Source organism: Equus quagga, chromosome 1 (genome assembly GCF_021613505.1).
Source record: "Equus quagga isolate Etosha38 chromosome 1, UCLA_HA_Equagga_1.0, whole genome shotgun sequence".
Classification (NCBI taxonomy): domain Eukaryota; kingdom Metazoa; phylum Chordata; class Mammalia; order Perissodactyla; family Equidae; genus Equus; species Equus quagga.
In genome coordinates, this window is record NC_060267.1 from 150,423,412 (window position 1) to 150,567,590 (window position 144,179).

At 40.4% G+C, this 144,179-nt stretch overlaps 2 protein-coding genes and 1 pseudogene across 4 annotated transcripts; all 3 read right to left on the reverse strand.

Annotated features, from left to right (window-relative positions):
* Window positions 1-23,519: 23,519 nt before the first annotated feature.
* On the reverse strand, window positions 23,520-101,358 carry CNOT10 (CCR4-NOT transcription complex subunit 10). 3 transcript variants are annotated; one of them, XR_006891532.1, is made up of 20 exons: window positions 101,089-101,358; window positions 78,067-78,161; window positions 76,243-76,404; window positions 72,571-72,721; window positions 69,773-69,915; window positions 66,716-66,802; window positions 66,083-66,166; window positions 64,280-64,397; window positions 54,630-54,779; window positions 53,105-53,307; window positions 49,822-49,943; window positions 47,901-48,077; window positions 46,885-46,965; window positions 31,894-32,007; window positions 29,219-29,349; window positions 28,629-28,664; window positions 28,297-28,424; window positions 26,551-26,691; window positions 24,933-25,008; window positions 23,896-23,958 (listed from the first exon to the last, which is right to left on the reverse strand). XR_006891532.1 is itself a non-coding variant. In XM_046681834.1 (19 exons), the coding sequence occupies exons 1-19, from the start codon at window positions 101,108-101,110 to the stop codon at window positions 23,807-23,809; spliced, it is 2,229 nt and encodes a 742-aa protein (XP_046537790.1). In that variant the 5' UTR covers window positions 101,111-101,357; the 3' UTR covers window positions 23,520-23,806. The 3 variants fall into 3 exon arrangements, 2 of the variants coding, with proteins under 2 accessions (XP_046537790.1, XP_046537781.1); XM_046681834.1 differs by lacking the exon at window positions 26,551-26,691 and having other exon boundaries at window positions 23,520-23,958; window positions 46,885-46,962; window positions 101,089-101,357; XM_046681825.1 differs by lacking the exon at window positions 26,551-26,691 and having other exon boundaries at window positions 23,520-23,958; window positions 101,089-101,357.
* On the reverse strand, window positions 60,568-61,025 carry LOC124250090 (ubiquitin-conjugating enzyme E2 N-like; annotated as a pseudogene).
* A 6,347-nt stretch (window positions 101,359-107,705) lies between the features above and the next one.
* On the reverse strand, window positions 107,706-109,641 carry LOC124247462 (arginine/serine-rich protein PNISR-like). Its single transcript, XM_046676748.1, has 2 exons — window positions 109,200-109,641; window positions 107,706-108,053 (listed from the first exon to the last, which is right to left on the reverse strand). Exons 1-2 carry the CDS (start codon window positions 109,474-109,476, stop codon window positions 107,806-107,808), a joined length of 525 nt encoding a protein of 174 aa, XP_046532704.1. The 5' UTR covers window positions 109,477-109,641; the 3' UTR covers window positions 107,706-107,805.
* Between the last annotated feature and the right edge of the window lie 34,538 nt (window positions 109,642-144,179).

Sequence of the window (144,179 nt, forward strand, 5' to 3'; positions counted from 1 at the left end):
TCTAGTTTTCCCTCCACGAGTTACCATTAGGGAGGACATATAACCTTCCCGAATCCTGAAAATATAGCATTTTGTATTTTAATAAGTAACCCTTTTTTAAAGAAACCAAGCCTGAAATTATGTACGCAGTAAATTTGCATTCTTTCTCGAATTCATCTGTAACCATTTTCCCAGATGACACTAACCCTGACACTCTCTCAGACCTGGAGTTGCAGGTTAGACCACGTTTCCATCCGAGCGACTTTGCAACTCCTTTGTATGAAACTTTAATTAAATATTTGGTGCACCCACTTGTTTTGATGTCAAAATTGCACCTTTCACCGTCATCCTCAGGGTGCATTCACATAATTTTTAAATACATAAATCACCAGGGTATTTTTTTTAAACATTAAACAAACATTATAGCACAATTACTATTGTGAACCGTGGGAGTTGGGGGGGGGGGGGGGGCAGCCTAACAGACAACCGTTGAATCATTGCTTGCATCCTGCCAGTTGAGGGGGTGGAGCTCCACTCACTGGGCCATCTCTTGACTCTCCCCTGACTCTGGCCTTGGAATCATTAACAGAAGTGTGTCAGCTGCTTTCAACAACCCAGAGTTCAGAATAGCAACAAGTCAGGTGATACAATGTAAGCGCTAGTCATCTAGAAGTTTATAGACTACAGCAGGGAAACTTGAATCGCACATGTGAACGGTAAAAGTCAATATCCAGCTTTGGTAGTTAAAGGTACTTCAGAGCTCAGCTAGGCTTACATCCCAGTTCCACCACTCCACTGCATGACCTTGGGCAAGTGATTTGACCTCTCTGTGCCTCAGATTTCTCATGCATATAACAGGACTGATACAAGTACCTACCTAGCCCATCAGGGTTAAATGAGCTACTAAATCTACAGTGCTTAGTATAATACCAATCACATGTGAGTGCTCAAGCACACATTTAAATATTAGTCTTTTATTATTATTGTCAGTATTCAGCAGAGTGCTTTGCAAACTGCCTGCCTACTCACTTAAGTTTGTCATTGCCTAATCGCCACCCTTCACTGGACCTCTGCTCCTCACACAACCAGTTACATCCTCCTGCCCGTCTGTAATAGAGAGTTGCAATCTCGCCTCCTGTCACTCGCAAGACCCCACAGTGGCTGCCTGTGGCCCGCCATGTTTAAGCTAAGCTCTCAGCCTAGACTTTCTAAAAGGAAACATGTGTCTTTCATAATAAAGGGGCAAAAAACTATAAAAGTTGTTTTTCAAATAAATAGAGCAGAAAATCCAATGATACATAAATGAGTACATACTGTTAAGCCTGACCACTGTCTTCCAACCTTCACTCATTCTCCTGCCCCAGACTGCAAGGGCTCCCTCTTACCTGAAACAGTGAACTCCAACTGCTTAACCTGAAGGTCAAGGACCTCTCTGCTCTGTCCCAAATCTCCCTTTCCGTTACTCCTCCACACGAACGCTGCCCACCACCCGTTTACACCCACACCCAATGGCTTAGGGCTCATTATGCTTTCTGCCTGGCCCTGGCTGTTTCAGCTCAGCCTCTCCTTCACTCCCAGGGCTTTCATTGAGGGGCGGGGTCTAGTGCCCCTCCCCTAGAGTCTGGACTGGCTCCTGGCTACTTTGACCAATAGAATATGGCAGAAGTGATGCTATGCCAGTTCTCGGCTCAGCCTTTAGAAGAACTGGCAGCTTCCACCTTGGTCTCTGAAAGACTGAGCCACCATGTAAGACTACTTGGAGAGTCCCTGAGTCTACATGGAGAGGGAAAGGGGCCCATTTGAGCCCAGCCTCCCAGCCATCCCCACCAAGGTGCCTGGCAAGTGAGTGAAGCCATCTTGGAACCTCCAGGCCATCCCAGCCTGAATACTACTGAGTTGGTGCCATGGGGCATCACATATCTGAGGCAGCCTGAATTCCTAATCCACAAAATAGTGAAGTGGAATAAAATAGGTGTTGTTTTAAGCCACTACATCTTGGGATCCTTTGTTAGACAGCGATAAATTATCAGGGCACTTGCACGCCAGCCTACCCTATATTCTCTTCCAGATTAATGTCCCTAAGGTTCTTCTCTCTTTTTTTAAAACAGCTTTATTGAGGTATAACTGACATACAGTAAATCAACTACACACATTTAAAGTATACAGTTTGATAAGTTTTGATATGTGGATTCCCCCATTAAAACCATCACCAAAACCAAGAGAATCAATATATCCATCACCCCCGAAAGTTTTCTTGGGCCCCTTGAGGATCCCTCTATTCAACCCCTCCCCAGGCAACAACTGATCTACTTTCTGTCACTATAGATTAGTTTGCATCTTCTAGAGTTTTATATAAATGGAACCATATAATATGTATTCTTTTGTACATAAGAATGTAGTTTTTTTTAGGTGGGTGGATCTGGCTTCTTTCGTTCAGCACAACTACTTTGATATTAACCCATGTTGCTGTGCATACGAGTAATTCATTTCTTGTTATTGCTGAGTAGTATTTCCATTATGTGGGTATCTGTTATCCGTTCACCTGTTGATGGTCATTTGGGTTGTTTTCAAGTTTTGGCTATTGCAAATCAGGGTGCTATGAACACTCACATACAAGTCTTTGTACGGACAAGTATATCCCTTTTTTTTTTTTTTTTTGGTGAGGAAGATTGGCCCTGAGCTACCATCTATCACCAAGCTTTTGCTTGAGGAAGATTGGCCCTGAGCTAACGTCCGTGCCAATCTTCCTCTATTTTTTGTATGTGGGATGCTGCCTCAGCACGGCTTGATGAGTGGTGTGTAGGTCCTTGCCTAGGATCCAAACCCACCAACCCTGGGCCACCGAAGCAGTGTGTGAACTTAATCACTATGCCACCAGGCCGGCCCCAAGTATTTCTTTTCTCTTGGGAAAATGCCTGTGAGTAGAATGGCTGGATCATATGGTAGGTGTATGAGAACTTTACAAGGAACAGCAAAATGGTTTTAAATAGTGGTTGTACCATTTGACATTTCCACCAGAAGCACATGAGAGTTCAATCTCATCTGCATCCTCACCAACACTTTGTATGGTCAGTTTTGTTTTTTATTTAGTTTTAGCCATTCTAATAGGTGTATGGTAATATCTCGTTGTGGTCTTAATTTACTTGTCCCTAATGTCTAATAATGTTGAGCTTCTTTTCATGTGTTTATTTGCAAATCACAGATCTTCTTTGGTGAAGCGTCTGTCCAAAGCTTTTGCCTTTTTTTAATGAGTTGTTTGTTTTCTTGTTATTGAGTGTTTTCTTATTATTTGGGAGTCCTTTACATATTTTGGATATAAATACTTTACCAGATACACGCTTTGCAAAGATTTTTCTCCCAGTAGCTTGTGTTTTCCTTCTCTTTTGAATGAAATTTAAGTTTTGACAAAGTTCAGTTTTTCAATTTATTCTTTTATGGATTTTGCTTTTGGTGTTGTAGCTAAAAAAATATTTCTCTAGGTCTTATTTTCCTTTTCTATAAAATTGGGATAAAAGTAGATCCTAGCTTCCTGGATGATTATGAGGATTAAATGAGATAATGCTTTTAAAGCGTTTAGCTCAGAGCCTAGTACATGGTAAAGCTCAGACAGTGATAGTGATCTGTTATTATTCTTACTACTAATACTTTTTCCCTGCAAATGCTTGGATTGTCTATCATCTGAAATGTCCTAACCGTCCATCTGCATCCATCTCAAGCCACCTGTCCTCTAAAGGCTGACTCAAAGTCCATTGCTTTTCCACAACCCTGAGTCAGAAGTCATTTCTCCTCCTTGCCGCCTCCCGCCCCCATTGCACTTTAGCTGTTAACTCCGTCCTGAGATTGAGCGCTTTCACCTGTTGGGGTAGATCGTCGTAGCAGTAGTCCCCTAGTTGTTCCTGCCTCCCTGTATCATGTCGTTTGGTACTGTCCTCTCACAATGACTGGCATGGCCATGTGATCTGCGTTGGCCAATGGGACAGTAGCAAATGTGACCTAAGCAGAAACCTGAAAGTGTTTGAGCATTTGGAGCTTGCCCTCTTGCTGCGCTGGAACTCCTGCGACCACCTGGGCCAACCTGCTGGAGGATGAGAGACTTGTGATCCAGTTTCCCCCTTCACTCCACTGACAGCCGGCCAACTAATGAACATGTGAGCGAGACCATGTGGGAACAGCCAGCCTCCAGCCTACCTGCCAACTGACCAGAGGACTGATTTCCCAAAGGTAATACAGTGAGGAAGGAGCCAATAGGTGAATTCACTCGATGAATATCTATTGAGCACCTCTATGTGCCAGGCTTTGGGAATGCAGGAGTGAACCAAATAATACCTGCCTTGAAGGGGAAGAAAGACAGTGCGCATACAAATGAATGTGGAGTGTATAGGCTTCTGATCATCAGTGCTATCAAGCAAAGCTGGGTCCAGGGACAGAGTGATGGGGGTGGGGTGAGGTTTTAGATGGAGAGATCAGGGAAGGCCTCTCTGAGGAGGTGACATCTGAGCAGAGATCAGAATGAGGTGAGGGATCTAGCCATGTAGATACCTAGGAGAAGAGAGCAACAGGCAGAGGGAACCGCAAATGAAAGACCCCGGAGTGGGAATATGAGAGACTTGTTTGAGAAACAGCAATGTTGCCACTGCTGTAAAACACAACGAACGAGGAGGAAACTGGTGGAAAATAAGATTGGAAATGAAGTCCAATTATGTATGGCCTCATAAGTCAAAGTTAGAACTCCGGATTTCGTTCTGGGTGATGGGAAGCCAATAGAGGGTTAAGAGTAAAGGAGTCACATGACCTGATTAACGTTTTAGAAGGATAATTTGGGCTGTGTAGAGAATAGATGGTGGGGGGTGGCTAGAGGGGAAAGAGTGGAATCACAGAGGCAGATGGATGCTGGTTATGGCTTGGATCAGGGTGGTAGCAGTGGAGGTCGTGAGGGGTGGTCGAGTTCAAGAGACTGTATTTTATGGACTCTAAGACCCCATTGATTGTAAGATACATTCTGACCATCCTCAAACAGAGCCTCAAATTCTTTGACACTCCTTTTATGGAGAGGTTGGTGGTCTGTGTGTCTTCCCCTAGAATCTGGGCGGGCTTATGACTGCTTCAAGCAAGAGAGTACAGTGAAGCGATGCTATGTGACTTCAGACGATGTCATAAAACACATGCAAATTCTGCCTTGCTCGGTGGGACACTCGCCCTGGCAACCCTGAGCTGCCATAATAGAGAGGCCGTGTGGAAAGTCCACGTGAAGAAGTCCCAAGAATATATAAAGATGATTAGGTAGATAGATAGACAAATAGACAGACAGACAGATGATAGATAGATGTCTAGTGAGCCCCAACTATTCGTGTCATCCCAACCAAGGAACCAGACAGGTTGAGTGAAGTCGTCTCCAGATGATTCTAGCTTCAAACTCTTCGAATCATCCCAGCCATTCAAGTCTCCCAGCTGAGATTTCGGGCATTGTGAAGTTGACACAAGCCATGCCTTGTCTGAATTCCAGATGCACATAACCTGTGAGCATAGTAAAATGGTGGTTGTTTTTGTTGTTGTTTCTTTTCTTTCCCCCAGAGCCCAGCACCTAGTTGAATATTACAGTTTTAGGACATTCTAGTTCTTCTATGTGGGACGCTGCCACAGCATGGCTTGATGAGAGGTGTGTAAGTCTGCGCCCAGGATCTGAACCAGTGAACCCTGGGCCACTGAAGCAGAGCACTCAAACTTAACTACTTGGCCATGGGGCCAGTCCCTAAAATGGTGGTCATTTTATGCAACTAAATTTTGCTGTGGTTTGTTAGGCAGCAATGGATAACTGGAGCATATACCATTATTACCCACCACTAAAAAACCACTACCAGTTTAATATTCTGCACCATCAGTCCCAATTTCAGAAACATTACCATATGAAAAACTGTGCCTCTTCAAATTGATGAAATACACTATATTTGGGGGGTTTTCTGGTTTTTTAATTTTATTCAATTTATTTAAACTGAACAAATGAACAAAACAGTTCACTTATTTCTCCTACTCCCACCACCCCCTGCCCTTTAGAACCGCCAATTTGTTCTCTGTATCTATGAGCTTGTTTTCGTTGGTTTTTTTTTTTTTAAAGATTTTTTATTTTTTCCTTTTTCTCCCCAAAGCCCCCCGGTACATAGTTGTATATTCTTCGTTGTGGGTCCTTCTAGTTGTGGCATGTGGGACGCTGCCTCAGCGTGGTTTGATGAGTAGTACCATGTCCGCGCCCAGGATTGGAACCAACAAAACACTGGGCCGCCTGCAGCGGAGCACGCAAACTTAACCACTCGGCCACGGGGCCAGCCCCTGTTGGGTTTTTTTTGTGGATTCCACAGATATAAGAGTGATCCTATGGTATTTGTCTTTTTCTGTCTAACTTATTTCACTTAGCATAATGCTCTCAAGGTCCGTCCATGTTGTCGCAAATGGCAAGACTTCATTCTTTTTTATGGCTGAATAATATTCCATTGCATATATCTATATGCCACAATTTCTTTATCTGTTCATCCATCAGTGGACACCTAAGTTGTTTCCATGTCTTGGCTGTTGTGAATAATGCTGCAATGAACATGGTAGTGCAGATGTCTTTTCGAATTAGTGTTTTCGTATTGTTCCGATAAATATGTAGAAGTGGAATTGCTGGATCATATGGTAGTTTTATTTTTAAATTTTTGAGGACCCTCCATACTGTTTTCCACAGTGGCTGCACCAATTTACATTCCCACTAGATTGCACAAGGGTTCCCTTTTCTCCACTTCTTTGCCAACACTTCTTTCTTTTTTTTCTTTTTGGTAAGAGCCATTCTAATAGGTGTGAGGTAATGTCTCATTGTAGTTTTGATTTGCATTTCCCTGATGATTAGTGATGTTGAGCATCTTTCCACGTACCTATTGGCTATGTGTATGTCTTCTTTAGAAAAATGTCTATTCAGATTGTCTGCCTTTTTTTTTTTTTTAGGAAGATTAGCCCTGACTAACATCTGCTGCCAATCCTCCTCTTTTTGCTGAGGAAGACTGGCCCTGAGCCAACATCCATGCACATCTTCCTCCACTTTATATATGGGACACCTACCACAGCATGGTTCACCAAGTGGTGCCATGTCCACACCTAGGATCCAAAGCTGTGAACCCTGGCCTGCCGAAGCGGAACGTGCGCACCCAACCACTGTGCCCTGGGCTGGCCCCTGTCTACCCATTTTTTAATTGGATTGTTTCTCTGTTGCTATTGAGTTGTACGAGTTCTTCATGTTTTTTGGATATTAGCCCCTCATCAGATATATGATTTGCAAATATTTTCTTCCAATCAGTAGGTTGCCTTTTCATTTTATTGATGGTTTCCTTTGCTGTGCAGAAGCTTTTTAGTTTGATGTAGTCCTGCTTGTTTATTTCTGCTCATTGCCTTTGCTTTAGGTGTCAAATTCAAAAAATCATCTCAAAAACCGATGTCAAGGAGCTTACCACCTACGTTTTCTTCTAGGACTTTTATGGTTTCAGGTCTTATATTCAAGTCTTTAATCCATTTTCATTAATTTTTATGCACAGTGTAAGATAGTGGTCCAGTTTCAATCTTTTGCATGTGGCTGTCCAGTTTTCCCAACATCATTTATTGAAGAGACTGTCCTTTCTTCAGGGTATATCCTTGGATCCTTTGTTGGAAATTTTGTTGTTGTTAGTGCTGTGGAGTCAGTTCTGACTCCTAGTGACCCTGTGTCTGGCAGAGTGGTACCCTGCCTGGTTTTCTTGTCATGCTCTCACCTTCTGGCGCTGTATCAGAGAATGCTCCACTACTATTCATGGCCAACTTTTTGGAAGTGGGTGACCAGGTCCTTCTTCCTAGTCTGTCTTAATCTAGAAGCTCTGCTGACACCTGTCCACCATGGGTGACCTTGCTGGTATTTGAAATACTGGTGGCGTACCTTTCAGCATCACAGCAACATGCATCTGCCACTGTGGGACAATCAAAAGATGGGTGGTGTGGTTCTCTGACCTGAAAATGAACCCAGGCTGCAGTGGTGAGAGCACTGAATCTTAACCACTGGACCGCCAGGGTGGACTCTTGTAAATTAACTGATCATACATGTGTGGGTTTATTTCTGGGTTCTCTATTGTGTTTTACTGATCTATGTATCTGGTTTTTTTTGTTTGTTTGTTTCTTTTTAAAGACTGGCCCCTGAGCTAACATCTGTTGCCAATCTTCTTTTTATTCCTTCTTCTTCTTCTTCTCCCCAAAGCCCCGCCCTAGTACATATTTGTATATTCCAGTCGTAGGTCCTTCTGGCTGTGTTATGTGGGATGCCACCTCAGCATGGCCTGATGAGTGGTGCCATGTCCACACCCAGGATCTGAACCAGTGAGACCCTGGGCCGCCGACATGGAGTGTGTGAACTTAACCACTCAGCCACGGGGCTGGCCCCTATGTGTCTGTTTTTATGTCACTACCATACTGTTGGGTTTTTTTAAAGATTTTTTTAAATTTTTTCCTTTTTTCTCCCCAAAGCCCCCAGTATGTAGTTGTATATTCTTAGTTGTGGGTCCTTCTAGTTGTGGCATGTGGGATGCTGCCTCAGCATGGCCTGATGAGTGGTGCCATGTCTGCGCCCAGAATTCGAACCGGTGAAACCCTGGGCCGCTGATGCAGAGTACGCTAACTTAACCATTCGGCCACGGGGCCGGCCCCATACTGTTTTGATTACTATAGCTTTGTAATATAGTTTGAAATCAGGGAGCATGTTGCCTCCAGCTTTGTTCTTTCTCAAGATTACTTTGGCTACACGATATTTTGAAAGAAGAAAGGAAGGAAGGGAAGGGAAGAAAGAAAGGGAGGGAAGAAAGGGAGAGAAGAAAGGAAGGAAGGGAGGGAGGTAGGAAGGAAGGAAGGAAGGAAGAAAGAAAGAAAGAAAAGAAAGAAATAGAAAGGGGCCGGCTCCGTGGCCAAGTGGTTAAGTTTGCGCGCTCCACTTCGGAGGCCCAGGGTTCGGATCCTGGGCGCGGACATGGCACTGCTCATCAGGCTACGTTGAGGCGGCGTCCCACATCCCACAACTAGAAGGACCTGCAACTAAGATATACAACTATGTACAGGGTGGTTTGGGAAGATAAAGCAGAAAAAAAAAAAAAAAAGAAGCTTGGCAACAGTTGTTAGCTCAGGTGCCAATCTTAAAAAAAAAAAAAAAAGAAGAAATAGAAAGAAGAGCCAGTAAGATTTGCTGATGGGTTGAATGAGAGAAAGATAAAAGTCAAGAGGTAGGCATGGGAGTAACTCCCAAGTTTTTGGCCTAAGCAGTTGGGTAAATGGTGGTGCCATTTTCCGAGCTGAAGAATGCTAGGACATTGAATGAGTTTATGCTGATACTGGTACCAGGAGGACTGTGCAGTTTACATGTAGGACAGGAAACAGTTCCTGAAGTCCTGACTGGGCTGCTCCCCGGCCTGTGTGCCGTCAGATCTGTTCCTTGCCCTCCCCTGCTCTGTGCTGTATGACAGAGGAGCTGAATCTTGCAGCTGGTATCACTTCTCAGGTGCCTGAGGCAGTTGGCTTCTGGTTGGGTTTGGCCAATAGGAGCTGGCAGTTGATTACAGAGTGGGAAGAAAGGAAAAGCCAGGGTATTTCTCCCCCTCTCTCTGTGGCATGGGCAGCAACTCCGGTCTCCAGCCGTGGCTGCATCTCTTCCACGGCTCCAGCTCCAGGCCTGTTGTGGTTTCAGCTTCCAGCAGGTGACCTCTGGGTTCTGGTAACATCATCCCTTCCTTTGACCCTCCAGCCGAGGAGTGGCAGCAGCTTCCTGCTCTAGCTGACCTCTGGATTCCATCACCTGTCCAACCAAATCTCTCCGTTAAATCCCTCTGTCGTAAATATGTAAAGTCATTTCTGTTTTCTTGCGTTGCCTCTGTCCGTGGGACTGTGGGCTGAGGACTTACGTGAAAGCGTACAGGCTCAGGTGAGAGGCAAACACCTTGCACAACCCCACCCTGTGCAGACTCCCAGGCTCCAGGGTGTTTACCAGCTCCTCACCTTGGGATTTGCTCATTCCTGACCTCTGTGCTTTTGTACCAGACATTCCCTCCGTCTGTGTGTAGTACATGGTTTCATGCATCCGTGGCAATCTCCTCTTCAAATCCCAGCTCAGAAAACCCGGCCTCCTCTAAGCTTTTTAGCAATGACTCACCTGTTGAACCTTTGCTCAATGTGCACTTGCTGAAATATTGCCCAATACTTGCATACTGCCTTCTCCCTCTGTGCTTTGGCGGACTGGCCCCTCTACCATTGCTTACAACTCCCTTTTACTGCAAAACTTCTACTCAGCCTTCGAAACCCCTCCAAGTGTCCCATCTGGGGAGTAAGTCACTTTTGGTAGGTTCCCTCCCCAGACTGAGACAAAAACTCCCACCTTTGTGCTGTCATCTTGGTTCCCGTCAAACCACACTACAGTAATTTTATACATATCTGTCTCCCACAGAAAACTGCCAGCGCCTTGGAGGCAGGGGCTGAGTCACAAACTCTGGTCTGGGCACTAGTGGCCTCAGTGACCCTTCATTGCATGCTGGCTGCTGGACGCATGGATGACCAGGGGTTTTCAGTGATTGCAAGCAAATGCCTTAGGTCTTCCCAGTCTGGATACGAGCTTCTCCTAGAGGGAGTTCTCATTCTTGTGCAGCCTGTTGGCACCTATCTTAGGGCATTATCAGGCAGGAGGAAACCAACAAATGTTGGCATCAGACACGAACATTTTATTTCCCTACATACTACCTTTTTTTTTTTTTTAGCTTTTTTCTCTTCTTAAGTTCCTTCATTTAGTTTTTCTTATTTTTCTTTTTGTTTACTTTGCATTTTGAAAATTTTTTTTTGGAGGAAGATTAGCCCTGAGCTAACATCTGCTGCCAATTCTCCTCTTTTTGCTGAGGAAGACCGGCCCTGAGGTAACACCTGTGCCCATCTTCCTCTACTGTATATGTGAGACGCCTACCATAGCATGGCTTGCCAAGCGGTGCCATGTCTGCACCTGGGATCCAAACTGGTGAACCCCAGGCTGCCAAAGGAGAACATGCGAACTTAACCACTCTGCCACGGGGCCAGCCCCACGTTTTGAAATAATTTTAAGTGTAGGGAAAAATTACAATAATAATACAAAGAAGTCCCATATATCCTTTACCCAGAGTCCCTAAATGTTAACATTTTCCCCCATTTGATATTATCACTCACCTCCCCCAAATATATGCATATATTATATATATATAATATCTATATATTATGGGTACATAACACATATATTACCTGCACATCTAATATGTATATATTACGTGTACATAATGTACATAACATGTATGTATTATATGTATTGTGTGTGTGTATGTATATACATATAAAATTGTTTCACTGAACCGTTTGCGAGGGGATACGTTGCCCCTCTATTCCTAATCACTTCCTTGGGCATTTCCTAAGAATACAAACATTATCTTATATAACCAAAGTACAGTTATCTAAATCAGGAAATTTAGCGTTGATACAATGCCATTATCTAATCCACAGACTGTATTCACATTTCACCAGTTGTTGCAATAATGTCCTTTCTGGGCACATTTGTTTCTCCCTTCCCAGGACCCCGTGCAGGATCCCATGTTGCCTGCCGTGGTCCTGTCTCTCCCGTCCCCTTAATCTGGGACGGCTCCCCAGCCTGCCTTTGTCTGTCAGGACCCAGACACTTTGAGGCGTCCTGGCGAGTAGTTTTGTTTCCTCGCAGGTCTCAGAATGCCCCCTAAGATTTTACCTCTCACCACGTTGTTACCAAACTCTCTTCTCTTCTCGTCCAGACTCAGGGGAGGGACTCTTGGCAGGCCTTGTAAAACCTTAAATAAACTACATGAACAAATTCCACTTTGACCACTGTCTTGTTAAAATTCCTTAAAAAAGTTAACTCGTTGGGCCCAAAGCCCCTTAACAAAAGCCAGGCTGTACTTCTCCTAGGATTCACTGCTCCTCAAAGGGTTTTATGTGCTGTTTAATGATTTTTCACAAATAGTTTTTCTTGCCCTTAAAGTCGGATTAATTGAATTTTAATTCAGAAGGATCACCCTCTGAAAAAAAGAAACAGTGGCTATGCAGGTCGAGTTAGGGCCGCTGGACCTAATTAGGCCTTTTTCAAGCAGAGCGGGATTTCGAAGGGTGGAAAATCCACGTATGCAGCACCCTAGACACACCTCTATTTTGAATCGTAATGAAAAAATCCCCTTTTCCTTCTCCGCAAAGGAAAACCCAGATGGCCCAGGAAGGGAAACCAACGGCGGGAGCTTTCTCGGGCTCCATGGACTCACCCTCCCGAACTGCATTCTCCCACCTTTGACTCTGTGGGTGGGCCCGAGACCACTGGCCCAGGGCCCCTGTCGCCTGCCCCGCTCTTGGCTCCATGGTCTTCATTTGTCCTGACTCTTTCAGAACTTCACTCTCATTTAAAAAAAAAAAAAACAACTTTTTATTTTGATTAAAAGTTCTTCTGAATTGCTAAACACAGTTGAAATTCACTATCCCAGGACTACACCAAGAAAAGTCCAGACTTTCTCTCCTGAATCCTGGCCTCAATCTCAGCATCCTTAGCTGTTTCTGTGGTTCAGGCAGGTTTCCAGGGACCTTGAATCCTTTCGTTGTGTGACTTTTACTGAATGAATCTGTGGATGAGGGACTCAAGCTTGTCATTTCCTCCCAGAATCCTGCTATTTTCATGGGCAGCCTAGCCTGGATGTCAGCTAAAGTTGATAGATAGATGATAGATAGATGATAGATAGATAGATGGATAGATAGATGGATAGATGGATAGACAGATGGATGGATGAGAGAGAGAACACAATCCATACCCAGAGTTCTACAAAACATTCTGGGCTTAAGTGGAGAAGACAATTATCACAGAAACACCAGGCTAGCCAGCAGCCACTCCACTTTTGCGGCCTCTGAGGGGCTGACAGAGGCCAAATGAGGGGCTGCTAGTGACCTCAGATTCCTCATCCTGAAGCCACTTTTGGGTTTTTCACAGTGTTCTTATGAAAGGCTAGAAGGGAAGAAAAAGCCTATTTCCTTCTCTGGGAGAGAAGACTTAGAAAAGTCAGAGGCTCCAGACAAGGGACCGGCCAAAGGAGGCCCCTTCCCACCTACTCTTTACCCCTGAGCAGACTGCTTTTAACAGGCAGAAATCAGAAACTCAGGGAACCACTCCTAAAATGGCTGGAGGCTAGAACACTGAGCAGCATTCCCTAGGGAAGCACGTCTCTGTAACACTGGCTGCAAAGTGAGCGGTACTCCCATTTTACAGATGTAGAAGCTGAGGTCCAGAGAGGGCGAGCAACCTGCACGCAGTCACACAGCCAGGAAGTCACAGAGCTGGGATTTGAATCCAGGGGTGTCTAATTCCAATACCCAAGACTTTCCCATGAACCCATCTTTCTTCCTTTCCCAGACTGTAGGAGAGAGCTGGATTCAGGATTTCCACGTGGCATTGATAACAGCCTCTGTATTTACTTAATTTATTTAACCTTCAGCTATCTGGTATTTACTAGGTGCCAGGCACTGTTCTAGAGCTTATTTACATTTCAGATGTGGCACTTTAATGAAGAAAATCAACACAACTCCTCAAAACTGGGCTGAACTTATTGTAGACTTGGAAAATACTTTTTTTCTTTATGCAAATTTTCAGAGCTATTAACTTCTTAACTTTTTGTATAATATGGTCCACAAAGATCTTGATTATCTTAACTTTCCAGAAAACATCACATTGGTCTTCTGTTTTGACATATGTTGACTGGATGTTCCAGAGCTTTACAAATATGACTCATTTAAGCTTCGTAACAGGCCTATGAGGTTCATATTATTATGATCGCATTTTACAAATGAGGAAACTGCAGCACAGAGAGGTGAGGTAACTCGCTCAAGGTCACACAGGAAGTAGTAGAACTGGGATTTGGACCCGGGCAGTTGGGTTCCAGAGTCTGTGTGTTTCCTACCTTCCCTGAAGCCGGACAGATTGAGGAGGTGGAAAGGGCACGCAAGTAGATGCATCACAAACAAATTAGAAAGAAAGCAAAGTGGGATACCTCCCAAAATTTGTGGAAGGGAAATCATCTTTGCCCAGGTTGAGTGATGGGAACCTTACTGGGAGTCATGCCCGGGCAGTGTCTGGGCCCGTCGCCTGCCCCACCCTTCCTGAGGAGCCCTTTCCCATGGGGACAGCAGGAATCTTGTCTAAGCAGGCTTGCCCAACTACCCACTGTGGCATCGTGAGCCCCGGGTCCAAGCACTGGAAGGAGGCTCCTCTCTTCATCCCCCTCCCATCCTGCCCCCGCCAGACTCATAGAGCCCTGTGTGATCTCCAGGTCCCCAGAGGTCTCCCCCACCTGCAGATGGGTTAATCCCCACTCAGGACTGCTGTCTGCCCTGCGCTTCACCAGACGGGCCCAAGTGTGAGCAGCACGGCTTACCGCTGCCCACCGCTGCGGTACCTCTCCTGGTCCCAGCAGGTTTCCTCCAACGGGCATTTTTGGCTGTCGCCTGGGTCTGCACTTCCCATGTGTCCCAGAATCCTCCCCTTCCAGTGTTCAGTGCTAAAGAAAGCCACAGTAATTAAACGGCAATAGAAAGTTGAGTCTCTCAATCTGAAAAATGTGCCTTTTTAATTAATTTTTTTTTGCTGAGGAAGATTAGCCCTGAGCTAACATCTGTGCCAATCTTCCTCCACTTTATATGTGGATCACCACCACAGCGTGGCTGACAAGTGGTGTAGGTCCATACCTGGGATCTGAACCCAAGAACCCAGGCCACCAAAGTGGAGTGTGCTGAGCTTAACCACCATGTCATGGGGCTGGCCCCCATTTACTTTTTATTATTTATTTTTCCCTCCCTAAAGCCCCAGTACATAGTTGTGTCTACAGCTGTAAGTCCGTCTAGTTCTTCTGTGTGAGCTTGGCTACTGACAGACATGGGTGTGGTTCTGAGCACAGGAACTGAACCTGGGCCACCACAGTGGAGTGCACTGAACTTTAATCACTAGGTCATCAGGGCTGGCCCTGGGCCTTTTTTTTTTGAGGAAGATTAGCCCTGAGCTAACATCTGCTGCCAATTCTCTCTCTCTCTCTCTTTTTTTTTTTTTGCTGAGGAAGACTGGCCCTGAGCTAACATCCTTGCCCATATTCCTCTACTTTATATGTGGGACACCTGCCACAGCATGGCTTGCCAAGTGGTGCCATGCCCACACACCCAGGATCTGAACTGGTGAACCCCGGGGCCACCGAAGCCGTATGTGCAGACTTAACTGTTGCGCCACCAGGATGGGCCTTTTTTAGAAAGTGAAATTTGGATGTCTTGGTGCTTTCCTTACTGGGTTGTTTTGAGAGTGGTATGGGGACAGGGGTGGGGAAATCTAAACAGACAGGGAAGCCAGAGAAGAAAACTTTTTTTTTTTTTGAGGAAGATGAGCCCTGAGCTAACTACTGCCAATCCTCCTCTTTTTGCTGAGGAAGACCGGCCCTGAGCTGACATCCATGCCCATCTTCCCCTACTTTATATGTGGGATGCCTACCACAGCATGGCTTTTGCCAAGCGGTGCCATGTCCACACCCGGGATCCGAACCTGCGATCGAGGCCACCGAGAAGCAGAACGTGCGAACTTAACTGCTGCACCACTAGGCCAGCCCCTGAGAAGAAAACTTTTTAAGAAACCACAGTTGTAGCTTCTGAGGAGGTGTCTTTCAGCTTGGAGAAGGGGGTGTCATGAATGAAAACAATGGGCCTTCTCCCCGTAAAAACGCATGAACGGTATCAAGAAATAATCAGATAAATCCAAGCAGAGGAAACTTCTCTAAGACCACTGGCCTGGAGCCCTCAAAACGATCAATGTGTGAGTGCCCAGAAAGGCTGGGGATGCTCTGAAGGAGAGTGACGACAACCACACGCAACGCGGGATCCTGAAGCGGCTCCTGGACCAAGGGGAAAAACAGCAAGAAAGGGCATCTGGGGGCAACTGAGGAAATTTAAATATAGACTGCGAATTATTAAATAAAATTATTCTACCAATGTTAAATTTCCTGGGAGTTACAATTGTTGCGGTTATGTAGAGAAAAGCCTTGGTCTTAGAGAGACAGGCTGAAGCATTCAGAGGCGAAGAATCATCGAGTCGTGTCTGCATCTTACTCTCAAAGTTCGTTTGAAAAAAAAGTGCAGAGAGAGATTGATGAGAGAGAGGCGTATGTGTGCGTGAGAGGCAGAGGGCGCACACTAAAGTGAACGTTGGCAAAGTGTTAACTGGTGAATCTAGGGCATAAAGGTGTACGTTAAACCACTTTTTCATCTTTGCTATATGTTTAATATTTTTCAAAATAAAAGGTTGAGGAAGATAAGGTGAAAGTTCAGAAATGCAATTCATAGCACTTTCTAGAGAACTGGTAGGAAACAAATAGACTCATTCTCCCCTTCCCCCAAATAACACAGACACACACCATGTTGTACACGGACTTTCAGGGGAGCCACAAACGCTAAGGCCCTCCATGGAACCCCCAGAACCGCAGGGTCTGAGAACTGAGACTTCCCTGGCCAAGGACCCCTTGCCTTCCTTAAATCATAGGCTTCTCTCCCGCCAGCACCTAAGGCTGTCTGCAGTGTGACAGAGACACTTTCTTTCCTAGTTGTATTTATCAGGAACATGTCCCCTGTCATCAAGTCACCTGCAGCGGTCCCCTTCCCTGTCTGCACACCTGAAAGGACGCTTCCTCCATGACGCCTGTTCCAATTCCTGGGTCCTGGTCTCCACGCTCAGTTTGGCCTGGAGCTCTGGGCTTGGGACTCTGCTCTCAGCTTGACTTCCGCCCTGGATGCCTGGCAATGTGTCTGTCTGGCCCAAAGCAGGTGCCTTGATGGAGTTTAAAAATCTCATTGACGGGACATGCAACGAGTGTTTTACACTGTGTCAGCACAGGAGAAATATTAATGCGTCCCAGTCAACCCATTTCCCTGGCCCAATTACGACTTCACACCTTGTCCCTTACTTTTTAGGTGTTTCCAATTTAGTTGTGGAGATGAGACAGACACCCTGAATAGTTAGCTAAAATAATGTTTGTCTTCACTGCTTCTCAAAACTCAGAGGCAGGAACAAACATAAGCCTCAGAATAGGGTGAAAAAGGTACCCACCTTTTCCCTTCACCTACAAATAAGGTAAAAATAAAGTTAAACAAAATAAATACAATGAAATAAGTAAATGATGAGATAAAATGAAAAGTAAATAATAAAGTGAAAATGAAAACAAAATAAACGAAATTAAATACAATTAGTAAAATAAAATATGAAATGAAATAAAAACGAAGTGGAATAAAATAAATAAAAACCAAATAGAAGGAAATAAGTAAAGTAAAATAAATACAACTAAATAAACATAAGCAAATAATGAACAGAAAAGGAAAGACTCAAATAAGCACGGTCGTCCCTGAAGGAAGCCGAGCGCGCTTGGCGGGCAGGCTCCCCCTGTCTAGGGCGCAGCCCTGGGAATCGCTCGGTCCCGGCGCGCGGCGCCCCTGGGCGGGCTGGGGGGTGGCTGTCCGAGCCGGGACCGCGGAGCCTCGCCGGGCGGAAGGGGTCCTCGGGGCTTGACAGTCCCCGCGTTTGCGGGGCTCGCTCGCCGAGCAGACCAGGCCGCCGGTAGGTGGCGCTCTGGGCCCCGAGGCCCACGCGCGGCGCCCGCGGGGAAGTCCGCTCGGCGCTGCCCGGGCTGCCAGGACCGCCGCCTTCAGCCCGCGCGTCTGCGCTCCGTGCGCCTTTGCCGTGGCGCCTCGGGCCGCCTCTTAACCCTTTGCGCCGAGTGCCCTTTTCAGTAAAAATGTGCTTAAACCCCCCCAGCCCCTCCTCCACGGGCGGTCTCTCGGCTCCTCTGAGGATGAGCCACGTAATGGTTGGTTTGGAGCCCCTGCAAAGTGTCACATCAAACGCACGGTTCTCGCCACAAGAACGTAAATGTGAAACTGGACTGGAGGATGGTTCATCCACGCCCTGATCTTCCCCGAAAGAGTAAGTTCTTTCAAATAAAATAATCTAAAGTGTAAATTGGAGTAAAAAAAAAAATCACCTGCCTGGTGCCTCAGGGGAAAGGATACTCATTCAGAAAGTTCCAGGATAGCTACCTGTGGCTTTGGTAGGGATTAAATGATGGCAGAGGACAGTTGCAGGCGTCCTTTCCAACAGTCCCAGAAGTCGCCAGCAAAGCTGTGCTGGGGGGAGGGGAGAGTTGTGGGTGGGGATGGGGACAAGGGGCCGCTCACATGCAAATGCAGCTGTGACAATCCGGCCGGGCGCCTCCGCGCCTCCGGGAAGCCGAGGCTGGAACAAAGCATTAGCATTTTCTACATGTGAAAAGCCCGCATTCCTGGGCGGGGAGGCCGCGAGGGCGCCGCCCCCCCCCTTGCCATTCACACTTCGGACCACACAGAGCGCCTCTCGCGCCAAATGCTCGAAGGTTCGTTTCAGCTTTTCTTTTGACCCGGGCGATGCATACGAAATGCAGATATTTCCCTAAACGCCGGCTTTGACATTTAATGCGATCCTAAGTAGTCTGAAATGTGGACGGGATTAGGAGGCGGCTTGGGGCCCACAGGAACACTTGGCCAAATCCTCCTAAATCCTCCAGGACAATTGTTTGTCACCACACGGATCCCCTTTGCCCCAAATGAGGGGGCTAATGAACTTCCCTGCCTCCTCCGGTGGCACCCCGGACTCCTACCCCAGAGCCTGCATTTCTGCCCTGTTCTTCGCAGGAAGGCAAGCTGAACGTGTAAACTGCTTGCTTTGTGTATGTTCGGTTTCGTTACTTGAGGCTGGGCCAGCTGAGTTTGACCAGTACCCCACCCATCCTGGGCCACTATTTAACTCTCACTCAGAGGGTCAAGGATGCTGAGGCCCTGTGAACCTTGGGATTATGTTAATAGGTCATCCCCACCTTGAAAGAAGTATGTCCTCTGACATTGCCAGGCCAAGAAAGGAAACATCACCAAAAATTCTGTTCAGCAGACTTTATTGTTCATCTAGAACAATCCACATACTGTATAATGCACAGCCCTGCTTCAAAGTACGTACTTGTAATCCAGGAAGGGGAAGAAAGAAGAAAATAGTTGACAAAGAGCAGAACATACTCTGTGCCTGCAGATTTGCCAAGTTATCACTGGGCTCAACAAAAGAGCCCACCAGCCCAGCACATGCCCTCGGTAAGCATGCGTGGAATGAATGAAGCATCTCCTTGGAGGTTAGGGACACAGAGAGGCAGTGTAAGATGGCTAGGATGTGGAAAGCGTGAAACTGGAAGTGAGAAAGTTCCAGGGAGTGGAGGAAACTGAAGCAGCGCCCTGTGGGTGGGAAATGGTGACTCCTTTTGGGAGATGGCGGGAGACTCCAGTTTGGATAACACATGTGGTGTAATGGGGTGGGGCGGGGAGGGAGCAGGGATGGATAGAAGCTAAGTCGGGAAAGAAGAGCAGTTACCGTGAAGAGATCTTGATGGTCTTCCTGAAGGAACCCCTGGGCAGGAGCCAGAGCTGCACTGCAGGCAGTCACAGGCCACGGTGAGGATAGGGTGGGAGAAGGCACCTGGGGCAGGGAGGTTTGGGACGTCTTGTCATCACAGGGTAAGGGCTTGGGTGAGGTAGGTGAGAATGGGATGACAAGATAAGATGCCAGTATTTACTGAACTCCTGTGCACCAGACACTGACACATCCAAAGGGGAGGAGGTAGAGGGGCCGGCCCTGTGGCCGAGTGGTTAGGTTCGTGCGCTCTGCTGCAGTGGCCCGGGGTTTTGCCGGTTCAGATCCTGGGTGCAGACATGGCACCGCTCATCAAGCCGTGCTGAGGTGGTGTCCCACGTGCCACAACTAGAAGGACCCACAACTAAAAATACACAGCTATGTACCGGTGGGCTTTGGGGAGAAAAAGGAAAAAAAAAAAAATCCAAAGGGAAGGAGGTAGTAATTCCCCTCAAGGAGTCGCTGCTCCCCACCATCCACCCGCAGTGCGGCCTCCACGGTGTCAGGGTGCAGGGAACGGCCTCTGCTTTGACAGCCTTCAGAGAACACAGTGAAAACGATGGAGCTCCCTTGTGAACATGCAGAGTTCAAGGCACATCCAGCAATAGTAACAATGACCAGGTCCTTAAACCTCATCCCACCCTATGAGGTGGGTACTCTCAGCATCCTCATTTAATAGGTGAAGAAACTGAGGCACAAAGAAGCAAAACAACTTGTTCCAGACCAAGCTTGTCCCAGTGGGAGAACCAAGATTTGAAGTCAAAGAGTCTGGCTAGAGAGTCCATGATGTCATCACTTTTCTCCAGGTGGCTTCCAAGAAGGGGCATGGATGGGGGTGGGGGAGAGCGAGCTAACAGTGAGACAAAGCCAGTGGAGAGGGTGACTGGGCTGAGCGGGCCTTTCAGCAACAGGAGGGCTAAGTGAACTCACCTGCATTAAATGTCTACCGGGGCACTCTGCATTCATCATTTTACTTTAATCCTTACACTGGGCCCTGAGGAAAGGCACCCTCATTGTGCAAACCGGTCAGAAGACCTCAAGAGAGATCAAGTCATTTGCTCAAAGTCACTTGGGTTGAGTAAGGGGCAGTGCTCCTGGCTAACCAGTCAGATAATGGACGCTGAGCAGTGGAAATATCAGGGCATGTTGTTATCAAAGGGTGGCAGGCTGTCGTGAAAGAGGTGGTGGAGCGGGAGCTGTATCCACATGCAGGCGGCTGGAAGTGGATCAGGAAAGGCCACTTGAGGCTGCTGGGCCTAGACGCCCATCAGGATGGGGCTGGAGGAGAGCTCTGCAGGGGGCTATCCCATGGGATAAGGGCCAAGGGGCAAAATGGAAGGCTACTCCAGCTCTTCTGAGGGTTCATGCCTTGCAATTCTGGGGACAGCTGCAGCCACATTCTCACTGGGTCTATGAAGGGATCCATGAGGTATTTTGCTCCGTTTTGCAGATGTTGCAGCTGAACAGGTGGCGGAGCTTCAACTGGAGCTAATGGGGCTCTTCTCAGAATTCACAACCCCAGCAAATAAGATGCCATCCTTTGAGGCTGACGCCTATAACACCCATACCTGTTAAACTACAGAAAACCATATACCAAAGAAAAGGTATGTATCAGAAGAGACAAGAAGGGGGAAGAAATTGGGGATAGCTAGGAAAAACCTCAAGGAAGTAGCATTTAAAATCTTTTAGCATAGTTAGGGTTATTTCAGTTAGCTGAGGTGGTGTTAACAAACGGGCAGGAAAAAGAGGTGGGAAGAAGCCTTCCTGGCTGATGCATCCAGTACAAACAGTCACGGAGGTGAGGACCTTCCGGTTAATGTGCGGGGTCTGCCACGGGTGGGCTGTGGAAGGCAAAGCTGGGCTGCTGGAATGTGAGTTTGACAACAAGGCACTGGATATAGTTCTCAGGCTGGGAAAACACTTAACTGGCCTCCTATTAAGACATGCAGGGCCATCCCAGCAACGGCAGCAGACACTGTTAGTGATGTAACTTCTTTGCCAGCCTTCCCTGCCCCTCAGGATAGCTACATGACTTGATCTGAAAAAGGAGATGCAAGATGAGGTCTGCTGGGGTCTTCTGGGGAAGCTTTGTTCCTGATAGTCCCCTATCAAGATCAGCTGCCTTTGCCCTCTTCTTCTTGCCTTCAGTGCAGATGTAACACTGAAATATCCTGTGACCATGGGGACAAAAGCCCAATGCTGAGGATAATGGTATGGAAAACAGAGCCGAGTCCCTGATGGCATCAGTAAGCACTAGAACCAAGGGCAGCAGTTGCCTACATACTTCCTTCTCAAGTGAGAGAAAAACAATCTCTGTTTGAATCATGGGTCCATTTTTTGCTACTTGCAGCCAAATGTACTCTTATTTAACACAGCAACCTGGGGCCTGAGCTGCCTCACTCCTATTCCTGCTTTCCCATAAACCAACCAGCAAGCAAGGAAAGTCCTAATTTCCTGAGACTTCTCCAAAGATGGACTGTCCCAGACTACAATTACAGGCCTTCTCCTACTTCACACTACCAAGACCCTGTGGGGTCCCAGCAACTTATGAGGTCTGTGGACTCAGTCCCCAGAAAATGCCCAGCCTAAGAAACTCTGCCACCATCCTGCAGCATATGAGTGGGTCCCACAGTGCTCCTGCTTGTCTGGGGCTTGGGAAAGCAGAGGCTGCAGACTTGAACCAAGACCAGTACAGCTTATGGGTCCTTCCCTCTTCTCAGAGAGGCCCAAGGAAAGAAGCTAGGCCACCTCTGCTTTTTTTTTTTTTTTTTTTTGAGGAAGATCAGCCCTGAGCTAACATCTGCTGCCAATCCTCCTCTTTTTGCTGAGGAAGACTGGCCCTGAGCTAATATCCATGCCCATCTTCCTCTACTTTATATGTGGGACGCCTGCCACAGCATGGCTTGATGAGTGGTGCCATGTTCACACCCAGGATCTGAACCCTGGGCTGCCAAAGTGGAACGTGCAAACTTAACCGCTGCACCACTGAGCTGGCCCCTGACCTCTGTTTTCTGTATCCATCTGGAAAGAATCTACTCTGGGCATAAAACAACTGCAGTGTGACAAAAGAGCTAGAGAGTCCCTGTGCACATCCATCCCATGTTTAAGTGGAGCAAGATATTCCCCCTTCTCTGAGTCATTTATGGGCAATGCCTAGTTACATCACAAACACTCGGTTCTGGTAGATAGCCCTATCTAAACTCTGACTTCAGCAACAGAATAATTCAGATGAAGCTTCAGATAAATCACATGCTTATCCAAACTCTCACCTCTCTAGCTGTGAAACTGAGGAACCACATAGATTCATAGATGCGGGTGTGTTACACTTACCTGTCTGAACTTGGTCTCCAAATTAGGGAAGTGAAGAGATGGAGACAGCAAGGGGATACTCCTAACAGGCAAGCTTTGATGAATCTACCAAGCATGATCGTAACTAGGAGGTCACCCAATTTTTCTAAAGCAAGTCTGTACTATGTTTCTTTCTTTCCTAAAGTTAGCAATCAACTGTATGGACAAATTTTGGCCATGTCAATACCATAACACATCCCTGTCTCTTGGAAAAAAGCTTTTAAATTTTTGTTTGCATTTGCGAAGGGGTTAGCAGTGAACCTTGAACTCCCTGCTAACAGACTCCAGAACCAGGGTTTCTGCCTGAGGGTGTAGGAGGGTGAACAAGACCAGTGCTCTGAACCCTGTTTGTCTTCATTTGTGATTTTTAAGCAAACGACTCCTATCAGATCAGTCATCTCTCCTTAACCCAATTTTACTAGCCCTATGGGTTTTATTACACATTTTCTGGTCCTTTTAGTCATAACTAGGCATAAAACACATCAACGTCTCCTCCCCTTTGCCCCTGGGTCAGCTTCTGGACTGGCTACTCATCTATTGCTGAGGTTGCTCTCTCAATTTTTAAAACTTTAACACTAAATCTCAGATGTCAAAATACTCTAACAGTTGCAAGAAAGACAAACTATATTATACAAGACTGTTCTGATAAGACCATGTTTTAATTGCCTATGACACAGATACATCACACAATGGCTCAAAATTAATAGTCTAGCAAAGATCAAAGAAAAATTGATGAAAATGAGTTTGTGATTCCTTAATTTTAAGTAAGATTTTGGCAAAGAAATCAGGGGTTAGAATCATTTCAAAATTGTGTCTTCAAAACTAGCACCCTTTACCATCTGTCTTTTATTCATTTTGCTGTGATACAACTAAAAAGGCCCATAAATACTCCCCTGGGTCTCAGGTAACAGTTTTCAAAGCAAAATATCACTTTCTCTGTACAGTGAAAGGTGGCATTTGGATGGGCTGGATCGGGTGGACAGGCTGAAACACTGGCTTCTTTCTCATTTCAGAGAGTGTTTTCACTGCAGGGAGCAGCTGATTCCTTTTGATGATCTGTAAGGCCAGCTGGGTATTACCTATAAAAACACTTCTCATTAAAAAAAGCACATGACAATACCAGCATATACAAGGCAAGCCATCAGGATTCTGCAAGAGAGGTAGAAGAGGATCGAGAGGAGCAGTGGTCTGCAACTTTGCTACACACTGGAATCACAGAATGCTTCTGTCCCACGCCCAGAAATTCTGATCTAAGATGTCTAGGGTGTGACTCGGGTAACGGGATTTTTAAAAGCTCCCCAGCGATTCTAAAATATAGCTCAGGTTGAGAGCTTGCCTACAGGCAGACTGCACAGAAGAGGGGATCTAGGACCATGGATTAACCCCAATCATGCCCTTCAGGAGGCCAAGGCCTGCTGGGTGCGAGGCCCTTCTTCAGCTATAAAAAGAAGACAGCCTTGTAGGGATTCCCATGATCAACAGAGCTATGACTTAGAACTCTTCATGTTTCTGTCTCTTCTCATTTCTCCCCTTCACATCTCTCTTCTACTTCATGCTCGCTCTCACGTAGGGCCCGTAGCCTCTCTTCTAGTAAGTCACATCCTGGAGGCTGTATACGCCCCAGAGGCATGATCTGGATTTAGGTTTGGATAAATAACTCTCAGCAAGAACTGGCTTACTGTAAAACTCATTAATGACACTTGTTCAGAATACTACAGTGTACAACTCAGAGCAACTGGCATGCTGACTCATGTTCTCAATTAGAGTCATTTGGCTGCCCAAGAGAAAGGTTAATTAGTAAGGATTAATTATAATTAAGTGTCAGAAGTTAGGCTATTCTGAATTTTCACAGATAAAAGGATATATGCTTAACTTGCAAGAAGCAGGAATTTCTAAGATAACAAAAACTACCTGGTTACATTTTTGTTTAGAAGAACTTGATGGGTAATATCTTCAAAGAAAGCAAAGTTTCAATTTCTAAGAGAAAAAGCAGACACCAAAAATCTTTGGCTCTTTGAAGGAATACAGTCCTAACTAGAGAAGAATTACTTACCATTTTGCAGTTCAAGGTAGACTGCCAGTAAGATGGCTTCTGGGGGCACTTCTTTAGGATGGATCATTGAAGCCGCCTTTGCTCAAAACAAAAAAGACACCCATGAAAAACCAAGAGCTTAAGATACAAACTCCAAGTAATTCCAAAAAGAAAGAGCCTACCAATGATAAGTCAACAAACTTTTCAAGCTCATTCCCACACGACCTCCTAGGGACGACTATGGTTCTGCTCTGATGGCCTCAGTTGCCTTTGTCTTGATCTCTTCCAATTAAACTAGATGTAATTTTTAGTTAAATATTTATTTTCCCTTGCCTAATCCATAACGGGTTCTTAACAGGGGAAAGCTTTTCTTGCCTTTTGGTTTCACCTGCTTTGGGTGCTTCCTCTCCTCCTGGCTACATCTGGTGTTGAGATGGGTGACCAGACCTCCCGATTCCAGACTCCAGTCATCTATCCACGTTGGCTGGTGGCTCCTCACCACAGACACAGTTGCACTTACGTTAAAATGTGCATGCCCATTTGTTTTCCTAAGCAACAACTCCGTATTTTAAGCTGCAAGTTCCCAATGTTAGCAATAAAAATTCAAACTTAAAAGGTTGGTAATATAGAAAAAAATGTACCACTAAGCATGTTCAATGTCCCCATTCTTAAGGACTGAAACAGTACAATTTAGTCAAATAAAATAATTTATTTGTTTATGCAACCTGCTGTCCTCTCCTAGTATCTGAGAGCCACATCATCAGCCAGCAGTTTCTCTCTGGTCTAATCCCGAGAAAAGGAAGCCTGGACCGCTCTGGTCGAGGGTGCTGAGATTCAGGTTTATTTCTTCAGTCCAGGCCTCTCTGGGCTGCAGCCTCTCCCTCACCCTACTATCAACTCAGTTCCCCAGCCAGTTTCAGGTGCTCATGTTTCCAGGCTGCTTTCTTCTTCTCTCAATCTAATTAGAAAGTGTACTTCTACAAATACTTATTGACCAGAGGTGGGGGTGTGAGGGTAAGACAGAGACTCACCCTCATAATAAGCAGGCAAATAACTAACAATAATCCAAACAAATCTCCCTAAATGCCTGGGAGAGAGGAAACTGAATGTACTGTGAACATGAAGAGAGAAAGAAGGGTTTCTTTCAAATGCAGCGCTTTGGGGCAAGGGAAGCCCACCTTGGTTCTCGCAGGGAAGACATCTGATAGGCAGAAAATGGGGAGAAATGGCATTGCAGGCTGAGGTGTGTATGTGGGACGCGTCTGGGGGACAAGAAACTTGCATAAGGTAAGTTACTGGCGGCATCAGAAGAAATCTCAGACTGGTGGGGATTCTCACCCAGAGCACAGGCTCCTAAGTTCCTCGTGAATGAAGCAGGGAGGTTTTTATTCCTGTCACCACATCACTGTGGTGTAACTCCTCAGTTCAGAAAATCAGAGTCTGTACTTCCAGGCCTAGCTTTATACAGGCAAGATCATCTTTACAGCATTCTGTGGATATTAAAATCTCCACTTTCTCTCCAGGTGGCTAGTTAACAAAGGTCATTTATTGTTCTTTGCATTGACTACAGTCTGCAGCTTTTTCTAAAATACAAGAATTCACGGCAACAATTTTATGAGACTTAATGGTATTTGCTTACTGGCCGTTCAGAATGGTTAGTGGTGGGCAGGCAACCTCGGAAACATCTACTCGGAGCCCTTTCCAACTCTTCACATCATTGTTCTGCCCTCCCAGGCAGGGTGGGCCTCCCAATTAACAAAGGTCCAGCCATTGGATTAACCTAAAAACCAAGGGACCAAAACAAAACCCCCTTCAGACCCCGAACCAGGCCTGACCCCATCTGTCTCTCCCAGTGTGGCAGCCGCCACAGCCACCTGCTGTACAAGAACCTGAGCTAGACCGCACACACTGTAACTTCAGATCAAAGCGATGTTCGCTGTAGTCACTGGGGTCCACTGCACTTTCCAGAGGGCTGCTGAGTAGCCCAGCCTTGCCACTGAGAGCAGTGAAACATTTTAATTCTTACCCATTTAACTCCTGCACTCAACTCCTAGATAATATCAAACGTTTTCCTGGATAGTCCATCACTTAACTTTTCTGATTTTAGATCAGAAATGCTGACCAGATGCCACTAAGTTGACTAAATATCACTCATGTTTATTCTCCACATGGTAAGTTTCATCACAGCTAGACACAACAAGGTGGCCTTCATAGGAAGGAAATTTCCAGAAGCCGCCATATCTCCTGAGAATAGGTTTAATTTCAATTTCAGTTACTCTGACAAGCATATGGGGATGTGAGCTCTCTTATGTGCTGCTGGTGAATACACCACTTGGCACAAACTTTCTAAATTAGAAGTCCTAAAATTCTGCATTCCCTCTGATCTTGCGATTCCCTTTGTAGGAAGGCATCTCCTAAATGTAAGGTCCATGGGGGCAGGGTTGTATCACACACACTTATTTACTGTCTTATTCCCACAGCTTAGCACGGAAGTGCGTGCTCACATACCTACTGAATTTATATCCTTTTGAGGAATTACCCTTTTCTGATTCTGTGAAATCCCTCTGGGGCTGCCAATGGTGGTACTTGTTCCCCTACTACAGGTAAGGATCCATGCCCATGACCAGTCTAGGGATGGGCAGGTGACCTAGAGGCCCAATCAGAATCTTCCTTGAGACCTGCTGATGATGCACCATTTCAGTAAAAGTCATAAGTCTATTTCAATCATACATTGCCAGTACCTTTCTTTAGTATATGTAGAGTTTCTTTGGTACCAGTTTTCTGAATCCTGTCTCTCTGAAAGGTGTATTTGTAATTTAACTTTTTGAATAGACATAGATTCACACAATTCAAAATTAAAAAGTATACAAGTATCCAGTGAAAAGTCTCCCATTTTAGTGCTCCAGACACACAGTGCTGGTACTCCTGGTACTCCCTGGTACTCCTGCAACCAATGCTAGCAGTTTCTGGTATGTCCTTTCAGAGATCTTTTATGCATATAAAGAATTATATAGAAATTGCTTTATACCTTGCTTTTTGCACTTAATACATCTTGAATAGCTTACCATTTTAGTACATAGAGTTTACAGCAGCACTGTATTCAACTATATGGATGTACCATTATTTATTTAGGTGATCCCTTATTCAGATAGTTTCCAATCTTTTGAAATTTGAAAATCATCATGAAAACTCCCTATTAAGTGCCTAGGTTCCTCTGCAATGCTGACCAGTTGTTTACCTTGCAATATTTTTAAGCTTGGAAAATAATATTCCAATTTTTAATAAACTGACCAGAAGCCTCAAACAAAATTATAAAACCCATAAACTCCAAACCCTTTGCTGGCTGCTTTACAAGAGGGTTTGGCACCGCTCTCTCTAGCCTCACCTGGTGGAGACACTTTCGGGCTTTGTCATATTCGCTCCGCAGGCAGTAGGCGCTGCCAAGGTTGAACAGCATCACGGTCCTGGCAGAGTTGACGGAACTGGGGTAGCACTGAGGGGCTCGCTTCCCAGCTGGAGGAAAAGAGCACAGTCACTGGTGAAGAGGCTGGGCCAAGGGCAGGCAGGAAGCAAGTGACCCATCATCCCCGAGGAGCTGCTCAGAGTGAAGTACAGCACTCCTCCTCAGGCTGACAAATGAAGGACACAGAAGGCTCGAGAGTAAATCTTTGGGATGCCGGTCAGGCTACTCAAGTATTTACAAAACTTCTTACTTACAGGATTCCATTGCTTCATTTTCTCCTTTGTCTGATCCTAAAAAGACATGAAAATAAATCTGAAGGGGCAGGACAAGAGTATATTTTCTAAAAACCTAATTTCTCTATGAAATGGAAATCTAATATCAAAGCAATTATTACAGTATTTACTTTTCATGTAGTGGAGGTTCTATTAAAAAGACATCAAAATGCTACCACCCACCACCATCCCACACTTGAGAGATAACCATGAATAGAGTGAATGCCAGTCTCACTCCCTCAAAAACTTAGCCATGATTTAAAACTGACTTTTGAATGCAATAGTTTTATTCTCCCCTGCGTTGTGGAATCCCTCCAAAAACACAGTATGAGAACCAAAACAAATTGTTCCAACACTATCAGCCTTTCAAAAGTGGGAATTTAGACCACTGATAACTCCTTGGTCTACTTAGCAAACAATTAATACAAAGTCAGTACAGCCACAACTGTAGAGAGCCAACCCAAAACTTCCTTCCCTTCACAACTGTGCCCTTAAATTTCCATACATCCTGAGTTACAACAGGAAGGTAGTGGAAATGGTGACCAGTTCTGATCAAATGTGTCCTTATTAACCTTGGTCCTGCTCATTTGAAGAGATCCCTAAGGAGACATCAGTGACATTCTCTGGGTTCAAGTGAGTAATGGCATCAGATATTCTGTCCAGAGAGATGAGGGCTTCTGCAGCATATAAATGGCCCAAAAACCTAAAATGAAAAAACAGATTCCCAAGTGAAAAGCAGATGATCACAAAAATATCCAATGTATAATAAGATTCGGTGGACATATGTTTCATATATTTCAAGTCCTTGAATTGAAATCTAAGTCTACAAATGGATCAAGAGTCATTTAAATGTTATCTCTTGAATAATATCTTAAAATATATAATAATTTTATATTAGCTAAGTAGGAACAAATTACACATATCCATTAAGAAAGCAGTTCAAAATTGGCAAATTTATGCTATTCTATTTGTATAGAAAAATAACATTAACATAAGGTAATGAAGTTCTAAAATAAGAGGCAGGTCCAAAGATGGATGCCCAGTGAGCAGAGCATCACAATCAGAGTCCTCCAGGGGCCGGCCCCACGGCCGAGTGGGTAAAGTTCCATGCATTCCACTTCGGCGGCCCAGGGCTCACAGGTTCGGATCTCAGTGCAGACCTACTCCACTCATCAGCCATGCTGTGGAGACATCCCACATACTAAAGTGGGGGAAGACTGGCACAGGAGTTAGCTCAGGGTGAATCTTCCTCAAAAAAAGTCAGAGTCCTCCAGTCTGTGGGGCTCGAAGTGTCAAAGGCACCTGACTGCCAGACCAGAGAGAGACTACACTTGGGTTGGATCAATCTTACTTCTATTCCAGAAGTTTCTGCTTTTCACATTATCTATTTCATGCCCACTGACACTAGGGCAGATGCACATCCTCCTGGCGTACAACAGCCTGCTTCTTCTAATCTCTGACTTTGAGCCATTTTTTCCCATGGTCCTCTGATTAAGTTTTCAAAATTGAAACAGGCATAGACATCTTAAAACCCTTGCTCAAAATCTTAATGACTTTTTCTACATGAGAACAAAACAAAACAAACTAAACTTTTATAGATTTAAAGCGCTCTGCAATTTGGTCCCACTTTCCTATATCCAGTCAATCTTCTCACTCCCCCAAAGATTCCTCTGCTCCTACCTGGGCAGTGTCCTGGGCAGGGCACACTCACTGCTCACCCGTGGCCTTGCCTTCTTGGGCTCAAAGCTTGGCCTCATTTCTGCAAGCCAATATCTAACTCCTCCTTTTAAAGGGCCAGCTTAAGTCTCACCTCTAGCTAGCTTGACCCGACTGAGTCTGTCCACATGGATCTTGGGTCTTCAAATCTTAGGCTCTTTTCTACTTGACCATTTTCTGGGATTTATGCACATTAATCACTCAAGAGCTCTTTCTTTCTTTATTAAGCGATTTCTTTCTTCTAACTAGCAGGGGCTGCAATGACCTTTTATTTTGTTTCCACATCAAATCCCCTAACAGAAATGACAATAAATAAATAAATAAATAAACAGGGGGCCGGCCCCATGGTCAAGTGGTTAAGTTCATGTGCTCGGCTTCAGCTGCCCAGGGTTTCGCCGGTTAGGATCCTGGGCATGGACATGGCACCACTCATCAAGCCACGCTGAGGTGGCATCCCACATGTCAGAACCAGAAGGACTCACAACTAAAAATATATAACTATTTCCTGGGGAGCTTTGGAGAGAAAAAGGAAAAATAAAATCTTTAAAAAAAACCCAACCTCCTTATAAATAAATAGTCAGTAACTTCAAGTATATTTTGAAATAAGATATTTAAAAAATTTCATTAAAGTAGTACCAAGTCAATAATCATCACAAAACACAAACACAAATTCAAAGAACTACTTCAAACTGTTTTCTGTGAATGTACTTAAAAAAAAAATTTTTTTAACCAAATGAAATGCCTTCATGACCCCCAACGCCCAGAAATCCTTTACTAGACATATGGAAAGCAAGAAGCAGTGGGGTAAAGCTGCTGTGGTATTTGGCCTGCCAAACGCAGCAAGACCTGCTTATCCTCACTGGGAAGACAGACAGTGGCCTTGTTGTTAATTAAGAAACCAATACACAGGCCAGAATGGTTGAAAGAATTAAAAAAGAAATTACCAGACATGGCTTGGCCAATCCCTCAGAAATTAGCTAAGAAGTCACATAACCTAGGAATTTTGTTTCTTTGACGTTCAAAGGGAAGAAACTGATAAATGAGGTTAAAAACTGTCCAACAAATGCCAAGTAAAGAATCTTCTTGGGATTATTTGAGAACAGTGAACATAATGTCAACCAAAGGATTAAAAAAAGCAGCAAGGATTTGTGTTTCATTTTTGGTAAAAAGAAAAACCAACAAAACACTGCTCTCATAATGGCCACGCACACCACAATCGGAACACTTCAGTTCCGGCGGTGGCAGGAGCCGCAGCTCCTGACTGGTATTTCACGGAGTCGGGCAATGGTCAGGATGGAAGGCACCTTACAGGCAATCCGACTGCCTTGAACTGCAACTCAAGATCCTTGAAGTGCAAAAAAATGCCACTACCAAACACCAAGTTATCAAATTGAGAAATTTTTTAATCAGTTGCTTTTCCTAGATAATATATATTCCACTGGGGGAGTAGGAAGAAGCAACATGTACCACAAACTAACTGAAAACCTCCAAACAAAACAAACCAGGAACACAGAGGGCAAGTCACACTTACTTAAGAGATCCTGACAGCTTGGGCTGCTGAAGAAGTTTATCTGCATGATTCAAAGCCATAAGGTTATCACCCAAAGCCAGAGCCACGTAAGCACTACAGGCAAGTATGGAGCATCTGGAACACAAAAGGGAAGGGCTGAAATGCTGAGTTACAAAATCGACAATGGTTATATTTGTAAAATAAAAGAACGCCCTAATTATAACTGTGACAATCTGGACACCAGGAAAGAAGAGAGGAAGCCACAATACTAATGGTAAGAATCAGAATGATGTATAAAACTACCATCTGGAGCAGTTTAGCTATTTACCTAAATCATCTTTCGCTTCCATCCAATTGACCCCCATCTCCAACAAAATAACCAAATGGAGCTACAATATATATTTAGCCTGTAAAAAAAATAACGTGATTAATGGCCTAGTGAGAACTTACTCCCATAGAACGTTTATTTTAACATCCTAGAAATAAAGCTATAGGAGATCTTATTCTTTCTACACACATTTGTGATTTTGCTAAGAAACAATTAACTTACCAAAAAAAGTCCATTCAGCTTAGCTTACTGTAAAGTGTTCTTCTCTGAAGCTATTAAAAAGTCTATAGTTCTTGCTAAGCAACAGTATCAAGAGTAACTAAAAGAATTTCATCACATAGGTACTATCATCCTAAATAAATCTTCAAGGAAAAAACAGGCCAAATAAATACATGTGAAGATAAAAAATTTAAGCTACACTGATTTTGCTAAAGTTGGGCTGGAAACCTAAATTTCTGTTTAGTTTTCTACTTAATAGGCAGCTCATTTAAAACAGGTCTAGCTAAAGACTTGACACTAATAGATCACTTGAATGTTAAACAACTGCTCCACAAAGCAATCTTAAAATAAACCCTTGTCAAATAGAAATGAAGTCTGAATGGCCGACCAGAAATGACCCAACTTAGATACAAGGTTTTGAGTTATGTTTACAAATTACAATACATATGTATATCATTAAGTGCATTCAGGTTGTAATTTCAGTCTAAGGAAGAATGTAACCATCACATCACCACAGAGTTTTCTAACACTCTGAAATCCTGACTAGAAATGGCCCTTTTAGTAAAAGCACAGCTGGGCCAATTCAGAAGTAGTCTCCTGTTTATCTTCACTGGCTCACTCCTGGTTGCTGGAACCTCAGAAAATTATCCACTAAAGGAAAAGTAGCCCCTCAACTCCTAACAGCATAGAAAAGCAGACTGGTCCCAAAGAAGGTACAAGGAAATTGAGATTTATGGCCCTAGGCTATAGTGGGAGGGCTGAAGGATTACTCAGTGCGATTCCTTGTTTTATCAATGTAGAAACTGATCTTCAAAGTGATCAAATATAGTCTCTAGCTTAGAGTGTGTGATGAGAGTCAAGACTAACACTCAACACTGTGGACTCCCAATTCACTACCCTTCCCATGCTATCACACTGCCTCTCTATCAATTCACAAGATCGCCCTAAAAATAAAGCAGAAAGAAAAGATTATGTCATGATTTTCCTAATGCATACACATGTACTCTAACTGGTCTTTTTAAAAAGGAAGAAAACAGGGGCTGTCCCTGTGGCCGAGTGGTTAAGTTTGCACGATCCACTCTGGCAGCCCAGGGTTTCGCTGGGTCGGATCGTGGGCACCGACACGGCACCGCTCGTCAGGCCATACTGAGGCGGCATCCCACATGCCACAACTAGAATGATCCACAACTAAAAATATACAACTATGTACTGGGGGGCTTTGGGGGAGAAAAACGAAAAATAAAATCTTTAAAAAAAAAAAAAAGGAAGAAAATAGAATTTAATTCAAATATTACAAGTTTAAATTTTGGTATTGAGCACATAATTTAAAATCTGAACCCTGTTTGCAGAAGAGAGTACTTTAAGAGCAGGCAAGCAGGGTCATTTCCAAAGGGATTTTCCTGACAAGCCTATGGTCAATATCCCTGTGTCTCCAAGAGCTGTCTTCACCAGTACGGCCATAGTCCCTGTGGGCAGTCCTCTCCCTGATGGAAGACTCAAGGGCCCAGAGGAGGGAGGCCTTGGCTAGTTAGCTCCCATTTTCAGAAGCACTGCAGTGGTTAGCTCCAGGTGGTGAGATCAGGGTGACTTAATTTCCTCTGTGGTTTTTGTGTTTTTGTTTGTTTGTTTTGGTGAGGAAGCTTGTCACTGAGCTAACAGCTGTGCCAATCCGCCTCTATGTTATGTGAGATGCTGCCACAGCATGGCTTGACAAGCAGTGCTAGGTCCTTGCCCAGGAGCCCAACCTGTGAACCCAGGCTGCCAAGGTGGAGCACGTGAACTTCACCACTATGCCACAGAACTGGCCCCTTAATTTCGTCTTTGGCTTATTTGTCGTTTTTATTTTAAGACAGGACTGAACATTCATTCAGCAGCAAGGTGTGTACTGCTTATGAAGAAAAATCAGGACTTTTAAAGGCCTGGGTCAGGTTTCCAGAGGCCCAAGAAGACTACCAGCTGAGGGCCTATATGAATCACAGTCACAGAGTTTAATATCCGTTTTCATTTGTGATTTTGCCAAAGGCTGGGGCAAAACATAAGCTCCTTAAAAGCAGAAGCCCTCATCTACACTTTCCTACACAAAGACGAGAGCAGTTTCTCACCACCTGTAGTAGGTGCTTAATATGTATTTGCTGAAGATCACAGCTTTCAATGTTCTAAATTTACTTCTTGAGGCACCCAGACCCCAACTTGCTGATGAGCCACCTCCGTCCTGGCTTCCGCAGCCGGGGGAGCCATCCAGCATGCTCTAGGTCCTGGAGTCTAGGACAAGCCTCACCTCAGGCAGGCTTGCTGGGAAAAGCCTGCCCTGGCCTCTCCCGACAGTAGGGGGGCTATTACTGCTCCAGCCCACTGTCAAGCCCACTTTGGGTCCAGAAATCAGTCATGTAAGATTTGCAGCAGGATTCTGTTTCCCAGGAAGCCCAAATTATAATTATGTACAAGGTAAAAATGTGTTTTCCTCAACTTTTACCTCTTTTCTCTTAAGATATCATATCAAATCACAAGGTAAAAGATTCTAATAATAAAATAATCCTTCTCTCTAAAAAATACTTAAATGTATGAATGCAAAACTTTGGGGCTGGCAGTCTGATTAAGAGCCATCGGGACTTAAGCAAGTTTCATTGCATGAAACTCAAACTAACATTTATGTTCCTCTTCTCTTAGTGCCTTATAATCTACCCCAACTCACCTCTCATCACATTCTCACTCATCCTCCTCTTCCTCTCAGAAAAGAACACTGCATTCTGCATAACTCCCATAGACTGGTAACACTAGAAACAGGCGCAGCTCCATCTACTAAGGCCCTGGAGAAATCACTTTACTTTGGGTAGTTGCTACTTAAAATATTGACCCTCCCCACCCAGCCCACTACTTCCTCGAGTCACTGTCCAATCTGCTTTACCAGCCACTCAGTGGATCTGACAGTTCATCGGACTGGAAGAACTATACCTCAAGGGAAGAGGCACACTAGCTTCTCCCCCCTGTGGAGGATCTGACAGCCCCTCTCTCTCCTCCACTACCGGAGGAGCTGGCTCTAGGTCCACAGAACACCAACCCTTGGAAAAAAACAAAAAGATGAAGAAAGAAAAGAAAGAAAAACCCCACCAAACTTTCCGTAAAGCACCAAATTACAGCAAACAAGCTATACAAGACTGGGCATTAATATTTGTCAAGTCATATATTCTGTGAGTTAAATGAATCTAAATGAAACAGTGTAAACCTTATCAAAAGAGGCTAAAATAGAGGTAAATCCAGTCAGTCACCATTAATGTGAGAGGAAAATAAATGTAGAAAGCAATCTCACAGCAAATTTTATTTGAAAAACTAGCTCTGAAATCCACTAAGGAATTTCTTCCAACAAACTGAACATGGTACTGCATTTTTAAATTTAAAAAAAAAAATTCAAGCTGTTTCCATTTATCTACAACAATCTAGAAAATGTTAAATTTAACTTTCAACTTTTAAGAAAATTTAAAAGTTCAATTAGATAAGTTTTCACTTCATGTCCCCTGTAAACATTTTGCTTTTTAATAACAGTTCTGTGCAAAAAGAATCTTACTGACAAACACATCCCAAATCTAACACAAAAAGAAGCCCAGGACAAAGAGGCTGAAAAGGTTTTTCTCTTCAATCAAATCTAGCATCTCAAAGAACCCAGTCCTACTCCAGGTAGTAAATAAAATGCATAAAGTGACAGACGTAGCATTTTATACATGGACAAGATCTTGAGATGACCCAATCCAATTCACTTCTTTGACAGAAGACAAAACTAAGTCCCGGGGGGTTAAATGATTTGTCCAGTGTTGGCAGCAGCCCCATGGGGTTTCCACAGAGTGTCAGACCACTGAAGAAATATTCTAAACCTAGCCTGTGATCAATCTGATCGCCAGTTCATCTAAATGGGATCCTGGGATGTAGATGAGGACCATGCCAACGTGAACACAAACTGCTCACAACAGTTCCTTCTTCAGTAGAGTTTGGCAGGTTCCTTCTTGGGTAAAGTTTATTAGATGGACAGGTTTCAGTAGGACCACACTCAGTTACAATACCCAAACGGGGCTGGATCTCTAGCAAGAGCAAAGAAGATTCAAAAGATTATTAGCCATAACCCTGTTTAAAGCATGTCTCACGAGCTACAATAGAACCACTAGACTAAGATCAACAGAAATACGATTCCTTAAGTACACTAAAACTGTCTGTAATATTTATGTTATCAACCATTTGTTTAAGTCATCTTCTTTTACAAACATTGGGCCATGGGAGGTCCCTTTTAACTGAATGGGAAATAATTCACTGAGTGTCACGTCAGAGAGCAAATGAACTAATTAAGGTTCCAGAATTTATACTTGTGGAATAACTTAACTGGTGTTAATTAAATTTGGTCTAAACATTTCCTTTTATCCATTGAGCCTCATATTAAAAGAAAAATACAAATTGAAATTTCATTTTTATTTTGTATGCTTTGATTTTAATTTTTTCTTTATTTTTATTACACAAGAAAAGGGAAACAACTTAAATATGTATCAATAGGAAATTGTTTAATAAATTGTGGTATCCATTCAATGGTATACTATGCAGCTTAAAAAAAGAACGAGGGAGCTTTTTATGTACTGAAATGGAACTCCAAGGTAAAACATTAAATGAAAAATTAAAGCATATATGACTATGTAGTTTGCCACCATTTATATACATATATTTTTAAAAACAGGAAAAATTATACTTGCATATTTACTAGTTTATGCATAAAATACCTATGAATGAATACACAGGAAACTAGTAACGTTTATTTGCATCTGTATACCCTTTTCTGTGAGGAGTCCCCCCCCCACCCCGACTGGCACCTGAGCTAACATCTGTTGCCGATCTTCATTTTTTGTTTTCTCCTTCTCCCTCTCCCCAAAGCCCCCTAGTACCTAGTTGTATATTCTAGCTGTAGGTCCTTCTGGTTGTGCTATGTGGGACGCCGCCTTGGCATGGCCCAATGAGGAGTGTCATGTCCGAGCCCAGGATCTGAAACAACGAAACCCTGGGCCTACCGAAGTGCAGCGCTTGAACTTAACCATCGGGCCACAGGGCCGGCCCACTCCCCGCCTCCACCCCCCACCCGATGAGTTTTTTTTTATTGAGGTAACACGGTTTATAACATTATATAAATTTCAGGTGCACATCATATTTCAATTTCTGTGTAGATTACATCATGTTCACCACCCAAAGACTAGTTACCATCTATCACCATACACATGTGCCCAGATATCCCTTTCACCCTTCTCCCTCCTCCCTTCCCCTCTGGTAACCACCAATCTAATCTCTGTATCTACGTTTGTTTCTCGTTGTTGTTTTTATCTTCTATTTTTTAGTGCAATCATACAGTATTTGACTTTCTCCCTCTGACTTATTTCACTTATGATTTTAATTTCTCATATTGACATTTCCCATGTTAGCCCTAACATTATTTCCTACCCTTTTCCAGTTCTGTTATACTCTTTGCCAGGTTCTGTAGCAGCCTCCATTTTAGTTTATAAACTAAATTTCAGCTAATATCACAATCTTAGAATAACAAAGATGTGCTATAATATGCAACATGTAAGACTCAGTACATACCCATGATGGTAATTAAACCACTATGCAACAATGAAATGTTAATAAGTGACTGATTCTAGCAACTTATTTAATATTAAGATATGAGTATGCAAAAGAATTAAGTTGAGCCTTTACTTCATACCATATCCAAAAATTAATTCAAAATGGATCAAAGACCTCAATGTGTCTAAATAAAAATATTAAAACTATAAAATTCTGAGAAGAAAACAAGGAACACTCATAACCTCGAACTGGTAAAGGATTCTTAGATATGACATGAAAAGCACAATCAATAAAAGAAAAAAAGAGATAAATGAACTTCATCAAAATGAAAAACTTTTCTGATTCAAAGGACACCTTCAAAAAAGTGAAAAGACTGGGGCTGGCCCCGTGGCCGAGTGGTTAAGTTCGCGCGCTCCGCAGCAGGCGGCCCAGTGTTTCGTTGGTTCGAGTCCTGGGCGCGGACATGGCACTGCTCATCAGACCACGCTGAGGCAGCGTCCCACATGCCACAACTAGAAGAACCCACAACGAAGAATACACAACTATGTGCCGGGGGGCTTTGGGGAGAAAAAGGAAAAAATAAAATCTTTAAAAAAAAAAAAAAAAAAAAAAAGTGAAAAGACTATCCACAGAATGGAAGAAAACACTTGCAAATCATATACCTGATAAAGGTCTTGTATCCAGACTATAAAAACAACTCAATAATAAAAAGATAAATAACTCAAAAAATAGGCAAAGGATCTGAATAAACACTTCTCCAAGGAAGATATACAAATACCCGATAGCACATGAAAAGATGCTCTACATCGGTCTTCAAGGAAATGCAAATCAAAGCCACAATGAGATACCACTTCACACCCACCACTAAGGATAATCAAAAAGACAGAAAATCACAAGAGTTGGTGAGGATGTGAAGAAACTGGAACCCTCATACACTGCTGGTGGGAATGTAACATAGTGCAGACACTGTAGAAAACAGTCTGGCAGCTTCTCAAATGAGGAAACAGACTTACCATGTGACCCGGCAATTCTACTTCTAGGTATACACTCAAAAATGAAAACATATGCCTATGCAAAAACTTGTACACAAATGTTTATAGAACCATTATTCATAATAGCCTAAAGACGGAAATAATCCAAATGCCTATCAATGAACAAATGGAAACAAAATGTGCTACATCCATACAACGAAATATTATTTGGCAATAAAAAGGAATTAAATATGGTACACAACTTGGATGAACTTTGAAAACACTATCCTAAGTGAAAGAAGCCAGTCATAAAAGCCCACATATTATATAATTCCATCCATATTGAAGTTCTAGAATACGGCAATCTATAGAGACAGAAACTAAACTAACGAGGGCTGGGGAATAAACTAGAAACAAAGGAGTGATAGCTAAAGAAACAGGCTTTCTTTTTGAGGTGATGAAAATATTCTAAAATTGACAGTGGTGAGGGTTGCATATATCTGTGAATACACTAAAAACCACTGCATTGTACATTTTATGGGTGAATTGTAAGGTTTGTGAGTTTTATCTCAATAAAGCAGCTTTAAAAATATACAATATCAAGAGAGAATGTGGAGAAAAGGGAACCCTCACACACTGCTGGTGGGAATTCAAACTGGTGCAGCCACAAGCGAAAACAGTATGGAGATTCCTGAAAAAACTAAAAATAGAAATACCATATGACCCAGCTAACCCACTACTGGGTATGTACCCAAACAACTTGAAATCAACAATCTAAAGTAACATATGCACCCCTATGTTCATTGCAGCACTGTTCACAATAGCCAAGACATGGAAGCAATCCAAGTGCCCATTGACCAATGATTGGATGAAGAAGATGAGGGATATATATACAATGGAATACTACTCAGCCAGAAAAAAAGACAAAATCATCCCATTTGCAACAAATGGATGGATTTGGAGGGTATTATGCTAAGCAAAATAAGCCAGACTGAGAAAGATAAACACCCTATGATTTCACTCATATGTGGAATATAAACAAACATATGGACAAAGGAAACAGTTCAGTGGTTACCAGGGGAAGGGGGGTGGGAGATAGGCAGAGGCGGTGAAGGGGAACACTTACGTGGTGACAAACAAGAAATAACGTACAAGTGAAATTTCACAATGATGTAAACCATTATGAACTCAATAGAAAAAAATTTTAAAAAATATATAAGATATCAGTTGACAGTCAATAAACGTTTGACTTTTTTTTTAAATAAGAAATTTCTTGAAAGTATACCCTTATAGTATCACCAATCACTGTATAAGAAAACTATTATCGGGGCAGCCCGGTGGCAGAGCAGTTAAGTTTGCACATTCTGCTTCAGCGGCCTGGGGTTTGCCAGTTCAGATCCCAGGTGTGGACCTACGCACCGCTTGACAAGCCATGCTGTGGCAGGCGTACCACAAATAAAGTAGAGGAAGATGGGCACGGATGTTAGCTCAGGGCCAGTCTTCCTCAAAAAAAGAGGAGGATTGGTGGCAGATGTTAGCTCAGGGCTAATCTTCCTCAAAGAAATTAAAATAAAATAAAAATAAACTGAAACAAAGAAAAAGAAAAAGAAAACCATTATCTCCCAAATGCATGTGGCAACATTAATATTTAAATCAAAACATGGCCAAAATAGCAATTCTGCACAAACGTCTACATTCTAAGATTCATTTGGACACTAGCCTTTTAAAGACAGAAATTCTTCTGGAGAAATATTCAGCTAAAATTTGTGGCATGTGAGAAAAGTGGCATAGTTACAATATTATAAATTTGTAGAAACCATGTATCAACAAATACAAACACTTCAAACACAGTTCTAAAGCCTTAGAGCAGCGCTGCCCAAGAGAAATATAACTGGAGCCATAACTGTGATTTTAAATTTTCTAGCACACATATTAAAAAAAGTAGAAATAGGCGAAATGAATTAATTTTAATATACTTAAATTAATCCAATATACCTAAAATGTCATTTCAACGTATAATCAATATAAAAAATTATCAACATATTTACTTGTTTTGGTAGTAAGTTCTGAAATCTGGTGTGTATCATACACTTAGACAGTGCACCTTTTACTATCAACATTTCCTGTGCTCAGTAGCCACATCTGAGCAGTGGATCTGGTATTGCATACTGCAGCCTTAGGGTCTAAGAAATATATGTGAAATACAAGTAGAGGAGTACTTTTTTTAGTTAAGAAACCAAGTTTTCCATGTCATGCCACCTCATAAATGATATGTAAGGGAAACTGACCATTTATCAATCATAAGTGGTTACACTGCATTTCCCCCCAAAATATATTTAGAATATTAATTTTGCAAAATTTCAAAATATCTTAACATTTTAAGTGAGATATCATTTATACACACTAAAATACATCATTTTAAGTGTACAGTTTGATGAGTTTGAATATACATGTAACCACCAGCTCATCCAGAACATTTCTATCACCCCAGAAAGACTCCTTCTAGTCAATCCCCCCAATTGCTGTTCTATCAACATGAATTATTTTTGTAGTTTTGCCTGTCATAGAAATGAATCATACTGTACGCACCTTATACTGAGTAAAAGAAGAAACACAAAATGTTTTGAGATTCAAATCATGTTGACTTTTGCATCACTAATTTGTTCCTTTTTATAGCTCAGTAGTATTCCAGTATACAGAGTGGACTGCAATTTAGTTATCCATTCTCCCATTGATGGATATCTAGGCTATTTCTAGTTTTATCTATCATGATAAAGCTGTGTGGACAAATTTTTGCTTCCTTTGGGTAAATACCTAGAAATAGAATCACTGTTTATTTACAAAATGTAAAGTCAGAGCATTTACTGAATTCAGTGCTGCAGAATGTGTGTGTGTGTGTGTTCTCCTAATTGAATGAAAAAGATGGCTTTGCAGAGCTTTGAGTGGTTCAGGAACTGAAGCAATGTTCTAATAGTCTCCTTAAACACATACCTTTCCTGATCCATTACATCAGTACCTAAGTTCATCTGAGCCTCACAATTAAACTACTTAGTTGATTTCTCAGACATTTTACTGATTTGGGAACAAATTTTTCTTTTAATTGTGAGACTATTTTCCTGAAAGCTACCTTGATTTTAATATAGAATCTCTCAATTGCTTCAGATGTCATGTGCCTTCTGAAAACATACCTGTAACTTGGTCAGAATGATATTTTTTTGACTCATCTTCATTTATGTACAAACAAAAAAAACTGAAAAACTCAAGAGGGTGTGAACCCAGACCATAAGAAGTGGCCATTAGGACAGTCATGATAATTTAGTGCATATTAGTTATGCTGGAAATAGGAAATGAGGTTTTGCATTGGTGCCTTGGGTATTACAGAGCACAAGGGGTCAAATATAATAGTCCATAAAAGCTAAACTATACACTAGTCACACACATTTCCAATCACACAAACGAATTCAGGTCAAAAATAAATAAAGTCTCTAAGAATTCCATGATCTTAACAGAGAACCAATGTGCTCAGGATCCTTCCTTCTATAGAAGACAGCTGGCTTCTGCCACAGACCCGCCCTTTAACACACCCAACTGCATTGTGAGCTTTCAGAGCTTTGAAAATTATGACACAAATCTTTTATGACTCCTTCCCTGCACCATTTGTCTCCACATTACCATTACTCCTGTCTTGCATAGCAGTTCTTTTTATAAATCTACCCTAAGGCTCTTTCCATCTTGTTCCATTTCCTTTCTTCCATCTGCTCCATAAGAAAAAAAAGGTTAATATATACCAGCAAACCCATCTTTGCCTCACCTTATGATGATGGAATTCTCTATGGCGACCCTTTGCCCCCTTCCACAAAAATAGGGAAGTAATTTTACTTTCTCTGAAAATCACCAATCCTCCTACTAGGACATGCGCAAAGTAAACAATTGTGCCATGAAAGGTACAAAACTCTCTGAGAGGCAGTATGCCACCTGCACCTACCTTTCTCTTTAATGCCATTTCCAGAAGGTAAAGTTAAATCACAGAACTCTGCAGCTGTTCGGCCATTATGGGATCACATACTTCTTAAATCGTAGGAATAAAGTAACCCTAAGATCAGCACTCATTCAAGATCATTTGTAAAAATTAAATCAAGTTAAAACTTGTTTCAAATATCTTCTTCATTAAGGATTCCCCTTAAAAACTGTATACAAATTCATTGCAGCCTTATTTATAATAGCAAAAACTGAACACATTATAAACAGCTAAATATAAAGGAATATTAAATAAGTCACGTCATGTCCATATACTGCAATTCTACGCACCTATTAGAAAGAATGAAATAGAGCTTTGTATCCACATGGAACAACCTCTAAAGACGTATTGTCAAACAGGAAAGGTAAGGTATAGAGCAGAGTGGACACTATGCAATTGCTAGTGTCATAAACGCCATATAAACATATGCTGGGATAGGCAGGGCATCTAAGAAACTGGTGAGTGGCGGCCCCTCCGGGGAGAGGAAACAGAGGGCTGGGCGGGGACAAGATACACGTTACACTATATAACCTTTTGTACTACTTGAATTTCCCCCACATAAAATAACCTACTAAAAATAGATGAACCCTTAGATTTATAAGAAATATAGGTGGCTCCATAAAAAGATACATCTCTAGAAACTCTTAGGCATATTGGGGGGAAATGGTACATTTTTTGGCAAGTCAAAGCATCTTCCCAAATATTATCCTGGCTGAACGCTAACAACCCACCCTTCCCTGCCAGCTCTTTTTATACCTAGGCCAGTGTAGTTTTACTTCATTTGCTTTGTTTTTAAACATTTCCACTCAGGACCAAAATTTAGCATAGTGAGTTTATTTTAGTTATATGGTTGGAATTTGACTGCTTTTTAAAAATTCAATTTTATTTCACTCAACAGTAACATTCTTCAGTAAATTTTGCTTTTGCCATTGTTTCACTGGTAATTTGTCAGTACTTTCATTTTCTGGCTATCTTATTACTCATACAAGAAATAAGAATTCAAGAAATTTTAATATAACTGAGAAAAACATTTAATTACTTTCATCAAGTTTAAAAAAACCAAATCACTGCTTTCAAAACCTTAAATGACCAACTCCTCAATTCTATCTAAATTTGAGATTTAACATTTTCCTCCACATAATCAGAGGATTAATTCTTTCCTCTTGACAATAGGAGATATATATAAAACCCAGGTTAGAGAGGGTATTACTGCAAAGTGGGAATTTATGACAAACTTTGACAGAATGAAATACAACAAAGAGATAAAAAGCTGTAGCTTTGGGGCCAGCCCGGTGGCGGTGTTAAGCGCACACATTCCGCTTTGGCAGCCTGGGGTTTGCCGGTTCGGATCCCAGGTGCCCACATTGCACCACATGGCAAGCCATGCTGTGGTAGGCATCCTACATATAAAGCAGAGGATGATGGGCACAGATGTTAGCTCAGGGCCAGTCTTCCTCAGAAAAAAGAGGGGATTGGCAGATGTTAGCTCAGGGCTAATCTTCCTCGGAAAAAAAAAAAGAATTAAAAAACTGCAGCTTTGCTGAGCAGGGTGCCTGGAGCCCTGAGCTCACTGACAGCAGTGCCCTGCCACGAACACACTCATCTGACAATGCATGATCAGAAATGGGCACGAGTGCTGTCCAGTCTTTCTTCCACAGACATTGAGTATATAAGGAGGGGTATCACTAATATTAATGAAGAACTTCATTTTTAAAAATCTAGAAAAAAAACAGATATCCAATAAAAAAATAAGTATCATAAGTTAACCTACCATTTAGGGATACAACCACTATGAAGGTTTTGACATAGATCCCTTCAGATTTTTTTTATGCAAAAAGAAATATATACATGTTATTTTATAAAAATGTAACGTTAAACTGTTCAGACATAAAATCTTAGCATTTTATAGTTCTACTCCATGCTAAATTGTAGATGAAGCAAAAATTTAGATTAGTAGTTGTGATACTGGTGGTTGTGATAGTGTGACAGTGGAAGTGCTAGAAGAAAACATGGGCACATTATTTTTAAAATCTTGAAGGCAAGAAAATCTTTTTAAACACTGCATGAAATGGAAAAAAAGTAAAGAAGATTGATAAATATGATACTTAAAAGATGAAATTCTGCTTTACAACTAAACATCATAAACAATATCACAAGACAAATGGATAAAGGCCAGCTTCCTTAATATATAAGAATTCAGAAAAACGAAAAGGATGAAAAACCCAATATGAAAATAGTAAATTCTACAAATAGGAGGTTCACAGAAAAAGAAAGAAATACAGGCGATCCTTAAACCTTGGCATCAGATTGAGTACCTTGAGCGGACTGAAAGAAATGTAAAGTTTTAAAGTGAGGTCATTTTCCACTTACCAGGTTGATAAAATTATCACAAAAAGAAAAGAGACGCCCCCAAATCTCACCACCTAATAACTAACCTACTAAACAATATAATTTTCTCCTAAGTGTTTGCCATCTGCTTTTGAAGGCGATGCTTTTTCTTTTACCTCTGATTCCCCTGCACGTCGCACAAGACTACCACTAAGGTTTGTTGGAAAAAATGTGAATAAATGAAATTCTTTCCGAAAGTAATGCATCAATTTACAATACTACCAGCAATATATAAATGTTTTAGCTGTACTCTTGTCAATTTTTCATAACTTAATAGGCAAAAACATAAGAAATAATGGCTCTTTCTATTTTAATTTGCAGTCCTATTATTGAAATCATTCTTAAAAGTAATGCTATACCATTAAGCCCAGTTCCAAAAAGCATAGAAGAAATAATGGTCAAAAATACCCCAAATTCGTTGAAAGATAAATTTATAAATAAGAAAGTCAGCTAACCCCAAGCAAGATTAAAAACAAAGAAAATCACATTTACACTCATCATAGTCTAAGTGCTGAAAAACAAAGAGAGACAATCTATCTTGAGAGAAAAGTGGCACCTACAATACAATGACTGAACTTCTAATTAGAAACAATGGAGGCCAGAAGACAGTGCAGTGACATCCTGAGAGCTGACTGAAAGGAAAAAGACAATAACAACAAAACCCCACTACCAACCTAGAATTCTATATTCAGTGAAAATATCCTCCAAGAATGAAGATGAAACAAAGACAATTTCAGATTAAAAACAACAATAGACATAGGAAAACTAAGACCTGTGCTATAAGAAATGCTGAAAGGAGATCTTCAGACTGAAGAGAAATGATACCTTATGGAAACTAGAATCATCAGGAAATGGTAATTATATGGCCAAACATAAAGGACTACTCTGTTCCTTTTAATTTCTTTAACGTACATATATGACTGTTCAAAGCAAAAATAATGGGGCTTATAATGTACACAAAAATATAACTTACCCAAACTGACAGAGATGAACTAGAAAATCTGAATAGCACTCATCTATTGAAGAATTTGAATTCATTACCAAAAATTTGCCACAAAGAAAACCTAGGCCAGATGGTTTCATTGGTGAATTCTATCAAGCATTTGAGGAAGAAATAATACCTGTCTTATACAAGCTCTTTCAGAGGAGGATGGAGGAGGAGGAAGGAAAACAAGAGGAGGAAGAAGCACTTCCAACTCATATATTCAGAATAACACTGAACCCAAAACCTGGCAAAGACATTACAAGGAAAGAAAAGCATGGACCAACCTTCCTTGTGAACACAGAAGCAAATATTCCTAACAAAGTATTAACAAATTGAACCTAACAATTTTACAAAAAAGATGATACATTTTGACCAGCAGGGTCTATCACAAGATTGAAGGGTTGGTTTAACATCTGACATTCAATCAATGTAATTTGTAATACTAACAGAATAAGGGAGATTTAAAACAATCTGCTGATTTCAATAAATGCAATGCTAATTTGGTTTAGATACTCACTTTAAGTTTTCTAATTCCTGTTTTTTCAATGGAGAAGAAGGTGGAGCTGGAATGAATTTATCTCCATCATGGCTTTTACTGCTAAAATAAAGAGAAACTCTTAACTATGAAGAGCAACAAATAAACGATTAAATGTGAAATTTTGTTTCCTATCCCCACTCCCATGCAATTTTTTATGACAACAGTGTAAAAGAGTCAAAACAATGAAACACGCTTAGTGACTTGGTATCACTGTGTGTTAAGGCTATACCATATATTAGTTTTTTCCCCAGGACACAATTCTGCTTTAAAAAGTCTCCAACTGAAAATAACATCTCTACTACACAAAGGAAACCACTCCAATATTTCCACAAACATTTCTCATTCTTCTGATTGCCTTTTATCAACTACAGTAAAACATAACCCTTTGATGGAGAAAAAAATCCCACAATTTTGTTTCAAATTTTCTATAATAAACAAGTATTTCTATTATAATTAAGAAAAAATGCTAGGATGGGATACGAGTTTAAAGGTGCCATGTGTAAAAAGAATTTTCTATATAGAACGGTGCTTATTTTCATATTACTGCTTAAGCTCTTCCAATTTCCATAGATTGGCATAATATTTAATTTATAATAGAAAACTAGAAATATCCTGGAGGTGAGTTGTTTACAGAATGTTAAGTGAAAAGGCAGAGAATAATAAGAAAGGGAAAGTTTCAGGATTTAATTTTTTATTTTAAGAAAAGTAAAAAACTGCTGTCTCTGATAGCACCAGGATTTCTTGCAACTGTTCTTGTTAATGAAAAGCTGTTACTTTCCACTTTTCTCTTTTAGGGTTCTCTCCTCATTTAGCTTTCACCTTATTTCTCTCTTTCAGAAATATTTAAACATTCATCCTTTTCTTTCTAATTATTCAAAACAGAGAATTTTGGAAATTCAGGCTGAAAATTTGAGGAATTCATCTAAAGGACAAACAGGCTTACTGATGAAGTCCTGAAGGGATCTGGCCAAGCGGGTCCCGAGGGATGAAAATACCTGCAAGTTTCACTGCTTTCACTGCTCTCCGTGTTCCCACCTAATTGATTACTATTTTTAGATCCATTTTCCTGCTTTGGATCTTGCTGTTCTTCAGGTAACAGCAACAAGGCATTTCTGAGACAAATGGCTGCAAACTCCATACTGGCAACAGGAATGGCTGAGGACTGCCCATCACTTAAAAGAACAAAATCAAATTAGTTAAGTAAATAACATAAAAATAAAGACGTTTCTATTATCAGGAGTAAAACCAATATAATTATAAATGCAACTTTGCCCTTTGATAGGTAGAAATTTTAATATAAACAGTTATATGCTTATACTAAAGTTATGAGAATGCTAAAGAATCCAAACACTAAATATTACACACAAAAAGATGTAAAAGGAATAGATTGCAAGTACAGTCATGCATTGCTTAACGACGAGGATACATTCTGACAAATGCGTTGTTAGGTGATTTCATCGTTGTGCAAACATCAAAGAGCATACTTAAACAAACCTACATGACATAGCCAACCACACACTTACACTATATGCTACTAACTTTAAGGAACCTCTATCATATATGTGGTTCATTTGTGACCAAATCATCCTTATGCTGCACATGACTGTGTATACATTATACACGTGTCTCTAGGAATGGGACGAAGGATGAGCGACAACTTGAAGGATATCTGTGACATCAATGTTAATGTAACAGAGGAGTTACAGACAAGGAAAATTGTAATGCGGGCTAGGAGAGGTATAGTAAGAATTGGAAAGAAGAAAAGAAAGTAGATTTTCACATTTGAGCCTTGTTTTGATTATCTTTACTTTATAAAATGCCTTATTTATAAGTTCTGAAAAAGCAGCATTATCTATAATCTTATTGAGATTTTATATAACTTTCTATTGATTATCAAATCAAATACAAAACTGAGTCAGCTTTATTAGGGAAAAAATGTGCAAAGTAGTAATAATTTTGAAATTATAGGAAAATGATGCTTTAGCTCAAGTCTTTAAAAAAAATCTGCATTATAGTTGAAATAAATTAAGACCAAAATATTGTGTGCCAGATACTACTTAAAAACTTTGGGGGCTAGCCTGGTGGCGCAGTGGTTAACTTTGCACGTTCTGCTTCAGCGGCCCAGGGCTTGTCGGTTCGGATCCTGGGTGTGGACCTACGTGCTGCTTGTCAAGCCATGCTGTGGCAGGCATCCCACATATAAAGCAGAGGAAGATAGGCACGGCTGTTAGCTCAGGGCCAGTCTTCTTCAGCAAAAAGAGGAGGATTGGCAGCAGATGTTAGCTCAGGGCAATCTTCCTCAAAAAAACAAAAAAAACTTTGGAAAAACTTTTAAATGGTAGTGAACAATTATATTTTTTTGGAAAAGAAAAAAAAAAAACAACAAATTTTTTACAAAGCCTACTATTATAGAAATAATAGCAACTCCAAATTGGAATCTTTACACAAGATAAAGATGTCCATATTCAAAAGTTGTTCAACTGAAGGTTCTACATGTGACAGCTTTATATCGCTTTGGTTGCTTTATGTATTAGTACTTTTTTTCTCCTAATACTAAGAATTAGCTTTAGGGACTATGGGAAAATACCTAAATGAAAAGTATCAATGATAAACTATATACAAAGAAAACATCAAGATGCCCTCTTTTGGACATTCTGAATAATGGCACTGATTAGACCAGGGTTTCTTAGGCCATCAACAAGTTCGGCACCCATGGACGTAATAAACCAGAATCACTTGTCAGATAGTATTCATTATGGATTTATGTATGAGGGTCTATTTGCTGAAGTAGCAATAAAACCTGGTTACAAGTGGTTTCTCCTATGAAATGATAAGTCTTAAGAATATTTTTATACATAAGAAACATTATGTGAAATACTATTAAATATAAACACTTTTTCTTTGCAAAATACTTACTTATACACAGTATTCTGGATGGACTGTGATGCCAGGACTATTTTACGATGATAGCCTTGACCAACAATAGACTGTACAATTCCTTTTTTACTTGGAAGACCTTTGGTTTCTTGTTCAGAAGTCTATAAAATACACATAATTTCCTATTAATTTAATGGAATTGTAAGACAAGATATGAAAAATGATCTAATACCTTCCCAATTACTCTAAGAAAGTTCTAAGATCCATCAATGTGAAGTTTTTCGTGATAAAGAAAATATGTTCAGTATTGAATTAAAGAGTACATGGGGCTGAAAGTCTGTGACATATGCTATATTTTATTAATATGAGGTTTGAGGTAATTCTAAGGAAAAAAGGCAATTTAAGAATGACTCAAACATTTATTTAGGATGATTTATTTAGAACATTCTACACCCCAGGCACCATGCTGCATATTACGGGCACTCTGACATCAGAGTGAGGAAAATAAGAGAGCCACAAAAACACAGCGAAAAAGCAAAGAGAAGCAGCTCCACTTGCTAAAACACAGATCTTTTTCTTCTTAAAGTATTAATTAAATCGTCAACAACATATAAACTCTAACAAGCCATATACATTAAGATTTACATGGGCAGAATTCTTCCCTTCTAGGAAATTAAAACCCCAAAACCCTGTAAACATTAAACTGAAAATAGGAAAAGCTACTTACATGTGTATATTTAATATATATATAGTATTTTAGGATATTTCACTAGGCTACATTATCTCACTATAGGAGCTTGATGGCGCCAATTTCATTTATCTTTCCCCTTCACTCTGCCTCTGATTTACTTGCAGGTAGAGAGTCCCAACTAGTCATCTTTAAAGTTATCCATATTCTCAGATACGGGAACAACCTGGAGCCAATCCATATCAACTTGCAGAGGTAAATTCTGCCCTGCAAAAAGCCCTTCTCTAAACCCAATGTTTCTGTACTGTTACTTACTGCTCCCTAATGTAACTTTACTATAGTTGCACTTCTACCTATGACTTTTAATAAAACAAGGATTCACTTGCATATTCATTTTAAAAAGAAAGTATGCTTAAAACATACAAAACTGGTCTGACTAGAACAAATTTTGTGTCTAGGAGGCAGCCAAGCAATATTAATGAAAAGTAAGAAAAAGTGGATAGTCTGAACCATTACTGGAAGGACTTCCACTCTGATTTCTTTTCCTAGTAGTGGTGATACATTTATAACAATTCATCCATACCCTGTTCCCTGATCCTTAAGGCCATGCAAGCTGACCAGACAGCTAGATCTGGAGATGCAACAGACTACAACAATGATGGATGACACTAAAAATCCAAAATAGTAAATCATAATAAATCATTGGTGTATTCAATAATACACCAACAGCCAGAAAGTGTGCCAGATCAGTCAATGTAACAGAATCTCATGAAATTAAAATATCCATTATTTTATAACGCCTTTTCAGTAACAGCACTCAACAAATCTTAGTTTAGGAACTCAGAAAAATAAATGGCACATTTCCAGAAAAGTAAATGGTACATTTTATGTTTTTATTTTTAATAGATTCCTCTTAAATTGGTTAAATATTCTCTCCATCATTGAGTCTGTGTGTACACAGCGGATCTTTTCTCATATATTATACACTACCCAGGTAAGCATAAGCCCTGCTTCTGCCAAAAGAGGTCTGAAGCAACATCAGGTAAACAGGACAAAATAACGTCCTCAGCATCACCAATTTAACAATTAAGTTGGTTTTTACTAAAAAATAAATTTATTTCTGAAGGTACAAACTACTTTGTTTAGCACCCCTTCTGTCCTGACTAAATAAAAGAAATTTCACGGAATTTTATTTGAAGTTTATAATTTCTCTTATTGGGATTTTGCTGATTCTATTTGAGAGTGTGTTTGGGTTGTTTTCACTGCCTTTTAGGTCATCTCACATCCTTTTTAGAAGGACGAGAAGCATGGACAAATACAGACAATTATTTGGGCAAATTTCCTATTGGTAGCAAGATTATGAGTGTCCTGGTACCTATCAAGTTATGGCAACCAAGTCACCTTTACCATTTTTTAAAAATTACAAATTTAGAACTTTCCAGAAGAAAATGGGGAGAAAAACCTCCAAACAAAATCCATAGAACAAAGATGATCCTAAAAGTACTATTTCTAAAAACAACTTGGAAAAAAAATATGAAACCTTACTATATGTCTCCACTCCCAGGAAGATGGAATTCTCTGGTTTCCAATAACTGTACAAAAGAAAGTCTTTCAACATTTAAAATCGTGAATGGATTAAAGAGAATAGCAATTTCTAGAGATCCTTTTATTTAAAAAAAAGTGTAAATTCTGCCTAGAATTGTCAGTTAACGTTAGAATTATCCAATAAGAAAGTCGTCCTTTAAAAGGAAAAGTACAATGAAATAAACCATTACAGCCTTTCAAAGACAGCACTCATCTGCTCCCCAGTGGTGTACTCGAACTGCAGGCATAAAGCCTTGTTCTTGCAGTTGTTTCTCAGGAAGTGCTGTTTAGCAGCAGGTGAGTCTAAACGTCTTACATCACCTACGGCAGGCATGGCAGGCAAAATCTCAAGCCATACTCCCCAGTCTCCACAGACCCAAAGAGCACACAAGGGCAGGGTGGGTAGGAAATGGGGTGGGACAGACGTCTGGTAATTCCAATGATACAACCTGTCACTACCCTACATCCCAATGACTACTCCTGACTTGAGGTTCAAAAGGCTTCCACCAACTGCTATTTGGAGACAATCTAGGCATGGACACGGATGTAAACGGACCTATTTCTCAGCCACTGTAGACAAATGTGTCAGATAGAAACAGCCTGGTAATCCATGAACTCTAAACCACTTACTGAATCAAGAGTAAAGCCCCCAGGCACTGAAGGAAACGCAGTGTAATGCAGTTCTTTCCACACTCATGATGTTCTCATCAGTCCTTCTCCAATCCCCTGGTGCACACAGCATTCTCAAGCCAGCAGATGGCATGGCTGGTGCCCCAGCAGCTAGCAGACCGCTGTTCCAACAGATACGACCGTCTTACTGGCTTCAACTCTTAATGTGACTGCTGATACATGTTGCCGTACTTACCAAGAACCACAACGTTAACAAATGACTATGAATCTGATTTTCTTTGTTTAACTGTTAACGAACAGAAGACTATCTTTATAAATTCAAAAAGGATGAGGTCTTGCATGTTTTCAAGTATTTTTTGCTTTCCATGTAACAGTAGGGGGGAGGGTGTGGGTTCAAAAAGATACCCAAGTAGCACTCACCCCCTTATTGGCAGCAATGCAGCATTCAGCCAGCCGTAGCCAGAGGCGGGGATTTGCATGATAAACCTGAACAGCTTCAATCAGACACTCAAAGGCAGCAAGAGGCCGTCCAATGTGAAGAAGCTGAATTCCACAGTTATACAGCAACTCATACCTCTTGTTGGTTAGTAATGTACACATGGGTCTTCCTGAAAATTTTTTGCCTAATGGTAAAAATCAGTTGAGAATAAATCATTAGATTTAAAATAACAGTTACACTGAAGACATCTATTCCACTAAGTAATTAAACACTACCTTGTTTAATACCAGTGACACCAAATTGAAGTTGTAATAGCTCTCACTATGATGATCTCCAAACCCAACCCCACAAATATTCTCCAAAGTCATCTCAGTTGCCTGTGCTGATGAGGTCAGTGATGTTTCTTCTCATTTGCCAGCTCCTGAGGCAACAATGTTCCAGGAAGGCAAATAAAAGAGACAAGAGGACCTGGCCAGGTGGCTGAGTGGTTCAAGTTCTGCACACTCTGCTTTGTTGGCCCAGGTTCACAGTTTTGGATCCTGGGCACGGACCTACTCCACTCACCAGCCATGCTGTGGAGGGGTCCCACATACAAAAAATATGGGAAGATTGGCATAAATATTAGCTCAAGGCTAATCTTCCTCAAGTAAGTTTAAAAAAAAAAAAAAAAGAGAAGGATTGGCATTTGATGTTAGCTCAGCGCAAAATCTCCCACAGCAAAAAAACGAGAGAGGCAGGACCCCCTCTTACTCCTTTTCAACCTTACACTACTTGTCCACATTTTTAGAGCCTGTAAAAAGATCCCATTCTTTTTTAGTTTCGGTTTGGTTAACCAATTTATTGTCACGTGCTTTCTTGACCAGAAGTATTCAGTTAATCTTAGGGTGTTAGGGACTTTACTATGGAAATAAAAATTAATGTACTATACCTACAATGACTATGGTTCACTCACTCACTTATTCAAAGTTTCACAGTCTATAATAAAATAAGACTACCTGTGATCTTGGATACACTTTTCATCAATTAAATAGTTTTTTTATATTTTAAAAAGTTAAACAATTATTTGATTTTAAGCATTTCAGATTAAGGATTCATATAATATGAATACGAAAGGAATAAACTTCAGGAATTTACTTTAAGATTGTCAGATGCTGCTGACAGTACAGCATGTGAAACCTTGAAAAGAAGCTATAATAAAACTAGTTTGGCACAGTCAAGAAATCTTAGCAAACTATCTTGCTTTATAACATTACCATGTGGGATTACTGATTTTCAAATCCATGAAAAAGTGAAAGCAATTTAAATTTCTTTGATAATTACTCCTAACATCTTGCTATTCAAAGTAGCAATATCTACGAAAAATCCCCAGAGTCAAACTTGTTGGGCAGGATCAGTGTTAATTATATGTAGGTACGTGCGGCATGCATTTTGACCAGATGCCTGCTCTTTAAAATCATGCTTTCCTCAAGTTGTAAAATACAAACTGTCCCCCAGCAATGGGCTTACCTGGATCAGTGTTGCCTGCACTGAGCTGTGCACAGACATTGTCATTCTCCTGTAGAGCCTTTTTAAAGTAGAAAATTCCCAAATTGTGCTTGCTCATGGCAAAATGGATGCAACCAAGATTATTCCAGAACATGCATCGTAAGCATTCACCTGAGAAAAAACACAAATAAATTTGTCCACAGACACATTTTACGGTTGATGCACATCATATTATCATAACTGTTAACTGGTCAACTACATGACCTGCTCTTGACTCCATTTTAGAAGCTGATAATATCAATCTTGAAATCGGCATGAAGGCAATCCTAAGCAAAATCTTCTCATAGCATATTATCTTTTTAGTCTGAGGGATCATTTCAGTGTTTGGGTGTTAGTGGGCCTCTGAGAGGAAACTATGACAATAAAACCACCTAAAATAAAAATCTAGCAGAATTAAAAATGGGTACTCAGAACAAACAGAATACCTAAGAGAATTATAATGGAACAATTGCCTTTCTCCATCCTCTGTGACTCCACTGAACTGAGGGGCTAAATGGAATAAAGTTTGAGTATGTTTGCACGTGTGTTCCATGCATGTACCCAAATAGAATCTGAAACAAAATGAATTAAAACCTTATTCATCCTTTGCATTTTAAACCTGGTGTAAAAGATTTTCAATAGTTTAGCTTCATGCCCTAAACAAACTGATTTTCCTCCTTCCTCCCCATAAAACAGCAATGATGTGAACTTAAATGACAGCTGCAAATTTTACCTTTCATTTTACCACTACTATCAAGCAATTCGTTAAATCTTTCTAAATAGAGGTAAGAATGAATAACAGTAATTATCTTCCTAACTTTAAGCAAGATTTTTGATATAGTTAATGTTCTAAATAAATCATTATATTCTTCACTGCTTTTATGGGAGAAAAGGGAAACATAAAAACATTATCATCTCGTTTCCTTAAAAGAGCTCACGTCAAAAGGCAAAAGCCCATGGGACCTTATGCCCCAGACACAATTTCTAAGCTGGTATTAAAATACAAAAAGAGGAGTGATGTCAGCACCATGGCAGACTGAGTGGTCCCCTGTGTCCTTCCCCTCTAAGTTATAACTAAACAGACATTCTTTAACCAACAGAGGATTCCCTACACAGCATAACAGGATGCCTGAGAGATCCAGGCAGCCACACATCTGAAGGTGGTTGGACTGGATCCCCAGAAAGCAGTGGAACTAGGTGAACCCGCCCCGCCCTGGCAGCAGTGATGCAGGTCTCAGATCCTCACACAGTGGCCCAGTGCAACTCAAAGCAGGGGTGAGGGCAGCCCGGCCTGTGGGAACGATCCCCACCGAGTGGCAGCATAGGCACCCCTGCATAGGCACCCCTCCTGCCTAGTGCTGCAGCTCAGCTGCACTGCCCTCAAGTACTAGGACAGCACCAACCTGTGCAATAGAAAATGCACCCCCCCACCTAGCACAGCAGCACTGCACGAGTGACTCGCCCTCTGAGTGCAGAGGTCCCGCCCACATGAGTGCAACCTGCTGAGCAGCTATGGCCAGCCCGTGCAAACTCAGGGTGGCCCTACCAGCACAACTACAGCACATGGGGAAGGATCAGAAAACACAGCTCCTGTCCCCCCTGCACCCCCAGCAGTGGCAGGTGGAATCTGCAACCTGAAACCACAAATGTGCCAGCAAAGGATCAGTTCATCGATACCATGAAGAGCTACAGTAATACTTCAGAGCAGAAGGAAAATGACAAATCTCCAGAAACCAATCCTGAAGCCACAGAAGATTACAACCTAAATGAGAGAATTCAAAATAGCTGTCATAAAGAAACTAAATGAGTTATAAGAAAATAGACAGTTCAATGAGCTCTGGAATAAAATTAATGAGCAGAAAGAATACTTCACCAAAGAGACTGAAACTCTAAAAAAAACCACCAAACAGAACTTGTGGACATGAAGAACACAGTTAATGAGACAGAAAAAATCTAGTAAGCATAAAAAACAGACTGATATTATAGAGGACAGAATTAGTGAATTAGAGAATAGAAATACAGAAAAGCTTCAGGTAGAGGGGAAGAGAGAACTAAAATTTTTAAAACATGAAATTCTTCAAGAAATATCTGACTCAACTAGGAAAAGCAATATAAGGATTTCAGGTATTCCAGAGGGAGAAGAAAGGGAGAAAAGACCAGAGAGCTTGTTCAGAGAAATAACAGTCGAGAAGTTACTAAAGCTGGGGAAGAAACTAGACTTAAACTACAGGAGGCCCATCAAACTTCTAATTACATCAATACAGAAAGACCTTCTCCAAGGCATACAATATTAAAACTGGCAAAAGCCAATGACAAAGAAAAATATTAAGGTCAGCAGGCAGAAGAATATAACCTACAGAGGAACTCCATCAGGCTCTCAGTGGATTTCTCAGCAGAAACCGTGTACAGGCCAGGAGAGAATGGAATGATATACTCAGAATACTGAAAGACAAAAACTTGCAGCCAAGAGTACTCTATCCAGCAAAACTATCCTTCAGATACAATGGAGAAATAAAAGCTTTCCCAGGTAAACAAAAGCTGAGGGAGCTCATTGCCACTATCCCTCCCTTATAATAAATGATAAAGGAAGCCCTCCTACCTGAAACAAAAAGGCAAAGGTTTTCAAAGTTTTGAGCAAGGAGCTAAATAGACGGACAAAATCAGAAAATTGCAGCTTGGGGCCGGCCCCATGGCTAAGTGGTTAAGTTTGCATGCTCCGTTTCAATGGCCCAGGGTTTCACTGGCTCGAATCGTGGGTGTGGACATGGCACTGCTCATCAGGCCAAGCTGAGTCGGCATCCCACATGCCAAAAGTAGAAGGACCCACAACTAAAAATATACAACTACGTACCAGGGGGCTTTGGGGAGAAAAAGGAAAAAATAAAATCTTAAAAAAAAGGAGAAAATTGCAGCTCTCTATCAGAACAGGTTAGCAAACAATTGTAACAAAAAAGATAAAGGGAAGGAAAGCATCAAAAATAACTATAAACACTTAATTTACTCAAATTCACAACACAAAAAAGAATAATTTGTGAAAACAATAACTCAGAGGGGAAGAGCAGAGGGATGGAACTTGCTTAGGCTAATGGAGATAAGAGGCTATCAGAAAATGGACTATCTCATCTAGGAGATCTTTTATACAAACCTCTAAACATGGTAACCACTAAACAAAAAATAAGAGCAGAGTCGCAAAGTATAAACAAAGAGAAAACTGAGAAAACTATCACAGAAAACCACCAAATTGAAATGGCAGTCAGAAATACAAGGGAAAAGAAACAATGGAAATACAGAACAATCAGAAACGAGATAAAATGGCAGTGTTAAGCCCTCATATGTCGATAATCACTCTAAACGTAAGCAGACTGAATTCTCCAATCAAAAGACACAGAGTAGGGGCTGGCCTGGTAGTGCAGCAGTTAAGTTCGCCATTCAGATCCCGGGTGTGGACCTATGCACCACTTGTCAAGCCATGTTGTGGCAGGCATCCCACATATAAAGTAGAGGAAGATGGGCACGATGTTAGCTCAGGGCCAGTCTTCCTTGGCAAAAAAAAGAAAAAGAAAAAAAAGAGGAGGATTGGTGGCAGATGTTAGCTCAGGGCTAATCTTCCTAAAACAAAACAAAAAAAAGACACAGAGTGGCTGGAAGGATTAAAAAACAAGACCCAAGGGACGGCCTGGTGGTGAAGCAGTTAAGTTTGCACACTCTACTTCAGCAATCCAGGGTTGACAGGTTTGGATCCTTGGTGTGGACATACACACTGCTCATCAAGCCATGCTGTGGTGGCATCCCACAGACAAAATAGAGGAAGACTGGCACAGATGTAGCTCAGCAACAATCCTCCTCAAGCAAAAGAGGAAGATTGGCAACAGATGTTAGCTCAGGGCCAATCTTCCCCACCAAAAAACAAAAACAGTAAAAACAAGATGCAACAATATGCTGTCTCCAGGAAATGCATCTCAGCTCTAAAGACAAACACAGGCTCAGAGTGAAGGGACGGAAGACAGTATTCTGAGTTAATGGGAAGCAAAAGAAAGCAGGTTGCCATACTTAGACAAAGCAGACTTCAAGATAAAAAAGACAATGAGAGACAAAGAGGGGTAGTATATAATGATAAAAGGGACATTCCACCAAGAGGACTTCAGAACACTTCATAACACTTATGAGTATATACGCACCTTACAACTGTGGCCTTAAATGAAACACTGGACCAGATGGACTTAATAGATACAAATATAGAACATTCTGTCCAAAAACAGCAGAATACACATTCTTCTCAAGTGCACATGGAATATTCTCAAAGACAGACCATATGTTGGGAAACAAGGCAAGCCTCAATAAGTTTAAGAAGGCTGAAATCATATCAAGCATCTTTTCCAACCACAGTGCTATAAAACAACAAATCAACTACAAGAAAAAGGTCAAGAAAGGCATGAATATGCGGAGATTAAACAACATGCTATTGAACAACCATTGGATCAATGAAAAAAATCAAAGGAGAAATAAAAAAATACCTGGAGACAAATGAAAATGAAAACATAACATACCAACTCCTATGGGATGCAGCAAGAGCGGTCCTAAGAGGGAAATTCATAGCAATACAGGCCCACCTTAACAAACAAGAAAAAGCTTAAATAAGTAATCTTAAACTACACCTAACAAAACTAGAAGAAGAAGAACAAATAAAGCCTAAAGTGAGCAGAAGGAGGGAAATAATAAAAATTAGAGCAGAAATAAATGAAATAGAACCTAAAAAATAGAAAGGATCAATGAAACTAACAGCTGGTTCTGCGAAGATACACAAAATTGACAAACCCTTAGCCAGACTAAGAAAAAAAGAGAGAAGGTACAAATACATAAAATTAAAAATGAAAGAGGAGAAATTACAATGGATACCACAGAAACACAAAAGATTATAATACTATGAAAAAAACACCAACAAATCAGAAAACCTAGAAGAAATGGATAAATTCATTTTTTTTTTTAAAGATTGGCACATGAGCTAACATCTGCTGCCAAACTTCTTATTTTTCTTCTTCTCCCCAAAGCCCCCCAGCACACAGTTGTATATTCCAGTTGTGAGTGCCTCTGGCTGTGTTATGTGGGACACCACCTCAGCATGGCCCAATGAGTGATGCCATGTCTGTGCCCAGAACCCAAACTGGAGAAACCCTGGGCCACTGATGCGGAGTGCATGAACGCAATCACTCGGCCATGGGGCCAGTCCCAATAGATTCCTTTTTAGAATAACAAAAAATATTTTACTAAAATGTAAGATTTACAGAAGTTTCCAGATAAGCTATACAAAATGGTCACAAGCTTTTTCTTGAAGAGAGGATTCACTGTGACAGCAAAGTCACAATGTTATTAGTGAGGGCTGTGATGTTCGTTCAATGTTCCCATTTTGGTTCAAACAATCAAGCTTGTCCATCTACAGTGTCTAAATAAAGTCAGACTTGGCTATAGAGCATATACTAAAGAACTGGTTAGCTGCTTTTAACCAATGCAATCAGATCACCATAAAAAGAGGGAAGGAGACCATTAAATTAAAATAAAACTAACCCCCCAAAACATAATAAAGAAAACACCCACACCCCTGTAGCTAACCCTGACAAGTACCTTCATTCACAATGCTTTACACTTAAACCATGATGGGGAAAATTAATAAAAGCAGAGAGTGGCCACTGCTTTCACATGTTTTGCAACAATCCAGATGATACTTCTAGCCTCTGCTCATGTTTTACAACAGTGAATCAGGACAAGACATAGATTTGCTAATGTGCATTTACACCAGAGGACTGAAGATGTCTAGCCTTTTATTCTGTAATGTTTCTAAGACTGTGTCCATTAAATGCAAACAAACAAGGAAGAAGTCTTGGCAGAACAGGAGAAGTGACACACACCTGACGATCAGATAAATTTAAATATTATTCATGGCATATGGCCTAGTCCATGCTCTAGCTACTTCTATGGCTTGGGCTTCGTTGGTCTTCCAATGCTCTGGTACATCATTTGCTAATGGATCATCTGGATTAGGAGCACTTAACAAAGCCTGGATCAATAGCAGAACTGTGCAGATCTGCGGTGCTGGGGACCACTTATCTTTCAAATTATCTAAACACATCCTTCCCAACTTGTCTACATTAGGATGATAAATTTTGTCATAAAACATACTTTAGGAGCTGCCATTGGGCATTCTTCTGGAAGAAATAGTTCAAGTTTAAAAGTCCCTCCCTCAAAGGGGGAATCCTGGGTGCCAGCAATGACCACATGAAAATAACAGGTGTTGCTTTCATCCGGTTCTGCTTTAATGCCGGGAACTAGTTCTGCCAGCAAATGCTGGGTTTCCTTGATAATCCTGTGGGGTAGCCCAGCCATCTTGTCATATCCCAAGTTTGGCCTCTGGTCTTATCCCTGGTTCTGCTCACCTCACGTGTGAGTGGAAGTCCTGGATAAATTCTTAGACTCACATAACCTCTCAAAACTGAATAAAGAAGAAACAGAGAATCTGAATAGACCAATCACAAGTAGAGATAGAAACAGCAATAAAAAAGTTTCCAAAAACAAAAGTCTAGGAACAGATGGCTTCTCTGGAGAATTCTACCAAACATTCAAAGAATTAATACTTATCCTTCTCAAGCTATTCCAAAAAACTGAAGAAGATGAACACTCCCTGACTCATTCTAAGGGGCCAATATTACCCTGATACCAAAACCAGACAAGGACAACACAAGGAAGGAAAGTTACAGGCCAATATGCTGATGAACATAGATGAAAAATCCTCAGCAAAATATTGGCAAATCGAATATAGCAATACATTAAAAGGATCACACACCATGACCAAATGGGATTTATACCAGGGATGCAGGGATGGTTCAACATCCACAAATCAATCAATGTGATATAACCACATTAACAAGATGAGGAATAAAAGTCACATGATCATTTCAATAGAGACAGAGAAAGTATTTGACAACATCCAACATCTATTTATGATAAAAACTCTCAATAAAATGGGTATAGAAGGAAAGTACCTCAACATAATAAAGGCCATATATGATAAACCCACAGCCAACATCACACTTAATGGTGAAAAAAACTGAAAAGCCACCCGTCTGAGAACAGTAACAAGACAAGGGTACCAACTCTCACCACTCTTATTCAACATAGTATCAGAGGTTTTGGTCAGAGAAATTAGGCGAGAAAAAGAAATAAAAGGTATTCGAACTGGAAAGGAAGAAATAAAACTCTCACTATTTGTGGACAACATGATTCTATATATAGAAGACCCTAAAGAATCCACCAGAAAACTATTAGAAATAATCAACAACTAGAGGAAACTTGTAGGGTACAAAATCAACCTACAAAACTCAGTTGCATTTCTATACATTAATAACATACTAGTAGAAAGAAAAGTTAAGAATACAATCCTATTTACAATCGCAACAAAAAGAATAAAATATCTAGTAATAAATTTAACCAAGGAGATGAAAGACCTATACACTGAAAACTGTAAGACGTTATTGAAAGAAATCAAAGAAGACATAAAGAAATGGAAAGATATCCCATAATCATGGATTGGAAGAATAAACGTAGATAAAATGTCCACATTACCTAAAGCAATCTACAAATTCAATGCAATCTCAATCAGAAACCAAATGACTTTCTTCACAGAAACAGAACAAAGGATTCTAAAATTTATATGGAACAACAAAAGACCCCGAATAGCAAAAGCAATGCTGAGAAAAAATAAAGCTGGAGGCATCACAGTCCATGACTTCAAAATATACTACAAAGCTACAGTAATCAAAACAGCACAGAACTGGTACAAAAACAGGCACACAGATCAATGGAACAGAAGTGAATGCCTGGAAATAAAACAACACACCTACGGACAGCTAATCTTCAACAAAGGAGCTAAGAAGATATAATGGAGATAGGAAAGTCTCGTCAATAAACGGTGTTGGGAAAACTGGACAGCCACAAGCAAAAGAATCAAAGTAGACCATTATCTTTCTCCATACACAAAAATTAACTCAAGGGGCCAGCCCCGTGGCCGAGTGGTTAAGTTGGCGCTCTCTGCTTCAGTGGTCTGGGGTTTCACCAGTTCGGATCCTGGGCGCAGACATGCCACCACTCATCAAGCCATGCTGAGGTGGCATCCCACATGCCACAACTAGAAGGACCCACAACTAAAAATACACAACTATGTACCAGGGTGCTTTGGGGAGAAAAAGGAAAAAATAAAATCTTTAAAATGGATTAAAGAGTTCCAGGTAAGACATGAAACCATAAAACTCCCAGAAGAAAACAGGCTCTCTTTGACATCGGTCTTAGAAGGATCTTTTTAAATACCATGTCTACTCAGGAAAGGGGAACAAAAGAAAAAAATAAACAAATGAGACTTCATCAGACTAAAGAATTTCTGCAAGGCAAAGGAAACCAGGAAGAAAATGAAAAGACAACCCACCAACTGGGAAAAATATTTGCCAAATCATATATCCAATAAGGGGTTAATTTCTAAAATATATAAAGAACTAATGCAATTCAACAACAAAAACAACCTGATCAAAAAATGGGCAGAGGATATGAACAGACATTTTTCCAAAGAAGATATACAGATGGCCAATAGGCACGTGAAAAGATGTTCAACATCACTAATTATTAGGGAAATGCAAATCAAAACCACAATGAGGTATCACCTTATACCCGTCAGAATGGCTACAATTAACAAGACGAAAAATAACAAAACTTGGAAAAGACATGGAGAAAAGGGAACCCTCATACACTGCTGGTGGGAATGCAAACTGGTGCAGCCACTATGGAAAATAGTATGGAGAGTTCTCACAAAAATTAAAAATACAAATACCATATGATCCAGGTATCCCACTACGGATATTTATCCAAAGAATATGAAATCAACACTACAAAGAGATTTATGCAACCCTATGTTCACTGAAGCATTATTCACAATAGCCACGACGTTGAAGCAACCCAAGTATCCATCAAGTGATGAATGGATAAAGAAGATGTGGTACACACACACACACACTACTACTCAGCCATAAAAAAGCCAAAATCGCCCCATTTGCAACAACATGGATGCACCTTGGGGGTTTCGTGTTAAGTGAACAAGGCAGACAGAGAAAGACAAATACCGCATGATTTCACTCATACGTGGAAGATAAAACACATGGACAAAGAAAACAGGTTAGTGGTTACCAGGGCGGGAGAGGGTGGGGGGTGGGGTAAACGGGCATAAATGTATGGTGACAGATAAAAACCAGACTATTGGTGGTGAACATGACGCAGTCTATACAGAAACTGATATATAATAATGGGCACCCACAATTACAAAATTATAAACAAATATGACCTCAATAAAATAATTTTAAAAAAAAGAAAAAAGAAAGAGTGAGCAAGTGAGGTGAAAGAAAAGTAAAAGAAGTGAGCCTTCTTCTAAAATGGAAACTAGCAATAAAATTCCAGGAATCTTCTGCAGCACAAATAATAAAACTTTTTCATTAAAAAAATAGCAGAGATCACTCTGAAGATCAGTGTAGGGGAAAAAACAAGCATCAAGAGGTAAAAGAGCCAAGAAGAAAATAGAAAATTTCACAATTTTGTTTTACCTGTTTTCATGAATCCTGGATGCTCAGCAATGTTGGAACTATTTAGTAGCTTCACAGCTTTTCGATAATTGCCCCTTAAGTACTCAAAATTGCTTTTAAGAAACAGAGACGGTGCAGACTGTAAAGAAAATACAAGTTACTTACAATTTGTTTTCAGATGCCTAATGCAAGATCATAATCATACTGTTGCACTGACGTGTTAAAAGCGTAAATGAATCACTTAAGTCGTGGTCACAAAAAATAAGTCTCTAAATTTTTCACTGTTCTCACAATCTAAAAAAAATTAAACTTGTTAGAGAACACCTTATAAATGGACTTATTAAAGGTCTACCTAAAAAAATACACACAACATATATGTAGAAGAATATAGTCTGCAGAGAATCAACTGACTGTGATCATCGATTACACTACTAACTGGAAACCATATTAGCTGCATAAACCAGGCCCTTCATTTTAGTGGTTATTAGAGAGGCTGGTGACGTCTCTTACTTTTTAGGATACAAATGCACCCTCATTAGAAGCCAAAGAGGTAAAAATAATCAAATGCTTTTCCAAATAGGAAAAAAAAAAGTGTCACTCCATGAATGGAAAAATTTCCTAACAGAATGCCTTATTTTTGAGCGGTAATGTTACAAAAATCATGTTTTAGATTGCAGAATCTCTCTCGCTTCTCCTAAGAATCTTGATGGTGGAGGGTCATCTACGTAGTACCTACTTAGAATGCAAAACTATGCAGAGGTCTGGGGACTGAACATCCATCCAGGAGGACATCTGGAATCCTTGTCTCGTTATTCACTCACTTTAGCCTAGCTACAGGCTTTCCTTCTAAATCCTCATTCACGCTTTGCTCTGCCTCCTAGTCACTGAGGACACAAGGCTTTCCAGGCTTACTCCAGGCAATACTTCCTCCTGAAGTTTTCCCTGCCTTCGGTATGACTATAACACTGCATTACAATTTATTTTCCTGTTTGCCTCTCCCCTACTATGATGGCATCCTTTAAGGCAGGGATCATGTCTTTTTATCTCAAACAAAGTTTGATAATGGCTGGCTGGCTAGTTAGACCTTTCCCTCTTAGCCTCAAGTGTACCCCCTCAGGTTTGGGTTACAATTGTTCTCCTCAAAAATCACTTGAGTACTGACTCAGTGGCTAAACCGGATCCTGTGTGAGATTTCTAGGGCCAATTTTCCTGAATTATTCTTACTACGAACCATATCTCCTTATGATTTCATACTTTTAATTAACAGTTTTCCTAAAAGCATCAAGAATGTTCACAATTCTGTCTCTTCTCTCTATGGTCTTAAAAATTATTTATCAGTGGAGGGAGTGGAAGGAAAGACTCATTATATTTCAAATACTCTAGCACCAGTCAAACTGAAGGTATTGGCAGATTTGGGCTACAACTGGACTGTTAATCTTTGATAAATGTTTTGAGCATAATCTAAAAAATCTTAAAGTGTCTAATTAACAGCAAATGTTTAAGTGAATTATGATAAACTGCTCACAGAACACTAGATAGTTTTTTTAAATGTTGGTTTTGAATGCTACATACCAAGGGGAAATGTTTGCTATAATCTTAAGTGAGAAAAGAATTATATTAATATTAAATTGTACAGACAGTATGATCACTACTTCACAACTCAATATCAAGGTTTATATCTGGTAGTATATACATACTATAATAGAGTAAAATAAATTATTTAAAACTGACAAATACCTGTTGTCCAAATAAGAAAGTTTTAGGACATAAAAGCGACATATTGGGAAAAAAAAAAAAAGAGAGAAAAGTCAGGAAGAAACTTACATTTCCAGCTGTGTTCATGACTGACTTGATTTCCCTTTTGCATGCTTTCAGGGACTTCATTTGGATATAAGCTCTTACTTTATACTGTCAAAGGAAAAATGGCAGTCTGTGTGAGAACTACGGCGGATTTACACATACTAAAGTAGCTGTACTTTCTAGTTAAAGAAATTGAACCCAATCTGTTTATAACATAGTTGTACCAATTACCTGCAAAAGCAAGTTTAAAATTATCTTTATCTATTTTTACTATACTTAGAATATACTCTAAAAAACTAAAAACATGCTGGAATAAAATTTACACATAAGTGCCAAGTAAAAATCCTATCAATTCTTATCTGTACACGGCTAGCCAACAATGAACTTTAAAATTCTACAAACTGATTTTATCATCCAATACATTCCCAGGCCATTTCTCTCAGTCTTCTATAGAGTAATTAAAAGAAATGATATTACATTACCACCTGAAGCACAACATATTTTGAAGGATAAATGTGCTTCCAAACTATAATACTTTAAAGTCAAAAAAATACACGCCTTGAATTATTAACTGCTTTCAAAGATCTATCACATTCTTCATCATTCACAGCTGCAAGTAAACATATGTGATGTATAACCTCTCAAAATTTACGTTACCTGATGTATCTTTGATTTTGCAGCTTCTATTAGAGCTCCACTTTCAGCTTTATGATTAGATCCGTCTTTGTTGGTGTTATTACCAGTCTGCAGGGTGATGAAACAAAGTTAACCCAAATTAACTATTTTTGACCATAATTTAAATCAGTGATTTCCAAGTGAGCTAATCTGAATCACCTAGAGAGCATTTTCAAAATTCAGAATCCCAGGTCCCACTCCCAGAGATTCAGGTCTAACAGTCTGGAGTGGGTGACAGGAAGCCCTACTATGAGACCCTCACAGTTGAGCATAATGATAGGCCAGGTTTAAAAAGCATGGATCTGGGGCCGGCCTGGGGGCGCAGCGGTTGGGTTCGCACGTTCCGCTTCTCGGTGGCCCTGGGTTCGCCGGTTCAGATCCCGGTGTGGACATGGCACCGCCTGGCACGCCATGCTGTGGTAGGCGTCCCACATATAAAGTAGAGGAAGATGGGCATGGATGTTGGCTTGGGGCCGGGCTTCCTCAGCAAAAAGAGGAAGACTGGCAGTAGTTGGCTCAGGGCTGATCTTTCACCAAAAAAAGGAAAAAATAAATAAAAAGCATGGATATTACTTGGGCAAAACTCAGGTGATCCTTCTAAAACCCAGAACAGATCATGTCATTCTCTGCTTAATAAGTTTCTCTGGTATCAACACTGCCAACATCCTACCCTAAATTCCTAGTAAAGTATTCAAAATCCTTCACAGTATAACCCATATTTGAGTTGTCAATCTCATCTGCTGATCTCCATTACATATCTCAGGTACTACCCATTTCAGATTGCCAGAAATTCCTCCAACACGCCACTCTCACACCTTTGGGGCTATTTTCTCTGCCAAGATGGCTATCCTGCTCCATACTTCCTCTTCTGACTTGCTGAACTATTACATCTTTCAAGGACCAAGTCAAACATCCGAACATCTCTGAAACCTTCCCTAACCTGCTTCCTCCCAGTCCAGGAACAGATATTGCTCAATCTTTCTCCTCCCACAGACCTGAGTTCCTTGAAAACAACTGCAATGTTTTCATTTTTGTCACCTTAGTACCTAGCAGAGCACACAAAAGTTTGTTTAACTGAGTTATAGTTCATCAACTATTGCAAGTACGGAAAATAGAAATTTTACTAATATTTTACTAAAGAGTGTTTAGGAATAATGCTGATTATTTAACTGAACTCTCAAATATACACACACACACACACATTCACATACCTTGTTAAACTGAAAACAGTAACATTAGATGTTTATTTTTAAACCTCAAGAACTTAGACAGGTAGAAAGAAAGGTACTGACAATGTTTTCTGCAAATACTCCATGTTTTTACAAAAAGGCCAGGGAGAGGAAGAAAGAATTATCCCTAGACAATGAGAAGCACAAGCAAAATAAAGAACCAGAGAACTAAGATGTATCGCTAATGTGCACCAACTCTCTTATTAGAACATGGTGAAGCTTGTCACAAATGTGCGCTCTTTTTGAAGAACTTTAACAATGAAATTTTCCCTAGTGAAAACTATCTTGTTTATCCAGATTATGGAATTCTACTGTCTCAAGTCTAATCTTTACATTCTGTAAAACCATTATCTCACATACAAAAAGATGCTAACATACATCCTTAGTCACTAGAGAAATCTAAACTATTATGAGATATCACATCACACCCATTAGGATGGGTACAATTTAAAAAAAGATAACGGATTGGCAAGAATGAGAAGAAACTGGAACCCTTGTAAGTTGCTGGTAGGAAAGTAAAATAGTGCAGTTACTTTAGAAAACAGTCTGGTAGTTCCTCCTAAGGTGCAGTATAAAGTTACCATATGATGCAGCAACTCTACTCTTAAATATATACCCAGGAAAACCGAAAACATATGCCCTTATAAAAACTTGTACATAAATGTTTATAGAAGCATTATTTACAATAGCCAATAGTGGAAAGCACCCAAATATCCATCAATTGATGAATGGATAAAAAATGTGGCATATTCATATAATGGCATATTATTCGGCCATAAAAAAGAATGAGATATATGAAAAAGGAATGAAGTACATGCTACAACATGGTAAAAGCTGAAAATATTATGCTAAGTGAAAAGAGACCAATTACAAAAGACCACATATTGTATGATCTCATTTTCATGAAATGTCCGTGACAGGCAAATCCAGAGACAGAAAGTAGACTAGTAGTTGCCAGGAGCTGAGGTAAGGGGGAAATGGGAATGACAAATAGGTACAGGGTTTCTTTTTGGGGTGATAAAAATGTTCTGGGATTTAGATAGTGGTAATGGTTGTACAACTCAGTGAGTATAATAAAAACCACTGAATTGTACACACTTTAAAATGGTAAATTATGTGAATTACATTTCTTTTTCTATTTTTTTGGTCATTAAATCAAAATTTTAATCCAACTGTCTCTCCCTACCTAGCCTGTGGACTGCCTGAGGATAGGCATAATTCTTTTTATTTTTATTTATTTATTTTATTTGTTTTATTTTTATTTTTTTATATTTTTCCTTTTTCTCCCCAAAGCCCCCCAGTACACAGTTGTATATTTTAGTTGTGTGCCCTTCCAGTTGTGGCACATGGGATGCCACCTCAGCATGGCCTGATGAGTGGTGCCATGTCCGCACCCAGGATCCGAACTGGTGTAACCCTGGGCCGCCGAAGTGGAGCACACGAACTTAACCACTCGGCCATGGGGCCGGCCCCTGATTTTCATTTATTAAAAAAATTTTTTTTAATTGAGGTATAATTGACATATAACATTAGATGTTTCAGGGGTACAATATAATGATTCAGTATTGGTATATATTGCGAAAGGAATAAGTCTAGTTACCTTCCGTCACCACACCTAGTTACAAATTTTTTTCTTGTGAAGATTTTAAAGATAAATTCTTAGCAACTTTCAAATACGCAATACATTATTAACTATAGTCACCATGGTGTGCAGAGAATTATATTTCAATAAAGCTGTTAAAATAATACTTAATAACCACAAATATTAACCACATTTTAAATTTTAGTCTGATCACCTCAGAACACTCACCTCATTCTTTCCATTTTTGTTATTGTTACCCTGTGAAATCATTTTTTCTAGGACAGCAAGGAGATGCAAAGCTTTCTCAGCTTGGTAGGTTAATATATACAGGTCTACAAGCAAAAAACACACTGCTTGGGCAAATTTTTCTTCTGGGGAGAAAAAAAACAGGAAAAGAAAAGTCATACTCCAAAGTGAAGAAAACATCTCACACCATCTCCCCCCAGAAAGCTCTAACGAGCAAAGCCTAAGTCTTTACTTAAATGACTATTCATCACCTAGAGCCAGGAAGAGAAGCAACTTGCAAGGGCAACAATGCCATTCTACTAGTCATTCCAAGGCCTCTCATTTCAGGGATCCTAGTGACTCAACATTCTTTGGCAAAATATCTACCAGCCACCAGCACATGAAACGAGGAGCATTACTGTAGGTGGAAGGAAACCTCCATTGCAATACCTGCTTGGCTACGTACTCAATGTGTGGTCTCTGCACATCACTGAACTAATCTTTAGACTTCAGCTGGCTGACCTGTAAAATGCGGAGAATACTTTACCTGCCTGAAGGCAGGGGGTGGACCTGGTGATCCCTTAATGTTCCTTCTAACTGTAAAAAGGTCTTTGACTCTAGGAAATAGATTTCCTTTCTAGGCATAGAGATGGGCAACAGAAATGATTTGACTACAGAGACAAAAGAAGCTAAGTGTGGATTGGAGTATATCAGAAAATTAAAACAGCCAAGAGGAAAATACAAAGACAAGTACTTCAAAGGAAGAAGAATCCAACGAAGAGAGGAAGGGTACCCTCATATGATATAACACCGTTTTTCTTCCTTTTCAAAAGAGAAAAGTTAAAGTAAGGTCTAAAGGAAGGCTGCTATAATCAAGAGGAGAAAATTCCAAAAGCCCTTACACGCCTCTAACAAGTCCTCCTGGCTCCATTCTCGCTCTTACACAGCAGCCAGAGCGGAATCCATTTTAAACTAAAATCAATGCAGTCGACGTGCAAAGGTCACAGATCTCCCAGGGTTTCCCACCACACTTAACACAGTAAGTCCTTACCTGGGCTACAAGGCTTTATGTGCTCTGTCCCTTGCTACTTCTGATTTCATTTCCTACTGTTCTCTCCACCAAGCTCGTCACTGTGGCCTTCCTGCTGTTCCTCTCACTCATGAAACGCAAGCTCACCTCAGGTCCTCTGCCTGTACTATGACCTCAGGCTGGAATGCTCTCCCCCTAAAGAGTCGCATGGCACACCTCTTCTCTTCATTCAGGTCTCTTTTAAAATACTGTGTTATCCCAAGCCTTCCTTGATTACTTTATCTAAAAACAACATCCCCAGTCAATCTATCTTCTTTTTAGCTTTTCTTCACAGCATTTAACTACCTATATTATATATTATTTATATTTTTTATAATTTATATTATTTTATAATTTATATAAAATATAAAATATATTTATTATATTTTATAATTTATATTTATATTATTTATAATTTTAGCTTTTCTTCACGGCTTTTAACTACCTATATTATATATTATAAATATATAATTATTGTGTTGCTCTCTCTCTCCCACTAGTATATAAGCTTAATGAGGGTAAAGATTTTCCCTGGTTCATTCACTGCATTATCTTCAGATCCCAGAACAGTGTCTGGTCCATAGCATATGCTCAATAAATATATGTTGTATGAAGAAACAAGTAATAAAATTAAAAACAATAATAATAATTTTCAAAGAAGAAAAAAGGATTTGAATACTGACTATATTCCACTCATAGTACAAATTAACAGAATTTCATGAAGTGTTCTTGAAATCTAAAAACCAGCTTTACAGAAAAACCTATCTGTGCCATCCTAGAAATATAATTCCGATTTCTAGCTTTACAGAAGAAAGGAACTGGCCACTAGTTTCAGTCTTTCATCACTGACGTCTCTCCTGCCCACTCTGCCCTCAGGATTGAAAGAAGAGAAGTATCTTGAAAAGGCCTCCCTGGAGCCAGAGTAAACAGCTGTTGAACCAGTCGTCAGCAAAGGTGGACCCTGTAACTCTTCTCAGAGCACCACGGAGGAGGCACCGCACCCCGCCATGTGTCCTGTGGTGACCACGTCAGCAATGAGGTGTTTATAAAGCAGGAATTCACATTAGTGTTTTGAATTTAAAAGAAAGTAACCATAGAGAAAAAGATGTGAATCACAACTGACATCTGACTGCTCGTGGGCTGGAAACCAACAGCCCTCTCTAACAACCTGTCCTGGGTCCAGCTCTGCTGCTCTCTTTGTTCCCTCTTTCTTCCTTTGCCCTTACCTTTCTTACTACTCTTACTTGAGGCTAGTTAACTGTAAGCTAGTTAAGACACCAAAAAACCTAACATAGTTCTTACTAGCTACTTTATGATTACCCACAAAAATTTCAGTTACGCAATAGACAAAATAAAATACTATACCGCCCTCTAATATTCCAAAACACTCCTTCCTCAATACACTACTCATGGAAGAAAGGATCAGTACACTAGGTGGTATTTAAACAGCAAAGAGAAAACAGAAATCGCTAAGTCTCTCCAATTAAAAGTGGCATTTCTAACGGTTATCTTCAAAAACAGGGGGAGGGGGAGATGGTAAAAAACATCCTGGATTCATCTAAAAGTGATATAATTTTTACCTTCTCTAACCATTAAGAAAATATGACACAGCTTTTTTTCTTTCTTTAAATACTGACACATAATCTCTGATTCAGGTTATCTAGGTAAAAGTACCAGAGACCCTTGCAAGTATGAGAAGATAGGGAAATTTGTGACTTGACAGGTAACGTACCAAAAGGTTCTATGAACTGATAAAGTTTTTCACCAACTGATATCGCTTCTGTATACTGCCGCAGATGATAAAGAATGACCGCTTGATTGTAATACAACATGCTGTTTTCAACATCATCTAATCCGTCCATTTCTTCAACAGCTGAGTGGACCTATAAAACCATCAACAGGGATTATGCTCTAACAATGCTAAGAAAACAAAGAGCAAAATTGAAAGAATCTATATGAATAAACAGGAACACAGGCTGGCATTTCTTACTCTGAATTTTTCCACATTTTCAACAGGACCTCTAGATTTTAATTACCCTCACATACTAAAAATTATTTCATTCATCATAAAATTTTGTTAAGTAAAACATTTTGATGGAACTTCCTAGCACAAGGCAAGGCAATTCTCTTCCTTGCCACTGTGAGGTTATCTTCAATGTCTTAACTGTCAACATGGCCTCTAAGTTGGAGTCCCACTTTCTAGCCTCGAGGAATGAGCAAAACTCAAAATGACCTTTCCTATGAGAATGTTATGCAGTATGTATACATCAGTTTGATTCCATTTCGTAAAAACTAAAGTAAAATTTAAACATTTACAAACAATAGCTAACTACTTAACTATGTGCCAGGCCTGCTACATTAAATGAGAACATCTCACTTAATCCTCACCAGACCTCAAGGACATAGATATTATCATTTCCATTTTATAAATAAGGAAACAAGCACAAAAAGCTTAAATATCTTGCCCAAGGCCATGTGGCTAGGAAGTATATTTTCTGATTTTCCTATTATGTTCACAACAAAAAAATAACTGTTCCCATAATAAAAAAGAATACATTTTTAAAGTAATGAACAACAAAATACACTTTGTCACACACGGCAGTGAAAATAGGCTTTTAATGGCTTTGCTAGAACCCTAAAATCCACATCTGCGACCAAAAGAAAAACATCACAACGCTTTGCATTTTAAAGTTAATGACTATCTGTATATCCCTTCTGTAAGCTGCAGCAATAGGCTTTTCAGTTTTTTTTTTTTTAAAGATTGGCACGTAAGCTAACATCTGTTGCCAATCTTCTTTTTTTTCTTCTTCTCAAAGCCCCCCAGTACACAGTTGTATATTCCAGTTGTAGGTCTTTCTGGCTGTGCTATGTGGGATGCCGCCTCAGCATGGCTTGATGAGCAGTGCCATGTCTGTACACAGGATCTGAACCAGCGAAACCCTGGGCCCCAGAAGCGGAAGCGAGGCACGTGAATTTAACCACTTGGCCACAGGGCCAGCCTCAGGCTTTTTAATTTTAATCAAGCTTCACAACCATTCTGTAATTCCATGTAACACATGAAACTGGAATTCTACCTGTCCTTAAACTTTCTTTGCCATTACAAAGATTGCAATAAATTACTGAGCAGTGTTAAGTAATTAATTCTAAGAGTGACATTTCCCTAAATTAAGCAGGGGAACTTTGATATACACGGACTTAACAACATTGGTTTGGCTAATGGCAAGGAACCAGGAGGTTCATGACACATAGTGATTTGTAATCAGACTTCTGCAGACTTCAATCACCTGTATGGTGAGCTTGACAAGGAGGTTCAAACGTTAACAATCGGTGCTAGCTGAAAAACAGCATGTGCATCTCAATGAGTCTGGGGTTCTTGATAATCTTCACTTATCAAGTCACTATTTTCAAGAGATTAAAAACAGTCTCTTTAAGTAGAGAAAAGAATTTCCAAAGAAAGAACACTTTTTGGTAGTCATGTAATGGAGAGAGAATGAGCTAAGAAAAGATTAATTCTTAGGCTGAGAGGGGATTCTGGATAAATTAAGGAGTTTTGGATTCAGCAATGGTTGAATTTATGACATGATAGCCACATTTTTTATATTTCATCAAAATAATTCAGTAATTGCTCCAGCCAGAACAAAAATTACTCATCAAATGAGAAAAAAAGTTAATGAAAGCAGAATAGGATGAAAAGGTGTGTCACTATGCCCAGGACATGTGACTGAACAGAAGTATGATTTAGAGAAAGCCGGGAGACACAAGTGCAAACGCTTCTCGGAAACTCAAGAGAGATGGAAGTCACCGGGGGTGTGTGCGTGTGGGGGGGTTACTGAGTCAACCTTATTAAGAATAAAGGCTGGTGAAAGGATTTAAGGAAGTAGTTTTCTTGACTTAACAGGAAGTTTGCAAGAGCCTCTTATTCTAAAAACAAAAGTTTAAGAGCCTCTTATTCTAAAAACAAAAGTTTAAGAATAAACTTGTGCTCAAAAACCAAATAAATGTTCCCTGGAAGAAATGTCTATGGGGTCATAGAGCACGTGTACTAGATATCAACAAATTATCATCTTTCTTTTGATTCTGGAGCTCCAGATAAAGTCATGGCTAATAACACCGGAGTAATAATGAAATGGGATGACACTTAAATTTACAAAGACTGAGGTAGTTATGAGAACAAGCTCAAGAGTCAGAACGTCTGGTTCAAATCCTGCTCCCTCATTTCCTAGCTGTGTAAATTAAAATTATTAAGTTCCCTAAACCTCAGTTTAAAAATTGAGGTAAGTTCAAGGGTTGACTGTGAGGATTATATGAGATAAGGCATAAAAAGCACTTAATACAGAATTTAGAATCAAGTAAGCATTTAATAAATGTTGGCTATGCTCGTTTTTGTTGAAGAACTGTAATAGTGTTGAAAAATTATTTTACTCCCCTAAAGAATTATGAAGAGGTTACTTATTTCTAACTATACCATGGTTAGAGTGATAGTATATAGTATCTTTATTCCTATAAAGAATTATGAAGTGCTTAAAGGTGACTTACTTCTAACTATATCACACTTTGGGGTGATACTCTATGCTACCGTGGTATTCATGATGATAGGACAGGGGCTCAAAAGGTCTCAAGACCTTCTACAGCATAAAGCTGTAATTAAAAACACAGGCCCTAGAGTCAAACAGAACTGGGTTTATGCAGCTCTTATTACTTAAAAGCTTTGTGCCTTCAGAAAACTTACACAAGCCACCTGTACCTCAGCTTTCCCATCTGTAAAATGAGAAAAATTACAGTGCTACTTCATTGGGCTACAGGGAAGTGTAAGTGAGATGCTGTACATACAAGGTTCGTAGCAGGGCCTTGTTACACAGTGAGCACTAAATGTCTGCTAGCTGATAACATCATCATCATCATCATCCCTCTTGAATATCAAAGGTCTATTCTTGTGATGCAAGAAATGTTGCCACTATGACCAAACCAATGACCAAGGCTAGCCCCAAACCAAGTATAAATCAGAATATCTTCTATCTATTAACCATCTCCTGATTCAAAATACTAACACATTTTGACGTTAATAATAATCAGATCTTTGCAGTTATAAATAAGATATATCTCAGCAGCTAAGCTTCTTCATATATTTCTACTTTAATTCTCAAAACTCATCCAAATTTGGTATATTAGTCTATTCTGTTCAAGTTACATATCCAATAGAAAATCAAATCACACAACATACAGTTCATTTCTTAGAATAATAATTTTATACAAATAAAATTAATACCAACAAATGTTTCAGGTATATTAGAAATGGTGCTATCAATATCAGACAAGAAGTCACATTAATTTCCCTTAACTATTTTTATTTCACAGTTTAGGCAATACCACAATATTTTTAAAGCTAAATTCATTTGTGTATCACCTGATTCTTCAGCTGGGTAAGTGTTTGTCTCAAACTATCTGTTGTTGTTTGGTTACTTTTAAAAAACTCAGCCACTGCTGTATTCAAAATTATTTTATAGTCATCTTTGTTTATATCTTGTAGGGAGGCAAGGTGTTGCAGACAAGCATCGTAATTTCCAGCCTAAAACAAAAAGAAATACATACACAAACAAAATTACATGCCAGCTTTAAGAACTATACATTCATTTCCAAATATATTTCACTCTTTATTTGAAAAATTCTTAAAAAAGACAGATGTAATCCCCTTAAATATACTAATTAAAGTCAGTAGATGAATTAATATTCATGTCAATTAAGAAACTGATATGTCAATTACATCTCAATAAAACTGGAAAAAAATTGCGGATATTTATTTTCCAAGACACAAACTCTAACACTGATACATGTATATTATATCTCTAAGACACATAGATTGATATACATGTACTGGTAAATAATATACTTACATATGATATATACATACTATATATATATAGGTATATATTGTTAGCAGGGTATAATAGCTGAAGCTAGCCAAGAAAGGTAATATGATTAATTACTCCAAATTTTAATTTCTAGTACAGTAGTTCCCCTTATCCACAGGGTTAACTCCAAGACCCCCAGTGGATGCCTGAAACCGTGGATAGTATCAAACCCTATATATATATATATATACACACACTATGCTTTTTCCTGTACATACCTATATACCTATGATGAAATTTAATTTATAAATTAGGTATAGTAAGAGATTAATAACAATAACTTCTCTTTGGCATTTCCAAACTGCCAGCATCACTACTCTTGCACTTTGGGGCCATTATTAAGTACGATACGGATTACTTGAACACAAGCACTGCGGTATCCTGACAGTAAGATCTGATAACCAACAAGGCTACTATGTGACTAAGGGGTGGATAGCATACAGAGTGGATACGTTGGACAAAGGGATGATTTACACCCCGGGTGGGACTATGCAAGGTTTCATCATGCTACTCAGAATAGCACATAAGCTGGCCCCGTGGCCAAGTGGTTAAGTTCTCACACTCTGCTTCGGCAGCCCAGGGTTTCACTAGTTCATCAAGCCATGCTGAGGTGGCATCCTACATGCCACAACTAAAAATATACAACTACGTACTGGGGGGGCTTTGAGGAGGAAAAGGAAAAATAAAATCTTAAAAAAAAAAGGTGAATCAATCTTTAAAAAAAAAAAGAACAGCACACAATTTGAAACTTAGGAATCATTTATTTCTGGAATTTCCCATTTAATATTTTTGGACCACAGTTGACTGTGGATAACTGAAACTGCGGAAAGCGGAACCACGGATAAGGGGGGACTATTGTAGATATACTTTGAATATGCAAGAATCAAGTTCTTCTGCTTACATGTATGTAATCTGATAATCAAGGTTTTCTTTCATATTGTTTAATGCCAGAAAAGTTAAAGTTTTAACGAGAAACTTAGCGTTCCATTTTAATGCACATTCAAGAAAGAACTGAACAAAATATTGAAATGAAAATACTGACTCACATATTAAAAATATAAAATTAAAAGACAAAACAACACTGTGAGAGGTAAAACATGTTTATGAAAACAAAAACCTGGGAATGGCTCAAATCACTCCCATTCCTTTCACTACATTTAAACTCTGAAAAGATTTTTTTTTAATTTTAAAACTAAAACTACTTTCTAAACTCAACTCTTGAATTATTACAGAACAAAATTATAATTTAAAAACTCACTATTAAAAGATTCATACTTCACAGATCCTAAAAATGGAGATTAAGAGAAACCATTTCTTACCGTGAACGCTTGGAAAGCATTTGTGGACAACTCCTTCTCTTGATCAGTGATCCCAGAGGACTGACCTGTCCCCTCATGTTTCTCTGCTCCCTGATCTGCAAACACAGTTTTACAGTTTCTTAAAAATACATGTTGTGCAGTGAATGTGTCCCTAGTTTACTTGTCTTTTTCCTAATGAAGCTGCCAAAGTTAGAGTTCTCTCTACTACAAGGGCTAATTAGCGTTAACGTGAGTCAGAAGTGACTCCTCTGAGAATTTAGGAAATGCTTCCCTGGCCATGCTCACGCATAATGGAAACCCACCATCACTTAGGTAAGGATTACAGCTCTGTCCTTCAGGTAATTTGGCCTGAGAATGTTGTGCTCTCTTAAAAATATGAGCTCTGCCCCCAGCAATACACCAAGAGTCCCACATATTTAAGAAACGATACCAGGTCCTGGAGACACAAGGAGATTATAAATACATGTACGATGCCTTCAAGAAGTTTATAATCCAGTTGGAACACAGCAACACTCAACAATTAGAAAACTAAATTGATAAGTGCTCAATCTCCAGGCAAAGAATGCTTTCATAGGCTTAGAAATCCAAAAGCCAAGATTAACACATTTGAAAAGCTTCCTTCACAGGATTAAGTGTCCATATACATTCTAAGATTAATGATTCCTGCCCTACAATTTACTATTTTAAAAATTAGACTTTTCAGTTCTTTTACTGAAAACAGAATCCCAAAATACACGTAAAAAATCTCAGCTGAACCAAGTCTAAAACCACTCAAGTACACCACTTTTAATTGCTCTGACAAATGCTTCAATTCCTTTTCTTTCACTAAAGAGTTATCATCATCGATCTCAAAATTTGTGGGCACCACTACAGTGAAGTTATCCCATCTCTTCTTGTTCACAATGGATCTTTCTAGAGCAAGCCTAGTCCATACACTGTGGTAGATGATCTTGGAGGGGAGGGTCTTGTAGGAACATTTCCTCCATTTTCTTCTTGGGATTTGGCGCCTTCATGTCAGATGAGTGACAGGAACCTAAATCATGAAATCACATTCTGGAGAATACATGACGTCTTTTTTTGTTTGTGTGTCTTTTTAAGGATTGGCACCTGAGCTTACATCTGTTGCCAATCTTCTTTTTTTCTTCTTCTCCCCAAAGCACCCCTAGTACATAGTTGTATATTCTAGTTGTAGGTCCTTCTGGTTGTGCTATGTGGGAGGCCGCATGGCTTGATGAGTGGTGCTAGGTCTGAGCCCAGATTCCGAACCGGTGAAGCCCTGGGCCACCGAAGTGGACTAACCATTCGGCCACAGTGCCAGGCCCTACCTGAAGCTTACTGAGTTTTCACAAACTTCCACCCTTTGTCTGTAAATTACATAGTAGCAGCCTTAAACATAATTAGAACAATTTAAAAACACAGTTCCCATTCTACACAGAAAAAGAGACCTGAGCTTTTAATTTTTTTAAAGGAAAGAAGAGGCAACAAAGTAAGTTAACAGAAGTTAATAAATATTTCCAGGTAACCACATCCAGAGAGCCATTAAACTCAGCATCTAATGCATCAAGGCACCGTAAAAAATGTTAAGTCCTTTAAATCTGTGTTTAAACAGGTTTCAAAATCTTGCAGCCCCTTTCATGTTTATTCGATGCCATAACATAATTAAGACTTTGGGAATGGGAATGGCAGGAAGGGGAGGAAAGCGACAGTGCCTGGAGAAGGTATAGCTAGCTAATGCTATAGACTATTTTAACTTCATTTAACCTCAAATTAACCATGACATTTCTTGCTTTTCCCTGAGGTAGTGATCTCAAAATCAAGTTGTACTTAATTAAGATAGTTTTTATAAACTGTTTTCTTCTACGATTTACACATATTTTTCCCACTTAGAAAACTTTCTTTTGATTTTACAAAAACCACCAATCTACTTTTCTATGAAGTTTTTGGATCTTTTTATACTCCAACTCCCTCCCTCAACTTTCAATTTTGAAACTTTCAATTTTGAAATTTTTCAGACCTACAGAAAAGCTGAAAGAATATGCAATGAACACCCATTTTGTCTTCCCCTAGATTCACTGTTTTTGACATTAAGCTTTTTATTCTAAGATAATTGTAGATTCATATGCAGTTGTAAGAAATAACAGAGAGATTCCTTATATCCTGTACCCAGTTTCCCCAAATGGTAACATCTTGCAAAACTGTAGTACAATATCACAATAAGGACACTGACAAGGAAAGTCAAGAAACACATTTCCATCAACACAAGGATCCTTCCTCTTACACTTTTATAGCCACACCCACTTCCTTCCTGCCTCCCTACCCCCAGCAACCACTAATTTGTTCTCCATTTCAATAATTGTCATTTCAAGAATGCTATGTAAATGGAGATTCAGTTTTTTAACATTTTGCCACATTTGCTTTCTCTCTTGCTATTTATACATACTTTTCACTGAATCATATGAAAACAATATGGCACTTAACCCCTAAATACTTCAGCATGCCTCTCCTAAGATTAATGACACTCTCCTACCTAAAATAAAACAATCCCACTAAGAAAAGTAACAAACATTCAAGAATATCATTTCATGAATAGTCCATTAATTTCCACTCAAATTTCCGATTGTTCTAAGAAAAGTCATAGCTTTATTTTTCTTTCCCAATCCAGGAGCCAATCAAGGCTCACACATTTAGCTTGGTTGTTAAGTGCCATATTACTTTCAAATGATTCAGCGAAAAGTATAGCAAGAGAGAAAGCAGATGTGGCAAAAGGTTAACAAATTATGAATCTCCATTTATGTAACATTCTCAAAATGACAGAACTATTGAAATAGAGAACATATTAATGGTTGCTTTAGTTTCTTTCACTCCAGAACACCTCATTTTTTTGCTTATCAAGTCACTGATTTTTTTAAAGTCTAAGTTAGTTACCTAGCAGAATGTACCACATTTTGGATTTATTTGATTGTTTCCTCAATTGCATTAAGTTTAACATTAATGGCAAGAATATTACATAGATGTTGTGAATATTAATCATTTTTAACATTAATATTTTAATTTTGTTTAAAAAATCTGCCTTTTGTTTTAAAAACCTATCTTTTATATTTCAGTATCTCCCAAAGAATATTCTGTTTCTTGGTTGTATTCACCAACAAAGGCTCCAGGTTGGCGCCAGCCGGGTGGTGTAGCGGTTAAGCGTGCACATTCTGCTGCAGCCATCCGGGCTTCACTGGTTCGGATCCCGGGGCGGACACGGCAGTGCTTGGCAAACCATGCTGTGGTAGGCGTCCCATATATAAAGTAGAGGAAGATGGGCATGGATGTTAGCTCAGGGCTAGTCTTCCTCAGCAAAAAGAGGAGGATTGGCAGCAGATGTTAGCTCAGGGCTAATCTTCCTCCAAAAAGAAAAAGAAAAAAAAAGCTCCAGGCATCATTACTGGAAATACCAATAAAAAGAAATACGACCACTGCATAAACCTGATGCCATGGGCTACAAACACAGGTTTGTGAGGGTGATGTCACTGCTAATGATCAGAATACAGAAGAATTTCAAACTCATGATATTTGAATTTCTTATGTATACAGGGAATATTTTTCAGATAGAACTGTTGCTTCAGCCTGGAATTTAAATTAGACTTCCAAAGCTGGAACCCAGCTGCAAAATGGGGATAAGAAAATCCTTTTTAGAGTACCGGGAGGCTTCAATAAGAATATGTGTAAAGTAACTGGCATGCATCTGGCAGAGTAAGCCCCCATACATAGCATAGTAGTGCAGAGTCTATTATTTTCAACATAGAGATGGGAAGTGGGTAGCACCATGAGGTGGAGACAATATTTGGACTTGAAATAAGAAGACTAAGACTCTAGTGCCACTTCTGAAATTAAGTAGATGATATAGAAGTGGAACTGGGGCAAATGGCAGTTTCCCTATTTACTAAAATGAGGGTCTGTGTTAGATGGCTTTTAGGGTCCCTTCCAACTCAGAAATTCAGTGAGCCCGAACAAGCTTCTGTAAAGAAACTGATATATTTGTTCACAAAGCAGCACTCATATCCAATTAAGGTAGAAATGGAAGAAAAATCTCCACACGGGGACAAACGATGAACCATCTTGTCCCCTAAATTTACTACTCAATAATTCCTACAGGGGCTGGCCGGGTGGCGCAGCGGTAAGTGCGCACGTTCCGTTCCAGCAGCCCGGGGTTCGCCGGTTCAGATCCCGGGGCGGACATGGCACTGCTTGGCAAGCCATGCTGTGGCAGGCGTCCCACATATAAAGTGGAGGAAGATGGGCACGGATGTTAGCTCAGGGCCAGTCTTCCTCAGCAAAAAGAGGAGGATTGGCAGCAGATGTTGGCTCAGGGCCATTCTTCTCAAAAATAAATAAACAAAAATTTTTTTAAAAATTCATTTAAAAAAATAACAATAATAATGCCTACAACCACTACCATCACCGTCACCCAAGTTGCCCTGAAAACACTGTTCACTCTTTAACCTTGGCCATGCAGAGACACAACACTTGCCTGGGAGTTGTTTTTTACCTGTGATAGTCTGGCCTGTATATAATAAATTCAGGGCATTCATTCAATTCATAAATAGTTGAAAGACCACTATGGATCAAGCATTGTTCTAAGTGCTAGGGATGCAAATATGAACCACACAGACAAGTTCCAGCAATTGTGAAACTCAGAGAGCCCTTGGGGAGATAGTATACAAATACACAATTCCAGATCTGAATAAAGCTATGCTAATAACAGGGGGCTGTGATAGAGAGGGGTGGGGATAGGAAGTGAGGTTGGACCTAAATAAGGAGGAGGAGTTAGGGATGGGAAGTCCTGAGGGAATAGGGCCCCAATGATAACTGCTTGTAGCTTTGAAACAACCATCATTCCTTCCAGGCCCTTCTATGCCAGGTTCTAGCTTAAGTATCTGCTTCTCTACCCCATACTATCTGCAATTTCTATCTAATTGTAACAATAACAATAATAGCAGCTAACATTTATGGAGCGCTTATTATGTGTTAAGCAAATCCTAAGCACTTCAAATGAATTAACTCGTTTAATCTTCAAATCAGTTCTCAGGTAGGTACCTCTCATTCTGTAGCCAAACAGACTGAAGAGTGGTAAGAAGGTTGGCCAAGGTCACAAAGTTAGTAAGTTATAGAGCCAGCCTCAAACTCTAGCAGATTTTGCTCCCAATCACTTGAGAAGCACACTGCTCTGTCCCCAGCGAAGCTTCTCCTCAGCACAGGGTCTAGGAATGGAATAGGAGCGGGGAGCCTCAGGGGTCTGGAGCAATCCCCAGCTCCTTTCCTTCCCCCTTTTCAGGCTGCCGTCTCTGGCCTAAGGGAAAGGACCACCAAGTTCAGAGACTGCTCCCTTATAGAGGAATTACCATTTCCAGTTCCTCTGCTCAGCATCCTCTCCTCAAAGACCACTCAGATCTCCAGGGTGGACAGGGCTCTGGACATGCACTGTTGTCAGGCTCCCAAGCCTTTTGGCCTTTGCTTATATTAACTCAAAATCCCCTTGACAGGAAGGCAAGGGAGATTTGGGTCTCTTCTCTCTTCCCTAGGAGCGGCTAGACATCTGGTTTGTTATTGGTAATAACAGTGAACACCAGACATTTTGTTAAATGCCACCTTTACGCTAGGAGCTTTATGCAAATTATCACTAATCATTACAACTTGCAAGACAGATGTTAATGTCACTTCACAGGCTAGGAAACAATGGCTCAGAGAGGTTAAATACCTTGCCCAAGGTCACTCAAGAAGCAGTGAAGGTGAATTTTGAACTCAAAGCTGGTGTCCTTCCACCACGTCAAACTGCCTCCTTAGCCTCCCTAAGTTCCAGAAAGTTGTTGAGAAGCACACCTGTCATAGGGTTCCTCTGCTCGCTGTCTCCTTTCCACTCTTCCCTATTCCCCACACATCTGCCAACACGGACTTGGGCTGGGGCCAGAGCTGGCAGAATGTTCTCCCAGTCTTCTGCCCCAGAGTTTTGCCTTTCCTAATAGCTCCTTCCCATACCTCATCCATCACAAGCCCCCTTTCCTGGACACTGAGGAAGTGTGACTCCCCGCTCCCCAATGGCTTTCTAAGAGCTGCCTAGATAAACAAAGTTTCCTATCCTCAGTAGGCTCTGGCCTTTTCACCAAGGGCAGCCTCACTGCCACAGTCCTTCATGGCTTTCCTCAAACACCAGAAATATTTTGAAAGAAGAGTAAATATAAATACTTTAATAACACATGAAATGAAATTCAACCTCATTATTAAATAAATATAAATGAAAATAAAAATAAAATCAGTAATCAGGTTGTAAAGACTTCTGGTAATAACCAGCTTGGGTGGAGTGTGGAGAAGCCCTGTTGGGTGTGAGCGTAAATTGGTACAACCTCCTGGAAAGTAACTAGTATCTCTGTAATAGCCTTTGATGAAACAACCCCACTTCTAGGCATTCGCCCTAAAAACACACATGCTCAAGGACACACAGATGCTCGCTGCAGCACTATTTATAATAGAGAATGTCTACAAATAACTTAAATATCCTTAAGAGACTGAACTGAGTCAAAGTCCAGGAATACAATGATACACTAAGCAATTGTTAAAAAGCAGCTGCATCGACATGATGCTTTGACATGAAAAATACCTACAACATCTTGTTAAATAAAAGAAACAGATTGCAAACAGTTTTATACAACTGAACCCCACATTTTGAAAAAATACATACACAGATACATATTTGCAAATTCGTGCAAAATAAAGTCCGGAAGGACAGACATCAAATTCTCAGTGGTTACCTCTAGGAAGTGGGATGGAGGAGGAAGAGAGCCTACTTTCCTTCGTACTCTATTGTTTAAATTTTTATAAGGAGTATAGGTTACTTTTTTTAAAGTTTTACTTTTAAACGCCTGCCTAAAACTAATATAAGGTTTAGAAGTCAGATAAGTGGTTACCGTCAGGAGTCTACTGACTGCAGGTGTAGATGGGGGGCTTGTGAGTGTGAGAACCCACTACATTTTATGTACACTTATGATGTGGGCATTTTTTTGGTAACTGCCTAGAAACCTATATTCCAGGAGCATTTCAAAGAACCAGTCCTCAGCAGAGCTGACCCTGGGAAGCCCTGGCCTGGCACACGTCAGCAGTCAGTAACGACTCCCGAGCTCTCTCTCAGGAAGCCAACAAGGTATAATGAAAAGAGCACAAGTCTTGGAAACAGTCACATGTTCAGTCCGGTCTCCCCTTGGCCACCTAACTCTACGCTTGGAGATGCAAAATGAATATTAGCTCCCTGCTCCCTTTCTTTTTCACAGAACAACTGAGGATTCTCGCAGTTTTTTTTTTAAATACACTTATTTCTGTACTTTAAACACACAAATTAACAATGAAATTAAATTTAGTGTTACTTGATTATGGAACAGCTCCTCATAAACACAGTTCACTGTAAAACTCCCATTAGATGGCATACTTTTTCGAGAATCACCACTTACACTAAGAACAAAATATAACTTGTGCTTAAGTAAAGTTATCTAAGACTTAGATCTGCCCTACAAAAAAAGGTATTCTGGTATTTGGGTTTATGAGAAGTGTTACTTCTGGGGGAGCAAAATGACGGGATGAGCTGACCCGGGATTCTCTCCCCTCCAAAATACAACAAAAGATTGGAAGAACTGAATTTCAGAGAATAAACATAATGCCAGCTCGTTAGAGACCTACAATACCAAGAAGGCGGAGATCATAAATCCTACTTACAGCCTCGGAGGCGCTGGAACGGTAGGAGAGAACATCGCTCCCTCCCCTAGAGTCTGCGATCGCTGCGGCGCAGGTCGGGAAGGAGCGGGGGAGGGGCCGCATGACTGGGGGATCATCCAGGACTCCTGCCGCTGGTTCAGTGGAAACCCGCTGACGGGGGAAAGCTTCCGTCCGGGGACCCCATAAACCAAGGGCCTCGGGAGACCAGAGAACAGAACTGACCTGAACCCAGACTGGCGCCTGTGAGTAATAGCCCCCCCCCCCCCCCCCCCCCCCCCCCACAAAGCCAGTGGGCGCAGCCATCTTGCCCCAAGGCGGAGAGCTCATAACACGCGGCTCTCGACCCCCTTCTAGTGGCGACAGGCTGTAACTGCAACCGAATTCTACCACCATGCGAAAAAACTGCTCCTCTACCATCCAGCAACTTATAAAAGCCCCAGACCAGAAGGAAAACAATAAAAACATAGAATTAAGTCCTGAGGACTTGGAATTAGGTAAACTAAGTGACAATGAGTTCAGAGCAGCTATAATCAAAAAACTCAATGAGGTAGAGAGAAAGATAGAGAAACAAGCCGAGTTCTGGAGTTACTTCACAAAAGAGTTTGAAATCATAAAGAAGAATCAAACAGAATTACTTGAGATGAAAAACACAATGGACCAGATAAAACAGAATACGGATTCCCTGAATGCCCGTGTAGACACCATAGAAGAGCAAATTAACATAATTGAAGATAGACAGGCTGAATGGCTCCAGACAGAGGAAGAAAGAGAACTAAGAATTTAAAAAAATGAGGAAAATCTCCGAGAGATAATGGATTCAATGAGGAGTAAGAACATAAGGATCATAGGAATTCCCGAGAATATGGAAAAGGAAAATGGAGCAGAAAGTGTGCTTAACGAAATTATTGAAGAGAACTTCCCAAATCTAGGGATCGATGGAGAAATGTGTGTAGAGGAGGGTTTTAGATCTCCTAGACTTGTCAATGTAAAAAGAGCTACCCCAAGGCACATAGTAGTAAAATTGGCAAAAAGGAAAGGTAAGGAAAGAATACTCAGGGAAGTAAGAAAAAAAAAAGAGAATAACCTATAAAGGAGCCCCTATCAGACTGTCAGCGGATTTCTCTACAGAAACCCTACAAGCTAGGAGAGAATGGAGTGACATATTCAAAACTTTAAAGGATAAAAATATTCAGCCAAGAATACTCTATCCAGCAAGAATTTCCTTCAGATATGAGGGAGAAATTAAATCTTTTCCAGACAAACAAAAGTTAAGGGAATTTGTAACCAAAAGCCCTCCATTACAAGAAATCCTCAAGAAGGCTCTCATACCTGAAAAAAGAAAAAAGGGAGAAAGGGGACACAATCCACAGACTAGGGAGACCGATGGATAGAACCAGAACAGGATAGCAAATATTCAACTATAGCATTAGGGGAAAAATAAGGAAACTACCAAAACAAGGACGATCTTAGCACTCTAACTACAAATTAATAAGACGAGTTGGAATGAAAAATGAAAATAATTATTTAGGAGGGGAAGAGCAAAGGGTCTAAATCAGCATTGGCCAAGTAAGAGACCACCAGAGAATAGACTATATTATACACGAGATTCTAAATACAAACTTCAAGGTAGACACTAAAATAAAGGACAGAACAGAGTCACAAATCATAAATAAGGAAAAATCGAAGAAACCCCGCATAAGAAATTGCAGTATTAAATAGGTAGTTTAAAGCAAACAGGAAAGGAAACACAGGAAAACAAGATAATGAGTTTAAAGCAAACAGGAAAGGAAACACAGGAAAACAAGATAATGAACGACAGATTGACAGCATTAAGTCCACATGCATCAATAATCATTCTCAATGTGAACGGATTGAACTCTCCAATAAAAAGACACAGAGTGGCAAAATGGATTAAAGAACACGATTCAACAATTTGTTGCCTCCAGGAAACACACCTCAGCCCCAAGGACAAACACAGACTCAGGGTGAAGGGGTGGAGGACAATACTTCAAGCTAATAGCAAGGAAAAAAAGGCAGGTGTTGCAATTCTTATATCAGACCAAGTGGATTTCAAAATAAGACAGGTAAAGAGAGACACAGACGGACAATATATAATGATCAAAGGGACACTTCATCAAGAAGAAATAACGCTTATAAATATCTATGCACCCAACACTGGAGCACCAAGATTCATAAAGCAACTATTAACAGACCTAAAGGAAGATGTTAAAAACAACACAATAATAGTAGGGGACCTCAACACCCCACTCACATCAATGGACAGATCATCCAGACAGAAAATCAACAAGGAAATAGTGGAGCTAAATGAAAACCTAAACCAATTGGACTTAATAGACATATAGAGCTCACTTCACCCTGAAAGAGCTGAATACACATTCTTCTCAAGTGCACATGGAACATTCTCAAGGATAGACCATATGTTGGGAAACAAGGCAAGCCTCTACAAATTTTAAAAAATTGAAATAATAACAAGCATCTTCTCAGGTCATAGTGCTATAAGGCTAGAAATTAATTAAAGAAAAAAGCTGAGAAAGGCACAAAGATGTGGAGACTAAACAACACACTACTGAACAAGCAATGGATCATTGAAGAAATTAAAGAATAAATAAAAAAATACCTGGAAACAAATGAAAATGATAGCATGCCATACCAACTCATATGGGATACAGCAAAAGCTGTATTAAGAGGAAAATTCATCGCAATACAGGCACATCTTAACAAACAAGAAAAATCCCAAATAAGCAACCTTAAAGCACACCTAACTGAACTAGAGAAAAAAGAACAAATGAAGCCCAAAGTCAGCAGAAGGAGAGAAATAATAAAAATCAGAGCAGAAATAAATACTATTGAAACGAAAAAGGCAGTAGAAAGGATCAATGAGACAAAGAGCTGGTTTTTTGAGAAGATAAATAAAATTGACAAACCACTAGCCAGACTTACAAAGAAAAAAAGGGAGAAAGCTCAAATAAACAAAATCAGAAATGAGAGAGGAGAAATAACAACAGACTCTGCAGAAATACAACAGATTATAAGAGAATACTACAAAAAACTATGCCAACAGAATGGATAACCTAGAGGAAATGGATAAATTCTTGGACTCCTACAATCTCCCAAAGCTCACTCAACAAGAGGCAGACAATTTGAAAAGACCAATCACAAGGAAAGAGATTGAAACAGCAATCAAAAACATCCCAAAGAATAAAACCTCAGGACCAGATGGCTTTCCTGGGGAATTCTACCAAACTTTCAGAGAGGATTTAATACCTATCCTTTTCAAGCTATTCCAAAAAATTAGGGAAGATGGAACACTTCCTAACACATTCTATGAGGCCAACATCACGCTGATACCAAAACCTGACAAGGATACCACGAAAAAAGAGAACTACAGACCACTATCACTGATGAACATAGATGCAAAAATTCTAAACAAAATTTTGGCAACCAGAATTCAGCAATTCATCAAAAGAATCATACATCATGATCAGGTGGGATTCATACCAGGGACACAGGGATGGTTCAACATCCGCAAATCAATCAACGTGATACACCACATCAACAAACTGACGAATAAAAACCACATGACCATCTCAATAGATGCAGAGAAGGCATTTGACAAGATCCAACAGCCATTTATGATAAAAGCTCTGAACAAAATGGGCATAGAAGGAAACTACCTCAACATAATAAAGGCCATATATGACAAACCCATAGCCAACATCATACTCAATGGGCAAAAACTGAACCCCATCCCCCTGAAAACAGGAACGAGACAAGGATGCCCTCTATCACCACTCTTATTTAACATAGTACTGGAGGTCCTGGCCAGAGCAATCAGGCAAGAAAAAGGAATAAAAGGAATCCAAATAGGGAGGGAAGAAGTGAAACTGTCACTGTTTGCAGACGACATGATCTTATATATAGAAAACCCCAAAGAATCCAGTGGAAAACTGTTAGAAGTAATCAACAACTACAGCAAAGTTGTGGGGTATAAAATCAATTTGCATAAGTCAGTAGCATTTTTATACTCCAGCAATGAACCAACAGAAAAAGAAATCAAGAACACAACACCATTCACAATCGCAACAAAAAGAATAAAATACCTTGGGGTAAATTTAACTAAGGAAGTGAAGGACCTATATAATGAAAATTACAAGGCCTTTCTGAGAGAATTGGATGACGACATAAGGAGATGGAAAGACATTCCATGTACATGGATTGGAAGAACAAACATAGTTAAAATGTCCGTTCTACCTAAAGCAATCTACAGATTCAACGCCATCCCAATCAGAATCCCAATGACATTCTTTACTGAATTAGAACAAAGAATCCTAAAATTCATATGGGGCAACAAAAGACCCCGAATTGCTAAAGCAATCCTGAGAAAAAAGAACAAAACGGGAGGCATCACAATCCCTGACTTCAAAACATACTACAAAGCTACGGAAATCAAAACAGCATGGTACTGGTACAAAAACAGGTGCACAGATCAATGGAACAGAATTGAAAGCCCAGAAATAAAATCACACATCTATGGACAGCTTATCTTTGACAAAGGAGCTGAGGGCATACGATGGAGAAAAGAAAGTCTTTCCAACAAATGGTGCTGGGAAAACTGGAAAGCCACATGTAAAAGAATGAAAATTGACCATTCTTTTCCACCATTCACCAAAATAAACTCAAAATGGATCAAAGACCTAAAGGTGAGACCTGAAACCATAAGGCTTCTGGAAGAAAACGTAGGCAGTACACTCTTTGACATCAGTATTAAAAGGATCTTTTCAGACACCATGCCTTCTCAGAGAAGGGAAACAATAGAAAGAATAAACAAATGGGACTTCATCAGACTAAAGAGCTTCTTCAAGGCAAATGAAAACAGGATTGAAACAAAAAAAACAACCCACTAACTGGGAAAAAATATTTGCAAGTCATATATCTGACAAAGGCTTAATATCCATAATATATAAAGAACTCTCGCAACTCAACAACAAAACATCAAACAACCCAATCAAAAAATGGGCTGGAGACATGAACAGACATTTCTCCAAAGAAGATATACGGATGGCCAATAGGCACATGCAAAGATGCTCATCATCGCTGATCATCAGGGAAATGCAAATCAAAACTACACTAAGATATCACCTTATACCCGTTAGAATGACAAAAATATCTAAAACTAATAGTAACAAATGTTGGAGAGGTTGTGGAGAAAAAGGAACCCTCATACACTGCTGGTGGGAATGCAATCTGGTGCAGCCACTATGGAAAACAGTATGGAGATTCCTCAAAAAATTAAAAATAGAACTACCATACGATCCAGCCATCCCACTACTGGGTATTTATCCAAAGAGCTTGAAGTCAGCAATCCCAAAAGTCCTATGCACCCCAATATTTACTGCAGCATTATTTACAATAGCCAAGATATGGAAGCAACCTAAGTGCCCAGCAACAGACGAATGGATAAAGATGTGGTACATATATACAATCGAATACTACTCAGCTGTAAAACAGAACAAAATCATTCCATCTGCAATAACATGGATGGACCTTGAGAGAATTATGTTAAGTGAAATAAGTCAGCGAGAGAAAGATAATCTGTGTATGACTCCACTCATATGAGGAATTTAAAACTATGGACCAAGAACAGTTTAGTGGATACCAGGGGAAAGGTGGGGTGGGGGGTGGGCACAAAGGGTGAAGTGGTGCACCTACAACATGACTGACAAACATTGATGTACAATTGAAATTTCACAAGATTGTAACCTACCATAAACTCAATAAAAAAAAAAAAAGAAGTGCTACTTCTGATAATTAAAATCAGCAGATAAATTAGTACTTCATTTCCACTTCAGCATATAGATAAAAAAGAACTGAGTCCTAAAAGAGGGAAGGAAAAGTTTAATGGGTTTACTAGTTTACAAGAACATGGTTAAACAGCTTTTTCTTTAGAAAGCCAGTAACAATGAGTTATTGTTAACTGTTTACACAATACATCCGTTTTGCAAAACTTTCAGTTGCACAATAACAGTCAGTAAGGATCAATTACTTTAAAATGTGCAAAAATGGGGGGCTGACCTCATGTGCCTAGTGCCTAAGGTCAGTGCACTCTGCTTCAGCAGCCGAGGTTCAAGGTTTTGTTTTTGTTTTGTTTGTTTTTTTTTTAAAGATTTTATTTTTTCCTTTTTCTCCCCAAAACCCCCCAGTACATAGTTGTGTATTCTTCGTTGTGGGTTCTTCTAGTTGTGGCATGTGGGACGCTGCCTCAGCGTGGTCTGATGAGCAGTGCCATGTCCGCGCCCAGGATTCGAACTAACGAAACACTGGGCCGCCTGCAGCAGAGCGCGCGAACTTAACCACTCGGCCACGGGGCCAGCCCCTCAAGGTTTTGGATCCTGGGCACGGACCTACACCACTCGTCAGCCAAGCTGTGGCAGTGACCCACATATAAAACAGAGGAGGACTGACACCAATGTTAGCTCAGGGCTAATCTTTCTCAAGCAAAAACAGAGGAAGATTGGCAACAGATATTAGCCCAGGGCTAATCTTCTTTAGCAAGAAAATAAAATTGTAAAAATGAAATACCAGATTTCAGGACCCTAGAAAGCAAAGTATGGGTTTAGATTGAAGCAGAACCCTCAACCCCATGTATATTATTCATCATAAAATTCTAACAATGAACATAAATACTTTAAAAATTTCAGGAAACCTTGGGGGTGGCCCCATGGCCAAGCGGTTGCGTTTGCTCGCTCTGCTTGAGCGGCCCAGGGTTTCACCAGTTCAAATCCTGGGCACAGACATGGCACTGCTCGTCAAGCCATGCTGAGGCAGCCTCCCACATGCCACAGCTAGAAGGCTCACAACTAAAAATACACAACTATGTACCAGTGGGATTTGGGAGAAAAAGGAAAAATAAAATCTTAAAAAAAAAAATTTCAGGAAACCTAAAGTGTTTAAAAAATTTATGTTCTCTCATAAGGAAGTTCACTAAACTTAATCAAATGCTAAAAATTCTTAGTTTGCCATCAAGATATCTCCATAGCTGCTTCTAAAATATACCCTCTCTAGATTAGATGACATTCTTTAATGGGACTTCTGGGCCCAACTGTTAAAAAGAGTGATATAAATATAGGGCAGAGGGAAACACCCAACAATTCACAAAGGCATTGAAAAGCTTACACTTTTACTTTCCATTATTATCCTCTAGGAACGGTGAAAGTCTCCTACAATCTTCCAGGAAAGGAAAGAAGCCAAGATAAATATAAACACATAAACAAGCTAGACTCTAAGGCTGACAAGAGACTCTGAAATTCCCATTTCTACAGACATTTCAGAGCACTGAGCTCAATAAACAGCCTTTTACATGTTAACCAACCATTATTTTACCTAGATTCTTTTACATTAAGATAAAACTTAAAAAAAAAATAAAACTTCAGTGGGATTACTATTTTTATTTTCCTTGTTATCTTCGTACACTTTTCATATTTTCTGCAAAGAATGAGTATGATTTTTGTAATCAGCTTTTAAAATGTTTTAAAAACATTCATTTTTCCTAACTGCTGACTTCTTACCAGAAAGAGTCTGCACATAATCCCACAATGTGTCTTTATTTGTCCAAAAGTAGTCTCCATTGCCAATTGAAAGAGTATGAGACCGTTCATCCACAAGCTTGGCTTTCCTTCTACTCTGGCCTAATGAACATGGCTGACCTTCCAGGCGCACAGAGCTCTTTGGTGCACAAACCTTGACGCTCTTTAAGCTAAAAGGCTTCATTTCAAACCAAACAACTGCCTTTAGGTTTGAGCTAAGTAGAAAAGAAACACACTGCTTTTTCAAAACTGAAAAGAGTCAGTTAACTGAAAGCATAGACACATTCCAATATAGAATGTTAACAGTGCAAATCTGATTGGAGGAGGATCTTCCATACAAAGCTGCACTTTTCAAAATATAGCTCCAATGATGTTCAAGAAAAGAAATTTTTTCCAAAGAAAAAAGGAATGTTAAGGCCTAAGGAAATCTGCCACACTCACAAAATAGTATTGATGCCTCTGTAAAGGAAAGTTTAAAAAAAGAAGGATGCTGGGGCTGGCTCTGAGACATAGTTGGGTGTGCTCCACTTTAGTGGCCCAAGCCTGCAGGTTCAGATTGTAGGCATGGGCCTATGCCACTCAACAGCCATGCTGTGGCGGCAACCCACATAAAAAGTGGAGGAACACTGGCACAGATGTCAGCTTAGGGCTAACCTTCCTCAGCAAAAAAAAAGGAAAAGAAAGGAAAAAAGAAGGATGCCATTTCAAAGAAAAATTTCTACATAGCTCAGAGAAATAACACATGACCAGCAATGCTACAGACTTGAGCATCCTGTCCAGTACTGCAGAAATAAAGGAAGAGAATATCAAAAATCAAGAATATCAGCATGCTTTGGGGAAAACAGGCAAAGCAGAGCACTACCCGTGCCAAGAAGCACTTTTATTTTCATATCTGAGAGTAGTTTCTATGCATAGAAAAGAGATTTACTTTAGTTTTCAAATATTAATACCTGATTTATTAATGTTACAAATTTGAAAAGTCTAGATTTTCCTCAAACTTTTACATTCAACTTAGACATCTTATTCTATTTGGAGTTTTAATTTTAAAGGGCTGCAATGAATGTCTGATGGCATTTACAAAGTTGAACACTTTCAAGCATAAAATTTTAACTGCTTTAAGTAATATATTTAATTTTAAGTACAACTGTTTGACTTAAAAAGACAAAACTTTCTAAGAACTTCAGTAACTTATAAACCTAAAAAATTAAACTGCTGAAAACAGTGGCTCAAGTACTCTTTCATGTCTATGCAATAATATAAATACAGTAAGCTTTCAACTTAAACTCACAAGTATACATCAATTATTCACTCAATTATACATTTTAAATTGGAATCATAAGCCCAATAAATTACTCTAATTTTTTTTTTCTTTTTGAGGAAGATTAGCCCTGAGCTAACATCCACTGCCAATCCTCCTTCCCTTGCTGAGGAAGAATGATCCTGAGCCAACATCCGTGCCCATCTTCCTCTACTTCACATGTGGGACGCCCGTGACAGCACGGTCTGACAAGCGGTGCCATGACCGCACCCGGGATCAGAACCAGCAAACCCCGGGCCGCTGAATCAGAAAGTGCGCACTTAACCACTGTGACACCGGGCCGGCCCCACTCTAAATTCTTAAACATTAAAAACATTTAAAATATCAAATGTAGGTCACTATTAGATCAACTCTTTATTGTGAAAACTACTAAATGAAAAGGATGACTTAAGTTTTAACATGCCTTTCTGGGAAGAGTCATAGTTCATCTCCAGTTGATACAGGAGAGCTATTCTTTACAGGACACCAGTAGATAAATGTAGACAGTAAAAGAACTAGGAAAAGTAGCATTTTGCAACCCTCAATGACATAACTGATTAAGGCAATGCTCATCAATGGTGGATGTCTACATAATGCAAATTATTACCCCAAGGATTACTTCTAGTTGCAAACGGTAAAAGATGTTCCTGTTACCACCTTAACAAGGTGATCAAATTTAGCATGCTAGTACTGGAGAAACATTACACACTTTGTATAAAGCATACAGCACCACCTACAAAGTACATTGCAAATGTGTTAACTCTAATCAGGTCTGTAGAAATAACTTTCAGTTTACAGGAAATAAGGAACTAGGAGGATACCAGGAACCAACAGTCAGACAAATCCAGTGGGATATTCTACAAGGCAAGTGTCTTAGTCTCTTCAAAAAAACCAGAGTACATCGGGAATTAAGACTCAAGAAACATAACAAAACACAACGCATGAACCTTGACTAGATCTTAGTTTGAAAAGCATAGCTTCCTTAAAGCTTTAAATAACATTTTTGGGACAATTGGGGGAAATTTAATGTAGTACTAAAATATTAATTTTCTGAAGTATGATAATGGTATTGTGATTACACAGGTGAATATCCTTATTTTTAAGAAATGCATAGTGAAATATGCAGAGATGAAGCGTCATGATGTCTATAACTTATTTAGAAAAGTTGTAGCTAGAGATAGAGGAGGTAAATACGGCAAAATGTAACAACTGTTGAACTAGGTGGCAGATATATGGATATTCATTTTATTTTTACAATTTTTTGGATGTTTGAAATCATTTGTAATAAAATGTTGAAAAAATATCAAATATACACAGATTCCTAACTGGATCCTGAAAAAACTGAACGGCAGGACAGTACTGCACAGTTTACTTCCTCATCTGCACATACATATTTTTAAGTCAATGTGAGCTGGCGTAGGCACAGAAAACGTCTAAAAGAACACACAACTCAGTCCTGGTTACCTGAGAGAGACCGGGTAGGCTGGATAGAGGACTTAATACTTTTTAGCTTACACATTTAATAACAATCAGTTTTAAAAGGGTGTTTTAAATAAAATAAAAATAGCCTTGGCTTAAAATTTTCCCATTTGTTCATCCTACCATTTTTATGGCTCAAAATTTCAAAGCCACCTTTAAGTACCCCTCCCCTGATTTCATATTACTCATCAGGTCCTATCTTTTCTTTATTCACAATGTTAATAACCTTTTCCGATTAAGCCTACTACAGCCACGCTCATAGTCCAAATTCTTGGATAAATTCAAATCTAGGATTTTGTGTCCTAACTCTAGTCACTTTCTCCTTTCAAATAACCAGAAAAAGCAAAGTCAAATAAATCATCCTAAAACATTGTTGGTACTTCCTTAGCCAAAAAGGATACTGGTTCCACACCACTTTTATATCTTATATAGGGACATGAACTGTGAACCTTACACTGCCCCTTCCATCTTTGTCTTTGGTTGGTGCCCCATCCATCCGGGGACACCCTGTCCTTTACGATTTGGTTGAAATACAACTCAGGGTGTAAGAACTGCTGGCTGATCAGTCACTGAGAAGCCGCACAACCCAGAAGCACAGGTAAATTATTTCCCCATGGGGTGAGCCTTGACCAACTGGAAAGAGGAAATGAGAAGAAGCAGGACAGATAAATCATTTCTTCTTCCTTTCTCATATGGACTACTCTGAAGTCTAGTTCCTCCTCAAAATCCTTTCAGAAAAGCCCCATATGCAAGCGACCTGCCGTGTCTCTCAGCTCCAGGTGAAACAGCAGCCAGGGATGTAACATACTGCCTCTTCCTTGGCTTTACTTCCTTCTCTCCCTCACTTTCACTACCCTGGGCTTGCACCTTCCAAATAAAATGTCAGCACCTTAACCGGGTTCCGCTTCCTAGAAGACGTGCACTATAATACACACCTTACCTCAGTTGATCCACACAAGCTACAACCCTGTGAGGTAAACAAATTAGAAAGCTCTTAGGAATAAATTAGAAAACTATTAGAACCCTCATTTTACAAATGAAGAAACTGAAGCTTAATTAAGAACTTTTCCCAAAGAGCAAGGCTTTCTGCTCACCCACTACACCCAAGCAGTCACAAATTCTGCCAATTTTACTCCCTAAGCACCTCTCACATCTGCCTCCCCTCTCCATTCTACCACTACTCCTAAAGTAATATTAGCCAGCATTTCAAAAACCAGGGCCTGAGATGATCTCATTTAACCCATTACCAACCCCGTGAGGTAGACATTATTTTTATTTATTTATTTAGTTAGTTAGTTAGTTAGTTAGTTAATTTATTTTTTGAGGAAGATTAGTTAGTTAGTTAGTTAGTTAGTTAATTTATTTTTTGAGGAAGATTAGCCCTGAGCTAACTACTGCCAATCCTCCTCTTTTTGCTGAGGAACACTGCCCCTGAGCTAACATCCGTGCCCATCTTCCTCTACTTTATACATGGGACGCTGACCACAGCATGGCTTTTGCCAAGCAGTGCCATGTCTGCACCCGGGATCTGAACCGGCGAACCCCGGGCCGCCGAGAAGTGGAACGTGTGAACTTAACCGCTGCGCCACCGGGTCGGCCCCCCAAGGTAGACATTCTTATCACTCTCATTCCACACACAGGAAAGCTGAGGCTTAAAAAAGGGTTCTTAAAATTTGCCCACGGTCACACCAATACCAAGTGGTACAGCTGGGATGAACCTAGGCTGTCTGATTTCAAACCCCATGCCCTAACTCTTCATCAGTTCTCGCTCATCAGCTCATTTAAAACATAAATCAGACCACATGATGCCCTTGTGGAAATCTCCATGGCTTTAGAATGAATTCAAACTTCTTCCTTGGCCTATGAGGCCTGACATAAGCCAGCCCTTGCCACAACTCTGACTTCATCTCTTGCCATGCTTCCTTTGCTCACGAGTAGTAACTATGTACTGAGCACCTCCTATATGCCAGCCATTGTTCTAGGTGCTGGAGAGAGAGGATGACTCACACAGACACAAGTGCCTTTTCTCAAGATGCGTATATTCAAGGAGTCTTCTTGCTGTCTTTAAATATTTCCACGGGGTCTGTACAGTTGTTGTTCCTCCTACCTGGCTCATTCTTCCCCCACATGGCTGGCCCTTTATCTTTAGGGGCTCTATTCAAATGTCACCTCTAAGAGAACCCTTCCTTCTCTAACCAATCTATTCAAAATAGGATCCTTGCTCTCAGTTATTCTCTATTCTTTTACTTATCTTTCTTTTCTTCACAATACTTATCACAACTTGAAATCATAATTATTTCTTATTTTGCTTATACGTTTATCTTTCATACTACACTATAAGCTCCAAAGACAGAGAGTTCATAGTGTCCGGCAGAGCAGGCCATTGGTGATAATTTATTGAATAAATTAATATCACAACATTAGCTGGTCTTAGCTGGTCTCTGGGCTTCCAGTCTTGTTTCCCTTAAATCCACCCTCTACCACAGCCAGTGTGGTCAGGTCACTTACGTTCTTAAATCCTCTCACGAGCCTCTTTTCTTACCTAACGAAGAACAAGCACATAAGACCCTCCACGACAAGGGCCCTGGACTCAGGAGTTCAGAGATAAAGCAGCATATAAACCAGATTTTGAATGAGGGGAGTGTTCACCAGATAAAGAAGAGAAAGAAGGGCATTACTGCTCAAAAGAACGCGATGCTTTCCAAGAGTCACTTCTGGTGTGAAGAGCTAGATGTGGCGATACAGAAACAACATCTGGAAACAGATTGTGAAAAGCCTCACAAATTGACATTACGGAGTAAGGATCTGATGCACAAAAGATGGCACACAGTCAGAGAGTTTACAGATGGGAACAACATGATCCAGTTGGTGTTTTACAAGTAAAATGAAAAGGCAGTAGTGAGAAGAATGGACTGGATAGGAAGAGACAAACACCAGCCAGAAGGCTGCTTAATGTGAAACACACCACGTTAAGAGAGAAAGGCCAGAACAACAGCAGGTGACATGGGCATGGAGCGGAGGAGCAGATTCATGGGAGCCACACTAAACACTCATCTACTCAATACAAACTCAACCTTATTATCTAGGTGGGACGTTTCCTATAACGTGGCCTATAAACCTAAACCAATCAAAGAAACAGCCCTCAGATCACTCTGATCACCTTATTCTTCTACTATACACATTACACAGCTCATACCAAATGGGAGTGCTCCTCTCATAGGTCTGTCTCTAACACAGTGAATATGAGTATGTCATATCCATTTCTTCACTATCTAAGGCAGCACCTGGCACTCAATCTTTGTGAACGAATGAACAAGTAGAAGAATGCTTTATGGCTGAGGTAGGACTTGAAAACTGGATGGGCTTTAGGCCTCAAAAGGTGATTCCAGGCAAGTGCAATGGTATGGGTAAGCAGGGATGGTAAACCCGGAGAACAGAAACATTGTCTTAAATTAAGAAGGAAGATGTTGGGCCAGCCCGCTGGCACAGCAGTTAAGTGTGCACGTTCTGCTTCGCTGGCCCGGGGTTCCCCAGTTCAGATCGCGGGTGCGGACATGGCACCGCTTGGCAAGCCATGCTGTGGTAGGCGTCCCACAGATAAAAAGTAGAGGAAGATGGGCACGGATGTTAGTTCAGGGCCAGTCTTCCTCAGCAAAAAGAAGAGGATTGGCAGATGTTAGCTCAGGGCTAATCTTCCTCAAAACAAACAAACAAACAAACAAACAAACAAGAAGGAAGATGTTGAGCCCCTTGGTCCAGCCTGGGACAGGTCATGCTTACTCCTTGCCTGGAACAGTCTCCCCATCGACCTTTCCCCATTCCATATGGCTCACTCCTTCGTTTCATTCAGGGGTCTGCTCAAATACCACCTCATCAGAGGCTTTCCCTGACCAGCCTACCTAAAATTCTATAGCACACTCTATTATCCTCACTTTCTAAAGCTTTTCTCTCTTATTTTTCTTAACAGCTTACTGAAGAGATCTTCTACAGATTTTATTCATCTGTATGTGTATTGAGATTGGCTCACTTTAATTTCAAATCAAGTTCCTCTGTCAGTTACTGAGATCCAGACCTACTAAAACCTACAGCACGCGGAGATTTTTTTCTTTTTTTTTTTTATTAACTTCACTGTAAAAAGTCTAAGTTTTAACCACTTCTAAGTCCTATCACTGAAGTTTCTTCCAACAAAACCTGGGTGCCACAGAGCACATTAATTTCTTACAGGAAACATACGCCAGACCGCCTCAGAGGTAGGCAGGAAATAATCTTATATTCCTTAACGGAAAAGATTCTAGGAATGGGGCAGTAATCTATAAAAAGAAAATACTGAGATTAAATTAGTTAATCTTGCAGAACTAGCGGGAAATAGGTTCTAAACTCAAGATAGTAGAGAGCACAGACCGAAGTGAGACACTAATTTTACGTCTATTTAAATGAGTGGTTTTCACAAAGCTAATTACACACGACCAGAGGCAGGCTGATGGGGCAGAAACAGCCCAAGTGGGTCCCAGCCTGAGCCACGGGACATCAAGGCAGCTGTGCGCTCCGGGATGAACTTTGCTTGCTCTGCCTTGCCCGCTGAGAAGTCGAAAAGTCTGTAAAGCGGCTAAAGAAATTTAAGGTTTTTAAGCCAGAGATATTCTGGAGAGCGGGTCAAAGGCAGTCAGTAGCTGTTTCACGCTGCACTTGGGTAAAAACTATCGGACCTGAGGCCCAGAGACTCACATTAGCGACGGCCGAGGGAGGCGATGGAGGAGAGAAATGCACGCCCGAATTAAAGTCGCCCTCGAGTCCCCCCCTCCTAGTCGCTACCCGGGGCCCCGCCGCCTCAGCGCGCAGGGTCTGCCCCTCCCCGCGTGTCCCGCCGCCTAGGCGCGCGGGGTGCGGGAGCCTCACCTGCAGGCTTGTCTGCAGCCATCTTCCCGCCTCGGCTTGGGTTCTTCCCCGCAGGTGGCGTGGCCTCGACTCCAGCTGCCCGGCTGGCCGCTGTCCTGGACTTTGGAAGATGAGTCTCTGCCCACCGCGGCTCCGGGCCCCTGGGTTCCGGCCTGGGGAGTGGGCAGACGGCGGGCTGAGGAAGTGACGAAGGCTAGTTCGCGTCGTCTAGCAACAGCAGCAGCGTCTCCGCCCGGGCGGCCCCACTGCCTCCAGCCATACACGGCTTCCGCCCGACAGCGGCCCCATACGCACTACTTCCGGGGGCTGCGGCCGGCGTGGGAACTGCGGCTGGCCCCGCCCCACGCTGGCGTCCCCGCTGCGCCCCGCCCCCTGCGGCGTTTGCGCGCGCGCGCCCGGTCGGACGTGCGCTCACTCGCGTCCCTGGGCGTGTGCTGGGTGGGATCTGTGCGCGACTGCCTTTTCCTTACACCAAAGTGTCAGCGCTTTTGTCCCTCCTTTTACGTAAAATCACAATAACTACACCTGACATTTATGTGCTAAGCATTGAGCCTTGCGCTTGGGCTGTACTCTCATTGATTTCTCGCAATTCTGTGAGAGGCGCTGTTGCTGTTCCCCGTTTACAAGCGAAACAAAACATCTTGCTTTAGAATAGTTTTAGATTTACAGGAAAATAGAGTTCCTGCATACTCATCACCTAGTTTCCCCTGTTGTGAACATCTTCAATAATTATTAAATTTCTATGGTACATCTGTCACATCTAAGAAGCCACCTTGATTGGTACATTATTATTACCTGAACTCAACACTATTTTTTGGATTTCACCAGTTTTCCCTCAATGTCCCTTTTTTGTTCCAGGATCCTGTCCAGAATGCCAAGTTACATTTATTCGTCATGTCTTTTTAGACTCTTCTTGATGGTGATAGTTTCTCAGATTTTTCTTGTTCTTGATGACTTTGACAGCTTTGAAGAGTACTGGTCAGGATTTTTGAAGAATATATCTCGATTTGGGTTTGTCCAATGATTTTTTCATGGTTAGACTTGGATTATGGGTTTTTAGAAGGAAGACCACAGAGGTGACTTGCCGTGCTCATGACATCAAATCCAGAGTCCATGCTATCAAAATGACGTCATCAATGATGTTAACCTTGATCGCCTGGCTCAGGGAGTGTTTGACCCACTTCTCTGATAGAGAGTTACCTCCACACTCTTTGGAAGCGAGTCATTAAGTGCAGCTCACACTCAAGTGTGTGCGGGGGATGAGGTTTTAAGCTCCACCTCCTGCAGTGGGGAGTATATACAGAAACTATCTTCTCTAAGGGAGATTTGTCTTTTCTCCCCCGTTTAGTTACTTATTCAATTATATATTTATACCAGTATGGACTCATGGATAGTATTTATTTTATATTGTGGTTGTAACCCAATACTATGTTATTTTGTTGCTCAAATTGTTTCAGTTTGTTAATTAGGAGCTTTTTCAGGTTTGCTCCTATGTCCATTTGACATGGTAGCCCATTTTTAAAAAACTTTTTTTACTCACATTAACATACACATAGAAAAGTGCACAAATCATAGGTATAGTTTATTGAATTTTGATCGACTCAACATACCCACGTAACTCACACCCAGAGAAAGGACAACATATAGCTGCTCCCCGTCCTGCGTCCTTCCATCCCTCCACGAGGTGATCACTATGCCGACAGCTAACACCATGGATTAGTTTCATCTGTTTTTAAACTTCATACGAATGGATCATACAATATATTTTCTTTAGTGTCTGGCTTCTTTTGCTCAACATCGTGAGATTCATCCACGTTGTCGAGTGAAGTTGTAGTATGTTTCTTATTATCTAATGTTCCATTATGTGAAAGTATCGTTATTTATGTATTCATTTTATTGTTGAGTATTTGCGCATTTTGTCTATATTGAATAAGGCAAATATGAATATTCTAGTATGTCTTTTGATGAATGTTAGAGCCCATGGAAAAAGATACCTGAGGTGTTCATCAATCTTTCTGCAGTAAGGAGCCTCTCAAAAAAAGGGAATTAGGAGGAACCTCTCATAGAATTTGAGCTTGTGCTGGGTGATTTTAAAGAGGGATTATGGAAGAAGGGGAGCAATGTTGGACTGGATGCGGTCAGAAAATAGGCAATTCAGTGGTTGAGTATCTTCGTTTTTATCTAGGAGGCAGGAGGATTAAAGCAAGGCTAGAGTTGTCATTGGTCAAGGGGCAGCATCACTCACATCAGATGAAGGGGGTGTTCCCTCACTTTTGTGGATGTGGAGGGCTTTGTTTCCGTCTTGTCCCAAACACAATCATGGTGTTACCTCCTCTGAACATTGTTCATCTTCTGTGAACAATATGTCCAATTGGGAATGTTCTGCTAGTCGAATTCCTTTTTATTTCCTTAGTCCCCTTCATGGCCTAGCTGTCAACAGAGCCATTTCTCACTTTCTCACATGTGGACACATCTGTTGGTTCTTGTTCCCTATTTCCTAGATAAGGAAAATGAGGCACAGATGTTAACCCACTTTCCCAAGTCACAAGATTAGTAAGCAACTATTATCTTAACCACTACATTCAACTTTAAAGGTTCTAGAATTTGCCTATATTGAAGACATCTTGGGTCTCTTCTCCCCCCTTTCAATACTGGCAGCTCTCCCTCATTCACAGCCAGGCTGTGACTGGTGACGTCAGTGATGGAGAGGAGTTAATTCAGAAGTGGGAAGTAGAGAATCTCAGCAGGACTCGAGTCTGTCACCAACCATGGTCAGTCACTTCGCCTCCAGCCAGTGATGGTACCACTATCCACTCAAGGTACTTCAAACTGGATGTGGTCCTTGCCACTTGCGGAAGACTATATCCAATGACAGTTGTCAACAGTTCTTCCCATCCCAGTATGTAGGTGCTGCTCTTCCTCCCCCTTCACATCTGAGTTGTGACTTGCTCTGACCAAAAGAATGCAGAAGAAGTGAGACTGAGCCAGTTTTAGGCCTCACCCTTAAAAGGCATGGCAGCTTCCACTTTTCCTCCCTTATACTCAACCACCATGCTTCAAGGAAGCCCAGACTGTCCTGCTGGAGAGAGACCATGTGGAGGAAATCCACGATCCCTGAACCGACAACCAGTACCAAGGTTCCAGACAAGAATGAAAGCTTCTTGGACCTCCCAGCCCAACCTAGCTGACAGCTCCATGCAGTCAGATGACTGATCCCAGCTACCACATGAAACAGGAAAAGCTGCTCAGTCAACCCCCAGAACGGTGAAAAAGAACATCATTGTTGTTGAGGTTTTTTAATTTAATTTTAAAAATTGAGATGGAACTCACATACTATACAATTCATCCTTTTAAATTGTACAATTCCATAGTTTGAGTATATTCATAAAGTTGTACAAACTTTACCAATATCTAATTCTAACATTTTCATCATTCCAAAAAGAAATTCTGTACCATTGGCAGCACTGTCCATTCCTTCCAACCGCCACCCAGGAATCTATTTTCTCTCCCTACGGATTTGCCTATGGACATCTCATATAAATGAAACCATGCAATATGGGACCTTTTATCTATTCGTCAGTTAATGGATATTTGAGTGTTTCCATTGTTTGACTGTTATGAATAATGTTGCTATAAACATTTATGTGCAAATTTTTGTGTGCACCTAGGTTTTCATTTCTCTTGGCTATATACCTATTAGTGGAATTGCTGGGTCGTATGGTAACTCTCTAACTTTTTGAGGAAGTTCCAAACTGTTTTCCAAAGTAGTTGCATGATTTTACATTCCCACCAGCAGTCTATAAGAGTTCCGGTTTCTCCACATTTTCACCAACACTTGTTATTGTCTTTTTGATTATAGCCATCCTAGTGGAGTGTGAAATGATATCTCATTGTGCTTTTGTTTCGTATTTCCCTGTGAGTTGCCTTTTCCCTTTCTTGATAGTGTCCTTTGAAGCACAAAAGTTTTTAATTTTGATGAAGTCTAATTAATCTATGTTTTTCTTTTGTCACTTTACTTTTGGTGTCATTTCTAATAAACCAAGTCATGAAGATTTGCTCATGTTTTCTTCTAAGAATTTTATAGTTTTAGCTCTTACGTTTAGGTCTTTGATGCATTTTGAATTAATTTTTGTATATGATGTGAGTTAGGGGTCCAACTTCATTCTTTTGCATGTGGATATAAAAGCTGTTCTTTTAAACCACTAAATTTTGGGATGCTTTGTTATGCAGCAAAAGATAACTGAAACACCATCTCCCTATTCTTCATTCCCCATCTGATTCAACCAGCCAACCAAGGTCGGTGGGTTCCACCTCCTTAATATGATGGATCCTTCCATTCCCACTCCATTCCTGAGTCACTGTCATCTCTTACTGACTAGTGCCACAGAAACTTTGTCATCAGGTCTCTCTCCCTCCAGAACATCTTCATTCATCCAGGGATAGAGTTTTTTAATGCTAAACTGATCATGTCCCCATCCATTTAAAATAATTCATTGCTCTTACCACCAAGTCCAAACTCCTTAAAATGACTTTTCAGGCCCTTCCTGATCTCTCATAATTCCTCTTCAGCCTCCACCTCACAGGCACTTTCCTTTGTAGCTAATGTTGTCTCCTTCCCAGAAAACGTAAGCATGGTTTTCTCAAGAAGCCTTTCCTGACTGCGCAAGACTGTACTAACAACTTTTAAATCTTCTGTTACACTGTGGGGACAATCACTGGGCATGAATCCCCTCTCCATTACGCCAATTGTAATCTCCAAATACTGTCTTTAAATATCATTGTACTAATGCTTAGTAAGCACTGCAATATCTATGAGTGCATCATGACTTTATGATAATGATAATTCCTCAATGTATTGAGGTGTGATCCTTACTTTTGTATGGTCTTTTACAGTTTCATAAGGAAGTTTTACAATGATTATCTTTTTTTAAATTTGTTTTAAGGATTTTATTTTTCCTTTTTCTCCCAAAGTCCCCCGGTACATAGTTGTGTATTTTTAGTTCTGAGTCCTTCTAGTTGTGGCGTGTGGGATGCCACCTCAGCATGGCTTGATAAGCGGTGCCATGTCTGCATCCAGGATTCGAACTGGTGAAACCCTGGGCCGCTGAAGCAGAGCACGAGAACTTAACCACTCGGCCACGGGACCAGCCCCTGATTATTTCTTTTTGTCCTCAACACCCTTGTGATATGGATATTCTAACCCATTTTGTGGATGAGGAAACCAAAGATCCAAGAAGTAAATGAACTTGCTCAGTTGGTAAGCGTCAGAATTGGAAATTGGAAAGAGTTCTTGGACTCTAGATGTGACTTTTCTAGGATCCAAAGGGTTAAATCAAGGTGTTATTATTCCTGTAATTACGATTTGGATGGAAACTACAAATGATTTTGCAGCTGATTCATTGCAGTGAATACATTATTACCGAGAAATACAGCAAAGGTGTGAAAGCATAAATTTCTGCATGTCTTGCCAAAGCAGTGACATCCACAGGGACATCCAGCCCCTGTCCCAGCTTCACTTTTCATTCACTGCCCTGTTCTAAGGCAAAACTATTTGCTAACTTAAAGTGTGGCAGTAACCATTTGACCCAAGTCTGATGAATTTTGCTTGACCCTGAAATGGATCTAAACAGGGCTGGGCGCTCACCTCAGGTGCAAAAATTTAAGGAAGTGCCAAAAAATTCAGTAATCAAGACAAATAATATTTTAAGGCGATATTTTTAAAAGTCTGAAATTAATAGAAAAAGATTCATGGTGAATAGTATATTAACATTTTAAATAAAGACAGGATTGGTGTTACTGATTTTTCCTTTTGTCTCCGAGTCCAGTACATGTCAGCACAGCACTGTTACTGATCCAGCCATATTAAAACTTTTGATATTTTGTTCTTGGTGGATTTTTTGCATTAATTTTTATTTTAAAGAATATTGTATTAAAATATTGTTTATCTTGATTACTGAGTTTTTTTTGGACCAAGTCAAATTGTGCACCCAAGGCAAGTGCCTCACTTGCTTCCGCCTATGCCTGGCCCTAGATGCAAAGGCAATGTCACCAGAATGTTTGCAGCACAGTGGCAGCATCCAATTCTGTGAAACAGTCTCTCCTGCTCTTTGATAGATGTACAAGCTAGGATAAGTTTCGTTTTTGTATAGTTGGATGTACAAGTTAGTTTCGTTTTTAAAGCAAGTTTCATTTAGAATTATACTTGGTACACAGTATACAAGATACAACTTTAAATACAGGATGCCCAGTTACATTTGAATTTCAGATAAATAATATAAATTTTTTTGTTATAAATATGTTTCGAATATTGCACTGTTTATCTGAAATTCAGATTCAACTGGTATCATGTTTCCCCCTGCCCCAAATCTCGCAACTTTAGATATTCAGGTGTTGAAAACAATTTTTTTTTTCATTTTCTAAACTTTATTTAATATTTAAATGTGCCATTTTGAAATTAGAAAACAAAACATCATATAGCTATTGCATTTACACATTTTTCATTTTATCCAAAGTTTTCCCTAACAATCCTTTGTACCATTTTCCTAAACAAATCAAAAACCAGAAAATAAAAATCTACTAATCTTAATACTCAAAAATTGATAACTTTTCTGAGACATAATATGCGCTTATCTGTGCAAGACTGAAAAGTGAAACACATATCTTAGGTACTCTTGATGAGACACTTCCAAAGAATGGATTACGTGCACATCTACAATATTAAAGCAACAAAATATCTTTCACCTGATAGTCAAACTGGTTCACTGGCCCCACTGCAAAATTATCGGGTGGTCCACCAAAGTTGTGATTGTTCTGGTTAAATATATGCCTGTTGTCAGGGGCAAATTCCCCACTGTCCTGACTGTTGCTGTCTTTGGAAGGAGGAACAATGTCCATTGGGCCTGGTGTTGGTGGCATCCATGGCTGATCTGGAGGGGGGTGTGGGGGTTGCTGATGCATTCCCCATTCTATTTAGGATTTAGGCATAAAAACATTCAACAGGGCGTTATAACAAAATTAACACAAATTTTTTCAGATCTCAAGAAAGCTAGATTCTTCAGTAAAGAAATAGATTTAAAAATTTATGACTTCTTGGTCAAATTCCTTTTCTATATCTTAAAAATAAGTAAAGAATTAATCCAATAAATAATTCAAATGAGCTAAGTCCAGTCTAATTCATATGCTAAAGAAATGGAAACCAAATGCCCAAAATTATTTTTAATGAATGTAACAAAATCCAGAGCAATTTTTTGTTGAATTTTCTATTTCTGTTCAGTAACAACACCATAAAAATAATACCTTGACCATTTTATATAATTTCTTGCTTCCATGAACACATTTATCCTCACAACATCCCTGTGAGGTAGGGAGAAATCAGGTATTATTTTTGCCAATTTCAGGAGAGGAAATTGAGGCACACAGAGGTTAAGTCACTTGCCAGGGTCACAAACAAAGCCAGTAGAATAAAGTTGGGGGAGTGGGGATGCCAACGTGAGTCATGTATAAACGTGAACTTGGGAACCAAAACATTTTCAAACTTGGGGAAATTTGGCGTAGCTTCAAGAAAACCAGAAATGAACTACCTCACGGTATCAAAGATTAGAACGTTTGTTATTCTTTTAAAAGCGATGTTAGAGGATTATTTCCTGAGTTTTCCATTCTTACATTGAGAAACAATAGTAAGTATTAAAAGGGAAAGGGAGATATGACTTCACCATCAGCATACTCAAATGTAAGATTCCTCTATAAATAATTTGAAATGACTATTAAAAATAATAACACAAGTCATAGAAAACTGAACTAGCATCAAGGAATCTAAATTATACTGTGAAGTAAAAAAGCAAACAAACAAAAAATAAAACAGAAAAACTTATGGAAGATCTTCACTATGTGAAGAAAGAGGGGAGAAAAAGATGGGCGGATGGTGGCGGCAGAGTATATCTGACAGACTAATTTGTCACATAGTGACACAATTTTTCTTTAATTAGAGACTAGACATGTTTTGCTCTGCCAGTGCTGCTTCTGAAAAGGCCAGAGGTTGCAACAGAGAGACATAGAATGCTCTCCTCCCTAGATGCCAAGTGAAGTTTCCAGTGTTCCCAGCCCCTGTCAGCCTGGTTGCCACATTCTGTTAAAGTTTGAATCTCCTTGAAAATTCCCATGATTGTTTGGACCAGATTCCATTGTAGACATATCTTGTCCATTTGGCATCATTCCTGGTGGTTGTTCCACCATGCTTTGCTGTCCTGAAGCTTCTCTTTGGGCAATCCAAGCTTGAGCCAATGCAGCCCAGTCAATCTGACTTGGATCCTGCTGATGCTGGAATGACTGCATCCACTGTTGCTGGTTCAGGGGCCACTGCTGCCAAGGCTGTCCTCCTTGATCCCACATCTTGACTTTAAAAATATATTTAATTTTCTCAGAGGTTCACCTTCTGTTTAAAATTTCGGTTGACTCAGACTGCAGCTCGGAAGCATAGCAGCAAGATTACTTACGCCCCACTCTGGTTCCGGAACACCGTTGTCGCCACCGTTCCTGTAATACCTCTCCAACCCTTCCGATCGGTGTTGAAAACAATTTTTAAAATAAATATGAGAAACAAGAAAGTTTAACTACAACTGATTAAGGTTATAACTAGTGGAATGGATCCTCTCTGCCCTCAGATCTCATTTTTGCCTTTGCTCTGCTCTGCTCTGCTCTGTGTCACAGGGCTGACTCCTGTGGGCTGTGTTTCCCAGGCTCCCGTGTCATCTGGCTTCTAGCTAAGTCCAGCCAATGGGAGGCACCATTGGGAAGTTAGAGCAGGAGGAAGGGAGAAGCCAGGGTATTTCTCCCCTTCCTTCTCTGCCTCAAGTAGTCTTTCTGGCAAAGGCTTCATCCCTCAGTGGGCTCATGTGGCTTTGGCTTTCCTCAATGACGCCAGCCTTGGACTCCAAAACACCTCCTCCTTCCTCCCCTTCCTTCTCCAGTAGAGGGCGGTAGTGGTGTCTTGCAGTTGCTAATGTCTGGGTTGCCTGCCTCCCTTCCTTGGTTTCCCAGCTTCTCCATCCAATTCCCTCTGTTAGATTCTGTCTGGGTTTTTCTCCCTTCTGTTTTAAATGCTTAGAGTGGTTTCTGCTTTCCTGGTTAGACCCTGACTGATATGCATCCTTTGGCAAAAGACTTAGAAAAAGCATATTAACCCAAATAGTCTCCTCTCTCATCCCAAGCCCTCTCGAAGGAGGCTCTTCATTCTTTCTAGAGCTGTCCTACAAAGTTTGTTGGCGTTTAGATTTGTGTCTTTATCATTATTTCTGAGTGACTACTATGCAAATATGAGATATTGTTGATAGAAGTCTTAATAGTATACATAGAATTTTCACAATTATCTCTAGTACTTTTGGGAGTGATTGTGCCAAATCGCCAAGGTAGAGTGTTTTTCAATGGCTCGTTGGCGCCATCTCCTGTGGACATTTCTAATTTACAAGTGAAGAAAAAATTATATGTACGTTAAACGTGCTTTCATTACTCTCTAAAACATGAATTTGAGAAGATTATTTCAATTATAAATGTGGGAAAACTGAGTAATTAGATTTTTATCATCATCATCATCATTATGAGAAATTTCAGAACATAGAAAAGTACAGAATATGAAATAAGTTTATTTGCCACTCAGATTTAACAAAGGTCAGTGTTTGCCACATTTGCTTTGAATATTTCTTTTGAAAAATATGCAAATCATTACTGGTACAGGCGAGTCCAGTTTATGTTCCCTTCCTGATTACATTTCTCTTACTCCCTTCCCAGAGGTAGCCACTATTCTGAAGATGGTGTGTATCCTTCTAGTCCATGTTTAAAACATGTATGTACCCATAAGCACCATTTATCATTATTCATTCAATTTTATATAAATATCACACTGACTATCATTCTGAAACTTGCTTTTCTACCTCAACATTATATTTTTGAGATTGAAATGTATATATATTTAGAATATATGTAATATTTATATTACACATATAATATAGATTTATAGTTATATTTTATATTTATATAAAGTGTATCTATAATATATTAATATATATTCCTATTCAACTATATACATATGGTTTATTTTAACTACTGTTCAGTATTGCGCTAAATGATTATCACTTAGGTAGACTGTTGTAGCATGAGAGTAAAAGTCTCATGAATAATATAGGTATTAATTATCTCACTGAAGAGAAATCTGCAGGTAGGTGTTCCACTGGCAGATCAGTGACTCAGCAATATCAGGATACAATTTGGCATCCCTGGGATACTTTTTGTCTTCCCCTCATGGTCCCAAGATAACTGCCATGGCTGTGAGCATCATGCCTTTGGCTGACCAAAGCAGGAAGGAGAGGAAGGGGATAAAAAAGAATTTTCCTTTTCTAGCCCTATTCCCTAACAGATAGGTACCACATTTCATCAAACCCAAGATGCTGTCAATTGTAAGGCACACATATTTTCACTACAAGAAAAATTCTTTTGGACAATTCAACTGACTTAATACTTTCTTATCCCTTAGAATTTTTATTTTATACTTTTTAAAATAGCTCTTTTAGTCTTAGACATAAATTTTTAAAAATTATATATTATTCTTGAATATGTGAAATAGTAAAATAGAAATGAAGTAAATTGGTTAAGGTATTTTCAGAACGTCTTCCCACCAGAGTTTCACTCTAAGTCACTTTTCAATTCATCACCTTCCATGTCCATGTTTTCCTCCAAGATGTCACCCTCTGTGCCGTCAGGAATACTGCCAGTGCAGCATCTGCTCACAGAGTGTGCCGCTGTTGTCTCAAGAAGGCCCATTCTGCAGGTTTTAGTTCTGGTACTTTCTGCATCTTACCAGAAGATGTCACAAATGGTAGGTTTTCAGATCAAGTTTTCACACACACAGGGAATGGCAAACACGCCACAAGAGGCCTCTGACGGACAGTGATTGGGAGACGCTATCAACTGTGAGAAGCCTGCCAGCTACACAAAGGAAGACTGCGTATCTTAGACTCAATAAAGTACGGTGAATCTTTCCTAGAAGCCTCTCACCAAAATTTCGCCCTGGTTCTTGTTGGTGAAGTTGGTTGCCTGCCCACCACTGGATCAATTACTGGCAAGAAGAAAGTAGATTCCAGCTCGCATGTTGGATTCATCACGATGCACTCAGGAAACATTTCCATGAGGAATAAATAAAATGGAGGTTTTATTAACCAGGAGAAACAGGGAATGGCTGCCGACAGGACGACCTCTTATCACTTTACCTCTGTCTCTTCTTTTATCGACAGACATTGAAGTCATTTCCAATTTTCATTTTACAAACAGCTGCAGAGCTCCCTCTAGAGCATGTGCACAGTTACAAGAGTTTCTCTAGGATACATACTATAAGGTGGGATTTAGCTGAATAACGGTATACCTATATTTTTTTGAATTTTTATTGTGAAACTTTCCAAACATACTCAAGAGTAGAAAGTATAACACACCCCATGTGCCCATCCCCTAGCTTCATTTCATCATATACTTTTCTCATCTACCACTTTCCCCTTGTTACGTCTTGTTACTGGAGTATTTTAAAGCAAATCCCAGACATCATATCATTCACCTTTAAACACTTCAGTATGCAACTCAAAAAGAAATATCCAAATATTTTCTCACATAACCACAATGTCAGTATCACATCTAACAAAATTCAAAATAATTCCTTAATATCATTCAATTACCAAGCCATACTCAAATTTCCTCTGTTGTACAAAAGAATTCTTTTTGTAATTTCTGTTTAGAATCAGGATCAAACAAAATCCATTTTATTTGGTTGTTACGTCTCTTGTGTTTCTTATAAGTCTTTTTAAGTCTTATGTTTCTCTTAATCTAGAACAGTGCCCTCCCCTTTTATTTTTCCTTTCCTTGTCTTGCTGATGAAATTAGAGTCCAATAGAAGAGCCCTCCTTTGAGATCTGGTATATTGCTTCCTTGTGGAGTACATCCTTTATGCTCAGTATTTCCTGTGGACTAGAGGCCAGTTTTAAAGTCCTGATTATACTAGGATTGAAAAATTTTTTTCCTGAGAATCTCTCCTAGGTGATGCTGTGTACTCTCTGCATCTCCAATAGGAACCACATAATGTTTGTTTTCTCACTTTTTGTTACATTAAGATTGATCTTTGGGGTCAGATAGTGACAGCTTGATTTTTATACATTTCCTATCACCTCTCTCCTAGTGGTTTTAGAAGCATTAAAGACCACTGCCTGAATCGGTTATTTCGCTAATGGTTGAAACAGTTTTCTAATTTGGACACTCTGGAATTTGTTAACTAGAGTCAGGGCTAGGTGGGTGCCTCCTTAAATGTTATACCCTGGGCACCTTCCTCGCCTTACTCTAGTCTCAACCCTAGCCAGAATTCTTCTATACTGAAAAACTGTGCCGTATCCACAGGCGTATTCAGTTACACTGAAATTCAGTTTATATAAGAAAGGCAGGATGAATGTTTCGTTCTTTCCCCATAATTATCAATTTTCAGAGGAATAAATTGATGTCTGAGTAATCTCCAGGACTATTTCCTTTCTAAAAAATATTGTTCTGAACTCATGGCTTTTTATATATCCAATATGTTTTAATCAACCATAGTCCTCAATCTTTTTGAAATTAAAGTTATTCCATGTGTGCCAGTGGGAGCATACACAACCCAGTGATTGTCCCTTATTATAATTCTACCAGGCTTTTAATCCCCTGATTTAGCTGCTGTTGTTCTGTACTTGTTTTAGATATGCCCTCATGTTCATCAGTTTCTTTGCTCATCCTTGGTTCTTTTTTTAAAAAAAATAGCTATCTGAGATATAACTCATATATTATACAATTCACCCATTGAATGTCCACAGTTTGGTGGGTTTTAGTATATTGACAAATTTGTGCAACCATCACCACTCTCTAATTCCAGAACATTTTCATCATATCCAGAAGAAACCCTGTACCCATTGCTAGTCATTCCCCATTCCTCCTAATGCTCAGTTGCTGGCAATCCTTAATCTGCTTTCTGTCTCAAATTGACCATTTGAGGATTTGCCTATTCTGGACATCTTATAGAAAGAGAACCATGCAATGTGTGACTTTTGTGACTGGCTTTTTCCACTTAGCATAATGTTTTCAAGGTTCATCCATGCTGTAGTTTGTATCAGTACTTCATTCCTTTTCATGGCCGACTAATATTCCATTGTTTGTAAATATAGTCATGGGATGCATAATGATGTTTTGGTCAAAGATGGACTGCCTATATGATGGTGGTCCCATAAGATTAGTGCATTATAGCCTAGGTGTGTAGTAGGCTATACCATCTAGGTTTGTAAGTACACTCTGATGTTCATATACTGACAGAATCGCCTGATAATGCATTTATCAGAACGTATCCCCATCGATAAGTGACATGTAACTGTAGCATGTTTTGTTTATTAATCCATCAAGGACTATCTGAGTTGGTTTCCACTTTTTCGCTATTATGAATAATGCTACTATGAATATTAATGTGCAAGTATTTGTGTGGACATATGTTTTCATTTCTCTTGGGCACATACCTAGGAGTGGAATTGCTGAGTCAAACTCAGTTGTTTAATCTTCCCAGGAACTTCCAAATTGCATCCAAAGTAGCTGCACCATTTTATCCTCCCTCCAGCAACGTGGGAGGGCTCTGAGTCTTCCACATCCTTATTAACACTTGTTATTATCTCTTATTTTATATTTTGTGGTTTTGACTGCCATATTGTGTCATGTTCACATGCTGGATGTGCAATAAGCCAATCACTGAGATATCAGTGCATGGAGATGGAGAAAGTTTTATTTGAATTGGCCAAAATGAGAAAGCAGGAGGATGGGTTCTCTCAAATCCACCTCAACAAAGGAAGAAAGCAGAGGGTTTTATAGAGCTAAGGGGCTTGGGAGGAGGAGTTTTGGAGAAACAAAGGGGAAATCGTGTTTCTTTCACTGCAGATAAGGCTTTGAGCAATCAGACTTCTGGAGTCAATGGCAGCTGGGGGCTAGTTACCTGTTGATCACAGCTTCCTTAAAGGCATTCTTTTTCTTCTGCAAAACAAACTCATAAATCCTTGTGACTCTTAAGTGACCCCTCAAGTTAAACAAGAAAACAGCAAATTAACAAGATTAACTTCTTTTCATCTGTGTCTGTGTTGGAAATAAGTTCCAAGGGTAATCATGTTCTTATTGACTATTTACTGTGACCCTCAGGTACTTGGCTTCATCCTGATCAGCTGAGGTCAGAGCCCTCAGAGCCTCAGGACTCTCAGTGGCACCACGTCCAAGGTAGAGCCTTAATCCCATGAGTGGGGTCTGAACAGAAGAAAGGAGCCCCACCTCTCAGCCACACTCGCAGAACTTAGCCTCAGCAACAGGTTGATGGGGACAAGAGGAGAAATGCTGAGGTCCTGCCCTGCCTAGACAGATAGCCCTCCTACAGGAGCTGGGGGAGGGAGCCCTGTGTTCTTGGCTGCACCAGGCTTGAGTGCTCATCTTGCTGAGTTGGGAGCTTGAAAGAGGAAGTGGGTCACAGGTCAAATACCACAGACTCTTACTGTTCTTACTGAATTTTAATAGTTTTTTTTTTGAGTAAATGTTTCTTTTGCTATATGTCCTGGGGACCATTTCTAGAGATTTTATTTATTTATTTATTTTTAATTTTTTTTTGAAGATTGGTACCTGAGCTAACATCTGTTGCAAATCATTTTTTCTTTCTTCTTCTTCTTCTTCCCAAAGCCCACAGTACATAGTTGCATGTCCTAGTCATACGTCCTTCTCGTTGTGCTATGTGGGACACCGCCTCAGCATGGCCTGCTGAGTGGTGCCACGTCCATGCCCAGGATCCGAACCAGTGAACCCCTGAGCCGCTGAAGCAGAATGCGTGAACTTAACCACTCAGCCACGGGGCTGGCTCCTGGAGATTTTAAATGGCTTTTTTTAAAAAAAATAATTTTCACCAGTTTCACTGGTGAGTGGGTCCACAGTGTCTATGCTGTCTTTCTTGAGGAAGGCCCTCTCCTCCATCCTGGCTTCTTGCATTACATCCGTACTTGCTTAGTTCCATTTCCCTATTCTGGAAGTCCAGAATACATTTTTGTTATAACTTTTTAAAATTAACATTGGTTAAAGAAACCCAGGATGTGGATGGTCAGCCATGATTTAACAAAAGACCTCAAGAGAAATTGAAATAGAGAAGTTTATTACTCCTAGGTCCTGGAGGAAGTACCCAGCATGCCTTGAGGGACCACTTGGGGAGGTCAAAGCAGGGCGCAGGCAGAGAGAGCAGCAGGACACCTGGGGCACATGCCTTCATTAGAGGCCATGGGCGGAGTGCTTTGGGTTTCCTGGGCTGAGGCAGGATTGGTTAATTCAAACCAGAAAGAGTGGGGTTTGGGGAAGCTCCACAGGGTCTTGTCTAAGGGACGCATAAGGGGAAGGCTCTGGGAGGCAGTTGATCGCAAGGGCTGTTGGGGAAGTCATATCAGGAACTCCTATTTGCTTGTGACCCTGCGGGCCCTTGTGTGAGGGGACTAGCGTCAGTTTAAGGTCCTTCACAGGCTGCTTGACTAAACAAAATGGATGCCAAGGCAGCAATACTACAGAGCACCTTAGCTAAATTCTCAACAATTTTCTTACTAAAACCTAAGACAACAATATTAAACTTCTTTTTTAAAAACTATAAAGTATATTTAATAACAACTGTTGGGTACAATGAAGTATTCACATCAAGATATGTTGTTCAGGGGCCAGCCCCGTGGCACAGCAGTTAAGGGCACACATTCTGTTGGCGGCCCAGGGTTCGCTGGTTCAGATCCCTGGTGTGGACATGGCACCGCTTGGCAAAAGCCATGCTGTGGTAGGCGTCCCACGTATAAAGTAGAGGAAGATGGGCATGGATGTTAGCTCAGGGCCAGTCTTCCTCAGCAAAAAGAGGAGGAGTGGTGGCAGTTAGCTCAGGGCTAATCTTCCTCAAAAAAAATAAAAAAGAAGATATGTTGTTCATGTTTCTACACCAGACCTTCTACTGATATTTACAGAACCACACTTTTTTTAAAAAACTTTTTATTTTTAACCAATTTTAGATTCACAGAAAAATTGCAAAAAATAGTTCAGAAAGTTATGCATTTTGGTCAAGAAGGCCACAAAATGATTTTGTGTCCATCTCAGTACAACGTATTAAGGAGTTCGTGACATCATTATGTCTTATTCCTGGTGATGTTAACCTTGATCATTTGGTTAAGGTGGTGACTGTGCAGTTTCTCCACTGTAAAGTTACTGTTTTTCCCTTGTGTTCATAAATATTTTGGAGTAGATACTATAAGATTATCCAAATATCCTGTTTCTCCTCAAATTTTTGCCCACTAATTTTAGCATCATCTTGTCTGCAAAGAATTAGCACTGGAGTACTTGCCTAATTGATTTTTCTATTTCCCTTTTTCTTTTTTTTTTTTTGAGGAAGATTAGCCCTGAACTAACTGCCACCACTCCTCCTCTTTTTGCTGAGGAAGACTGGCCCTGAGCTAACATCCATGCCCATCTTCCTCTACTTTATACGTGGGACACCTACCACAGCATGGTTTTTGCCAAGCGGTGCCATGTCCACACCCGAGATCCAAACCCACAAACCCCAGGCCGAGGAAGCAGAACGTGTGCACTTAACTGCTGCACCGGTGGGCCAGCCCCTCCCTTTTTCTTTCTATATGCATTAATTGGAACTGTTCTGTAAGAATTCTTCTCCATTTATTTATTTATGTCAGTATACATTCATGATATTTATTTTATTCTATGGGTTATAATTCAGCACAATCATTTATTTATTTTAATGCTCAAATTGTTATAACTTTGCCCATTAGGAGCTCCTTCAGTTTGATTTCTGTGTCTTTTTGACAAGTCCCCTTCCTTTTTTGAGTACTTCCTTACTTTCTGGCATCACAACATATTCTGAACTCATCTGGTGTTTTCTCTGCGCCAGCCTTCGAATTAACCACTTCCTCGAGGAATCCTGCTGCTTTTACCGAAGAATGGTGTATAGAAACCACTATCTGGGTGCTAAGTGTGCTCATTGCTACTGGGGTCTCATGGCTTCTAGGCTCTTTCTGTGGAAAAAGCAAGGAAATATACATATCTATACTAACTCCCCCCCCCTGCTCCATACATCTATATTCCTGTCTCTCTCTATCTATGTAGATATTTTTAAACCTCTGGGGCTGGCCTGGTGGTACAGTGGTTAAGTTCACATGCTCTGCTTTGGCAACCTGGGGTTCACCAGTTCAGAACCCAGGTGTGGACCTATGCACCACTTGTCAAGCCATGCTGTAGCATGAGTTCCACATATGTAGAGGAAGATGGGCACAGATGTTAGCTCAGGGCCAGTCTTCCTCAGCAAAAAGAGGAGGATTGACAGAGGATGTTAGCTCAGGGCTAATCTTTGTCAAAAAAAAGAACAAACCATAATTTTATGCTAATAGCTCTGATTCTAATCCAATACTGCAGCATTCCTTATTTGTAACTTTTTCTCCAATGGTGAAAAACCAGACTTTCCGTCATATACGATATTTTTACTTACTTATTCAGCTCTAGTATACACATAAAGCAGTGTCAGAATTGTTAACCATACTTCTGTGAAAAGTGCATTTACTAACTAGATTACAGCGTTTAACCTTGCAGTGTCCAGATAACATCCTGTTTTCCAAAGTTACTTAAAGTAGTTCTTTCTTCCCTCACCCCTTCAGCGTGACTTTGTTTCTTATTTATAATACAGCTAGGTTTATGTGTTACTGTTTGTACCGGGCCCTGAGTTACCTCCACATCCTCATTGATCTGAAGTACTGGTTTATTTTTGGGAGAATGTGAGGGCATGTGAAGCATTACTCTGGTTCTATAACTAAAAGGTATTCTCAGAGAAGTGTAACCCTATCCTCATCTGTATTACCCAATTCCTGTTCTCCTCTTCTTTTCACCCCTTTCCAAACATCCCCTGTAACCAATTTATTAAGTTTCTGAGAACGGCACTTTTCCCCCACCTTTTAAAAATAGTTTACTACGTGAACATGTCTGAAGTAGAGGCTGTTGGCCACCTAGCCAACATGTGTTCTTCTTCCAAAGTCACATAGTCCATGATTTTGGATTAGCACATAACTACCCGGATCAAACACTCCTATTTTCCCAGTCTCCCATGCGGCCAGCTGTACCCACGTGACTAAGTTCTTGCCAATGAGATATAAGAAGAAAAGTCACATGGCAGCTTTTGGCAAACTGCTTTGAAAGATCACTGCATGTCTTCTTTTTCTCTCTTTTCCCCCAATCCTCTATCTTGCTGCCTGGAATGTGAATGTGATGGCTGGAACTCCAACAGCTATCTTAGACCATGAAGTCATGCGTCCTAGGGATGGAGGAGTGGAAAGCTTAAAGAGCCTGCATTCTGGATGACATCTCAGACTCTCCACACCAGTTCCAGACTGCATCTGTATGTGTATGTGTGACAATAAAACCTTGTCACTTGCAAGGCTTATTCATTGTTAATTTGGATTTTCTAGCATGTGCAGCTGAAACTAATCCTAACTGATTCAGTTTGTAAACAAAACGAAGCAGATAGATCTGATTTGGTTTTTGCATGCGTCATTTAAATTTATTATTTCATTGTTTACAGTCCTGTGTAAATCCTGTAATAGGTCAGAATTAAAACAATAAGTTTACATTAGAAACTTTGGTATTGTGATATAAAACCAGAGCTAATATATGGTTGGTGTTCATGGGTATGGTCAAGCTGGATGTTTACAGCTGACTCCAGTACTGAATGAGAAGTGCCCATGCCATATTAGTTGTTAATTATTTTGAAAATCACCCCAAAGAAGAATTGCATTCACTGATTTACGCATTTAACAGATAGTTATGGAATGTATTGTGCTAGGTGTTGATTCAACCGAAAATGAAAATGAACACAGACCCTGTCCACTTATAGACCAATGAGCCTATAGGCATTAATCAAGAGTCATGTGTACGTGTGTATATATCTGAATATACATATTTGTTATTATGTATATAAATATATATATATTTGTTATAATGACAAATGAGAGGTAGAAGGAGCAGAAAAATGCTGTTCTGAGAGTTCATATTTAGGAGGTATGACCTGGTCCAGGAGTCAGGAGGCTCAGAAAAAGCCTGAAGAAGCTGAGATCTGAACGATGGGTAGAAATTAACAAAGTAAAGGGAAGAGTTGGTGCAAAGGCCCTGTGGTGAGAGGGATCCTGGTCAATGTGAGGGATGAACATATGTTGAGTGTGGCTTGAGCAGAGAGAAAAAGGGACAAGATGAGGTCCACGAGGCAGAGAGAAGCCAGACAGTGCCTGGTCATACAGGCCATATTAAAAAGTCCCATGTGTTTTTTGTCCCACAAGGATCACTGTCCTTTATATACTGATGTCCAAAGTTTTGAAAACTATTATTTTTCGTATATTTTTGTCCTTTTGAAGTTGTTTTCTCTACCTTTTCCTTAGTGGTTACCTAGTATTCCATGGCATGGATGTGTCTTGATTTATATAGCCAATCCTCCACAATGGTCATTGAGATATTTTCCAATTTTTTGCTATTTCAAACAGTATGACGACCAACATCTTTGTCCACGTAACTTCTCTTCCATTGCGTGATGACTGTGTAGACATATGTCAATGGCAGTTGCTGATGGAAGAAAAGCCAGCAAGTTTTCTCTCCTATGGTCATTTTTCTTTCCAGAACTTGCTGTCTCTCATTCCAGTCCAGCCTCCTTTGGGAACTCCCAGTTTATTAGGCAGGTCTGTACCTGTAGATCCCAATTGTGAATTGTCTCAGGTTCTGTCTTTGTGTTTAGGACTTTGCAGGGCCATTGCAAAGTAAGAGGTAAGGTTAAGCAACTGTCTTAAATGCCCCTGCACTGACCTTCTACGGCACAGAGGGGGCTGCTCTGCCCAAGGCACACAGGAGCTCTCTAGGAGCTTGATTTTCTCACCCACTGTTTGTCAGCTGTATTGATGAATGTCGATCGTTGGCTTCAATCTTGAAGGAAAGCCACACCCAGTTACCCCATTGGATAAATCAAAAGGTTTTACTTACCTACGGGATCCAGAAGGAAGTGAGCAGAGTCAGAAAACAACACGCCAGATCAGCAGCATTCTTTGGGATAGAGAGAACTGCAAGCTTCAGAACCTAAAATATCTCACTATAGGTGTGTGGAGGTGAGTTGCAGATGGAAACATCTGGGTCAGACATGGTCACACGAGACCTTCAGGAAGCTCAACGTCCCCTCCTAGGCCCAGCCTTCTGCGTGTATATATCAACCAGGTCATCTTCATCAATCCTGGGGTTAAACAATATACAGCAGTACTATGGGGCGCCATTCAAGTACCCTCAGCATGAATAGTTCCCATTCATCCTCCTCCCCGACCTCAGGTAAGCATAGCCTGGTCCAAAATGTTCCTGAACTCAGGACTGGGGACCTAGAAAAGGCTCTGCCCTGGAGTCTCTAGGATCATCCAACAGATCCTTAGACCTGATGAATGACCTAGCTGCAGACATCTAGGGTCAAAAGCCAGAATCCTCTTTCACCATCCATTCTTGGGAAATGCCTCTCACAACTTTTGCCCATCTCCACAGCCACTGCTGCTGCCTCTTCCAAGACCTCTCCGTACGGAGCCTCAGATTTGGCCTCAGAAATGCCCTTCATGGTCCCCGGTTCTTTACACACCTCCTATGTATGTGGCTTTCATTACAGACATATTGGACAGCACCAGAAAGTTTTGAACTTTCTGACTTTGCACCTCTGACTTGAAAATATAAATTTACCATTGACCACTAGGTGGCACCCTGTCATGAATCATGCTACATTTAGGGTAGGCATTTTAAGACAGCTTTCTTTCTTTGAGAATGTCTGAACTGACCAGGATAATACCTCCATCTAGAGTGTCAAGTTTACACGTTGTGGATCCAGTCCCAATGTGAGTTTAGGGACCTTGGCTGAACAATATGCACAAGTAACCACATAGTGAGACTGGCTGTGGTCTCTCACCCTGTTCCTCCATTCACTCTCTATTTGTTGAATGTCAACTAATGGATTAGCCACTGTCTTTCTGTAGAAACGACTCTTCTATGACTTATTTCTATCTGGACTGCCAGACATCACTGTGCATGCCAATCTCATGTGTCTCCTCCCCAGTCCAGCTGGTTTAGTCTCAGAGCTTTGCCAACTGGGAGTATGCCTTCCACCTTTGCCCTTTCATTTACCAAAAGAACAAAAGGAAGAACAACGGGACCCCAGATCCTTTTCCTTGGGCCAGGCCCACACTATTTATAGCAAGTAATGCAAATGGAAATAAATCAAGATATCTTCTCCTATGGGTAACTTTGATGTTCTGGCTCCTTGCTACTGTTTGACTTCCTTCGATGATTGTAGCCATATTTCATGAACGCTGCATGCAGCTGGACCTTGCTCAGTTGCAGCAAATGCTGGGAAATCTGGCCCAACTTTCCCTATGTCTTGTCCCAGTGCACTTGAGAATTGACAAGGCTTGCTGTCTGATTTCCTGTCGTGGCGTTTTGCTTTATTTCATGTCCCTACCATGCTTTTCAAAGCATTTTCAGCCTGTAATATGTGTCAAGGCTTCTCTGCTGTACACTGGCCACTCCGTGAAGGACTCTGCCCCAGCAGAGTAATAGAGGACGCAGAGGATTTTAAAGTAAGGAAAGTAGAGGGAGGGATTGATCGCCAGGCAGGTTAGTTTCCGCGAGACAGAGCAGCCCTAGTAACCACTGTGGGAATCCCCTGCTGGTTCGTGTTCTGTTTGACTCTTTTGAGAGAAAACAGAAAGTGAGAAACCAGCAAGGCGCAAAAAGATGCTTAGTGTTAACCTACTTTTGGTTTGTGGGATTGAAAACAATTCTTATTTTCTGATCACAAACCTCAGGTTTATCTGTAGATAGTAATCCGTACACACAATACAGAAACAATGTAAAGCTCTGCCTTTATCCAGAGTTTGGCAAATAAATGACAGTGGCAGGGCCAGCCCCATGGCCGAATGGTTAAGTTCATGCACTCCGCTTCAGCGGTCCAGGTTTCGCTGGTTCGGATCCTGGGCGCAGACATGGCACCACTTGTTAGGCCATGCTGAGGTGGCGTCCCACATGCTACAACCAGAAGGACCCACAACTAAAAAATATATATATACAACTATGTACTAGGGGGATTTGGGGAGAAAAAGAAGAAAAAATAATGACAGTGGCTCAGGTTAGCTATGTGAAGTCACCAGGCAAACTACCATCCCTGTGACCCAGGGTAAGAAGGAGTCTGGCTAATCAATGATACTAGGAAATGAAAAGCAATAGGTCAATGGGAGAGGTGACAGTCCCTATGGAAATAAAGGGACATAGCGGGGCCGGCCTGGTGGCACAGCAGTTAAGTGCACACATTCTGCTCCGGCTGCCTGGGGTTCACCAGTTTGGATCCCGGGGGCAGACATGGCACCACTTGGCAAGCCATGCTGTGGTAGGCATCCCACACATAAAGCAGAGGAAGATGGGCATGGATGTTAGCTCAGGGCCAGTCTTCCTCAGCAAAAAGAGGAGGATTGGCAGCAGTTAGCTCAGGGCTGATATTCCTCAAAAAAAAAAAAAAAGGGACATAGCAATGGAAGGAGGATCTAAGAAGGTCAGAAGCACAGGTCCAGCACTGTCCTGGAGAAGCAAGCGCCCTGAGCTTCAGACATGACTGCCCTTCGTTACGGCAAATTTATTCTAATAACGGCTATTTTCGTCTAGGCCTCCTTTTCTTTATCTTGGAAATAAGGAGTTTAAACTAGACAATGTAGGAGAAAATGTGGAAGACATTGAAATGCCGCAAAATGATTACGGGATGTCTTCAATGGAAAATTAGGCAGACATTATCTAAAAACACCCTGCTGGGTTATCTAATTCTATGGAGTATCTTTGCCTTTCATTGTCTTTGAGCTCTTTAAATTCTAGATAACTGATAGCAATGCAAGTGATTCTTGTCCATAGACATGCAAATAAATTTTGGTATGTGGAAATCCAATTGAATCCCCTCTTTCCCTGTGTTATTCCAATTTTGCATCAATTTGCAAGTTTGTTTCAGTATTACTGACTGCTTATATAAATAGTTCTTTAAATTATCCTTTGGACCAGTTGTAATATCTTAGCAGCCCTCTGATTTGTTAATGAGTTAAATAAGATCTTTGGTCCCTTTTTTTGGGGGGGGGGAAGATTAGCCCAGACCTAACATCTGCTGCCAATCCTCTTTTTGCTGAGGAAGACTGGCCCTGAGCTAACATCCACGCCCATCTTCCTCTATTTTTTATATGTGGGACGCCTACCACAGCATGGCTTGCCACGCAGTGTCATGTCCACACCCAGGATCCGAACCAGCGAACCCCGGGCCACCAAAGTGGAATGTGCGCACTTAACCACTGTGCCACTGGGCCAGTCCCTGGTCTATTCTTGTTTTATATTTGTATGAGGGTCCTGATTATACCCTGTTTAAAAAATTATCCTTCAACAATGATAGCCCAAAAATCGAATAATCACAAAATTATTTGGTCAGAAAACCATAATTTTTTTAGTGGAATATTGTGGTAAAAGCGATTAATTGCTCCCAAAATTGCTTGACTTAACCCACGGTTATAATTATACACCAGGAATATATGGGTAAAAAAGATTGAGTGCTAAAGAGTAGTGGGTTTACCAAATACTCCAGGTGTATGCTTTGGGTCTTGCAGAAGCTAATGGTTCAAGGTGCTTTCTGAACAAAAATGTTGTTGACCAGGCTGGTACCTGAGATTATTCAGAGTGAAGAGTAATAGGCCTTTGTCATATGCCATCTGTGTCCACGTGGGGCTTTCTGTTAACAGAAATATTTACTACACTGGGGTGGTCTCAACTAAGACCACATTGCAAGAAATGATGGTGGAATGAGATCTGGGGTGGGCAAGCTTGAGAGACAATGTACATATGGGAGAAGGAATTCTGGAGGGACTCTTCACAAACCTGGAGTAAATCTTACTCCTTTCCTTTACTGTGTATCTTTCGTGAGCTAATTCTATAACCTGGAGACAAAGAATATTTATGGAAGCTGGATATCTTAGCCTGGTTCCCCTGAAATCAGAGCTTACCATTAAAGCTTCTGTGTAAGTCATTTATTTGGGAATGTGATCCAGGCGACATGAGTGAAACTGGAATGGAGGAAAAGCCAATATAAAAACGTGTTATGGTGTTGACTATCACTAAGGGTGACTGACTGGTTGCTAAGTCCTCTGAGAAGCCTTATGAAACTCACATCGAAACTGTCCAACTTAGGGGTGAAAGGGGGAAAATTTACCCACCAGGTCCTGTCCCCTATGAATCAAAGTTTTTCCCTGGGTCATTAGCTTCCCCCGCACATAAGTGCTGAAGTGGTTTAGCGAGGCCAGGGCAGGAATGAAAAGCTGGGAGAGGTACTTGAAGCCTGTGTGTAAGTGGTCACTACAGCGGGGCTTAAACAAAAGGTGCACCCAAGACAGTAGTGTGTGAATAAATGCTTAATAATCAGGTTTTAAAGATGGAGAGGAAGCCCTAATTTGTAGCATTTGCCAATTCCCATCGTATAACTACTCCCACCATGGCCAATTTCAAGCTACCAATGTGATGTCACTAAAGATAGAGTTAGGAAGAGATGCACACAATGAGCCCTTATGAGCTGGTAGGAGCCAGCTCCAGGACGCTTTTAGAAGAGATTTCAAGTAGTGCCCCAGCCTTGCCCAATCCCCTATTACACAGGATTCTTATGGTTACAACTCACTTTAGCTGAAGCAAAGAGGAAATGTATTAGCTCACATATTAGAAGGTACAAAGATGGAGCTGACCAGATTTAGTTGCTCAACAGACAAAGGTGCGAATCTCTTTTCATCCTTTGCCTCCGTCTTCTTCCCTATTGGCTTCAGTCCCTGGCAGTCTCTTCCCCCATGGTAGGGAAACAGACACCATCAATTTCAAGTTTACATGCTATCAGCAAGGCACCCCCAGCAGAGAGGTGCTCTTTCTCAGTAGTTCCAGGACTGAGAATGCCGGGAGCCTAGGATTTTTCTAGATTTGATTATATACTGATGACACATTAAAGGAAAACTGTTTCTCTACTTACAACACTTCTGACACCAAATGTGTGAGTGTTTTTTCCCCACATCAACAAATTTTACAACTTTCCAGACTGCAACTGGGTGCCGTATAATTTAATTCAATTCTGACACTAACTACTCCAAGTTAGACGCACTTCAGACTTAGTCACGAGTCATGTGTCCTCAGGTTATCCATACTTCTGTCCAACTTGGCTACAAAGTTAGGAGTTCCCACAATGCCCTTCTCTCAGGTTTGATAATTTGCTGGAATGGATTACAGAACTCAGAGAAACATTTACTATGTTTGCCAGTTTATTATAAAGGATACAGATGAACAGCCAGGTGAAGATGTACACAGGGCGCGATCTGGAAGGGTCCTGAGTGCAGGAACTTCTGTCCCTATGGAGTTTGAGGGTGGACCCTCCTGACAGGTGGATGCATTCACCAGCCTGGAAGCTCTCCAAATCCTCTAGTCTAGGGATTTTTATGGAAGCTTCATCATGTAAACTTGATGGATCATTAGCTCAATCTCCAGCCCCTCTCCCCTCCTCAGAGGATAGGAGCAGGTGGGGCTGAAAGTTCTGAGTTTCTGATCATGGCTTGATCTTTCTGGTGATCAGCTCCTATTCTGAAGCCATCCAGGAGCCTTACAAGGGTTGAGACTCTCCTGTCACTCAGGTAATTCCAAGGGATTTAGGAGTTCAGTAAAAGATGCTCCAATCACCCCCATGACTCAGGAAATTCCAAGGGTTTTGGGAGCTCTGTGTCAGGAACTGAGGGCAGAGACCAAATATTTATTTTTTATTATGTCACACATATGTATATTTGTACACATATAGTTGATGCCCTCCTTCCGCATAGATCTAGTGTTTCCATACTCTACACACATTTCTCCATCTCTCTTTTTTTGTGTGTAATGGTGTTTTAGATATCATTTCATAGCCCTTAAAGAAATCTCCCTCGGGGCCGGCCCCATGGCTGAGTGATTAAGTTCGCACACTCTGCTGCGATGGCCCAGGGTTTTGCCAGTTTGAATCCTGGGTGCAGACATGGCACCGCTCATCAAGCCATGCTGAGGTGGCATCCCACATGCTGCGACTAGAAGGACCCACAACTAAAAACATACAAATACGTACTGGGGGGCTTTGGGGAGAAAAAGGAAAAATAAAATCTTTAAAAAAAAAAAAGGAAATCTTCCTTATTCCTTTTTATAGCTGCATAGCACTCCATTATGTGGATGTATCGGGTCTTCTCTTACAGACATTGTGTGGTTTCTAATCTTTTGTGCTGCAATGAGTAACTTTATGAACACATCTTTTCTTATTTTTGCCAGAATATTCTGAGTTAGATTCCTAAAAGTAGGATTACTGGATCAAAGGGTAAATTCCTATGTCATGTTGCTGGGTATTGACAAATTTCCCTCCATGTGAGTTTTGCCAGTTTGCATTTCCACCAGCAAGATTTGGGTGCCTGTTTCCACACAGTCTTGCCAAGAAAGAGTGTTGTCAAACTTTTAGATTTTGCCAATATGGGAGATGAGAAATTGTATGTCAGGATCAGTTTAATTTTCTCTTATTGCAGACAAGATTGAACATATTTTCATATGGTTAAGGACCACTTGCATTTCTTTTTTTTGTCGACTATCTTTTCAAATCTCTAGTGCCTTTTTCTATGGAGTTTTTGGTCTTTTTCTTGTCTACATATTTCCTAGATCTGCCCATTGAAAAGGTCTAGAAACAGTGATAAACCTAGCAGAAATGAGCACCTCTAGCCCCCAGAGTGTTGTTTTCAAAGATCATTTCCCACTGGGAAAATAAAGGCTCTTTGACACCTTTGTTTTGGGGCTGCTTCCAATTCTGGGATAGAAAATGAAATGTACAAGATAAGCCTGGAACATCTTGTCACACAAGCTAGTAAGGAAGCTATCAGAGAAGTTGATGTCAAAATTATTCAGAAAGCCACTTGAAGAGGTTGCACTGGTCACATGTAAGATAACACAAACATTAAAAAAATGCAATGAGTTGAAATACAAAATAAATTTAAATTCATGAGTCTATAGTGGTGCTCAAAAAAGTTATTTGGTGACTGTTACAGGACGTTAGTGAACAAACTCATTTGGAAAGCTTGAAAATAAAGGTAATGATCAGCTGTGTATGTACCTCTATGTAACCAAATAGTATATGAGAAGTGTTCTTTTTTTGCTCAGAAAGATTCACCAGCAGCTAATTGCTGTTGCCAATTTTCCTCTTTCTATTTTTTTTTTAACTCCACAAAGCCCCAGTACATTGTTGTGTGTTCCAGTTGTAAGTCCTTCTAGTTGTTCTGTGTGAGCCACCACAGAATGGCTACTGACAGACGAGCGATGTGGTTCCATACTTGGAAACTGAACCCAAGCTGCCAAAGTGGAACACGCTGAACTTCAACCACTAGCCCATCAGGGTTGGCTCGTGCAGTGTTCTTTATAGAAGTATTCCAGCTAATACATGAAGAAGAAATGACAAAATTAGAATATCACTATTTTGCAATCTCTAAGGAAATAATAGATCTATTACTGATCATCAACAACCATTCTTAAGAGAGACAAGCAGTCACTATGTGTCTCCTAATTGAAGAACACGACGTGATCTGTGAAGTAGTCTTGCCAAAAAAACAAACCCAAAGCAGATTAAAACTCCAGATTCAGCTACAGGAAGTACAAAGGGCAGAGGGACATGTTATATACACCATAAGGAATGCAGTCAGCAAAGCCTAGCCAGCACTGTCTAGTAGAACTTTCCGCACTGATGGAAATGTACTACATTTGCACTGTCCAGTACAGCAGCCATTAGTCAATATATTGTGCAGACCTACCTATAAACCAGGCATGAGGTTTTTCTCTTCGCAAAGCTGGTCGTAGAAAACTCTCCACGAGGCCATGGGTGTGGATTGATGGAGAGGTGACAATGCAGCAGGGGTAGGCATCGAAAGAGGAGTAGGTGCAGAGCAAGTCCGAGCCATCTGCTTATGCACCTGGCTCATGCTTTCTAGACCTGCTGCAATCTGATCTCATACATACCACCACGCGAGGATGGATTGCTGCTGCACATGCCTGACCTCATGGCTGGGCAGATCAGAGAGCATCCAGGTCGTAGGGTTACTTGATTTCCCATAGTCAAACATCCGGTCTCTACCAGAGCTTAGAGGCAAACCAGAAACTGTTTCTGGAAAGGAGAACAGTTAATAGCAGAAGAGGACATGGCTTTGCTCCAAAAACATATCTATCTATGCTGGGATTTTCCTATTGGGGTTCATCAGAGACTTTATCTGGTACTTTTATTTACTAAAGAATATTCAAGTATTATGCTGTGTCAAAAGGACCAAGTGGCAGAGTGGCTTGTGGCGCAGTCTGGATTGGCTGCATAGTGATTTATTGCTCCAGGACCTCACTCAAAACTGGCTTCTTTATGCAAGTGGGTTGGAACAGCACATTCAAATGTGTTATAATTTTGCCTTCAAAATCCAAAGAAGCTAAGACTATAAAACTCTTGGAAGAAAGCATAAGTGTAAATCTTTGTCACCTTGGGTTGGGCAATGGTTTCTTAGATATGACACTTAGAGCACAGCAACCAAAGAAAAAACAGATAAATTGAACTTCATCAAAACTAAAAACTTTTGTGCATCAAAAGATACTATCAAGAAAATGAAAAAACCACTCACAGAATGGGAGAAAATATTTGCAATCATTTATCTGGTAAAGGTCCAGTAACCAGAATATACTTACAACTCAACAATAAAAAGATGGCTCAATTTAAAAATAAACAAAGGCTCAGGGCTGGTCCCGTGGCCGAGTGGTTAAGTTCGCGCGCTCCGCAGCAGGCGGCACAGTGTTTCATTGGTTTGAATCCTGGGCGCGGACATGGCACTGCTCATCAAACCACGCTGAGGCAGTGTCCCATATGCCACAACTAGAAGGACCCACAACGAAGAATATACAACTAGGTACTGGGGGGGCTTTAGGAAGAAAAAGGAAAAAAAAAATCTTTAAAAAAATAAAATAAAATAAACAAAGGCTCTCAACAGAAATTTCTCCCAAGATATCCAAATGGCCAATAAGCACATGAAAATATGCTCAACATCATTAGTGGTTAGAGAGATGCAAATCAAAACCATAATGAGATATCACTTCAAACCTGCTAGCATGGCTATGACAAAAAAGGACAATGCGAAAGTTGGTAAAGATGTGGAGAATGGAACATACATTGTTGGTGAAAATATAAAATGGCGTAGCCAATTTCAAAAGTAGTTTGGCAGTTTCTCAAAAACTTAAACATAGAGTTACCATATGACCCAGCAGTTCCACTCCCAAATATGTACTGCTGAGAACTGAAAACATATATTCACACAAACACTTATACATAAATGTTCATAGCAGCGTTATTCATAATAGTCAAAAAGTGGGAACAATCTAAATATTCGTCAACGGATGAATATATAAACAAAATGTGATCTATCCATACAATGAAATGTCACTTGGCCATAAAAGGGAAGAAAGTACTGATAGTCATGACAACATGGATAAGCCTTGAAAACATGCTCAGTGAGAAAAGCGAGTTACAAAAGACCGTGAATTTTATGATTCTGTGCAAATGAAATGTCCAGAATAGGCGAATCCACAGATAAAGAATACACTGATCTACTATCAGTGGCTGCCAGGAGCTGAGGGGAGGGGGCGTGGGGAGTGACTGCTAATGGGTGTGGGGGTTTCTTTTGGGGGGTTATGAAAATATCCTGGAATCAGATAGTGGTGATGGTTGCACAACTCTGAATATACTAAAAATCACTCAATTGCACTTCGCTTTTTAACCTGGAAACGTTTCCTCAGTCTTTCTTTGTCTTTCATGACATTGACACTTTTGAGGAATACAGGCCAGTTATTTTGTAAAATGTCCCTCAATTTGAGTTTGCCTGAAGTTTCCTCGTGATTAGATTCAGATTGTGCATTTTGGGGCAGAAATGACGCTGTATCTTTCTCAGTGCATCATCTCAGGAGGCACCTGATGTCAGTTTGTCCCAGTATTGGTGATGTTGGATCACTTGATAAAGTTGGTGTCTGCCAGGTCTTGCCACTGTTAAGGTACTGTTTTCTACTTTACAATTAATAGGTAACTTGTGGGAAGATGCTCTGATACAATGTAAATAACCCATTCCTCGCGAAACGTTCGCTCACTAGTTTTAGCATCCATTCATGATTTTCTAAATCCTCTATGATTTAAAATGCCTTGTTTCCACTAAGACTAGAGGCTGTTTAAATGCACTATTGTCTTACTCAAGTTAATACCGATTCTTCTACAAAAAGGTTTTTTAAAAAAGTTCTGATACTCTGAATATATATCTCTTGAGCACAAGAGAGGCAACCAGGCAGAGAAACAGTTTGACACAAAGAATTAAAAAACAGCAGGGTGCTTTCTCATTTCTGTTCTCTTTTGTTTTCAAATGTGAGCTCTGTGTCTAGACGTGGAAATAAACACACAATTGTTCAGTGTAATTATATCTATTGTTTATGGGGCTGAATCTGTCTGGTGGGGGAGGATTGACTAATGAAGAGGTTAACCCTATTTCTTCCTTCCCACTCAGCACAGATTGGAACAAGTACAGCTTTGGAAATGTAAAACAATGTTTTCCATGTTTTATTAAGCCTATCATTTGATTTCCTTTTTTGGTAGTCCTGGCGAGGATGGGAGCAGATTTATGGTGAAGCTAGTGGCTCAGGAGACATTCTGGAAATAAAATGCTACAGGAGCAAGTGATAGAACTCCACTGATTGATATCTCAGCAGCACCGCTTCCTGCCTACATACAGCCTTAACTTCTGCTTTCTAAGCCTCAGTTTCCTCATCTGAAAAATGGGAAGAGGGGTAATAATAGTGCCCAACTAATTGTTTAGCAGATTAAATGAGATAATACCTGCGAAGCACTTGGTATGGGCTTGGCAGCTATTAAGTACTCTGCAGTGTTATTATTAATGAGCAGTCTTAACTGGGTGGGGGTTGTTGTAGTGACAATGTTTTTAGGAGGAAGAATAAGAAGTTGCCAGGCTGGGTGCTCAAGCCTAAAATCTTAATAACCCTGCCACTAATTTAATCAATATAGCGTCATCCCTTGAGGGCTTTGGGGGCCTTTGTAGCTCTAGGTGTTGCCAATTGAAAAGCAAAAGCCTGAGGACCATTTACCGCCCTGCCCTGCCTTAGAGGGCCAGGGGCGCAGGGAGCAGAATGCCACCTCTAGAAGAATCGTAAGGGAGGGGTGTCTCACCAAAATAGCTGGGTTTACATTTCACCTCCCAGGAACCAGTGGTGTGAGTTTCATTATCCACATCACTCTTTGGTGCTTCAGTTTCCCCATTTGTAAAGAAGGAGTAATATTAATAGTAGTATTTATTGTATGTTGCCCTGGGGGAATTTTTATAAAACAGCAGGTTCTGGCTTTGTTAAATCCTCAAGAGCTAGGTGCACATTGGTCTTTCCTCCCGTCCACGGACTTGACGCATATGCACACAACATGGAGCTGGATTCTCATCAAAGGTAGGTGGTGTTGGTAGACATACAATGGATTTGGGGGGGAAAAATAAAAGTAAAAAAAAAATGGATTTGGCTTAATCTGGACCAACAAGAAGAAATCCCAATTGGCTTTCATCATAATGGCCAATATTTTTTATAGCCCTTACTCAGTGCCAGGTACTGTTTAAATACTTTGCAGCATTAACTCATGACTCTTCACCAAAAGTCTATGATGTAGGTTGTACTATGATCTCTGTTTTACAGATGAGATGTCTCAGGCACAAAGAGGTCACAGCGAGTAAGGGATGGAGCCAATTCAAACTCAGGCAAGTTCATGCTTTTCATCACCAGGCTGACTTTTAATATTTAGAAATACAGAGAGGGTAGAACCCAATGTCACTACAGCGTTAGATCATCATAGACAGTCATCAGGCCCTTATGTCTTGGTTTATGGAGACAGAAACTTGCTTCAGTGGCTTGGCGTCCTGGGAATTCACTGATGGCTTTGTGGAGCTTGTCTAAGCTGGAGCCTCTGTGCAGATATAACACCATTGCTCTCCCTGTGAAGGCTTGTACATGCAGGGGGAAAAAAAGCTTCTGGTGCTTTCTTTAAAAAAATAAAAGATTTAAAAATCCATACCTCTGAGTACATTCTCACAGATGAAAACAAGTTCTCTTCAATTTGCTATACCTGGCAACATTAGACTGTGGCTGCTCAGCTCTTCCGCCCCATATTCCCTCCTCACAACCCATCCTTTCTTCAGCAGCTGCTGCAGAAACCTGCTGTGAGGAGGTGTAACCTGACAATACCTCGCATCAGCTGCCTTGAGTCTCTCTTGCTTTCTGCCCCTGGGGGAAAGGCATGGTGCCCCACCGTATGTTGCCTATCCACTCCCACAGTGGGAACACTCAGATTGTGTCCAATTACCTGTCAACACAACTAGACTATGATAAACACTCTTATCCTTGTTCGCATATAGGCTAGTATAAAATTCCTTTGGGATATATAACCAGGGATGTATGCTGTGGCACAGGGTATGTACACAGACCATCCCCAATTTATGATGGCTCAACTTATGATTTTTTGACTTGGTGTGAAAGTGATGTGCATTCAGCGAAACTGTACTTCAAATTTTGAATTTTGCTCTTCTCCTGGGAGAGCAACACGAGAGAGTACAATACTCTCTCCTGGTGCTGGGCAGCAGCAGTGGGCCACAGCTCCGTCACCCACACGACACAAGGGTAAACAACCACTACGTTTACAACCACGCTGGACCCATACACCGATTCTGTTTTTCACTTTCAGTACAGTATTCAATAAATTACATGAGATATGAAACATTTTATGATAAAATAGGCTTTGTGTTAGATGATTTTTGCCCAACTGTAGTCTGATGTGAATGTTCTGAGCACATTTAGGCTAAGCTGTGATGTTCGGTAGGTTAGGTGTATTAAATGCATTTTTTAGTTACAGTATTTCAACTTATGATGTGTTTATTGGGACATAACCTCGTCACAAGTTGAGGAAGATCTGTATTCTTTTTTTTTTTTAAAGATTGGCATCTGAGCTAACAACTGTTGTCAATCTTTTTTCTTTTTTCCTTCTTCTTCTCCCCAAAGCCCCCCAGTACATAGTTGTATATTCTAGTTGTGAGTGCCTCTGGTTGTGCTATGTGGGACGCTGCATCAGCATGGCCTGATGAGTGGTGCCATGTCCACGCCCAGGATCTGAACCAGCAAAACCCTGGGCCGCTGAAGCGGAGCATGCAAACTTAACCACTCAGCCACGGGGCCAACCCCTGTTTTCTTAATTTCGGTAAGAAATGCACAGTTTCTCTCCAGAATGTCTGCACCGCTCCTGCCAGCAGGGCCTGCAGGATCCTGTACCCCCAATCCCAGTCAACACTTGGCATTATCCATCTTTGTAATTTTTGCCAGTCTAAAAGGTGTAAAGTGAAACCTCAGTGCTGTTTTATTTTGTATTCCTCTAATTATGAACGAACCTGATTGAGCATCCCAGCATACACTTGTTAGCCTGTTTGGTTTTATCTCTTGTAAATTGCTCATTTCCTATAGGGGTTCCTCTTTTCTTGTTGATTTGCAAGAGTCTCTTGGACATTCTAGATATTAGTCACCTATCAGTTTTAGTCATTAAAACTATCTTCTCTTATTTGTCTGCTAACTTTCTTCATAGTGTTCTTCATTGAACATAAATACTCAGTTTTATCAAAATTTTTCCTATGGCTTGTGCTTTTGAGTTTTGTTGAAGCCTTTCTCAATATGTGTAGTCTCCCACATTTTCTCGTTTTAACTTTATACATTTATTTTCACATTTAGGTCTTTAATCTGTCTGGAACTCACCTCTGTATGGAGTGTCAGGTAGGGAGCCAGTTTTATTTTTCTCCAAGTTGTGAGCGAGTTTTTCGAAGACCTCTTACTAAACAACCACTCTTTCCCCATTGCTTTGTTGTGCCAGAAGTTGCTGTGTCTGTTGTGATTTGACAGAGACTAGAGCCAAGCCAGAAGAAAGCAGAACTGAGTCGTAGAGAGAGAGAGAGAGAGAGAGAGAGAGAGACATGCTGTTGCTTGAACTCCAAATCTTTCTAAACATTTTCTTGCTTGGGTTTTTGCCATTTGCAACTGAAATGACTATTATAACCATGATGCCCTAATCTAGCTTCTATCTAGAAGAGCTAATATCATATCCTGCTGAGATTCAAATGATAATGACAATCCTAGTCAACGTAATTTATTCTTACTTGTCAATTAATTGAATTTGTGATATGTTTGGTTGGATTCTTTTGTTCTCTTTCAACCTGAAGCAGAAGAATATTATGCAGTTGAAAATGTGGTTTCATTCTGAGATAATTGGAAAAGATTTTGAGAAATTTACAGTTAAAAGGCTCACAGGGGAAACACAGGAGAAAAATCTTTTGACCTTGGGTTAGGCAAAGATTTCCTACCTACAGAACCAAAGCATAATCCATAACAAAAAATTTGTAAATTAGAGTTCATCAAAATTAAAACCTTTCTCTCTTTGAAAGATACTGTTAAGAGAAAGAAACAGTTTTAAAGAAAATATTTGCAAAATACTTATCTGATAAAGGACTTGTATCCAGGATATGTAAAGAACTCTCAAAACTCAATAAAAAGAAAATAACCTACCCAATAAAAACTGGGCAAAAGATTTGAACAGATACTTCACTAAAGAAGATATATGGATGGCAAACATGTGCTGTTGAAAAGATACTTAACATCATTAGTCATTAGGAAAACTAAAACCAAATTGTGATACTACTACACGTTCACTAGAAAGGTCAAAATAAAAAATTGAGAGTACCAAGTGCTGGTGAAGAATATGGAGCAACTAGAACTCTCATACTCTACTGGTGTGAGTGTAACATCACTCACTGTTAACATTTTAGCATATGTTCCCCAAAAGACATTGTATTAGTTTCCTAGGGGTTATGTAAAAAAAAGTATCACAAACTATGTGCCTTAAAAGAACAGAAATTTATTCTCTCATGGTTCTGGAGACTAAGAGTCTAAGAATTTATCCATTTCCTCTAGATTATCCATTTTGTTGGCATATAGTTTTTCATAGTATTCTCTTATAATCTGTTGTATTTCTGTGGTGTCTGTTGTTATTTCTCCTCTATCATTTCTAATTTTGTTTATCTGAGCTTTCTCTCTTTTTTCCTTTGTAAGTCTGGCTAGGGGGTTTGTCAATTTTATTTGTCTTCTCAAAGAACCAGCTCTTTGTTTCATTGATCCTTTCTACTGTCTTTTTTGTTTCAATAGCATTTATTTCTGCTCTGATTTTTATTATTTCTCTCCTTCTGCTGACTTTGGGATTTGTTTGTTCTTTTTCTAATTCAGTTAGGTGTAATTTGAGATTGCTTATTTGGGATTTTTCTTGTTTGTTAAGGTGTACCTGTATTGCAATGAATTTCCCTCTGAAAATGGCTTTTGCTGCATCTCATATGCGTTAGTATGGTATGTTATTTTCATTTGTCTTCAGATATTTTTTGATTTCTCCTTTAATTTCTTCAGTGATCCATTGCTTCTTCAATAGCATGTTGTTTAGTCTCCACATCTTTGTCTCTTTCTCAGCTTTTTTATTGTAATTAATTTGTAGCTTTATAGCATTGTGATTGGAAAAGATGCTTGTGATTATTTCAATTTTCTTAAATTTATTGAGGCTTGCCTTGTTTCCCAACATATGGTCTATCCTTGAGAATGTTCCATGTGCACTTGAGAAGAATGAGTATTCTGCTGTTTTTGGATGGAGTGTTCTATATGTGTCCATTAAGTCCAACTGGTTTAGCTTTTCATTTAATTCCACTGTTTCCTTGCTGATTTTCTGTCTGGATGATCTATCCATTGATGCGAGTGGAGTGTTGCAGTCCCCTACTATTATTGTGTTATTATTAATATCTTCTTTTAGGTTTGTTAAAAGTTGCTTTATGAAATTTGGTGCTCCTGTGTTGGGTGCATAGATATTATGTGTTATTTCCTCTTGGTGGAGTGTCCCTTTGATCATTATATACTGCCCCTCTTTGTCTCTCTTTACCTGTTTTATCTTTTTTTTTTTAAAGATTTTATTTTTTCCTTTTTCTCCCCAAAGTCTCCCGGTACATAGTTGTATATTCTTCGTTGTGGGTCAAGTGGGATGCTGCCTCAGCGTGGTTTGATGAGCAGTGCCTTGTCCACCCCCAGGATTCGAACCAATGAAACACTGGGCCACCTGCAGCAGAGCACGTGAACTTAACCACTTGGTCACAGGGCCAGCTCCTACCTGTCTTGTCTTGAAGTCTACTTTGTCTGATATAAGTATTGCAACACCTGTTTCTTTTGTTTGCCATTAGCTTGGAATATCGTCTTCCATCCCTTCACTCTGAGCCTGTGTTTGTCATTGGAGCTGAGATGTGTTTCCTGGAGGCAGCATATTGTTGGGTCTTGTGTTTTAATCCATCTTGCCACTCTGTGTCTTTTTATTGGAGAATTCAATCTATTTACATTTAGGGTAATTATTGATGTATGAGGACTTAATGCTGTCATTTTATCACTTGTTTTCTGGTTTTCCTGCATTTCCTTTGTTTCTCATCCTGTGTGTTTTGGTCTCCCCATTGAATTATGTAGTTTTTTTTTATGATGTGTTTCTTTGTTTTCTCCTTATTTATTCTTTGTCTCTCTGTTCTGCTTGTTTACTTAGTGGTTATCCTGGGGTTTGTATTCAGAATCTCATGTATAAGATAGTCCATTTTCTGATGGCCTCGTATTTCCTTAGTCTAAATTGATTCAGTCCATTTCCTCTTCCCCTCCTAAGCTGTTTTTCTCATATCTTATTCCATCTTGTGTTGTGAGTTTGTGGTTAAAATGACAGGATTCTTTGTTTTTGGTGTTTTCCTTCCCTTTAGCTTAATGCTATACTTGAGTATTTGCTATCCTATTCTGATTCCATCTACCTATTTATCTCCTTATTCTGTGTTTTGTGACCCTTTTCTCTCCCCCTCCTTTTTTTTTTCCAGGTATGAGGGCCTTCTTGATGATTTCTTATAGGTGGGGGTCTCGTGGCTACAAAATCCCTTAGCTTTTGTTTGTCTGGGAAAGTTTTTTTTAAAGATTTTATTTTTCCTTTTTCTCCCAAAGCCCCCCAGTACACAGTTGTGTATTTTAGTTGTGGGTCCTTCCAGTTGTGGCATGTGGGATGCTGCCTCAGCATGGCTTGATGAGTGGTGCTACGTCCATGCCCAGGACCCAAACTGGTGAAACCCTGGGTTGCTGAAGCAGAGTGCGCAAACTTAACCACACAGCCATGGAGCCGGCCCCCTGTCTAGGAAAGTTTTCATTTCTCCCTCATATGTGAAGGATATTTTTGCTGGATAGAGTATTCTTGGCTGAAGATTTTTGTCTTTTAATGATTTAAATATGTCATTCCATTCTTTACTAGCTTGTAAGGTTTCTGCAGAGAAATCCACTGAAAGCCTGATAGGGGTCCCCCTGTGGGTTATTTTCTTCTGCCTTGCTGCCATTAGTATTCTTTCTTTGTCATTCATTTTTGCCAGTTTTTACTATATGCCTTGCAGTAGGTCTTTTTGCATTGACAAATCTAGGAGATCTGGAAGCCTCCTCCACACAGATTTCCCTCTCTTTTGCTAGATTTGGGACATTCTCTGCTATTGTTTCTTTGAACATGCTTTCTGCTCCATTCTCCTTCTCTTCTCCTTCTTGAATACCTATAATTCTTATGTTTCATTTCCTCATTGAGTTGGATATTTCTCAGAGACTTTCTTCATTTCTTTTTAGTCTTAGTTCTCTCTCCTCCATCTGGAGCATTTCAACATGTCTATCTTTGATTATTCTGATATGCTCCTCTATGATGTCCACTCAGGCATTCAGAGAATCTGTATTTTGTTTTATCTCTTCCATTGTGTCTTCCATCTCCAATTTTTCTGATTGATTTATCTTTATAGTTTCAATCTCTTTTGTGAAGTAGCTCCTGAACTCGTTAAATTGTTTCTCTACATTCTCTTTTACCTTGTTGAGTTTTTTGATGATAGCTATTTTGAATTCATTGTCACTTAGATTACATATTTCTGTGCCCTCAGGACTGAATTCTGAGTACTTGTAATTTTCTCTTTGGTCTGGAGATATGATGTAGTGTCTGACATTGCTAGAGGTGGGTCAGGTCTTTTGCATTCTGATATTATTTCATTGCAGTTACTGCCTATTGCCACTGGGTAGGGGTCGAGAGCCACATATTCTGAGCCCTCTGCCTTCAGCCAAAATCCAAGGCAGTGGAGCATGTGGGGCAGGTGCAGGGAGGGGCAGTTTCTCCTGCATGTTCTTGGGGTTTTCTTGCTCTGCTCTGCTATTTGGTCTCCTGGGGTATTGACTTGATGAGGTCATCCACCATGAAAGCTTTCACCCCATTAGAGGGCTTCCCTTTAGGCTGCAAGGGCCCTAGGGAGCACTTGATGATCCTGCGAATGAATGGTCCCCTCCCCCGTTCCTTCCCTCATGGTGCCTCTTGCAGTCATGGATCACAGTCTTTAGGGGAGGGAGTGAAGTTCTCTCTCACCATGTTCCAGCTCCTCTGAGGGGTGTTCCAGCCTCTCCGCCCTCTGTCATATGGTTGCTGTCTCTCCAATGTTTTTGTGTTGTGTTAGGACGTCTTCTGTTGGAGTATGGATGCCTCTTTTTGTTGTATGTTGGAGGGGAGAGGGTCCTGGGCAAGTTCACTCTGCCATGATGCTGACATCACTCCTCTGGAGGCTAGAAGTCTGAAATCAAGATGTAAGCAGGGCTGTGAGGAAGAATCTGTTCCATGTCTTTCCCTTAGCTTCTAGTGATGGCTGGCAATCCTTAGCTGTCTTTGGCTTACAGATGCTTCCCTCCAATCTCTGCCTTTGCTTTCACATGGCCATCTTCTCCCTGAGTTCTCTGTCTCTGTGTCTCTCCTCCTCTTCTTATAAGGACACCAGTCACATGGATTAGGGCCCACCTTAATTAAGTATGACCTCATCTTAACTTTCTTCAAAGACTTTATCTCCAAACAGCGTCAGATTCACAGGTTCCAGGGGTTAGTACCTCACACAACTTTTTGGAGGACACAAGTCAATCCATAATATGCATGAGCTAGAATATACATAAAAACAATATTTGCAATAGTGTAAAATTGAAAACTATTCAACTACTCATCAGCAGTCAAATAGATAAGTAAGTCATGGTATATTCATGCAATGGGATAACATAGAGCAATGAAAATTAACAACCTACAGCTATGGAGAAAAAAATGGATGAATCTCACAAATAATGCTGAGCAAAATGAATAAAAAACAAAACAGCGTCTGTACCATATGATTCTGTTTATACAAAATATAAAAACAGGCACGTACAAAAAAATAGAGGAAGATTGGCACGGATGTTAGTTCAGGGCTAATCTTCCTCAATCAAAAATAAAGAAGTCAGGATCAAGAGAGTGGTTGTACTTGGGGGATTAGTGACTGGAAGGGAGTATGACAAAGGCTTTCTGGGGTGCTGGAAATCTTGTTTCTTGATCTGGGTGCTGGTTACATGGGTGAGTTTAGTTTGTGAAAATTCATTGAAGTGTATACTTATAATACATGACCTTCTATGCATGTTATACTTCCTGGGGCATCCTCTCCTCATGGCAAATGGCAGAAATGCAGAAGGTCAAGCCATATTTCACAAATTCATATAAAGTCTCTGGCCAGACACGGCATATGTTACATCTATCCGTAGTCTATAGCCCAAGCCAAGAGTGAATGAGGTGGAGAAGTGTACTCTATCCATAGTCACCATGGTAAGGGTGGGGAAGGAAGAATCAGAGCAAACAATACTGTCTACCACAGGGACCAACCAGGATGGAAGAAAAAATGAAATTTAGACTGAGACTTACTGTTGAGCCTTATAAATGCAGTTTGAACCCACACCACTTGAGAACCATGACAGTTTCATCTATATGTCCCTTAATCAAAGACCCTTTGTCATCAAAGACACTTAATGAAGGTTCCTCTCTGATTGTACTCACTCTGCCTTTCTATTTAATACACTTTATGCTCTTCTATATAAGCTTTTTATGATCTTTAGGGTCACAAAGACCTCACCTGGGACTTCAAAAAAGAAAAAGATTAAACTGCCCCGTCAATTTTTTGAATGTTGAGAGAACGATTTTCTCCCTTCCCTTTCCCTGCCAAAGTTACACCAGTCAGCAAAACTAAATTCCACTATGAATAAAAACAAAGAGTACTGTTGCCAGGCGACAAATAAAAGAGCATTATTTTTATGTTTTTTGGAAGGTGTAGCATCTTGCTCCACTGTTTCCATGGAGAATCCCAATTGTCAAGATTAATCAAATGCTGGAAAATTGAAATTTGTGCAAAGAGACTAGCTTGGTAAGCAATTCCCTACACTAAGGGACAGCTAGGAGAAATATTGAGATAAAATCTCTTACCACAGATCAAGCATTACCCTCTGGCATCAATTGATTCAAGTTAACACTTTCATATGTGTCAACTGCCTTTCTAAAGCTATTGCAATAATATTTCATTAAAATCACAAGTTGCATGTACACCATTTCCAGTGTAATCACCACAGGATGTTTAGAATGTATATGAACTGCGTCAGAATACTGTAAGGAATGCATAAGGAATGGCTGTAAACAAAGGTGTCTCTATTTTGTCAGTGTGGTAATGTGTCAATTTCTAAAGTTCTTCCCAATAAATTAATAAGAGAGACTATCCAAGACAATTCAGAAAAAGTAAAGGAGGTGGAGGAAAGGTGGAGTTCAGAGAGTAGTCCTATTAGATATTAAAACACACAAAATAAAGAAATGTTGGGCCAGCCAGTGGAACAGCAGTTAAGTGTGCACGTTCCGCTTCAGCAGCCCGGGGTTCGCCAGTTCGAATCCTGGGTGCAGACATGGCACCACCTGGCAAGCCGTGCTATGGCAGGCATCCCACATATAAAGTAGAGGAAGATGGGCACAGATGTTAGCTCAGGGCCAGTCTTCCTCAGCAAAAAGAGGAGGATTGGCAGCATATGTTAGCTCAGTGCTAATCTTCCTCAAAAAAAAAGAAAGAAATGTATGGCTCTGATGAAAACAGACAGTTAAATGGAATAGAATAGGTAGGTATGATAAAGAAGACATAAAAAATAATCGGGTAAAAGAAGATACACAAATGACCAATAAACACACGAAAAGATGATCAACATCACTGGCCATCAGGGAAATCAAAACCACAATGAGATACCATTTCAGACCCACTAGGGTAATAAAAAAGATAATAATGAGTGTTGGCAAGGATGGGGAGAAATCACAACACTGTTGGTAGGAATGTAAAACGGTGAAACCTCAATTCAGAAAACAGTCTGGCAGTTCTTCAAAGGTGAAATATAGAGTTACCATTTGACTTGGCAATCCCACTCCTGGATATATACTCAAAAGAACTGAAGACATATGTCCACACAAAAACTTGTAAATAAATGTTCATAGTAACATTATTCAAAATAGCCAAAAAGTGGAAACAACCCAAATATCTATCAACTGATGAGTGGGTAAATAAAATATCTATGCAATGTATATCTATACAATGGAGTATTATTTGGCAACAAAAAGGAATGAAGTATTGGTACATGCTACAACATGGACAAACCTTGAAAACAGTATGCTAAGTGAAAGAAGCCAGTTACAAAAAACACATATTGTATGATTCTTAGTACATACTTTGTCCAAAATGGGCAAATCTATAGAGATAGAAAGTAGGTTAGTGATTACCTAAGGCTGGAGTTGTTGGGGGAAAACGGAGGGTGAGAGCTAAAAGATACAGGGCTTCTTTTTGGGGTAATGAAAACGTTCTAAAAATGTGGTAATGGTTGCACAACTCTGTGAATATACTAAAAACTACTGAATTTTACACTTTAAATGTGTGAATTGTATAGGATGTGAATTATAACTCAAAAAGCTGTTACAAAATAGTAATTGTCAAAAGGAAAGATATTGCTTTGGAAAATGGATCAGCAACTTGAAAATAAAATCAGCTTAGATTCTTAATCTTAATATTATACTTTAAAATCATTTCCAAATAAGCCTGAGTTGAATATAAAATGTTAAAACAAAAAAGTAGAAGAGGAAAATGATATCCGTGTGCAAAAGAATGAAGTTAGATCCTTACCTTATACCATATACAAAAATTAATTCAAAATGGATTAAAGACCTAAATGTATGAGCCAAAACTATAAAACTCTTAGAAGAAAACATAGGGGGGCCAGCCTGGTGGTGTAGTGGTTAAGTTCTCATGCTCTGCTTTGGCAGCCCAGGGTTCGCAGGTTCAGATCCCAGGCATGGACCTACACACCACTCATCATGCTGTGGCAGAGTCCCTCATATAAAAATAGAGGAAGATTGGCACAGATGTTAGCTCAGGGACAATCTTCCTCAAGCAAAAAGAGGAAGATTGGCAACAAATGTTAGCTCAGGGCCAATCTTCCTCACACAAAAAAAGAGAAAACACAGTGGACAGACTGCATGACAATGGATGTGGCAGTGATTTCTTGGATATGACACCAAAAGCACCAGAAACAAAGGAAAAAAAAATAGATAAATTGTACTTCATCAAAATTTAAAACTTTCACGCATCAAAGGACACTGTCAACAGAGTGAAAAGGCAACCCATGGAATGGAAGAAAATATTTGCAAATCGTATCTAATAAGAGATTAATATCCAGAATATATAAAGAACCCCTACAACTCAACAACATAAAAACAAACAACTTGATTTAAAAATGGCAAAGCAGGGGCTGGCCTGGTGGCACAGTGGTTAAGTTTACATGTTCTGCTTCGGCGGCCCAGGGTTCACCGGTTCGGATCCCAGGTGCAGACA

Bases quoted from the DNA above. Each gene is read 5' to 3' on its own strand.
- LOC124247462 (XM_046676748.1), bottom strand. From the start codon at position 109,476: ATGTGGGATCAAGGAGGACAGCCTTGGCAGCAGTGGCCCCTGAACCAG. The intron at 108,054-109,199 runs GCTGACAGGGGC...AATCCTAAATAG, and splicing joins TAACAGAATGTGGCAACCAG to AATGGGGAATGCATCAGCAA.
- CNOT10 (XM_046681825.1), bottom strand. From the start codon at position 101,110: ATGGCTGCAGACAAGCCTGCAG. The intron at 69,916-72,570 runs GTACGTTACCTG...TTTTCTCCCCAG, and splicing joins TCAGTTCATAGAACCTTTTG to AAGAAAAATTTGCCCAAGCA. The intron at 46,966-47,900 runs GTATTTTCATCC...TCTTTATTTTAG, and splicing joins GAAAGCAGTGAAACTTGCAG to CAGTAAAAGCCATGATGGAG.